General features: G+C 43.3%; 1 protein-coding gene, 1 long non-coding RNA gene and 1 pseudogene across 2 annotated transcripts; all 3 read right to left on the bottom strand.

Annotated features, from left to right (window-relative positions):
- Positions 1–3,595: 3,595 nt before the first annotated feature.
- LOC117527630 lies at positions 3,596–4,830 on the bottom strand. Its single transcript, XR_004565578.1, has 3 exons — positions 4,339–4,830; positions 3,755–3,940; positions 3,596–3,659 (listed from the first exon to the last, which is right to left on the bottom strand). It is a non-coding gene; the product is annotated as an uncharacterized LOC117527630 (long non-coding RNA).
- A 13,285-nt stretch (positions 4,831–18,115) lies between these two features.
- Positions 18,116–33,185, bottom strand: LOC117528758 (annotated as a pseudogene).
- Positions 33,186–38,588: 5,403 nt separating this feature from the next.
- Positions 38,589–84,379, bottom strand: LOC117527347 (serine/threonine-protein kinase TAO2-like). Its single transcript, XM_034189654.1, is given in 24 exon segments — positions 38,589–39,692; positions 40,235–40,417; positions 41,648–41,692; positions 41,694–41,714; positions 41,716–41,807; positions 41,810–41,861; positions 42,310–42,527; positions 42,530–42,548; positions 46,181–46,384; positions 47,366–47,494; positions 48,277–48,513; positions 48,793–48,921; positions 49,512–49,721; positions 51,917–52,087; positions 53,273–53,354; positions 54,395–54,488; positions 54,573–54,664; positions 54,751–54,864; positions 63,914–64,010; positions 64,101–64,146; positions 64,235–64,336; positions 64,560–64,631; positions 76,869–77,009; positions 83,938–84,379. Coding segments are annotated over 23 exon segments (3,405 nt in total). The 5' UTR covers positions 77,001–77,009; positions 83,938–84,379; the 3' UTR covers positions 38,589–38,828.
- Between the last annotated feature and the right edge of the window lie 27,960 nt (positions 84,380–112,339).

Below are 112,339 nucleotides of genomic sequence, written 5' to 3'. Positions count from 1 at the left end.
CACAATTATCACCATTTCCCTCAAATATTGTTCACAAACCAGTCTAAATCTGTGATAGTGAGCACTTCTCCTTTGCTGAGATAATCCATCCCATCTCACAGGTGTGCCATATCAAGATGCTGATTAGACACCATGATTAGTGCACAGGTGTGCCTTAGACTGTCCACAATAAAAGGTCATTCTGAAAGGTGCAGTTTTATCACACAGCACAATGCCACAGATGTCGCAAGATTTGAGGGAGCGTGCAATTGGCATGCTGACAGCAGGAATGTCAACCAGAGCTGTTGCTCGTGTATTGAATGTTCATTTCTCTACCATAAGCCGTCTCCAAAGGCGTTTCAGAGAATTTGGCAGTACATCCAACCAGCCTCACAACCGCAGACCACGTGTAACCACACCAGCCCAGTACCTCCACATCCAGCATGTTCACCTCCAAGATCGTCTGTGACCAGCCACTCGGACAGCTGCTGAAACAATCAGTTTGCATAACCAAAGAATTTCTGCACAAACTGTCAGAAACCGTCTCAGGGAAGCTCATCTGCATGCTCGTCGTCCTCACTGGGGTCTCGACCTGACTCCAGTTCATCGTCGTAACCGACTTGAGTGGGCAAATGCTCACATTCGCTGGCGTTTGGCATGTTGGAGAGGTGTTCTCTTCACGGATGAATCCCGGTTCACACTGTCCAGGGCAGATGGCAGACAGCGTGTGTGGCGTCGTGTGGGTGAGTGGTTTTCTGATGTCAATGTTGTGGATCGAGTGGCCCATGGTGGCGGTGGGGTTATGGTATGGGCAGGTGTCTGTTATGGATGAAGAACACAGGTGCATTTTATTGATGGCATTCTGAATGCACAGAGATACCGTGATGAGATCCTGAGGCCCATTGTTGTGCCATACATCCAAGAACATCACCTCATGTTGCAGCAGGATAATGCACGGCCCCATGTTGCAAGGATCTGTACACAATTCTTGGAAGCTGAAAATGTCCCAGTTCTTGCATGGCCGGCATACTCACCGGACATGTCACCCATTGAGCATGTTTGGGATGCTCTGGACCGGTGTATACGACAGCGTGTACCAGTTCCTGCCAATATCCAGCAACTTCGCACAGCCATTGAAGAGGAGTGGACAAACATGCCACAGGCCACAATTGACAACCTGATCAACTCTATGCGAAGGAGATGTGTTGCACTGCATGAGGCAAATGGTGGTCACACCAGATACTGACTGGTATCCCCCCCAATAAAACAAAACTGCACCTTTCAGAGTGGCCTTTTATTGTGGACAGTCTAAGGCACACCTGTGCACTAATCATGGTTTCTAATCAGCATCTTGGTATGGCACACCTGTGAGGTGGGATGGATTATCTCAGCAAAGGAGAAGTGCTCACTATCACAGATTTCGACTGGTTTGTGAACAATATTTGAGGGAAATGGTGATATTGTGTATGTGGAAAAAGTTTTAGATATTTGAGTTCATCTCATACAAAATGGGAGCAAAACCAAAAGTGTTGCGTTTATATTTTTGTTGAGTGTACATATATATATATATATATACACACACATACATACACATATACATACGTGTGTGTGTGTGTGTACGAGGGCTGTCAAAGTATAGGTCCTTTTTATTTTTTTCAAAAACTATATGGATTTCATTCATATGTTTTTACGTCAGACATGCTTGAACCCTCGTGCGCATGCGTGAGTTTTTCCACGCCTGTCGGTGACGTCATCCGCCTGTGAGCACTCCTTGTGGGAGGAGTCGTCCAGCCCCTCGTCGGAATTCCTTTGTCTGAGAAGTTGCTGAGAGACTGGTGCTTTGTTTGATCAAAATTTTTTCTAAACCTGTGAGGCACATCGAAGTGGACACGGTTTGAAAATTAAGCTGGTTTTCGGTGAAAATTTTAACGGCTGATGAGAGATTTTGAGGTGATACTGTCGCTTTAAGGACTTCCCACGGAGTGGGACGTCGCACAGCGCTCCCAGGCGCCGTCGTCAGCCTGTTTCAAGCTGAAAACCTCTACATTTCAGGCTCTATTGATCCAGGACGTCGTGAGAGAACAGAAGATTCAGAAGAAGTCGGTTTCAGCATTTTATCCGGATATTCCACTGTTAAAGGAGATTTTTTTAATGAAAGACGTGCGGACAGGTCCGTGCGTTGGGATGCAGCCAGCGCGGTGCGGCGGCACAGGAAAAACACCTCCGTGTTGATAACCATTTGTAAAATCCAGGCGGCTTTTGATGGCTTTCAGTGGAGTGAGTATATGAGAAATTGTTTAACAGTTGGGCATGTTCCAACTTGTCCTTGAGGCTTCCAACAGAGGTGTTTTTCCTGTGGCGGAGCGTCGCGGCGGCTGCGAGCCGACGCTGCAATCCGTCCGCACGTCTTTCATTAAAAAAAAATCTCCTTTAACAGTGGAATATCCGGATAAAATGCTGAAACCGACTTCTTCTGAAACTTCTCTGTTCTCTCACGACGTCCTGGATCAATAGAGCCTGAAATGTGGAGGTTTTCAGCTTGAAACAGGCTGACGACGGCACCTGGGAGCGCTGCGCGACGTCCCGCTCCGTGGTAAGTCCTTAAAGCGACAGTATCACCTCAAAATCTCTCATCAGCCGCTAAAATTTTCATCGAAAACCAGCTTAATTTTCGAACCGTGTCCACTTCGATGTGCCTCACAGGTTTAGAAAAAATTTTGATCAAACAAAGCGCCAGTCTCTCAGCAACTTCTCAGACAAAGGAATTCCGACGAGGGGCTGGATGACTCCTCCCACAAGGAGTGCTCACAGGCGAATGACGTCACCGACAGGCATGGAAAAACTCACGCATGCGCACGAGGGTTCAAGCATGTCTGACGTAAAAACATATGAATGAAATCCATTTAGTTTTTGAAAAAAATAAAAAAGGACCTATACTTTATTGACAGACCTCGTATATATACTGTCTATAAACAATTGTACATTCATTAATATGCACTGTCCCTGTCAAATAAACCAATAATGAATGAATGAATTCCAATTGTCAACACAGCCGAGTGACAGTTACACTATGGAGGGAAGGTGAGCCCACACAGATAGGTTTTAAGATGTTTGCGGAAAGAGAATACAGAATGTGAGGAACGGATTGAGAGAGAGAGATTGCTCCAAAGAGCTGGGGTGCATGTGAGCCGGTCACGGTCTTTACTCTTGAAACAGTCAACACTGGACCGGGATTTGATTGAAGGGAATGACTAGGTGTGGCCATGGTACAAGTCACCTGTGAGTTGCTGATGCCATAAAAGTTTAACTACTTACCCTCTTTGCTGCATGGCGCAGTGTTTCAGTTAACGCATCATCGATAGCATCTGGTAAAATTTCCATCTTGTTGCTGAAGGCTTCTGTCACAAAAACAAAATAAAAAATGGTCTTGTATTTTCCTCTTTTTTAACTGGAGAAACGATAAAATTATTTTTAATTGCTAACTAAAATTAAATGATGCAGTGAGACACCTTGATAACTTACTCTTCAAAACTCTAGAGAGTGAGAGGCTGCAGGGCTTTCTTCCCTTTCCATCCTTTGAGGCTGACGCCAGCCCACAACCGCCACATCCCAATTTCACCGAGCATCGTCCTGGCAAAGGAGTTCAGCATTGATCCAGATAGCTGTTTCAGCAGATTCACCTATGACAGAGTAAAAAGAAGTATGTGTGCAATGGCAATATGCAACTTTCATGAAAATAACCACTTCTGCAAAAGTGTTAGGAACAATAATTTACCACTGTCCTCCTAAACTCCTGGTCCTCCAGCGTTTTGCTGAATTGGTCCAGCTCCTCCGTTGTTTTAAGTCTGGCCTGCATTATCTCCAATGCAGTCAGCTTCTTCAGCAGCCTGATTCCTCACCAGTAGTTGTAGTATGCGGTCCACCTTTGACTCCAGTCTGTCGAGTCGTTGCTGTGTACCATCTGTTACAAAGTTGCTTCAAGTTTAGTATACATGAAATAGCTCCAATGCACCTGAAAGCAGGAACACGTATGTAAACACAACAGAACTACTCGATCAGTTAATAGGCCTCTCATGCAATGAAATTTGATGACATGGTTGTTTGTATAAATACATTAAGATGGCATCGAGCTGGCAGCTCGGTTATAGAAATGAGTTTGTAGAGGGGCAGCTGGCTCTTATTAACAAATTCCATAAAAACCTGAAACATATCTGTGCCTCTCGTGTGGCCTTTCAAAGGTAAAATGCTCAGCAGTTCTTTTACATTCATGTCAAAAAACATTCTAATAAAAACACATAGCTGAGCCACGTCCACAGTATCAGTGGATTCATCGAATTGCAGAGAAAAACACTCGCATACCTCAATATCATTCCTCAGTTGCCGATCAATATCCTCCGCCATTAACTCACATCGTCGTGCAACAGACTTTCTTGAGAGCTGCACATCCTGCAGACACGATCTCCTTCTGATTTTTAAAATCGGCAAAGAGCACATCTGCAGCTTCCATGAAAGCTTCTTTCACAATTTTACCATCCTTGAATGATTTCTTTCTTTTTGCCAGAACACGGCTGGCACTATAAGAAGCTGTGGTTGCAGCCTTACTGGTGGTATTTGTCCGGGGGAAAACGGCCTGTTGTGCTGCAAGCCGGCTTTTAGCCGTGAAGCTAGCATCGTAGCTCTTGTGGATCGTCTTAAAATGCCGCTCCAAATTCCCTTTCTTTGGTAATGCCACGTTTGCATTGCAGATAAGGCAGATGGATTTGCCATTTGAATAAACTAAAAAATAATCTTCCTCCCACTCTGGATGAAAATGATACGTTTGGGATCTTTTTTCCTCCGCCATTATACGCTCGCGTCACTCTCCACTGTAGCTCCTCACGACCTCTTGACCCTGCGCATGCGCAGATAGAATGAACCGCGGGAGTTTCCCCCAATGCGATCGACCGGTCAATCCGGACTAGACTATCATCGGGACGGTAGGCCTACTAAAGTATCCCTGAGAATGAAAACTTTCGGAAAATTAAGCAAGTTATAAAATGTAAGTGTTAAGAAAGAAAATACAGGAATCACTTTATTTAAATTTACAACAATACCAATTCACCAGCCTTATCAATCAATATATAGATTGATAAGGCTGGTGAATTATGTAGTTAATAGAACGTCCCCTCAACGTAAGTACAACGTTCCAAAGAAACGTCCAAAAACTGTAACAAGTAAACGTTCCTGATGGAAGTTACCAGGAGGTGGACAGAACGTTCCCAATTGTGCAACGAAAATGTAACCTCCCAGCAACGTTGCAAGGACGTTCCGTGTTAGCTGGGAAGAAACACTATAAGAAATCAAGAAAAAAAGATTGTGGCAGTCAGATCTGCTCGTTGACATTGACCCTATGTGTCTTTTTGCAAGGAATGTTTTTGCAGTTTTTGCTCTATGGTAAGATGCATTATCATCTTGAAAAATGATTTCATCATCCCCAAACATCCTTTCAATTGTCCAAAATATCAACATAAACTTGTGCATTTATTGATGATGTAATGACAGCCATCTCCCCAGTGCCTTTACCTGACATGCAGCCCCATATCATCAATGACTGTGGAAATTTACATGTTCTCTTCAGGCAGTCATCTTTATAAATCTCATTGGAAAGACACCAAACAAAAGTTCCAGCATCATCACCTTGCCCAATGCAGATTCGAGATTCATCACTGAATATGACTTTCCTCCAGTCATCCACAGTCCACAATTGCTTTTCCTTAGCCCATTGTAACCTTGTTTTTTTCTGTTTAGGTGTTAATGATGCCTTTCGTTTAGCTTTTCTGTATGTAAATCCCATTTCCTTTAGGCGGTTTCTTACAGTTCGGTCACAGACGTTGACTCCAGTTTCCTCCCATTCGTTCCTCATTTGTTTTGTTGTACATTTTTCGATTTTTGAGACATATTGCTTTAAGTTTTCTGTCTTGACGCTTTGATGTCTTCCTTGGTCTACCAGTATGTTTGCCTTTAACAACCTTCCCATGTTGTTTGTATTTGGTCCAGAGTTTAGACACAGCTGACTGTGAACAACCAACATCTTTTGCAACATTGCGTGATGATTTACTCTCTTTTAAGAGTTTGATAATCCTCTCCTTTGTTTCAATTGACATCTCTCGTGTTGGAGCCATGATTCATGTCAGCCCACTTGGTGCAACAGCTCTCCAAGGTGTGTTCACTCCTTTTTAGATGCAGACTAACGAGCAGATCTGATATGATGCAGGTGTTAGTTTTGGGGATGAAAATTTACAGGGTGATTCCATAATTTTTTCCTCAGAATTGAGTGATTCCATATTTTTTTCCTCTGCTTGGTCTAAAAAAGTAACCGTTACTGACTGCCACAATCTTTTTTTCTTGATTTCTTATAGTGTTTCTTAAAGCCAGAAAGTTGCCATTTGAAATGACTTTAGTTTTGTGTCATGTCTGTGATCTGCTTTTTTTCTACAAAATTAAACAACTGAATGAACATCCTCCGAGGCCGGTGATTCCATAATTTTTGCCAGGGGTTGTAGTACTGGACTTATGTTGAGCACAGACAGACAAAGATAGACAGACGCAAAGCCCTCATAATACCCCATGGCCTTATTTTGATGGCCTCAGGTGGACTTAGTTCATGTCAGTTTAATCATTTGTTTCTTCCTGTAGATTGAAGTGACCGATGCTAAAATGTTTTCAAAATGTTTTAAGAATCAACTTATGAGTAAAAAAGAATTTAACCCCTTAACGCCTGAATTTATATAGCTGTATATAAAAAAAATGTTTTGTGTGTGTTTTTGCCTTTACGTAGATGGTAAATAGTGTTGAGATTATTAATTTCACTTTTGCACAAAAACTAAATAGTAATTTTGGTAATAATTTATGTTATAATGTTATAATAATACTGGTATGTTGCAAATATGCGACAACAGGCTTACTGGTCAATTTGGTATGTTGCATATTTGAGTCAAATATTGTAGCATATATGCGACAATAGGCGTTAAGGGGTTAATACTCCAGAGTGATCAAAGATAACCGACGGAAACCAACTCAAACATGTATTTCCTCTTTATTAGGTTTTGAACACTTCAGGTAACACTATTTAAAATAAACAACTTTTCAGACCTACCAATATTTGATTTCTGTCACTCAGAACAGGTTCAAGTTGAATGATCTGGTTGTGTTGCAATGACGTTTGTAAGGATGTAAACGTCTCAGCAGAACCACTGCTGACAAAATAAGTATTGGGGGGGAACTGGACTCAGAAAAATACCGGTCGTTTATTATTTTCAGAAATCTGTCGAGAAGTTACTTCATCAAAATTTTCTGATGTCACATTATGAGAAATAATAGAATTAGTCAACATTCAAGAGAATAGAGTTGTAATTTTGTAACATGTAGATGACATTGTATTTCATGAACAGTTTGTATTTTTGTGGAAACATGTAATCCTTAAACTAAGAGTCACCATAAAAAAAAAATCTAAGTTAAAGCAGTCACATTAAAACATTTTAATGTACGAGGTCTATTAGAAAAGTATTCGACCTTATTATTTTTTTCAAAAACCATATGGATTTGAATCACGTGTGATTACATCAGACATGCTTGAACCCTCGTGGGGATGCGAGAGTTTTTTCACGCCTGTCGGTTACGTCATTCGCCTGTGGGCAGTCTTTGAGTGAGGAGTGATCCACCCTCTCATCGATTTTTTCATTGTTTAGCAATGGCTCAGAGACTGCTGCTTTGTTTGATAACAATTTTTTCAAAAACTGTAAGGCACAACTGAGTGGACACCATTCGATAAATTCAGCTGGTTTTCGGTAAAAATTTTAACGGCTGATGAGAGATTTTGGTCTGGTAGTGTCGCCGTAAGGACAGCCCACGGTGCCTGACGGCGATCTGCGCTTCGAGGCGGCAGCGTCTCGCCGTTTCAAGTTGAAAACTTCCACATTTCAGGCTCTGTTGACCCAGTAAGTCGTCAGAGAACAGAGAACTTTCAGAAGAAGTCGGCAGGAGTTTATTCGGACATTCCATTGTTAACAGAACGTGCAGGCAGAGTCGCATGTCGGGCCGGACCCGACCGCGGGGGATTACGACAGGAAAAACACCTCCATTGGAAACCTTAACGGGCAATGTTTCTGTGTAGGCTCTCAGTTGTCCAGGTGGTTTCCATAGTAGAGAAGCTTGAATCTTCGACTGGACTGGGTTGCTTGACGCGAGGACGTTTCGCTTCAAATCGCAGAAGCTTCCTCAGCTAAAATTCTTGCTCTGGAAGTCTGACTTCTGTCTGACTCTTGTAGAGACAAATAAACAGAAAGCCACAAAAGCTGGAGTTTTAAACTTAACCAGACCCCTCCTACTGAGAGGCAGACTGCTATAGGCTAGTGACTAAACAATAGCTCTAATTAGCAACTATTGTGCTGTAGTTAGCACACCTAATGGCAGGACAGCTGTCCCTCTAATGATGGGATGGATGCCTTTCTGATGGCTCCCTTGACGTGAATGACTCATTACCATGAACAAAAGACTGAAACTCCTTTGACCTGAGTACCCCATTGTAAACAGGGGATAAAGTGTGTCTCAGACCCCCTCCCCGGTTAAGGCTGGGTTTCAAACATTTCACAAAGAATGCCTCCTTGACCCTCTCTCAAGCCATTTCTTCTCTCTGGCTAATATTTTAACTTCCTTGTCCTCAAACGTGTGGTTAGTGTCTTTGAGATGGAGGTGAACTGCAGACTGTGGTCCACTGGCGCCCTCTCTGCGGTGCTGGTATATCCTTTTGTGTAAAGGTTGCTTTGTTTCACCTATGTAGTGTTCGTTACAGTTTTCCTGACATCTGATAGAATACACTACATTGCTCTGTTTGTAACTAGGGATTATGTCCTTAGGGTGAACTAATTTCTGTCTCAAGGTGTTAACCGGTTTAAAGTAAACTGGGATTTTGTGCTGTCTGAAGATCCTCTGTAGTTTTTCCCCTACTCCTGCTATATAAGGGAGAGACACTCTTCTTCTTGTCTCCGTCTCCTGTCTATCTGGTCTCTTTGTTCTCTGGGACTTCTGCACTTTGTCCAGGGACCATCGTGGGTACCCACATACTGTGAGGGCTTTCCGGACACGTTGTTCTTTAGCTCTTCCCTCTGCAGTTGTGGGCACCTGTAGGGCTCTGTGTTGAAGCGTCCTGATCACCCCGAGCTTGTGTTCAAGGGGGTGGTTTGAGCCGAAGAGCAGATATTGGTCAGTGTGAGTTGGTTTTCTGTAAACCCGTCTGGAGCTGCCTGTTCTCTCCAATCGTAACATCACAGTCCAGGAAGGCTAAATGGTTGTTTCTGGCATCCTCACGTGTGAACTTGATATTGGCGTCCACCAAGTTGATGTGTTCTGTAAAGTCCTCAACTTGCTGTTGCTTGATTTTGACCCATGTGTCATCAACATATCTGAACCAGTGACTGGGAGAGATGCCCTTGGAAGACGTCAAGGCAGGTCACTAGAAGCAGGTCACACAGCAGAAAAGATCCAGCACAGTTACCTTAGGAGGATTTTGGGTCTTAGAATTAGAAGGCTTCATTTTAAATATTAGACCTCCAAAATAATCTGGATAGTCTGCACAAAATGTTAGAAACCTTAGTGGGGGAAGAGGCCCATAATAAGATCACAAAGTTCATAGTTAAAACTCAAATGGCTGAGCATTTAAAAAGTAAGGAGCGGCAAATCAGGAAGTTTCACAACCTTTTAGTGCAGAAAAGGCATACTTTCAGTGGGAGTATTTTTAAAGATACACCCAGACAAATTAGTGACAACAGGGAAAATTGGATAAAGAATCTCTCCAACAGGGTTCTTACAGACAGAAAAGGATGTGCTCGCCAAAGGACTAAATTTCTCAGTGACCCCTAAACATATTCCGACAGTAGATTACATCACTGCAGTAGAGTCAGCCATTAAACATAACAGTTTGTCAGAGTCAGAAGCTGGGGACGTCCGACTAAGAGTCACAGCAGTGCTGAACAGTGCTAAGCCTCCTCCGTCCAACATCACAGGAGAAGAATGGAAAGCTTTGTCAGCACTGCAAAAGGACCAAAGCATCCTTATCCTGCCAGCGGATAAAGGCAGATGCACGGTGTCCTGAACACATCGGACTACGAGGCCAAGATCAACTACTTGCTCAGTGACTCCAACACATACGAACGTCTGAAGAGAGACCCCACGAGCGGCTATAAGAAGAAAATCATTAGCTACCTCCAAACCTGGAGAAAGAGGGACTCATCGACAGGCAGACATACTACAGACTGTACCCTGGTGATGCCACTCCGTGCATCTATGGACTGCCCAAAATCCACAAACAGGACGTGCCACTCAGGCCTATTGTATGTAGCACAGATTCCATCACGTACAATATGGCCAAGTACCTCAAGTGGATTTTGGCTCCTCTAGTGGGTAACTCAGACCACCATGTGGAGAACACACAAGATTTTGTGAACAAGATCAAGGACCTACAGCTGGAGGCAGATGAAACTATGGTGTCATTTGATGTGACATTGTTGTTCACCTGCATCCCCACTGCTGAGGCCGTCTCAGCTGTGAGGCAGAGACTGCTGGATGATGTGTCTCTACTTGAAAGGACCAAACTCACACCAGACCACATTTGCCAACTCTTGGAGATCTGTCTCAACACCACATATTTCCTGTTTAGGGGGAATTACTACAGGCAGATTCATGGTTGTGCGATGGGGTCTCCGGTATCCCCCATTGTGGCCAATCTGTACATGGAGCGAGTGGAGAAGACAGCCTTGACGTCTTTCACAGGCATCTCTCCCAGTCACTGGTTCAGATATGTTGATGACACATGGGTCAAAATCAAGCAACAGCAAGTTGAGGACTTTACAGAACACATCAACTCGGTGGATGCCAATATCAAGTTCACACGTGAGGATGCCAGAAACAACCATTTAGCCTTCCTGGACTGTGATGTTACGATGGGAGAGAACAGGCAGCTCCAGACAGGGGTTTACAGAAAACCAACTGACACTGACCAATATCTGCTCTTCGGCTCAAACCACCCCCTTGAACACAAGCTCGGGGTGATCAGGATGCTTCAACACAGAGCCCTACAGGTGCCCACAACTGCAGAGGGAAGGGCAAAAGAACAACATGTCCGGAAAGCCCTCACAGTATGTGGGTACCCACGATGGTCCCTGGACAAAATGCAGAAGTCCCAGAACAAAGAGACCAGATAGACAGGAGACGGAGACAAGAAGAAGAGTGTCTCTCCCTTATTTAGCAGGAATAGGGGAAAAACTACAGAGGATCTTCAGACAGCACAAAATCCCAGCTTACTTTAAACCGGTTAACACCTTGAGACAGAAATTAGTTCACCCTAAGGACATGATCCCTAGTTACAAACAGAGCAATGTATTCTATCAGATGTCAGGAAAACTGTAACGAACACTACATAGGTGAAACGAAGCAACCTTTACACAAAAGGCTATACCAGCACCGCAGAGAGGGCGCCAGTGGACCGCAGTCTGCAGTTCACCTCCACCTCAAAGACACTAACCACACGTTTGAGGACAAGGAAGTTAAAATATTAGCCAGAGAGAAGAATGGTTTGAGAGAGGGGTCAAGGAGGCATTCTTTGTGAAACGTTTGAAACCCAGCCTTAACCGGGGAGGGGGTCTGAGACTTTATCCGTTTACAATGGGGTACTCAGGTCAAAGGAGTTTGTCTTCTGTTTATGGTAATGAATCATTCACGTCATCAAGGGAGCCATCAGAAAGGCATCCATCCCATCATTAGAGGGACAGCTGTCCTGCCATTAGGTGTGCTAACTACAGCACAATAGTTGCTAATTAGAGCTATTGTTTAGTCACTAGCCTATAGCAGTCTGCCTCTCAGTAGGAGGGGTCTGGTTAGGTTTAAAACTCCAGCCTTTGTTGGCTTCTGTTTTATTCTTCTCTACAAGAGTCAGACAGAAGTCAGACTTCCAGAGCAAGAATTTTAGCTGAGGAAGCTTCTGCGATTTGAAGCGAAACGTCCTCGCGTCAAGCAACCCCAGTCCCAGTCGAAGATTCAAGCTTCTCTACTTAAGGCCAAGTTGGAACATGCCCAAGCTGTTAAACAATTTCTCAGTTACTCACTTGTTGAAGCCATCAAAAGCCGCCCTGATTTTACAAATGGTTTTCAACACGGAGGTGTTTTTCCTGTCGCGGCGCACAGATTCGCCGAGTCATCCCGGAAACGACTCAGTGAATTTGCCTTGCGCCACGTCTTTCATTACAAAATGTCCTTAAACAGTGGAATGTCCGCATAAAGTCCTCTGCCGGACTTTCTGAATCTTCTCTCACGACGTTCCTGCGTGAATTAAGCCTTAAATTAGGATGTTTTCAGCTCGAAACAGGCCGACGACGGCACCTGGAAGCGCTGCGCGACGTCCCGCTCCATGGGAAGTCCTTACACCGACAGAAAACACCCCATAATCTCTCATCAGCCATTAAACTTTTCACCGAAAACCAGCTTAATTTCTCGAATAGTGTCCACTCAGATATTCCTCACAGGTCCACAAAAATTTTGATAAAGCAACGTGCGCCGTCTCGAGCAGCGTGTGAAACAAAGGAATTCAGCGAGGGGTGGGACCACATCTCACTCAAGGCCTGCCCACAGGGAAATGACATCACCGACACGCATGAAAAAACTCACGCATGCGCACGAGGGTTCCAGCGTGATTGGTGTAATCGCACGTCATTCAAATCATATAGTTTTAAAAAAAAAAGTGTCGGTTTCTTATCTAATAGACCTCGTATAGTGATTTTGAGTATTTTTTTTTTTCAAAGATTCTATAAAGCTGTAATAAAGACAAAAACATGCTGTGAGAAAATACAATTAAACGACTTTTATTAGTCACATTTACAAGTAAACTTTCTGAACATTGACCTCTTAAAACTTTTAGAATATTCCTTTAAAAATTAGATATTTTTGTTTTACCTGCCTTTTCCCCCCTTCGAAACAGACCCCATAAAAAAACAAAACAAAACCACACCACACACACACACAAATGAGCTGATTGGCAGAGGAGATTTTCAAATTTTGGAAGTTGTCTGGTTTCACCAGTCACATGACATTTGGACTCGCTACTCTGTGATGTCACAGCAGCGATGAGTTCACTTCTCATTCTGCACAACTGGAATAAATCCACTCTCAGCTGAACTGAAGGATTTGAACTCTCTCAACCAGTGCAGTTTTAATTGGCAAACAAAAACAAAACAGGAATGTCATTTAAAACAAAACATGCATCTTAAAAAGAAACAAGTTGGCAAAATGAAATCTCACCATTGAAACATTTGACTCCCGCTGCCCCGCCAACAGACAATCCTGCTGTAACAGACGTTTCCAGCAGTAAAAACTGGTACAAAAACAAAACAAACAAAAACTGGTTTTGGTTGTCCCAGTTTAAATCCTGCTGAGTACTTTTAGTAAAAAAACAAAAAACAAAACCTGCTGACACTCTCCAGCGCCCCCTGGTGGTCATTTCTCAACATTTGCACAAAATACACAAGGGAAACAAAATTAGAGAAAACAGTTTTCACCCCACACATTCTTTGACGATCAGTGCAAATGAGGTAGACATGACAACTAAAGACAGCATTGGATCACACTTGCGTCACGTTTCCATGGAGATGGCAGTTCCATCCATCACTCAAGATGTGTGATACAAATAATCATTATTATTGATTTATGACTGATCCAACTTCAAATTGATCCTTTCATCCAAACCAAAAAACTAGAAGAGATTTAGTTTCATGACATGATGTGGCATTTGTGCTTTATGATTTAATTCCATTCATTTTTAATTTTGGAACATTAAAGAATTCAGCTGGATGGAACACATTAATTACTGACCATGTTTAAGCAGGCATAAATTAAACCCACTCAGACCAAAAAAACTGGATTTAACTTACAAGTTCAATTGTCTCCCCCTGACAGGCAGTCACACAGTGAAGTTATTTACTTTGTCAGACCTCAAACTGTCTGACTTGATTCAGGTCAAAGGTCAAACATCTTTTCATGCAGGTGGACTGAGCTACCAAATTATGTTTTCCATCTTTTGACTGAGAAACAAATTATTACAAATCTACTCAATGGACTGGCAAAAAACTGATCAAAGTCTGACATTTGCATTCCAGATTAAAATTTAGAAGAGATCAAGTCACATTTTGAAACTGGATGAAGTTTGTGATTGGATGATTGTTTTCAGCTGCCGTCTCTGCTTCCTTCCCATTCATGATGGCACATCCAGGGAAATCCTTCGCCGTTTCCCCACAATGCCACACTGTACCCATTCGGACTGTGCAAACAAAATGATGAGGTTTTATTGACAGAAGAGGACAGTCGAGAGTTACAGTGTTTGAAGAATTAGAGTCTGTCACGCAAAGTGCGGGGGAAACAAAACAAACAAGCACGACACCGAACGCGTGTGAAAAGGTGCGAACAAGTTCACGCCCATTTTAATACTGACTCAAAAAAAAATAATAAATGCAGCCCTGTAGACTCCTCCCCCTGAGACCTCTACAAGGAATGCTGGGAAAAGTAGTCCTTTATCTTTCTTAAAACATTTATTTTTTATAGCTCTACACAGTAATGTATCCCCACCTAGTGGTTAGGATGGCAATACATACAAAAAGTTTGCACTAAATTAACGGCTGCAGTAGTAGTAGTAATAATATCTATCTATTCTAAATGGAGTGACGTGACAAAATAATCATTATTCTTCCTGTAACAGCGTCAGTTAGTGCTTCTATGTACATGCTAAGTGTCTGGACAGTTTACACATGTATCTTACAGTTATATAAATAGGTAGTGTGCATCTTCATACAAATGTACACAAGTTCCATGCACTCAAACTTACTCATTTGAAAATTTCTAACATACAATTTATCTATAGACGCAGACTGAAGCCTCCATCAGTGCTCGGAGAAATTTAAACAAACAAACAAAACTTCTGGCAGAATGGCTTTAAAGGACAACTCCGACCTTTTGGGAAGTTTTTCTGACGTCTTAACCAACAATCAGATCAAGTATTATGTTCTGTGTGGAACCAAAGTAGTGATGCTCCAACATGAGTTTAAACCCTATGCACCATGGGAGAAAACTAACCGTGACAGATAAAAGTGTGCAGGAAACCATTCATGGTCTCTTAGGCATAAACACGTCAAAATACACTTTTTTTTCTCCCCCCCCCCCCCCCCTTCACTTTAAGTATATAAAAACAAACACAAGAACGTCACTCCATAAACAGCTGGTATAATATTTTTCTGACCACAACTAAACTCCATTGTGCTCAGAAATCTGTTTTTTGACAAAAACCAACTGAACCAGAACTACGTCAGCTTCAACCAGACTCGATTTTTAAGAGAAAGATTTAAAATAACTGCAGTCAGCAGATTTCTGCTTATAAACCAGCACAGCACTGCGAGTGCAAAAGACCGATATATTTTACTCTAAGGTGAACTTAAGTTTTTCTCCACTTAGTAATTAAATTTCCTTTAAGGCACAAACATGCTGTCTTTTTAACCCCCCCCCAGTCTTCATGCACATACTCAATTTTACTGCAACAAGCTACAATACTCATCAACCATGGCGGCAGTGTGATTGTGTTCTGGATTATAACTACTGAGTACTAATACAACAAAAATACTCCGGTGGAACAAAACAAAAATGGTGAAAATAAATGTTAGTGCACGGCCTAACCATGAGATCAGAACAGCTGAGGCTGATTTACAGTGTAAAGGCCTTACTGTGGCCCCCGGTGGCCAGACTTATTAACGCACTCTCTCAAAAGGAATAATGCAGATACTCTGTTACATCCAGAGCTCTCAAGTCTCACTCATTTGGAGTGAGATTCACGCTTTAAAATGGTCCTGTCAGGTCTCACGCACTTGGCGGTGAGACTCAATATGTTGTCACACTCTCATGCTAATGCATGACATTTCCCGAAAATGACCCGCAAGACAAGATTTGGTGGAAATAAGTCCTTGAACGTATCTCAAATGAGAGCTCTGTACATCATGCAGTGAAACTGAAGTGTGTTTGTGCCTTTAAATATCCATCAGCCTAACACGGACAGGATCATTCCACTCCAGATCGCTTTTATGATGGTTTGGATTCTTACAGTGACTCAGATGACGAGTGTCACTTGTGTTGTGAGGGAACATCAGTTACGACATTTTGGTCATGTGGTGTGTTGTGTTTCTCTGAGCACGATCCAGCGCACAGGTGCCTCGGTGCTGAGGACCTCCAATAGATGGAGGAGGTCAAGGACACACCCACATTTCACCTGGGTACGTACTCTGGAGAGGTGGGGACGGATCAGTTGTCTGCTACGCAGGGCCCAAAATGGTTCTGTAGTGTGACGGACCGCAGCGACGCACTGCACCAGCGCATGCTCTCAGAGCCACCTATGATTGATTTCAAAACCTAATCCCCCTGGGAACCACAGTTACATTGGACGGATGTACTGCAGACTACAGAAGCCTACTGCATTCACTGGATAAAAAAAAAAATTCAACCGCTGATCTCGTAATTATGAAAAAAGATCAGGTGTCTAAATTGTTTTATGTATATACTTCCGTACTTCCAGTCCCTCAGTAAAGAAGCGGGCTATGGTTAGCCAATGATAACACACTGTAATCAAACACAAAGTGTGGATTTTCCCCTAAGGTGCTCCTGGATGAATGTCCAGGGAGGAGCACGGGGCGCCTCACCAAAATGAGACGTGTCTCGCTCCCCTCCAGACTTCCACAGGAGCATGTGCATTTTGTAGCCAAAATGCACCTGCTCTCTCTCGACTTCCAGCTTTCACTCTCACAGCCCCACCGACCACTGAGGGACAAAGAGAGGCTCCCTCCCAGCTGGGTGCATGCCAGTCTGCGTGCCCCGTGCCCCGCCTCGCTGGAGGAGTTCATTCATCCAGGAACATGTTAGGGGTTGTTCCACATTTGTGTGTGCGTGGTGTGCAATCAGTGAGTGCAGTGTTGGCGGTTACAACTGACTGATTTTCAATTCTGACTCAGGAATTATCGCGCTTGTCTTTACTGAGGGACTGGAAGTACGGAAGCCCATTCTACGGAAGAGATTACAACAACAACAACAAAAAACACCACTTTTTCTCGTAATTACGAGATTTTTTTCTCTAATTACGAGATCTTTTCGCTTACGACGAGATCTTTTCATGTAATGACGAGCTCAGCGGTCTGATTTTTTTTTTTTTAAATCAGTGAATGCAATATGCTTTTGTAGACATCGCCCTGGAGGAAGGAGGGAAAGATGGTTTCTAAAGACTGGAAGATGGTTCTTGGGTTTTCTCACCATATTTTCAGCTAACAGGAGAACCTCAGACTGCTGGACTGGGATCAGTACGACTAACACGTCATTTGACAGGTTTACCATTGACATGGCGAAAGAAAGAACATTTCCCAAAATGCCAGAGTATTTCTTTAAGACGACTTGTTCAGACATGTCGTCTTACCTCAGCCTGCCCAAGAGTGGCAGTGTTTTGTTTTTGTAAATGTGATATCACACACACAAAAAAAACCTGCCTTTAGCCCCAACACCCCACTGAATGGCTTCCAAAACGTTTAAAAACTAAAATGAGGATACAGCATATTTAATAGTTACAGTGGTTTCCTAATGCAGTGCTGACTAAGTGGAAGCTTCCAGCAGTCACTCAACCTGCACAAAACCAAACTTCAGATAACCACAAACTCTCCAACGTGGACCTCAAGTGGTCCGACAGGCGAACCCGTGTCTCCGACTACAACCACCTCTGTGCAACAGATACTGACGTGTTACAAAATGAACAAATATACGTTTGATAGATTGTGTCGACTTGTTCATGTTGTAGCACGTGGCTCGTTTTCACACATGTGACACGCTAACAGTGTCCTCTGTGCTGATTTTAGCAACTTAGTTTTTTTTTTGTTTTAACACTCTTCCGAGTGATTCCTTCAATTCCCAAACTACTGCATCAAGAACAGTTAAAGTCCTGCAGACTTAAAGTTTTTTTTTTTAATAATTGATAAACTGCAGCTCCCGATTTACTAAATCTCTTGAGAAATGCTAAAGGTGACCACGCCCCCTCCCCAAACAGGTCGACTTTTACTTCTGTTGTGAGTTTCCGGTTCGTTTTCAGAGAAAGCTGCAGCCGCTTCATGAGTAGGAGAGGTGCGAGCCGTTAGAAATGTGGGAAGTTACTGATGTGCTCCGACTGAGCCCTCCTTCACTCCCGCACAACTGGCCCCCCGGAGGCCGTCCTCCGCAGGGGCTGGGGGCTGTTCCGAAGGGCCATCAGACTGGGACCCCTGACGCCCAGGCTGTGTCCTCCGTAGCCACCTTGCGATGAGGAGGTAGAAGAGGCTGAAGAGGGAGGGGACGAGGAGGACAGGGAGATAGGTGGCGGAGAGGCGGCGGTGGGCAGAAGTGCCAGAGACTGTGAGGACGCGTGGGACGAGAGGTGGTGGCGACCCTGGGAATGATGGGAGTAGTGGTTCCCTCACCAACCCACTCCCGAGCGCGGTCCCTGGCATTGCGGTCGTGGGCTGTCGCTGGGTACAGCTGCGGCGTGCTCTGGTGGTGTTGGTAGTGCTGAGGGAGGTAGTGTGGTGGTGATGGGAGGATGAGGTGGAGGAGTGACCTCTGGTGCTTTTGTTCAGCGTTGTCCCTCCCGAGGCCGTGAGATGAGGTGATGGATTCGGCCCCGGCTGAAGCTGCCTGCCCCGCTGTGGTTCTGACTGCGCCAAGATGGTGTGGTAACGGAGTTCTGTACGCTGTGGCTCCAATGGCTACCTGAGCGGGGAACGGGGCGTGACGGCCAGCCGCTGGACCCAGAGGAAGGACTGGGGGTCGGGTAGCCCTGGTTAAAAGCCTCAGCTGGGATGCCGGTTAGCGCCATGTTACTGAAGCCAAGCCGCATGCTCTCTGAGTCAAAGGCTTCGATCTCTGAGCCTGGCGCTCGAGCAAAGTCCGGATTCGCTCCGAGCGTTCGTTCTGCAGAGAGAGCATCTCCTCCTCAATCTGAAAGCAGAGGACACGGACATTTATTATGTTGGTGTTCAGAAGGAGCAGGTGCGACTTCACTGCAGTGTTCGTCATGTTTGGAAGGTGCATCTGGGTTTGAGTGTCTGAACACAGTCACGTACATAAGTATTTGAACAGTAACAATTTCTGGAATTTTGCTTTTTTCATTTCCGTTGGGACACATGAACCTTTCTTGGATTTCATTTTCATCAATCAAGAACACAAACAGTCTGGTGCTTGTACGGTCAATATGTCTGGAGGAGGCAAGTCTCAAAACACTGACAGTGCAAGATGGAGGCCAGTGAGGGAAAGCCACCAAAACACCCAAAAAACTGAAGTAGTGATGGCTCCTGTGGCTGTGATAGACATTTCTCAGTGATACTTTGAAATGAAATAGACTTTAAACATGTACTTGACTGGGCTGTTGTGTTGTAATGTAATTCGATGATAAGGTCTTTAAATCGTTGACTATGATGTTTGTAATGCGGCTGTCTGGCATCGCAAAAGCTTAATCTGTTCAGCAGATAGACGTGGACTTACCCTTTGTTCCAGCAGTGCTCTACGATGGACACCCTCTGCTCCAGGTCCTTCACCTCACGTTCATGTTGTGTGTCCGTGTGTATCTTGATCTTACTCTGGTAAGCATTCAGAAGCTCAGCTCCTGCTGAAGCTGCATCCGTAGCACTTGGTACTCGGCCTCCTGAGTTTCATCCAGTCGCAGCTGTGACAACAAACAGGAAGTGAAGAGCGGTATCAGGTCAAAGTACCAGTAGGAGGAGCAATGCTTCGTTGCATACGGTGCATCCAGAAAGTATTCACAGCGCTTCACTTTATCCATATTTTGTTTTGTTACAGCCTTATTCCAAAATGGATGAAATTCATTTTTTCCCCCCATCAAATTCTCCACACAATGCCCCATAATGACAACATGAAAAAAAACGTGTTTTGTTTGTTGTTTTTGGCAAATTTATAAAAAAAAACAAAACAAAAAAAAACTGAAGAAATCACATGTACATGAGTATTCACAGCCTTTGCCATGAAGCTCGTCCCCACAATGCCAGGGACCGCGCTCAGGAGTGGGTGGGGGGAGGTGCATCCGCTTTCCACTGAACATCCTTGAAATGTTTCTACAGCTTAACTGGAGTCCACCTGTGGTAAATTCAATTGATTGGACACAAATTGGGAAAGGCACACACCTGTCTACATAGAAGGTCCCACAGTTCACAGTACACATCAGAGCACAAACCAAGCATGAAGTCAAAGGAATTGTCTCTAGTTTATTCTCCTCTTCCTTTTTTAGATATACCTTAGTATACACTAGTAGAGTTCTACCTTAGAAATGGAATATATTGTAGAAGACATACCTTACTGAATTTTCATGTGTGTCAGACCTAGTGGGTACTGGAGATGCTTCTGCTCTTGAAAAGTATTATCACAGGAAATGCTTGCAGTGTGCTCAGCGCGCATGCACCACATCAGATCTTTGTTTCCCCAAGGTGAATAATACTGATGTGAGATCTGAAAATGGCTCCCCATCCAACCCGAGGTGCCGCAAAGAGGAATGGGCAAAACTGCTGAAAGATAGGTGCGCCAAGCTTGTGGCATCATATTCAAGAAGACTTGTGCTGTAATTGCTGCCAAAAGTGCATCAACAAAGTATAGAGCAAAAGGTAAGAATACTTATGTACATGTGATTTCTTTTTTTTTTTTTTTTTTTTAATAAGTTTGCAAAAAAAGAAAAGAAGCTTTTTTTCATGTTATCATTATGGGGTATTGTGAGCAGAATTATGGAATAAGGCTCTAACAAAACAAAATGTGGAAAAAGTGAAGCACTGTGAATACCTTCTGGATGCACTGCAGGTGTTGGCACAGGTGGATGCTTGTGAAGTGCAGACAGAGATTTGAGAGTGCAATGAGTGCTGTGTAAAAGGTGGGCGGAGGATTCCTTGCCTTACTCACAGCCTGTGTGGACAGCATGTCGTTGACGGAGTGGTCGTACTGCTCGGCCAGGATGGCCAGCTTACGTGTTTGCTCCTCTTTGAGGCGTTTGAGGACCACCTTGTGGTCAGATTTCGGCGTGCTCTCCAGCAAGTGGTTCCGAAGTGCTTTGTACTGCCGGGTTTGGATCTTACAGGTCTCCTGGAATTGACGCTTGATCTGCAGCTCTTTGGACTAGAATAATCAAAATAAATAATGAGACGTTTGTTTTCATGCGGACCACCTGAGTCCTGACTCTGCAACCTGTTCAGATTAATTCTGGTAACAAAGGTTCTCCAGCAGCAGCGGGAACTTGCTGACAGCCCATGGAGGCACAGAAGAAGAAAAACGGCGTCAAACTGTACAACACTGCTGCATTTAACAAAAAACAAATAATAATTACATAATATTAAACTGTTCTACAACACCAAACACATATTTCTGTCACTTCTAAAAGCCCTTAAGTGATTTTTGTTCCAGATTAGAAATCCAGCTCACTCTTACTTTACATGACTGAGAAACTGATAATGAATCCCAGGTGTTCCAAACCCAAATTATGTTTGACTGATGATAGTGGGGAAACCTGGTTATTTTCATTTCAGATTTTGTCACAAACCCATCCAGACCTGGTTTTACTACTAAGTACCTTGAGACTCTTGGGCTGCTGTCGGACCTCCATGGCGTGTTTCTGCCGCAGTTCTTGTTCACGTCGCTTATTGTACTCCATCTGGTTGGTCAGCTCGGTCTGATGCTGCGTCCGGATTAAGTCAACACGGGTTCTCTGCACAGAACTCAGCTGCCTGAATTCCAGCTCCTGGGTGGACTCATGGTGCCGCAGGAGCATGGCACACTCCAGATCCTTCTGAGTTTGCTTCTTATTCAGATCCTGGTCAGACAGAAGTCAGGAAAAAACCAGAAGGACAGCAACAGTGAGCCAAGTAATAATAAAGGAAATTCTCCCCTTACTGCCCCTCTCTCAATAACTGCATCATGTCTAATGCCGTGTTCACACTGGACGACATGCGACCGATGGCGGCAACAGGTTGCCATGTAATCCCTATGGAAGGACGCGTTGTGGCGCCACAAAAGTTCAAGCTACGCAATGCGACGCGGTGGACGTGAATGAAGCGACGCGATTGAAGTGATTTTGAGCAATTGGCACGTTTGTGTCGCGGTATTGCGCCCTCCTCCCCAAGTTGAAAAATCTGAACTTTTTTGTCTTGCCGCATCGAGATAACCAATCATGGACTGGATATGTAGTGACGTGGAGATGTCTGGAGTTTATACTTGATGTGGACATGTCCTGTCTCTGGCAGCCAGCCTGTGAGCAGGACTTATGTCCCTTTTGTCCTTTATTTCACAATTATGACAGGGTTTGAGGGAGAGCGAGCAGCAGCCAGTTTTTTTTTTCACGTGCGCACGTGAACGACTTGTCCATGAAGATAATTTTATTAACTACACAGATGTAAAATAAAACAGATGGTGACTGGCTTATAACACAATTATGACAGAGTTGGAGAGGAGAGCGAGGAACTGCAGTGGCAGCCAGTTATTTTATTTTTTTAATTGTTCACATGTGCACGCGCGAACGGGACAGGAGGTCCTCAAACTGGGTCCTGGAGAGGCAGAAGTACCGCTGAAAGCGTCCGTCATCCAGACGCAGCTCCTGCAGCAAATAATGAAACTTCCCAAATTGGGAACGTCTCATGAGGATGTTGTGAACCCAGGGATAGCGCCGCTGGCGACGTTTGTCAGCTTTCCACAACAAATAGAGCACAGCAACTCGCTCCGTGTGATCAAGGTCTGCCATGTTAACTTGACTGACAACCGGACCCAGCGAGTGGAATGGAAGTTCCTCCTATATGATGACGCATTGGGGTGAATTTTTGCAGCGAAAGCAGAGCGACACACCGGGTGATGGTGGCGTGTCCATCACCAGGCGAGAGACACGCATTTGTGGCATTGCGTATCATGCGGTGTTAACGCCGCATAAATGTTTTTTCTTCTGAACAATCACAGATAAATACTTTACAAAGGCGATACTGAAAATGGAGACTGAAACTTGGGACAGACCAAAAAACGTTTCTGAATCATTCCTGGAGTTGATTTAAATCAGTAATAGACAGTCGGAACAGGCTATAAATAAAAAAAAACACAATCATAAACAGAGCAGAAAGTTGTGGGAAAATTCCTGAGGAAGTTATAAGCTTCTGTGGATACGATTTAAGAAACTGAACAAGTGGCAACATTTGTGTGTAGATCTGCCAGTTACAGCTTTGTGGTTGATCAGCAAAAAGGACATTTTGTTTTTTGTTTTATTTTGTCATGTGCCACTATAGTTACTTTTGCACTTCGAAATGGAGAATTACTCTGGGTATCATTTGTTCTTTCAAAATAAAATAACCTCTCCAGGAACCATCACCTTATCGTGGTGGAGAGGTCCGTGTGCTGCTATGAACCTGAGAGCTGTGTTGTCTGGAGCCTTTGTGCTCCTGGTAGAGTCTTCCATGGCAATTGGTCTCAGGCGAGAGGCCAGACTAAGAATGGTTCACAAGACACCATGACAGAACAAGGCAGAGGAAATGTGACCCGGCCCGGAAGAAGCCTGGGGCCCCCGTCTGGAGCCAGGCCTGGATGTAGTGACCTCCAACACTCACTGGATCGATTCGTAGCCGAGTGTGAAGTGGCTAGGATGAGGATCAGCACCTCTAAATCTGAAGCTATGGTTCTCAGCAGGAAACTGATGGATTGTCTACTCCACGTAGGGAATGCGGTCTTGCCACAAGTGAAGGAGTTCAAGTACCTCAGGGTCTTGTTCACGAGTGAGGGAACAATGGAGCCTGAGATTGCCGGAGAATCAGTGCAGCAGGGGCAGTACTGCATTCGTTCTGCCGTACTGTTGTGACGAAAAGGGAGCCGAACCTCTCGATCTACTGATCAATCTTCATTCCTACTCTCACCTATGGTCATGAGGGTTGGGTCATGACCGAAAGAGCTAGATCATGGATACAAATGGCCGAAATGGGCTTCCTTAGGAGGGTGGCTGGTGTCTCCCTTAGAGATAAGGTGAGAAGTTTGGTCATCCGTGGGGAGCTCGGAGTAGAGCAACTGCATCTGGTAAGGATGCCCCCTGGGTGCCTCCCTAGGGAGGTGTTCCAGGCACGTCCATCTGGGAGAAGACCCCAGGTAAGACCCAGGACTAGGTGAAGAGATTACATCTCCACACTGGCCTGGGAACACCTCGGGATCCACGAGTTGGAGGTGGTCAATGTGGCTCAGGAAAGGGAAGTCTGGGGTCTCCTGCTAGAGCTCTTGCCTCAGCGACCCAATCCCTGATAAACGGTTAAAGATGAGTGAGTGCGTGAGAGTAAATAAAATAACATAAAAAATGATGGGGGAGACGCTACTGGGGAACAATAAAGGTCCATTTATAAGACTGGCCTAACAAATTTTCCTACCATCTGTGTTCTTCAAGACTGAAATATCACCTCAATGCGAAGGAGTTATCAGCAAGCTAAGTGCTAAGTGATAGCAGAACATCTGAGGCCACCAAAAAAAAAAAAAAAGGAAAAAAGTAAATCTACCTGTGATACAGGGGTGACTGAGAAGTTTTGATTCTGATCCAGAAAAAGTAGGGCGTGTTTCTCCATCTACTGCAGTATGAGAAACCAACACTTCTTAACATTACATCCAGTAAGAGCAAAAACTTCACATATTCAAGAAATGTTGGTTTCTCAGACTGCAAACGATGAAGAACCACACCTACTTTTTCTGCATCAGGTTCAAAACTCTCAATCACCCCTCCTAGATTGTTTTCCACAGCTAGTACTTATGTATGCAATTTATTCAGATTAATTAATCACAAAGCACATATGCAGTTAAATCCTTCTGATCAGCAGACAGCCCTGTTAAAAACAAGATGTGAAATTTCCACTGCAGTTTGCCAGACTGCACAGGGGAAACACGAGTCTCGGATTCATCTGTGAAGTATGTCTTTCAAAAGTATTCTTTTTTGATTGTTCATAAGAGGAAACATTGGATATAATGTCAAACATCACACCAGAGTATAAATCATCAGATGGACACAGATTGAGAACTGAACAGTGCTTTTTTTTTGAAGGGAGCTCTTACCAATTGGTGTGTGTCAAAAGAACTTCAGCAACAAAGACAAAAAAGAATTTAATCAGCTCTTTAAGTTGGGATTTTCCTGCATTGTTTGGTGTAGTTTTATTACTGGAGTTTCTTTTGTTGAGCAAATTGATTCCTGATTCCATGTCAAAAGTCCAATACAAATAGTTCAATTAATAAAAAAAAAAGCTGAATTTTTCTGTATACAAGTTGCGCTGAATATAAGTCGCAGGACCTCTCAAACTAGAAAAAAAGTGACTTAATATAATATACTAAGGACAAGGTGGAGAGATGATAGCACACAGGATTGTTTGCTGTACTGATGGAAGCGATGGAGGTGCGCTCTGTTTGTGCTATGACACTGGTGGTAGCGTCTGATTTATTCTGACCTCTCTGAGCAGATCCTGCTCCAGATTGTGGCGAGCCAGCAGCATCTTCCTCTTGTACTGGCGGCACTGCAGCTCGTAGTACTGCCGCTGCCGCCGCAGGAGGCTGGACTCCTCCTCTGCCTGCAACTGCTGCAGACACTCCTTCTGATGGATTAACCACTCTTGCTTCTCACGCTTCGGCGTCGACTGGTTCTCGCTCAGCTCCTGTTGAACGAGGAACAACAGCCCAAACATCACACACACACATACACACTTTTGAAATGCCACCGTGCAATCAGACAATTCTGCAACAATTAATCACAGAACATCAACATCGGACACGAAGAAACAGTCTTAGAAATTCAAATTACATGAAGCAAGCTGAGGACACTTTAAAAATATGAAGGAAAAAAAAATGATTATGGTTAAAAATAAAAATCTAACCTCCTTTACCCACAGAAAGCTTCTTGGACAAATTTCACTGTGAGCAATTTGTCTTTTTATTTTTTGAACAGACAAAAACTATTCCTGGTTACCCACTCCATTATCCAGACCTGCTCCAAAGTGCAGTGGGCTCTTCCTTTGCCCACTCAATTAACAGTCACAAAAATCATCATTCTAAATGGAAAACAAGGCTGTACATTTACACTAAGAATATCTTATTTGACCTCTTATTGTCATCAACGTACACAAATTTAATAATTAGATCTTTACAGCTTCTAGCTGGCCTACCAATGTAAACCTGTGTTTGAATTTCGCTCTGCCCTTGGACAATAAAATTAGCTGCAATTAATAAATTTTTACCACAGAAATAAATTTACTGTACTTTAGAGTAACAAGATTTAAAAACAAAGTTAGCCAATTTTGAGGAAAATTAAAAGGTGATGACACCTTGAAGAATCACCAATGATAAATAGGTCAAACTTCAATTTTATTTTTGCATTTCCTCATTGCATTTAAAAAATCCTATTAACACGGTCTATATGAGGACTCTGGAAAGGAATTAATTCTGGGGAGTCATGTTTAAACAGGTTTACATTCTTCAGTTTGTCAGCGTTTCCAACAAGTGGACGAGTACCAAGCAAAGTAAACTCTTTACCTAATCTAAGTTTACTGTGCCGACCTCTGTACAAATCATTTAGAATGTAAATGCTGCCCAGCTAGCATATCAAAAGATCGAAGGAGTAAACGATCTCTAATCACCTCTTTGAGCTGTTCTTTGCGCTGGCGATACTGTCGCTTCTGTGATTCCAGTAAACTGGTCAGTTCTTTCTTCTGCAGGCCCAAAATATGCTGCTGGAACTTCTTCTCCTCTGCGAGAGCAGCTTTCAACTGCGCGCACGCACACACACACACACACGTGACATCAAGGACTTTAATGTTGAATTACAGATGACAAACATACACACTGTGGAAATACAAGATTCCCAACAGATTTCCATGTAAAGTACCATTCTCTCAAATGCTGCATTGACATGCCAGCGGGTGCAGCAGAGAGTAAAACTGGATGTTCCACCGTTTTCAATGAGAGGATGCTGAAAATTCTGCCATCGCTGACTGTGAGAGCAGCGCCCACACAATGTGATGACACCTGCCACTGAAAGGTAAAACTTTTCCTGCCACACTGACAAGGACAAACTACATGTTAATTTTCTTTAATAATGGTAAAAGACTGACAGTGAGGGATTAATTATTAATGACATCACATAAGCAGCTCTGGCTGCTTGTGTTTGGGGCACTTTTGCATGAGTCAAATACAGTACTAATCAAAAGGTTTGGACACGTGTACCGAAACATACCAGATACACAACATTTATGGCAGGTCGTTTTTTACGCCTGACTCTCAGGGTAATGTGATGTCCCTGAATAAACATAACTTTTTAAAGTGTATAAGATGAGAAAACTAAAAACTGCTCATCATGGTTGCAGTGTTGGGATCTTTGTGACGACATCTGGCCTCAAATTTTGGTATGAAGAAAGATTCATCTGAATACACAACAATTAAACCAAATCAGGATGTCCCAGGGTTTGGCTTATGAGCAGACAGTCACACGCGTGCACACACATATGCACACCACTTGCACACACACACACAGCTCAGACTAGCAGTCTCACCTCTTTATCCAGGATGGTCTGGTGCTTCTGGCTAACTTGTCTGCCTCAGTGGAGAAGTTGTTCCTCTGGTTCTCCAGCTCCTTATCAAGCTTCAGCTGGTGTTCATCCATTTCCGCCTTCAGCTTGTTCTCCAGACCCATCAGCTGCTTCTGGTGCTGCCGCCTCATGCGTTTGTATCCGGACATCTGCTCTCGCAGTGCTGAACCCTGCTCGTGTTCCTGATCTGACGCGTCACCTTGCAGATGTGAAGAGGAACTGGTAATGCTAGCCAGTAAAAGCTAATGTGGGAATCTCTCAATTTATTATCATGGTATTTACAGAAGGTTTCAAAAGCTGTGTTTTCTTTGTTTACAACTCAAGAAATCTCTATAAAGTGCTGTCAGATTACATCTGACACTGATGAAAGTTCAGAAATCAAAAAACAATAAAAGATGTTTGAGCAGACATGTTGTAGAACAGCCTGGCTGTCTGGAGGGCACATCCAGCTCAGTTAAACCAAGAACAACTCACCAAGGAAGCGGTTCTTATGGTGGCAAAGTGGTCACGGTTGCGATAGTAGGCTCGTCGACGGCCAGCAGAAGGAGCTTGAGACTGGTCCATCTCTGGCTGGTAGGGGTCATCGTAGATGTTGTCCTGACCCTGAGAAGAAGGGACAGTACAAACAAGGTCAGATTCTTGAACAGTCCCTTGTCCTTTATAAGAAATAGCTGGGGTTTTTAACCGCAGCCAGATTTAAGACTCACACCACTGCTCTGTGACAAACATACAGGCAGGCATGCGATGATGCGCCGCTACTTAGACCACATGGAGCCATCAACCACATTGACATTATGACTCACAACAAGTTGAGGTTATATTTGCAGATTGTGAAAAGACTTTAAAAATCGTGCTTCCTTCGTCAAAGGATAACTACAGTCACTCCATAACGGATTTTTCATGGATCTTCTCGTTTGTAAAAACTAACAAATCTAAACCACAGACTCCACTGATGACCACAAGATGTTGCTGAACCTACAGTGTATTTAACAACACAAAGGCTCTCTGATGCTGCTGAACCATGCTGAAGGCTCCAGGTCGACATGCCAGCATGCCCAGGTTTGCTTCTATTGTTATGTGCAGTGGCCAAAAATCAAGCGTTTCTGTATGTCTGTTGAAGACATGTCCGTTATGATTTGTGGTACAGAAAGGGATGTAGAAAGACTACAGCGAGGTTTTACCGTGGCCGGTGGATGAGGAGCTGTTGGAGGTGACTGTGTGCCCCCTCCTGCATCATGGCCATCTCTGTGCTGCTGTCGTCAGGGCGTCGGCTAGCTGTTGACTGAACTGCTCTGAGAACTGGCTGAGATGGACATACTGGGCACACCACTGGGAACTCTCCATGCTGTTGACCGTTCCGGTCTGCAGCAATATGGCTCCACTTCCTTCACAAGAGGAAAATGATTATCAGTTTTTAAAATGAAGAGTTAGGATATGTGATCTTTTACCTCTAGTTATACAGTAGCTTGGCCAAGTATTCATACCCCTCGGTATTTCACACATTTTAATTTGTTTCTGGCATTTCAAATACAAAAAGTAATTCAGGCTTCTCGATATAAAATTTCTAAATTATCTTCTTTAGACTCAAACTGAAAGTAAATTTCTACAACTTGATATAAATTAATTAAAAATAGAAAAGCCAAGATGATGAGTTCTATAAGTAATCAGCGCCTTTGGTTAATACTGTAAAGGATTAATTTAATTGCCAGTTTTCTTCAGACAAGATGGATACATGAACATTTCCAAGTCACTGAATATGTCTTGAACTTTATTTACATCAGTTATGAAGAAATACAAACAATATGGCACTCTATGGTAAATCTGTGTGGAGGAGACAGTTCTTAAAAACTGAGTGACTGTGCAAGGAGAAAAGTGAGGAAAGCCACCAAGACACCAAGACAACCCAGAAGAAGTTACAGGCTTCTGTGGCTGTGATTGGAGAAATTGTGCATGTTTTGCATTTTGTATACCCAGTTATACAGCTTCATGATGAAGTCGTACAGAGGAGGGTTTTCTTAAAAAGAACCTGAAAGTTGAGCTACAATTTGCCAGAAGGTACATCTGAAACGTAAGCCTCGATTTAATGTTTTGGTGAAGGAAAATCCTCCACTTTAAGCTTTAGACCCGTGACGTTTCATTTAAATTTACTAAAGAGAGGAGTTATGCTAAAATGATTCATGGAAAGAGACTGTGATTCTCATATAACCCTCCAAATTTTGATTAAGGTTTAGAATTACAAAAAAAAGCAAAAGGAATCACCCTCAAAGTAATAAACAATTCATAAGATCAGCAGTGTATAAGTAAATTAATTTATTGGAAAATGTGAAATGAAAAGTACAAGTAATCACAGAAAGACAAATCTCTTGACTAGGATAATACAAAAAAGCAAGACATTATTTAAAATTTTGTAAGTGATTTAAAACATTTTAAACTTGAATTGCAGTCAGTGCATCAACTGTCTAAAACCGACAAAGCTTAATCCAGCAATATGAAATAAATTACAATATATTAAAGACTCCTGGCAAACAAAGTAGAGGGGTACTCAAAGTGAATGTTACCGTAAAAATCAATAACTTAAAACCTATAAGCAACTAATAGTTTAGATCTTTTTCCTGCACCTATTAAAACTTGATTCCATTACTGATACTTTGAAAACAACTGCAAACTGACTGTGTTGATACTGCCAAATCTATAAAACAAGACCAATCAGAGATTACTAACGTCTGCCAATCCGGATCCAGATCATCTCCAAAATTTAATGAAGTTTTCCATGCACTAATGTCCATCTGTGGTGCAAATTTGGTGAGAATCTGTGGAGTAGTTTTGAAGAAATCCTTCAAAGCCTATAAAGGGAAATCTTGATCCAGACTCTGGATTCAGATCCAGATCACCTCCAAAATTTAATGGAGTCTTCCATGCCCTAATATGTATCCGTGATGAAAATTTGGTGAGAATCTGTGAAGTAGTCTTGACATAATCCTTCAAAGATTATATAAAGTGAAACCTGATCCAGAATTTGGATCCGGATCCAAATCACCTCCAAAATTTAATGGAGTCTTCCATGGCCTAATATGTATCTGTGTTAAAAATTTAGTCAAAAGCCGTGCAGTAGTTTTGACGTAATCTTGCTAGCAGTAATACTTCAAAGCATATAAAGGGAAACTTGATCCAGAATCGAGATCTGGATCAACTCCAAAATTTAATTGTTCTTCCTTGGCCTAATATCTATGTGTCGTGAAAATTCCGTCAAAATCCGTGCAGTTGTTTTGACATAATCCTACTAACAGTCAGATAGACAAATAAACCCTGGTGATTTTATTACGTCCTTGGCAGACGTAACAAAATTTAAAAAAAAAAGTGAACAGAAAATGCTGCCGTGGCAATAAAGGATCAAATCTTTACACACATACCAGTAAGTATTTTTTTTTATGTTCACAGCTGAGTTCTTTGTTCTGTTTTTCCAATAAATCCTCAAACCTGCCACTTAAATCTTTTTCCTTCGCCTAGAACTTATCATACAATCAGACTCTAAAACTTCTTTTCTGTTTCCTCCACTGATCACTCACCTCCTCATCCTCTCCTCCCTCAGACACAGGGCCGTTCTGGGGTCTCCTGGAAGAGGATCTTCTTCATCTTGCGATACTGTAGGTTGTCCAGCTCTCGTACTGCGTCCTTGGTGCGAGCAATCAGGTCCATGATCACAGTCAGTGGACGCTCACGGCACAAAAAACGATGCTACAGAAGAGGAAAATAAGTGAAACGACCACAGCCACAGTGTCCTCCGCCACGGCCAATACCCACTGACAGCTGTATGGAGACAATGTAGATGAAGCACTGAATGTCCAGGATTACAGACTGGGAGCATGAAGAGATCTGAACCCACAGATCCACAGAGTAGGTCCATTTCTTTTCCACTCTGATACAGTGCTTATGAAAAGTATTTTTGTTTCTTTCATGATGCAGAGATTACTTTTCACTCTGAGTTTAAAGGATATAATTTTAGAAAGTTGAATATACAAAGCCTGATTTTTTTTTTTTTTTGATGTCCTAAAAAATTTCTAACATGTAAAGCTCAATGGGGCAAACAAATTTTTACACCACTGTAGATTATGTTTTACTTTGTAAAGCAAGAAGAGAAAATAATAGCAAGAAATAAAACATTTTTCCTCTGTTTGGGGAAAAAAAGTCATATTTTACTATCTCGCCAGAAAAAAGTCTGACACTAACAAACAAGTTAACAGTTAGCACAGTTGCATTTTGAAGCTTTTAGTCTCAGAAGGGAGATGTAGCTTTTCTTAGCCAAACAAACAACAGGCTAGGTTGGTCGAGTGTTAAATAATACATTTTTGCACACTGGGTGACAGTTTCATGACAGAGGCTTTGTGTGGATATTAAAAAATTATGTGAGGCTTATTGCCTCCATGGGGTAACAATGAGCTAATATCAACAAGCTACACGATACAGGCTAACAGTGCTAACATAAGTCAAACAACAAAAAAACATTTCATTCAGTGGAAGCTACAACACAGACTTCTTAGATGGTCCTTTCATGCAACTAACTGCACAACAAGCCGTATTATCCCAGATATTTGTCATAAAATGCACGGAAAGGACAGAAAGCCACTCCACGGCGGCTTGCTGCCACTGCTACCAGACTCTGTTGCAGAGTGCGGAGCTCCACACACGGCTTGCCACTTTCTTGCCACAATACGGCACTGTGATTGATGAAACTCTTTGCTTTTTGGCAGTCACAGTCCATGGCACAAAGTTGAACTTGAGGTTTTGAATGACAATCATACCAGCGCACTCTGATGTTAAAATGCATACAAGTTGGCAGGGCTGAATACACAACAATGTCACAAACTGGAAACATCTGACTCAAGGTTCCCATGGACTCACATTAAGCAGCACGTCCGAGGTAGGCCGGTCTTGGGGAATCTTCTGTAGGCATGAGTCAACAAAGTTACGGAAAGAATCGGACCTGATGAGAAAATGGAAATGTTATCATTATAATAGATTCGGAGCAGATGTCCCATTGCTAACGGGTCAGTCCTCAATTATTTTTAATCTCTTCTCTTTGTGTAGAGAGATGATGTTACAAAGACAGTGTGTTAAAGCCTCTTAGCTCCCGGAATGATCAGCGTTAACATTAAGGCACCGTCACACTTAGCAAGAATCAAGACCAACCTGGGCAGAATGTCAAAAAAGCCACAATTCGGCCACATCTGGAAGGGAATAAAAATTGCAGCAGACAGCTGTCCCACTACTCAGGCTGCGCCGTGACCTGCCCCGAGTGAGTCGTGCACATGCCGTGCTCATTAAACCCCCAACGCGGTACAAATGTAGGTGGAAGACATTAGGATTACCAGACAGCTTTCAGAATGCAGTGAGAATGTGACGAATGCACTTACACTGCCGTATGAGTAAGGTCTGATCGTGGGTGGAGGAAATATAATTCTGCAGCACTCGTGGTGCGTTCAGGCACAGTCGGGACATTCGGCCAGGATCTGACATGGCGGATCATTTGAACTGCCCCTCAAATGCCATCAGAATGCCTCAAATGCTGTACGAATCTCAAGGCCTGCCCACAGGGAAATGACATCACCGACACGCATGAAAAAACTCACGCATGCGCACGAGGGTTCCAGCGTGATTGGTGTAATCGCACGTCATTCAAATCATATAGTTTTAAAAAAAAAAGTGTCGGTTTCTTATCTAATAGACCTCGTATAGTGATTTTGAGTATTTTTTTTTTCAAAGATTCTATAAAGCTGTAATAAAGACAAAAACATGCTGTGAGAAAATACAATTAAACGACTTTTATTAGTCACATTTACAAGTAAACTTTCTGAACATTGACCTCTTAAAACTTTTAGAATATTCCTTTAAAAATTAGATATTTTTGTTTTACCTGCCTTTTCCCCCTTCGAAACAGACCCCATAAAAAAACAAAACAAAACCACACACACACACACACAAATGAGCTGATTGGCAGAGGAGATTTTCAAATTTTGGAAGTTGTCTGGTTTCACCAGTCACATGACATTTGGACTCGCTACTCTGTGATGTCACAGCAGCGATGAGTTCACTTCTCATTCTGCACAACTGGAATAAATCCACTCTCAGCTGAACTGAAGGATTTGAACTCTCTCAACCAGTGCAGTTTTAATTGGCAAACAAAAACAAAACAGGAATGTCATTTAAAACAAAACATGCATCTTAAAAAGAAACAAGTTGGCAAAATGAAATCTCACCATTGAAACATTTGACTCCCGCTGCCCCGCCAACAGACAATCCTGCTGTAACAGACGTTTCCAGCAGTAAAAACTGGTACAAAAACAAAACAAACAAAAACTGGTTTTGGTTGTCCCAGTTTAAATCCTGCTGAGTACTTTTAGTAAAAAAACAAAAAACAAAACCTGCTGACACTCTCCAGCGCCCCCTGGTGGTCATTTCTCAACATTTGCACAAATACACAAGGGAAAACAAAATTAGAGAAAAACAGTTTTCACCCCACACATTCTTTGACGATCAGTGCAAATGAGGTAGACATGACAACTAAAGACAGCATTGGATCACACTTGCGTCACGTTTCCATGGAGATGGCAGTTCCATCCATCACTCAAGATGTGTGATACAAATAATCATTATTATTGATTTATGACTGATCCAACTTCAAATTGATCCTTTCATCCAAACCAAAAAACTAGAAGAGATTTAGTTTCATGACATGATGTGGCATTTGTGCTTTATGATTTAATAATTCATTTTAATTTGGAACATTAAAGAATTCAGCTGGATGGAACACATTAATTACTGACCATGTTTAAGCAGGCATAAATTAAACCCACTCAGACCAAAAAACTGGATTTAACTTACAAGTTCAATTGTCTCCCACCTGACAGGCAGTCACACAGTGAAGTTATTTTACTTTGTCAGACCTCAAACTGTCTGACTTGATTCAGGTCAAAGGTCAAACATCTTTTCATGCAGGTGGACTGAGCTACCAAATTATGTTTTCCATCTTTTGACTGAGAAACAAATTATTACAAATCTACTCAATGGACTGGCAAAAACTGATCAAAGTCTGACATTTGCATTCCAGATTAAAATTTAGAAGAGATCAAAGTCACATTTTGAAACTGGATGAAGTTGTGATTGGATGATTGTTTTCAGCTGCCGTCTCTCGCTTCCTTCCCATTCATGATGGCACATCCAGGGAAATCCTTTCGCGTTTTCCCCACAATTGCCACACTGTACCCATTCGGACTGTGCAAACAAAATGATGAGTTTTATTGACAGAAGAGGACAGTCGAGAGGTACAGTGTTTGAAGAATTAGAGTCTGTCACGCAAAGTGAGGGGGAAAACAAAACAAAACAAGCACGACATCCGAACGCGTGTGCAAAGGTGCGAACAAGTTCACGCCACATTTTAATACTGACCTCAAAAAAAAATAATAAATGCAGCCTGTAGACTCCTCCCCCTGAGACTCTACAAGAATGCTGGGCAAAGTAGTCCTTTATCTTTCTTAAAAACATTTATATTTTTATAGCTCTATCACAGTAATGTTATCCCCACCTAGTGGTAGGATTGGCATATACATACAAAAAGTTTGCACTAAATTAACGGCTGCAGTAGTAGTAGTAATAATATTCTATCTATTCTAAATGGAGTGACGTGACAAAATAATCATTATTCTTCCTGTAACAGCGTCAGTGTAGTGCTTCTATGTACATGCTAAGTGTCTGGACAGTTTACACCATGTATCTTACAGTTATATAAATGTAGGTAGGTGCATCTTCATACAAATGTACACAAGTTCCATGCACTCAACTTACCTCATTTGAAAATTTCTAACATACAATTTATCTATAGACGCAGACTGAAGCCATCCCAATCATGCTCGGAGAAATTTAAACAAACAACAAAACTTCTGGCAGAATGGCTTTAAAGGACAACTCCGACCTTTTGGGAAGTTTTTTCTGACGTCTTAACCAACAATCAGATCAAGTATTATGTTCTGTTGGAACCAAAGTAGTGATGCTCCAACCTGATTTAAACCCTATGACCATGGGAGAAAACTAACCGTGACAGATAAAAGTGGTGCAGGAAACCATTCATGGTCTCTTAGGCATAAAACACGTCAAAATACACTTTTTTTTCTCCCCCCCCCCCTTCACTTTAAGTATATAAAAAACAAACACAAGAACGTCACTCCATTAAACAGCTGGTATAAATATTTTTCTGACCACAACTAAACTCCATTGTGCTCAGAAATCTGTTTTTGACAAAAACCAACTGAACCAGAACTACGTCAGCTTCAACCAGACTCGATTTTTAAGAGAAAGATTTAAAATAACTGCAGTCAGCAGATTTCTGCTTATTAAACCAGCACAGCACTGCGAGTGCAAAGACCGATATATTTTACTCTAAGGTGAACTTAAGTTTTTCTCCACTTAGTAATTAAATTTCCTTTAAGGCACAAACATGCTGTCTTTTTAACCCCCCCCAGTCTTCATGCACATACTCAATTTTACTGCAACAAGCTACAATACTCATCAACCATGGCGGCAGTGTGATTGTGTTCTGGATTATAACTACTGAGTACTAATACAACAAAAATACTCCGGTGGAACAAAACAAAAATGGTGAAAATAAATGTTAGTGCACGGCCTAACCATGAGATCAGAACAGCTGAGGCTGATTTACAGTGTAAAGGCCTTACTGTGGCCCCCGGTGGCCAGACTTATTAACGCACTCTCTCAAAAGGAATAATGCAGATACTCTGTTACATCCAGAGCTCTCAAGTCTCACTCATTTGGAGTGAGATTCACGCTTTAAAATGGTCCTGTCAGGTCTCACGCACTTGGCGTGAGACTCAATATGTTGTCACACTCTCATGCTAATGCATGACATTTCACGAAAATGACCCGCAAGACAAGATTTGGTGGAAAATAAGTCCTTGAACGTATCTCAAATTGAGAGCTCTGTACATCATGCAGTGAAACTGAAGTGTGTTTGTGCCTTTAAATATCCATCAGCCTACACGGACAGGATCATTCCACTCCAGATCGCTTTTATGATGGTTTGGATTCTTACAGTGACTCAGATGACGAGTGTCACTTGTGTTGTGAGGGAACATCAGTTACGACATTTTGGTCATGTGGTGTGTTGTGTTTCTCTGAGCACGATCCAGCGCACAGGTGCCTCGGTGCTGAGGACCTCCAATAGATGGAGGAGGTCAAGGACACACCCACATTTCACCTGGGTACGTACTCTGGAGAGGTGGGGACGGATCAGTTGTCTGCTACGCAGGGCCCAAAATGGTTCTGTAGTGTGACGGACGCAGCGACGCACTGCACCAGCGCATGCTCTCAGAGCCAACCTATGATTGATTTCAAAACACTAATCCCCCTGGGAACCACAGTTACATTGGACGGATGTACTGCAGACTACAGAAGCCTACTGCATTCACTGGATAAAAAAAAAAATTCAACCGCTGATCTCGTAATTATGAAAAAAGATCAGGTGTCTAAATTGTTTTATGTATATACTTCCGTACTTCCAGTCCCTCAGTAAAGAAGCGGGCTATGGTTAGCCAATGATAACACACTGTAATCAAACACAAAGTGTGGATTTTCCCCTAAGGTGCTCCTGGATGAATGTCCAGGGAGGAGCACGGGCGCCTCACCAAAATGAGACGTGTCTCGCTCCCCTCCAGACTTTCCACAGGAGCATGTGCATTTTGTAGCCAAAATGCACCTGCTCTCTCTCGACTTCCAGCTTTCACTCTCACAGCCCCACCGGACCACTGAGGGACAAAGAGAGGCTCCCTCCCAGCTGGGTGCATGCCAGTCTGCGTGCCCCGTGCCCCGCCTCGCTGGAGGAGTTTCATTCATCCAGGAACATGTTAGGGGTTGTTCCACATTTTGTGTGTGCGTGGTGTGCAATCAGTGAGTGCAGTGTTGGCGGTTACAAACTGACTGATTTTCAATTCTGACTCAGGAATTATCGCGCTTGTCTTTACTGAGGGACTGGAAGTACGGAAGCCCATTCTACGGAAGAGATTACAACAACAACAACAAAAAAACACCACTTTTCTCGTAATTACGAGATTTTTTTCTCATAATTACGAGATCTTTTCGCGTAATGACGAGATCTTTTCATGTAATGACGAGCTCAGCGGTCTGATTTTTTTTTTTTAAATCCAGTGAATGCAATATGCTTTTGTAGACATCGCCCTGGAGGAAGGAGGAAAAGACTGGTTCTAAAGACTGGAAGATGGTTCTTGGGTTTTCCTCACCATATTTTCAGCTAACAGGAGAACCTCAGACTGCTGGACTGGGATCAGTACGACTAACACTGTCATTTGACAGGTTTACCATTGACATGGCGAAAGAAAGAACATTTCCCAAAATGCCAGAGTATTTCTTTAAGACGACTTGTCAGACATGTCGTCTTACATCAGCCTGCCCAAGAGATGGCAGTGTTTTGTTTTTTGTAAATTGTGATATCACACACACAAAAAAACCTGCCTTTAGCCCCACCCACCCCACTGAATGGCTTCCAAAACGTTTAAAAACTAAAATGAGGATTACAGCATATTTACATAGTTACAGTGGTTCCTAATGCAGTGCTGACTAAGTGGAAGCTTCCCAGCAGTCACTCAACCTGCACAAAACCAAAACTTCAGATAACCACAAATCTCCAACGTGGACCTCAAGTGGTCCGACAGGCGAACCCGTGTCTCCGACTACAAACCACCTCTGTGCAACAGATCTGACGTGTTACAAAATGAACAAATATACCGTTTTGATAGATTTGTGTCGACTTGTTCATGTTGTAGCACGTGGCTCGTTTTCACACATGGACACGCTAACAGTGTCCTCTGTGCTGATTTTAGCAACTTAGTTTTTTTTTTTGTTTTAACACTCTTCCCGAGTGATTCCTTCAATTCCCAAACTACTGCATCAAGAACAGTTAAAGTCCCTGCAGACTTAAAGTTTTTTTTTTTTAATAATTGATAAACTGCAGCTCCAGATTTACTAAATCTCTTGGAGAAATGCTAAAGGTGACCACGCCCCCTCCCCCAAACAGGTCGACTTTTACTTCTGTTGTGAGTTTCCGGTTCGTTTTCAGAGAAAGCTGCAGCCGCTTCATGAGTAGGAGAGGTGCGAGCCGTTAGAAATGTGGGAAGTTACTGATGTGCTCCGACTGAGCCCTCCTTCACTCCCGCCACCTGGCCCCCCGGAGGCCGTCCTCCGCAGGGGCTGGGGGCTGTTCCGAAGGGCCATCAGACTGGGACCCCTGACGCCCAGGCTGGTGCCTCCGTAGCCACCTTGCGATGAGGAGGTAGAAGAGGCTGAAGAGGGAGGGGACGAGGAGGACAGGGAGATAGGTGGCGGAGGAGGCGGCGGTGGCAGAAGTGCCAGAGACTGTGAGGACGCGTGGGACGAGAGGTGGTGGCGACCCTGGGAATGATGGGAGTAGTGGTTCCCTCCACCCACCCACTCCCGAGCGCGGTCCCTGGCATTGCGGTCGTGGCTGTCGCGGTACAGCTGCGGCGTGCTCTGGTGGTGTTGGTAGTGCTGAGGGAGGTAGTGTTGGTGGTGATGGGAGGATGAGGTGGAGGAGTGACCTCTGGTGCTTTTGTTCAGCTCGTTGTCCCTCCCGAGGCCGTGAGATGAGGTGATGGATTCGGCCCGGCTGAAGCTGCCTGCCCCGCTGTGGTTCTGACTGCGCCAAGATGGTGTGGTAACGGAGTTCTGTACGCTGTGGCTCCAATGGCTACCTGAGCGGGGAACGGGGCGTGACGGCCAGCCGCTGGACCCAGAGGAAGGACTGGGGGTCGGGTAGCCCTGGTTAAAAGCCTCAGCTGGGATGCCGGTTAGCGCCATGTTACTGAAGCCAAGCCGCATGCTCTCTGAGTCAAAGGCTTCGATCTCATGAGCCTGGCGCTCGAGCAAAGTCCGGATTCGCTCCGAGCGTTCGTTCTGCAGAGAGAGCATCTCCTCCTCAATCTGAAAGCAGAGGACAGACATTTATTATGTTGGTGTTCAGAAGGAGCAGGTGCGACTTCACTGCAGTGTTCGTCATGTTTGGAAGGTGCATCTGGGTTTGAGTGTCTGAACACAGTCACGTACATAAGTATTTGAACAGTAACAATTTCTGGAATTTTGCTTTTTTCATTTCCGTTGGACACATGAACCTTTTCTTGGATTTCATTTTCATCAATCAAGAAACACAAACAGTCTGGTGCTGTACGGTCAATATGTCTGGAGGAGGCAAGTCTCAAAACACTGACAGTGCAAGATGGAGGCCAGTGAGGGAAGCCACCAAAACACCCAAAAAACTGAAGTAGTGATGGCTCCTGTGGCTGTGATTAGACATTTCTCAGTGATACTTTGAAATGAAATAGACTTTAAACAGTTACTTGACTGGGCTGTTGTGTTGTAATGTAATTCGATGATAAGGTCTTTAAATCGTTGACTATGATGTTTGTAATGCGGCTGTCTGGCATCGCAAAAGCTTAAATCTGTTCAGCAGATAGACGTGGACTTACCCTTTGTTCCAGCAGTGCTCTACGAATGGACACCCTCTGCTCCAGGTCCTTCACCTCACGTTCATGTTGTGTGTCCGTGTGTATCTTGATCTTACTCTGGTAAGCATTCAGAAGCTCCAGCTCCTGCTGAAGCTGCATCCGTAGCACTTGGTACTCGGCCTCCTGAGTTTCATCCAGTCGCAGCTGTGACAACAAACAGGAAGTGAAGAGCGGTATCAGGTCAAAGTACCAGTAGGAGGAGCAATGCTTCGTTGCATACGGTGCATCCAGAAAGTATTCACAGCGCTTCACTTTATCCATATTTTGTTTTGTTACAGCCTTATTCCAAATGGATGAAATTCATTTTTCCCCCATCAAATTCTCCACACAATGCCCCATAATGACAACATGAAAAAAAAACGTGTGTTTGTTTGTTGTTTTTGGCAAATTTATAAAAAAAACAAAACAAAAAAAACTGAAGAAATCACATGTACATGAGTATTCACAGCCTTTGCCATGAAGCTCGTCCCCACAATGCCAGGGACCGCGCTCAGGAGTGGGTGGGGGGAGGTGCATCCGCTTTCCACTGAACATCCTTGAAATGTTTCTACAGCTTAACTGGAGTCCACCTGTGGTAAATTCAATTGATTAGACACAAATTGGGAAAGGCACACACCTGTCTACATAGAAGGTCCCACAGTTCACAGTACACATCAGAGCACAAACCAAGCATGAAGTCAAGGAATTGTCTCTAGTTTATTCTCCTCTTCCTTTTTAGATATACCTTAGTATACACTAGTAGAGTTCTACCTTAGAAATGGAATATATTGTAGAAGACATACCTTACTGAATTTTCATGTGTGTCAGACCTAGTGGGTACTGGAGATGCTTCTGCTCTTGAAAAGTATATCACAGGAAATGCTTGCAGTGTGCTCAGCGCGCATGCACCACATCAGATCTTTGTTTCCCAAGTGAATAATACTGATGTGAGATCTGAAAATGGCTCCCCATCCAACCCGAGGTGCCGCAAAGAGGAATGGGCAAAACTGCTGAAAGATAGGTGCGCCAAGCTTGTGGCATCATATTCAAGAAGACTTGTGCTGTAATTGCTGCCAAAGTGCATCAACAAAGTATAGAGCAAAAGGTAAGAATACTGTATGTACATGTGATTTCTTTTTTTTTTTTTTTTTTTTTAATAAAGTTTGCAAAAACAAGAAAGAAGCTTTTTTTCATGTTATCATTATGGGGTATGTGAGCAGAATTATGGAATAGGCTCTAACAAAACAAAATGTGGAAAAAGTGAAGCACTGTGAATACCTTCTGGATGCACTGCAGGCTGTTGGCACAGGTGGATGCTTGTGAAGTGCAGACAGAGATTTGAGATGCAATGAGTGCTGTGTAAAAGGTGGGCGGAGGATTCCTTGCCTTACTCACAGCCTGTGTGGACAGCATGTCGTTGACGGAGTGGTCGTACTGCTCGGGCCAGGATGGCCAGCTTACGTGGTTTGCTCCTCTTTGAGGCGTTTGAGGACCACCTTGTGGTCAGATTTCGGCGTGCTCTCCAGCAAGTGGTTCCGAAGTGCTTTGTACTGCGGGTTTGGATCTTACAGGTCTCCTGGAATTGACGCTTGATCTGCAGCTCTTTGGACTAGAATAATCAAAATAATAATGAGACGTTTGTTTCATGCGGACCACCTGAGTCGGACTCTGCAACCTGTTCAGATTAATTCTGTGTAACAAAGGTTCTCCAGCAGCAGCGGGAACTTGCTGACAGCCCATGGAGGCACAGAAGAGAAAAACGGCGTCAAACTGTACAACACTGCTGCATTTAACAAAAAACAAATAATAATTACATAATATTAAACTGTTCTACAACACCAAACACATATTCTGTCACTTCTAAAAGCCCTTAAGTGATTTTTGTTCCAGATTAGAAATCCAGCTCACTCTTACTTTACATGACTGAGAAACTGATAATGAATCCCAGGTGTTCCAAACCCAAATTATGTTTGACTGATGATAGTGGGGAAACCTGGTTATTTTCATTATCAGTTTTTGTCACAAACCCATCCAGACCTGGTTTTACTACTAAGTACCTTGAGACTCTTGGGCTGCTGTCGGACCTCCATGGCGTGTTTCTGCCGCAGTTCTTGTTCACGTCGCTTATTGTACTCCATCTGGTTGGTCAGCTCGGTCTGATGCTGCGTCCGGATTAAGTCAACACGGGTTCTCTGCACAGAACTCAGCTGCCTGAATTCCAGCTCCTGGGTGGACTCATGGTGCCGCAGGAGCATGGCACACTCCAGATCCTTCTGAGTTGCTTCTTATTCAGATCCTGGTCAGACAGAAGTCAGGAAAAAACCAGAAGGACAGCAACAGTGAGCCAAGGTAATAATAAAGGAAATTCTCCCCTTACTTGCCCCTCTCTCAATAACTGCATCATGTCTAATGCCGTGTTCACACTGGACGACATGCGACCGATGGCGGCAACAGGTTGCCATGTAATCCCTAGGAAGGACGCGTTGTGGCGCCACAAAAGTTCAAGCTACGCAATGCGACGCGGTGGCCGTGAATGAAGCGACGCGATTGAAGTGATTTTGAGCAATTGGCACGTTTGTGTCGCGGTATTGCGCCCTCCTCCCCAAGTTGAAAATCTGAACTTTTTTGTCTTGCCGCATCGAGATAAACCATCATGGACTGGATATGTAGTGACGTGGAGATGTCTGGAGTTTATACTTGATGTGGACATGTCCTGTCTCTGGCAAGCCAGGCTGTGAGCAGGACTTATGTCCCTTTTGTCCTTTATTTCACAATTATGACAGGGTTTGAGGGGAGCGAGCAGCAGCCAGTTTTTTTTTTTTCACGTGCGCACGTGAACGACTTGTCCATGAAGATAATTTTATTAACTACACAGAGTAAATAAAACAGATGGTGACTGGCTTATAACACAATTATGACAGAGTTGGAGAGGAGAGCGAGGAACTGCAGTGGCAGCCAGTTATTTTATTTTTTTAATTGTTCACATGTGCACGCGCGAACGGGACAGGAGGTCCTCAAACTGGGTCCTGGAGAGGCAGAAGTACCGCTGAAAGCGTCCGTCATCCAGACGCAGCTCCTGCAGCAAATAATGAAACTTCCCAAATTGGGAACGTCTCATGAGGATGTTGTGAACCCAGGGATAGCGCCGCTGGCGACGTTTGTCAGCTTTCCACAACAAATAGAGCACAGCAACTCGCTCCGTGTGATCAAGGTCTGCCATGTTAACTTGACTGACAACCGGACCCCAGCGAGTGGAATGGAAGTTCCTCCTATATGATGACGCATTGGGTGGAATTTTTGCAGCGAAAGCAGAGCGACACACCGGGTGATGGTGGCGTGTCCATCACCAGGCGAGAGACACGCATTTGTGGCATTGCGTATCATGCGGTGTTAACGCCGCATAAATGTTTTTTCTTCTGAACAATCACAGATAAATACTTTACAAAGGCGATACTGGAAAATGGAGACTGAAACTTGGGACAGACCAAAAAACGTTTCTGAATCATTCCTGGAGTTGATTTAAATCAGTAATAGACAGTCGGAACAGGCTATAAATAAAAAAAACACAATCATAAACAGAGCAGAAAGTTGTGGGAAAATTCCTGAGGAAGTTATAAGCTTCTGTGGATACGATTTAAGAAACTGAACAAGTGGCAACATTTGTGTTAGATCTGCCAGTTACAGCTTTGTGGTTGATCAGCAAAAAGGACATTTTGTTTTTGTTTTATTTGTCATGTGCCACTATAGTTACTTTTGCACTTCGAAATGGAGAATTACTCTGGGTATCATTTGTTCTTTCAAAATAAAATAACCTCTCCAGGAACCATCACCTTATCGTGGTGGAGAGGTCCGTGTGCTGCTATGAACCTGAGAGCTGTGTTGTCTGGAGCCTTTGTGCTCCTGGTAGAGTCTTCCATGGCAATTGGTCTCAGGCGAGAGGCCAGACTAAGAATGGTTCACAAGACACCATGACAGAACAAGGCAGAGGAAATGTGACCCGGCCCGGAAGAAGCCTGGGGCCCCCGTCCTGGAGCCAGGCCTGGATGTAGTGACCTCCAACACTCACTGGATCGATTCGTAGCCGAGTGTGAAGTGGCTAGGATGAGGATCAGCACCTCTAAATCTGAAGCTATGGTTCTCAGCAGGAACTGATGGATTGGTCTACTCCACGTAGGGAATGCGGTCTTGCCACAAGTGAAGGAGTTCAAGTACCTCAGGGTCTTGTTCACGAGTGAGGGAACAATGGAGCCTGAGATTGCCGGAGAATCAGTGCAGCAGGGGCAGTACTGCATTCGTTCTGCCGTACTGTTGTGACGAAAAGGGAGCCGAACCTCTCGATCTACTGATCAATCTTCATTCCTACTCTCACCTATGGTCATGAGGGTTGGGTCATGACCGAAAGAGCTAGATCATGGATACAAATGGCCGAAATGGGCTTCCTTAGGAGGGTGGCTGGTGTCTCCCTTAGAGATAAGGTGAGAAGTTTGGTCATCCGTGGGGAGCTCGGAGTAGAGCAACTGCATCTGGTAAGGATGCCCCTGGGTGCCTCCCTAGGGAGGTGTTCCAGGCACGTCCATCTGGGAGAAGACCCCAGGTAAGACCCAGGACTAGGTGAAGAGATTACATCTCCACACTGGCCTGGGAACACCTCGGGATCCACGAGTTGGAGGTGGTCAATGTGGCTCAGGAAAGGGAAGTCTGGGTCTCCTGCTAGAGCTCTTGCCTCAGCGACCCAATCCCTGATAACGGTTAAAGATGAGTGAGTGCGTGAGAGTAAATAAAATAACATAAAAAATGATGGGGGAGACGCTACTGGGGAACAATAAAGGTCCATTTATAAGACTGGCCTAAACAAATTTTCCTACCATCTGTGTTCTTCAAGACTGAAATATCACCTCAATGCAAAGGAGTTATCAGCAAGCTAAGTGCTAAGTGATAGCAGAACATCTGAGGCCACCAAAAAAAAAAAAAAAGGAAAAAAGTAAATCTACCTGTGATACAGGGGTGACTGAGAAGTTTTGATTCTGATCCAGAAAAAGTAGGGCGTGTTTCTCCATCTACTGCAGTATGAGAAACCAACACTTCTTAACATTACATCCAGTAAGAGCAAAAACTTCACATATTCAAGAAATGTTGGTTTCTCAGACTGCAAACGATGAAGAACCACACCTACTTTTTCTGCATCAGGTTCAAAACTCTCAATCACCCCTCCTAGATTGTTTTCCACAGCTAGTACTTATGTATGCAATTTATTCAGATTAATTAATCACAAAGCACATATGCAGTTAAATCCTTCTGATCAGCAGACAGCCCTGTTAAAAACAAGATGTGAAATTTCCACTGCAGTTTGCCAGACTGCACAGGGGAAACACGAGTCTCGGATTCATCTGTGAAGTATTGTCTTTCAAAAGTATTCTTTTTTGATTGTTCATAAGAGGAAACATTGGATATAATGTCAAACATCACACCAGAGTATAAATCATCAGATGGACACAGATTGAGAACTGAACAGTGCTTTTTTTTTTGAAGGGAGCTCTTACCAATTGGTGTGTGTCAAAAGAACTTCAGCAACAAAGACAAAAAAAGAATTTAATCAGCTCTTTAAGTTGGGATTTTCCTGCATTGTTTTGGTGTAGTTTTATTACTGGAGTTTCTTTTGTTGAGCAAATTGATTCCTGATTCCATGTCAAAAGTCCAATACAAATAGTTCAATTAATAAAAAAAAAGCTGAATTTTTCTGTATACAAGTTGCGCTGAATATAAGTCGCAGGACCTCTCAAACTAGAAAAAAAGTGACTTTAATATAATATACTAAGGACAAGGTGGAGAGATGATAGCACACAGGATTGTTTGCTGTACTGATGGAAGCGATGGAGGTGCGCTCTGTTTGTGCTATGACACTGGTGGTAGCGTCTGATTTATTCTGACCTCTCTGAGCAGATCCTGCTCCAGATTGTGGCGAGCCAGCAGCATCTTCCTCTTGTACTGGCGGCACTGCAGCTCGTAGTACTGCCGCTGCCGCCGCAGGAGGCTGGACTCCTCCTCTGCCTGCAACTGCTGCAGACACTCCTTCTGATGGATTAACCACTCTTGCTTCTCACGCTTCGGCGTCGACTGGTTCTCGCTCAGCTCCTGTTGAACGAGGAACAACAGCCCAAACATCACACACACACATACACACTTTTGAAATGCCACCGTGCAATCAGACAATTCTGCAACAAATTAATCACAGAACATCAACATCGGACACGAAGAAACAGTCTTAGAAATTCAAATTACATGAAGCAAGCTGAGGACACTTTAAAAATATGAAGGAAAAAAAATGATTATGGTTAAAAATAAAAATCTAACCTCCTTTACCCACAGAAAGCTTCTTGGACAAATTTCACTGTGAGCAATTTGTCTTTTTTATTTTTTGAACAGACAAAAACTATTCCTGGTTACCCACTCCATTATCCAGACCTGCTCCAAAGTGCAGTGGGCTCTTCCTTTGCCCACTCAATTAACAGTCACAAAAATCATCATTCTAAATGGAAAACAAGGCTGTACATTTACACTAAGAATATCTTATTTGACCTCTTATTGTCATCAACGTACACAAATTTAATAATTAGATCTTTTACAGCTTCTAGCTGGCCTACCAATGTAAACCTGTGTTTGAATTTCGCTCTGCCCTTGGACAATAAAATTAGCTGCAATTAATAAATTTTTACCACAGAAATAAATTTACTGTACTTTAGAGTAACAAGATTTAAAAACAAAGTTTAGCCAATTTTGAGGAAAATTAAAAGGTGATGACACCTTGAAGAATCACCAATGATAAATAGGTCAAACTTCAATTTTATTTTTGCATTTCCTCATTGCATTTAAAAAATCCTATTAACACGGTCTATATGAGGACTCTGGAAAGGAATTAATTCTGGGGAGTCATGTTTAAACAGGTTTACATTCTTCAGTTTGTCAGCGTTTCCAACAAGTGGACGAGTACCAAGCAAAGTAAACTCTTTACCTAATCTAAGTTTACTGTGCCGACCTCTGTACAAATCATTTAGAATGTAAATGCTGCCCAGCTAGCATATCAAAAGATCGAAGGAGTAAACGATCTCTAATCACCTCTTTGAGCTGTTCTTTGCGCTGGCGATACTGTCGCTTCTGTGATTCCAGTAAACTGGTCAGTTCTTTCTTCTGCAGGCCCAAAATATGCTGCTGGAACTTCTTCTCCTCTGCGAGAGCAGCTTTCAACTGCGCGCACGCACACACACACACACACGTGACATCAAGGACTTTAATGTTGAATTACAGATGACAAACATACACACTGTGGAAATACAAGATTCCCAACAGATTTCCATGTAAAGTACCATTCTCTCAAATGCTGCATTGACATGCCAGCGGTGTGCAGCAGAGAGTAAAACTGGATGTTCCACCGTTTTCAATGAGAGGATGCTGAAAATTCTGCCATCGCTGACTGTGAGAGCAGCGCCCACACAATGTGATGACACCTGCCACTGAAAGGTAAAACTTTTCCTGCCACACTGACAAGGACAAACTACATGTTAATTTTCTTTAATAATGGTAAAAGACTGACAGTGAGGGATTAATTATTAATGACATCACATAAGCAGCTCTGGCTGCTTGTGTTTGGGGCACTTTTGCATGAGTCAAATACAGTACTAATCAAAAGTTTGGACACGTGTACCGAAACATACCAGATACACAACATTTATGGCAGGTCGTTTTTTTACGCCTGACTCTCAGGGTAATGTGATGTCCCTGAATAAACATAACTTTTTAAAGTGTATAAGATGAGAAAACTAAAACTGCTCATCATGGTTGCAGTGGTGGGATCTTTGTGACGACATCTGCCTCAAAATTTGGTATGAAGAAAGATTCATCTGAATCCACAACAATTAAACCAAATCAGGATGTCCCAGGGTTTGGCTTATGAGCAGACAGTCCACACGCGTGCACACACATATGCACACACGTGCACACACACACACAGCTCAGACTAGCAGTCTCACCTCTTTATCCAGGATGGTCTGGTGCTTCTTGGCTAACTTGTCTGCCTCAGTGGAGAAGTTGTTCCTCTGGTTCTCCAGCTCCTTATCAAGCTTCAGCTGGTGTTCATCCATTTCCGCCTTCAGCTTGTTCTCCAGACCCATCAGCTGCTTCTGGTGCTGCCGCCTCATGCGTTTGTATCCGGACATCTGCTCTCGCAGTGCTGAACCCTGCTCGTGTTCCTGGATCTGACGCGTCACCTTGCAGATGTGAAGAGGAACTGGTAATGCTAGCCAGTAAAAGCTAATGTGGGAATCTCTCAAGATTTATTATCATGGTATTTACAGAAGGTTTCAAAAGCTGTGTTTTCTTTGTTTACAACTCAAGAAATCTCTATAAAGTGCTGTCAGATTACATCTGACACTGATGAAAGTTCAGAAATCAAAAAACAATAAAAGATGTTTTGAGCAGACATGTTCGTAGAACAGCCTGGCTGTCTGGAGGGCACATCCAGCTCAGTTAAACCAAGAACAACTCACCAAGGAAGCGGTTCTTATGGTGGCAAAGTGGTCACGGTTGCGATAGTAGGCTCGTCGACGGCCAGCAGAAGGAGCTTGAGACTGGTCCATCTCTGGCTGGTAGGGGTCATCGTAGATGTTGTCCTGACCCTGAGAAGAAGGGACAGTACAAACAAGGTCAGATTCTTGAACAGTCCCTTGTCCTTTATAAGAAATAGCTGGGGTTTTTAACCGCAGCCAGATTTAAGACTCACACCACTGCTCTGTGAACATAAAGCATACAGGCAGGCATGCGATGATGCAGCCGCTACTTAGACCACATGGAGCCATCAACCACATTGACATCTTATGACTCACAACAAGTTGAGGTTATATTTGCAGATTGTGAAAAGACTTTAAAAATCGTGCTTCCTTCAGTCAAAGGATAACTACAGTCACTCCATAACGGATTTTTCATGGATCTTCTCGTTTGTAAAAACTAACAAATCTAAACCACAGACTCCACTGATGACCACAAGATGTTGCTGAACCTACAGTGTATTTAACAACACAAAGGCTCTCTGATGCTGCTGAACCATGCTGAAGGCTCCAGGTCGACATGCCAGCATGCCCAGGTTTGCTTCTATTGTTATGTGCAGTGGCCAAAAATCAAGCGTTTCTGTATGTCTGTTGAAGACATGTCCCGTTATGATTTGTGGTACAGAAACGGGATGTATGAAAGACTACAGCAGAGGTTTTACCGTGGGCCGGTGGATGATGGAGCTGTTGGAGGTGACTGTGTGCTCCCCCTCCTGCATCATGGCCATCTCTGTGCTGCTGTCGTCAGAGGCGTCGGCTAGGCTGTTGACTGAACTGCTCTGAGAACTGGCTGAGATGGACATACTGGGCACCGACTGGGAACTCTCCATGCTGTTGACCGTTCCGGTCTGCAGCAGATATGGCTCCACTTCCTTCACAAGACAGGAAATGATTATCAGTTTTTAAAATGAAGAGTTAGGATATGTGATCTTTTACCTCTAGTTTATACAGTAGCTTGGCCAAGTATTCATACCCCTCGGTATTTCACACATTTTAATTTGTTTCTGGCATTTCAAATACAAAAAGTAATTCAGGCTTCTCGATATAAAATTTCTAAATTATCTTCTTTAGACTCAAACTGAAAGTAAATTTCTACAACTTGATATAAATTAATTAAAAATAGAAAAGCCAAGATGATGAGTTCTATAAGTAATCAGCGCCTTTGGTATAATACCTGTAAAGGATTAATTTAATTGCCAGTTTTCTTCAGACAAGATGGATACATGAACATTTCCAAGTCACTGAATATGTCTTGAACTTTATTTACATCAGTTATGAAGAAATACAAACAATATGGCACTCTATGGTAAATCTGTGTGGAGGAGACAGTTCTTAAAAACTGAGTGACTGTGCAAGGAGAAAAGTGAGGAAAGCCACCAAGACACCAAGACAACCCAGAAGAAGTTACAGGCTTCTGTGGCTGTGATTGGAGAAATTGTGCATGTTTTGCATTTTGTATACCCAGTTATACAGCTTCATGATGAAGTCGTACAGAGGAGGGTTTTCTTAAAAAGAACCTGAAAGTTGAGCTACAATTTGCCAGAAGGTACATCTGAAACGTAAGCCTCGATTTAATGTTTTGGTGAAGGAAAATCCTCCACTTTAAGCTTTAGACCCGTGACGTTTCATTTAAATTTACTAAAGAGAGGAGTTATGCTAAAATGATTCATGGAAAGAGACTGTGATTCTCATATAACCCTCCAAATTTTGATTAAGGTTTAGAATTACATAAAAAAAGCAAAAGGAATCACCCTCAAAGTAATAAACAATTCATAAGATCAGCAGTGTATAAGTAAATTAATTTATTGGAAAATGTGAAATGAAAAGTACAAGTATAATCACAGAAAGACAAATCTCTTGACTAGGATAATACAAAAAAGCAAGACATTATTTAAAATTTTGTAAGTGATTTAAAACATTTTAAACTTGAATTGCAGTCAGTGCATCAACTGTCTAAAACCGACAAAGCTTAATCCAGCAATATGAAATAAATTACAATATATTAAAGACTCCTGGCAAACAAAGTAGAGGGGTACTCAAAGTGAATGTTACCGTAAAAATCAATAACTTAAAACCCTATAAGCAACTAATAGTTTAGATCTTTTTCCTGCACCTATTAAAACTTGATTCCATTACTGATACTTTGAAAACAACTGCAAACTGACTGTGTTGATACTGCCAAATCTATAAAACAAGACCAATCAGAGATTACTAACGTCTGCCAATCCGGATCCAGATCATCTCCAAAATTTAATGAAGTTTTCCATGCACTAATGTCCATCTGTGGTGCAAATTTGGTGAGAATCTGTGGAGTAGTTTTGAAGAAATCCTTCAAAGCCTATATAAAGGGAAATCTTGATCCAGACTCTGGATTCAGATCCAGATCACCTCCAAAATTTAATGGAGTCTTCCATGCCCTAATATGTATCCGTGATGAAAATTTGGTGAGAATCTGTGAAGTAGTCTTGACATAATCCTTCAAAGATTATATAAAGTGAAACCTGATCCAGAATTTGGATCCGGATCCAAATCACCTCCAAAATTTAATGGAGTCTTCCATGGCCTAATATGTATCTGTGTTAAAAATTTAGTCAAAAGCCGTGCAGTAGTTTTGACGTAATCTTGCTAGCAGTAATACTTCAAAGCATATATAAAGGGAAACTTGATCCAGAATCGAGATCTGGATCAACTCCAAAATTTAATTGTTCTTCCTTGGCCTAATATCTATGTGTCGTGAAAATTCCGTCAAAATCCGTGCAGTTGTTTTGACATAATCCTACTAACAGTCAGATAGACAAATAAACCCTGGTGATTTTATTACGTCCTTGGCAGACGTAACAAAATTTAAAAAAAAAAGTGAACAGAAAATGCTGCCGTGGCAATAAAGGATCAAATCTTTACACACATACCAGTAAGTATTTTTTTTTTATGTTCACAGCTGAGTTCTTTGTTCTGTTTTTCCAATAAATCCTCAAACCTGCCACTTAAATCTTTTTCCTTCCGCCTAGAACTTATCATACAATCAGACTCTAAAACTTCTTTTCTGTTTCCTCCACTGATCACTCACCTCCTCATCCTCTCCTCCCTCAGACACAGGGCCGTTCTGCTGGGTCTCCTGGAAGAGGATCTTCTTCATCTTGCGATACTGTAGGTTGTCCAGCTCTCGTACTGCGTCCTTGGTGCGAGCAATCAGGTCCATGATCACAGTCAGTGGACGCTCACGGCACAAAAAACGATGCTACAGAAGAGGAAAATAAGTGAAACGACCACAGCCACAGTGTCCTCCGCCACGGCCAATACCCACTGACAGCTGTATGGAGACAATGTAGATGAAGCACTGAATGTCCAGGATTACAGACTGGGAGCATGAAGAAGATCTGAACCCACAGATCCACAGAGTAGGTCCATTTCTTTTCCACTCTGATACAGTGCTTATGAAAAGTATTTTTGTTTCTTTCATGATGCAGAGATTACTTTTCACTCTGAGTTTAAAGGATATAATTTTTAGAAAGTTGAATATACAAAGCCTGATTTTTTTTTTTTTTTTGATGTCCTAAAAAATTTCTAACATGTAAAAGCTCAATGGGGCAAACAAATTTTTACACCACTGTAGATTATGTTTTACTTTGTAAAGCAAGAAGAGAAAATAATAGCAAGAAATAAAACATTTTTCCTCTGTTTGGGGAAAAAAAGCTTCACTATTTTTACTATCTCTACCCCACTTCCAGAAGTCTGACCACTAACAAACAGCTTAACAGTTAGCAGCAGTTGCATTTTGAAGCTTTTAGTCTCAGAAGTGAGATGTAGCTTTTCTTAGCCAAACAAACTAACAGGCTAGGCTTGGTTCGAGTGTTTAAATAATACATTTTTGCACACTGGGTGACAGTTTTCATGACAGAGGCTTTGTGTGGATATTAAAAAATTATGTGAGGCTTATTGCCTCCATGGGGTAACAATGAGCTAATATCAACAAGCTACACGATACAGGCTAACAGTGCTAACATAAGTCAAACAACAAAAAAACATTTCATTCAGTGGAAGCTACAACACAGACTTCTTAGATGGTCCTTTCATGCAACTAACTGCACAACAAGCCGTATTATCCCAGATATTTGTCATAAAATGCACGGAAAGGACAGAAAGCCACTCCACGGCGGCTTGCTGCCACTGCTACCAGACTCTGTTGCAGAGTGCGGAGCTCCACACACGGCTTGCCACTTTCTTGCCACAATACGGCACTGTGATTGATGAAACTCTTTGCTTTTTGGCAGTCACAGTCCATGGCACAAAGTTGAACTTGAGGTTTTGAATGACAAATCATACCAGCGCACTCTGATGTTAAAATGCATACAAGTTGGCAGGGCTGAATACACAACAATGTCACAAACTGGAAACATCTGACTCAAGGTTCCCATGGACTCACATTAAGCAGCACGTCCGAGGTAGGCCGGTCTTGGGGAATCTTCTGTAGGCATGAGTCAACAAAGTTACGGAAAGAATCGGACCTGATGAGAAAAATGGAAATGTTATCATTATAATAGATTCGGAGCAGATGTCCCATTGCTAACGGGTCAGTCCTCAATTATTTTTTAATCTCTTCTCTTTGTGTAGAGAGATGATGTTACAAAGACAGTGTGTTAAAGCCTCTTAGCTCCCGGAATGATCAGCGTTAACATTAAGGCACCGTCACACTTAGCAAGAATCAAGACCAACCTGGGCAGAATGTCAAAAAAGCCACAATTCGGCCACATCTGGAAGGGAATAAAAATTGCAGCAGACAGCTGTCCCACTACTCAGGCTGCGCCGTGACCTGCCCCGAGTGAGTCGTGCACATGCCGTGCTCATTAAACCCCCAACGCGGTACAAATGTAGGTGGAAGACATTAGGATTACCAGACAGCTTTCAGAATGCAGTGAGAATGTGACGAATGCACTTACACTGCCGTATGAGTAAGGTCTGATCGTGGGTGGAGGAAATATAATTCTGCAGCACTCGTGGTGCGTTCAGGCACAGTCGGGACATTCGGCCAGGATCTGACATGGCGGATCATTTGAACTGCCCCTCAAATGCCATCAGAATGCCTCAAATGCTGTACGAATATTTAGATTGCAGTCAGATTGCACTCCGACTGCCGTTTGATATTTTTCCACCTCGAATGTTTTGCACATGTGCAAAACAGTCGGGCGACCACAAGACTCTGCCCCACTATTTAGACTGTTCTCTGAATGCAGTCCAACGTCCTTGAATGCACCTCGACACTTCCAGAATGTGGGCCAAACTTTCGGCCTCTAGTGTGACGGGAGTATAAGACTGAGCACTCTCACTTCAGGGACAAATTTTTAAGGTGTAAATAACATCTAGTAGATGGGCAGCAGTAATATGAATCTTTCTGTTTAACATTTTCTCTCACAGTTGAATTGTTTTTATAGTGCCAAAACCTGAGAGGTGTGAGGAGGTGTATCAGAGATATAACAGGGGTGTATCAGAGGTGTTTTACACTTCCAGCATTAGTGTGCACAACAGAAAGAGACAAAGCTGTTCTCACCAGTGATTGGACTGAAGGATGGGACTTTCATTCTGAGCGATGTGATATAAGGCACTCATTGCGTTCATGTTGAACAGCGGCGGCTTCCTCTCCGCTGCAGAAACAGTGTAGTGTCCCTTAGACTCATGAAGTTCTTTATGGATTTACCCATATACACACATACAAGGACATTTCATACCCAGCTCTATGCAGGTGATACCCAGGGACCAGACATCCACCTTGCCGTCATATTGACCCTCATCCATGGCCAAGATCACCTCAGGAGCCATCCTAGCAAAGGGCAAAGACAGAGAAGATAACTGTTCGTTACCCAGTACTATCATGGGTGCTGATGCAACAGAACAGACAGCACTCACCAATAGGGAGTCCCCACAAAGGAATTGGCAGGTGCCACTATGGAGGCAGAACCAAAGTCCCCGAGCTTGACCTGACCGGGCTCTGTTAGCAGGATGTTTCCTGCTTTTACATCCCTGTGATTAAAAAAAAAAAAAAAAAAAAAAGGGGGGGGTCAATTCATAACTGGAGTTGCTATTCATTTCATTACAAATCGACAGATTAATCCATTTATGATCATCAAGAATGCGATACTCAAAAACACAGATTAAAATCAACTAAGGAAGATATCTTCAAATGTCTTATTTATTTTAACCAATACACTTGCATATAAAACAAACATTGGCAGGGGTGGTGACCAAGTGCACTTGTTTTCAGTAAGGAAGGTCCCCGGTTCAAGAACCCACCCCTGCCCATTCTCCATGTAACATGGAGTTGTGTCAGCAAGGACATCAGGCTAGGGCTGCAGCTATCGATTATTTTAGTAATCAAGTATTCTGGCAATTAATCGGGCAAAAAATACTTTTGCTTTTTTAAACAACATCAACAGTCCAGGGCTCTACCTAATGGCCCAGTCACACGGCACTTAACAAAGGGAAACAAAGCCAAAACAAAACAAGAAATCTGGACTTTCGTTGACTTTTGTTGGCATTGTTTAACCTTCACTCAGCTTTGTTCCTGCAGCTGGTGCCCTGTCAGGATTTTTAAACTGTTGAAAAATTTGAACAAAGGGCAACGAAAATCTCAATTCGTCCGTGTTTTGTTTTGCTGTCGTTCTTGACGCTTTTTAATCGTTTGCTTAGTTTTTTAACGTTAGTGTTTAGTTTGACTTTGTTCGACCAGCTGAATGTTTTCACACAGTACAGAAGCCGTTTCTGAGCGCTGCTGCTGCCGCTGCGTTCATGGACTGTCGGAAATTACAGGGCAAACTCAGCCTGCTTGCTTGGATTTTTTTTTTTAATCTAGGTGGGGGGGGGGGGGGTTAGGATTAGGGTCAGCTTCAATGGACTCAGGCACCTTATATAGGGAAGAATTAATCTTTTTTGTGGATACAATTAATTATTTTGCCACAAGCAACTACTGAATTTGAAACAACAAAAAAGTTGTCTAATTTCCGACGGTACATGAATGCAGCGGCAGCTGCAGTTGCTGCATGCGCTTATTATTTTTTATTAAATATAACAATATGAGTGTAGGAACGACAATCCGGCCCTTATGTACATGTGGCAATAGGTGGATGATTCAGATGATTATATAAAGAGCTGTTCTTGAAGGCAGAATTCACACTGTGGATCAGCTGCAGCTCGTGGAATAACCGCACATGGGGAGTCAATGACTACATTTACATGCAGCCAATAACCCTTTCATAACCGGAATAGCAGCAATAACCCGGTTGCTCACGGCCATGTAAACGCCCGCAAAAACCCGAATATGCTCATATTCTGGTTTTTAAAAACCCGAATATGCTCATATTCTGGTTTTTAAAAACCCGAATATGCTCATATTCTGGTTTTTAAAAACCCGAATAAGACCCCTGGGTTACTCCTTTTCTAACTCGAATATCAGGTCATATAAACGCGCATCGGGATATCCCCATAGAAAGGAACATTATTTTGTGTTCTGCGCATGTCCTACACGCAAGGAATATTGGTCTTTTGAGTATGGCAACTACTTGTATGCGGCACACGCAGCCCACCGGACACCACAGAAGCAGAGGTAAACAGTGCATTGTGTTCTGCGTCCTTATCAGGTGGGCCGGTCGCGGCACTGGTCGGCATCACCGTGATTGCTCTGCCTCCGATGCGCTTACTGAGTCTGCTGGCTCGGTAAACACCGCAGCGGGCCACTCAAACCCCCCGCTGTGCGGAGCTGCACCAAATCTGGCAACAGGTCCAGAGACTACGCTCGCTGTTTTGATGCGGAGGCAGCCCGCAGGAGAGAAAAGTGAGAAAATGTTAATGCCTGTTTGAGAAAAGTGTGTAGTGAGGGGTTTTACACGAAGCAGGATTACAGGAAGCAGGATTTGCATGAACGCCAGACCAAATCAAGCACCGGTGGAAGATGTGCGCCACTGTTTAGATGGGGATATTCCAAATGATACCAATGACTATGTATACAGGAGTAACTCTGTCTGCTTAAGCATGTAAACGGGTTATTCCTAATGATTCAGAAATCGGAATATTGACCTTAACCTGAATATTAACGGCATGTAAACGTAGTCAATGCGTGTTCACATGGACTGATCAATTTACTGCTCTGATATATTCAATCATCTTTACACATATTTATTCCCCGTTTTACAGTTTTCTGTTTTATATATATATATATATATATATATATATATATATATATATATATATATATAATTGGAGCACGACGGAGCGTGCAGCATATCGACAGTCAGTGAGGATTCTGATCATGAAGGAGATGATCCCTCTTTTGTTCTGGACGAGGAACCAAAGCACGTGGGTCCACCGAAGTGCACGCAGATCTACACAGCTTCTGTTTGCAGTTTCTCCAGGACTCAGGCACTATGAGCTCTGTCCCAGCGCCGAGTCCTGGAACTCAGAGATGCAGACACACACTGCTCCAGCTGTGGCTCCAGGCGTGTTTAGTTTAAAGCGTTGAGATTGTTAGCTTCGGTTTTGTTTAGTTCCTCTTTCGTCCATTTTGCGCTCTTGCTTCGCAGGCTATTCAGTGATAAACCTCTTTCGTCTACCTTTTCTCAACGAATTGTGACTTTTTTTTTTTTTTTTCACTTTTTTCCCTTCATTCAGGAATCATCGTGTGCCGTGTGACTGGTCCATAAGCAATGGCACAATGTCGCTGCGCCATCACACAGATTGTCAAATTTAGTGTATCCCTTTCTGTTTTCCTGGGTAATCATTTATTTTTTCATATCTTTACAAGTTTTAGATCTTTCCTGGTATCAGGAGCTCAGGCAAAGTCTTGACATTTTGCTGAAATGGCGAAGGGATGTGGCTTTCTGTTTTTTGTTTTCCCCAACTTGTAAAATGTAACCATTTTTAAGTTTTCTTGTTGTTGTTTTTAAAAGTTGGTGGACTGGGTCCCTGCATTAAATTATTTATTTTTAAATCCCTCTTTCTCTGTGATTCAGCAGATGCATTTCAGCTGGAGACTGAACATGCAAGCCTCGCAGTCACTTTATTATTATTATTATGTTATGCAAGTTACCGTGTTTGTGAAGTGTTGTGTGTTGCCCAAAAAAGCAAAAATTAAAAAGCGAAACACTCAGTGCGAGTCTGAACAAAACCAGAAGTGTCAAATTCAGCTTCAGAAAGTCAATCAATCAATCAATCAATCAATTTTTTTTTATATAGCGCCAAATCACAACAAACAGTTGCCCCAAGGCGCTTTATATTGTAAGGCAAGGCCATACAATAATTATGTAAAACCCCAACGGTCAAAACGACCCCCTGTGAGCAAGCACTTGGCTACAGTGGGAAGGAAAAACTCCCTTTTAACAGGAAGAAACCTCCAGCAGAACCAGGCTCAGGGAGGGGCAGTCTTCTGCTGGGACTGGTTGGGGCTGAGGGAGAGAACCAGGAAAAAGACATGCTGTGGAGGAGAGCAGAGATCGATCACTAATGATTAAATGCAGAGTGGTGCATACAGAGCAAAAAGAGAAAGAAACAATGCATCATGGGAACCCCCCAGCAGTCTACGTCTATAGCAGCATAACTAAGGGATGGTTCAGGGTCACCTGATCCAGCCCTAACTATAAGCTTTAGCAAAAAGGAAAGTTTTAAGCCTAATCTTAAAAGTAGAGAGGGTGTCTGTCTCCCTGATCTGAATTGGGAGCTGGTTCCACAGGAGAGGAGCCTGAAAGCTGAAGGCTCTGCCTCCCATTCTACTCTTACAAACCCTAGGAACTACAAGTAAGCCTGCAGTCTGAGAGCGAAGCGCTCTATTGGGGTGATATGGTACTACGAGGTCCCTAAGATAAGATGGGACCTGATTATTCAAAACCTTATAAGTAAGAAGAAGAATTTTAAATTCTATTCTAGAATTAACAGGAAGCCAATGAAGAGAGGCCAATATGGGTGAGATATGCTCTCTCCTTCTAGTCCCCGTCAGTACTCTAGCTGCAGCATTTTGAATTAACTGAAGGCTTTTTAGGGAACTTTTAGGACAACCTGATAATAATGAATTACAATAGTCCAGCCTAGAGGAAATAAATGCATGAATTAGTTTTTCAGCATCACTCTGAGACAAGACCATTCTGATTTTAGAGATATTGCGTAAATGCAAAAAAGCAGTCCTACATATTTGTTTAATATGCGCTTTGAATGACATATCCTGATCAAAAATGACTCCAGGATTTCTCACAGTATTACTAGAGCTCAGGGTAATGCCATCCACAGTAAGGATCTGGTTAGACACCACAACTACCCTTTCAAGAATTTTTGAGAGAAAAGGAAGGTTGGAGATTGGCCTATAATTAGCTAAGATAGCTGGGTCAAGTGATGGCTTTTTAAGTAATGGTTTAATTACTGCCACCTTAAAAGCCTGTGGTACATAGCCAACTAACAAAGATAGATTGATCATATTTAAGATCGAAGCATTAAATAATGGTAGGGCTTCCTTGAGCAGCCTGGTAGGAATGGGGTCTAATAAACATGTTGATGGTTTGGATGAAGTAACTAATGAAAATAACTCAGACAGAACAATCGGAGAGAAAGAGTCTAACCAAATACCGGCATCACTGAAAGCAGCCAAAGATAACGATATGTCTTTGGGATGGTTATGAGTAATTTTTTCTCTAATAGTTAAAATTTTGTTAGCAAAGAAAGTCATGAAGTCATTACTAGTTAAAGTTAATGGAATACTCAGCTCAATAGAGCTCTGACTCTTTGTCAGCCTGGCTACAGTGCTGAAAAGAAACCTGGGGTTGTTCTTATTTTCTTCAATTAGTGATGAGTAGAAAGATGTCCTAGCTTTACGGAGGGCTTTTTTATAGAGCAACAGACTCTTTTTCCAGGCTAAGTGAAGATCTTCTAAATTAGTGAGACGCCATTTCCTCTCCAACTTACGGGTTATCTGCTTTAAGCTACGAGTTTGTGAGTTATACCACGGAGTCAAAATACTCTGTGTGCCGTATTGGAAAGTCCAGCCACATATTTGTTCCATTTTCCCAATAAACCAGCTGAGTGTAATTAGTTCAGCTTTTCAGGCAGGTGGATGAACTAATTATTGAGATCACCTGTTTTAGGTACACAGGTAGAAGCAACACATGGGAGGGTTTTTACTTTCTGAAGCTGGATTTGACACCTCTGAACAAAACACAGAAGAAAGAGTGGACTTCTTCGAGAACTGCCCGGTGTGAGGGGAGTGCTGAGCCCCTCACACCGGGCAGAGAGAGGCATCAGATGGCCGCTGTGCGAATAGCCACTCCTCACGGAGAGCAGAGAGCAGACACCAGACGAAACAGTGTTTGTTTTAAAAACAGACAAACACACTGCTTCGCTTTAAATGTGCAGTAAGCTATTTCAGATGATCAGCGTGGACTGTCTTTCTCCTAAAAGTCTTTATTTTACTCTGTGTGCCGTATTGGAAAGCTGTAGCTTTTGTGCTAAATTGATTAGCGCTTACACGGCTTATGTGAATGCTCGAGTCTTCTGTTTTTTTGTTTTTTTCTGAGGACGTTACAGCACCACACATGGGCCTAGCTTATATACTACAATGTTAATCACAGCTTCAAGGCACAGAATTTGCCTCAAACATTTTTTGTAATCGAATTATTCGAGTTACTTGACTAATCGTTTCAGCCCCATATCAGGCGTAAAACTTGTGTCAAATCAACATGCAGGTCCACCTCTGCTCTACTGTGGTGACCCTGAGTGAAAACAAGGGAGAAGCCGAACGGATTTACATGTATAATTTATACTTTTACTTTTAACAGTTACGTGATATTTTCATTCATTTACAAAATAAGAATAACCTCAGGTTTCTTTTCAGCACTGTAGCTAGGCTGACAAAGAGTCAGAGCTCTATTGAGCTGAGTATTCCATTAACTTTAACTAGTAATGACTTCATGACTTTCTTTGCTAACAAAATTTTGACTATTAGAGAAAAAAAATACTCATAACCATCCCAAAGATGTATCGTTATCTTTGGCTGCTTTCAGTGATGCCGGTATTTGGTTAGACTCTTTCTCTCCGGTTGTTCTGTCTGAGTTATTTTCATTGGTTGCTTCGTCCAAACCATCGGCATGTTTATTGGACCCCATTCCTGCCAGGCTGCTCAAGGAAGTCCTACCATTATTTAATGCTTCAATCTTAAATATGATCAATCTATCTTTGTTAGTTGGTTATGTACCACAGGCCTTTAAGGTGGCAGTAATTAAACCATTACTTAAAAAGCCATCACTTGACCCAGCTATCTTAGCTAATTATAGGCCAATTTCCAACCTTCCTTTTCTCTCAAAGATTCTTGAGAGGGTAGTTGTAAAACAGTTAACTGATCACCTGCAGAGGAATGGTCTATTTGAAGAGTTTCAGTCAGGTTTTAGAATTCATCATAGTACAGAAACAGCATTAGTGAAGGTTACAAATGATCTTCTTATGGCTTCGGACAGTGGACTTATCTCTGTGCTTGTTCTGTTGGACCTCAGTGCTGCTTTTGATACTGTTGACCATAAAATTTTATTACAGAGATTAGAGCATGTCATAGGTATTAAAGGCACTGCGCTGCGGTGGTTTGAATCATATTTGTCTAATAGATTACAGTTTGTTCATGTAAATGGGGAATCTTCTTCACAGACTAAAGTTAATTATGGAGTTCCACAAGGTTCTGTGCTAGGACCAATTTTATTCACTTTATACATGCTTCCCTTAGGCAGTATTATTAGACGGTATTGCTTAAATTTTCATTGTTACGCAGATGATACCCAGCTTTATCTATCCATGAAGCCAGAGGATACACACCAATTAGCTAAACTGCAGGATTGTCTTACAGACATAAAGACATGGATGACCTCTAATTTCCTGCTTTTAAACTCAGATAAAACTGAAGTTATTGTACTTGGCCCCACAAATCTTAGAAGCATGGTGTCTAACCAGATCGTTACTCTGGATGGCATTTCCCTGATCTCTAGTAATACTGTGAGAAATCTTGGAGTCATTTTTGATCAGGATATGTCATTCAAAGCGCATATTAAACAATTATGTAGGACTGCCTTTTTGCATTTACGCAATATCTCTAAAATCAGAAAGGTCTTGTCTCCGAGTGATGATGAAAAACTAATTCATGCATTTATTTCCTCTAGGCTGGACTATTGTAATTCATTATTATCAGGTTGTCCTAAAAGTTCCCTAAAAAGCCTTCAGTTGGTTCAGAATGCTGCAGCTAGAGTACTGACGGGGACTAGCAGGAGAGAGCATATCTCACCCGTGTTGGCCTCTCTTCATTGGCTTCCTGTTAATTCTAGAATAGAATTTAAAATTCTTCTTCTTACTTATAAGGTTTTGAATAATCAGGTCCCATCTTATCTTAGGGACCTCGTAGTACCATATTACCCCATTAGAGCGCTTCGCTCTCAGACTGCGGGCTTACTTGTAGTTCCTAGGGTTTGTAAGAGTAGAATGGGAGGCAGAGCCTTCAGCTTTCAGGCTCCTCTCCTGTGGAACCAGCTCCCAATTCAGATCAGGGAGACAGATACCCTCTCTACTTTTAAGATTAGGCTTAAAACTTTCCTTTTCGCTAAGGCTTATAGTTAGGGCTGGATCGGGTGACCCTGGACCATCCCTTGGTTATGCTGCTTTAGACGTAGATTGTGGGGGGGGTTCCCATGATGCACTGTTTCTTTCTCTTTTTGCTCCGTATGCATCACTCTGCATTTAATCATTAGTGATCGATCTCTGCCCCCCTTCACGGCATGTCTTTTTCCTGGTTTTTTCCCTCAGCCCCAACCAGTCTCAGCAGAAGACTGTCCCTCCCTGAGCCTGGTTCTGCTGGAGGTTTCTTCCTGTTAAAAGGGAGTTTTTCCTTCCCACTGTTGCCAAGTGCTTGCTCATAGGGGGTCGTTTTGACCGTTGGGGTTTTTCATAATTATTGTATGGCCTTGCCTTACAATATGGAGCGCCTTGGGGCAACTGTTTGTTGTGATTTGGCGCTATATAAGAAAAAAGTTGATTGATTGATTGATTGATTTTTATGAATCAGAAACGCTTTAGACAATATTTTCTTCACTGGCTAAAAGAGGAATCCCTGCCCCCATTCCATTCGCCCTATTGACATTTCAAATCCCGTAAAACCTCGGAGAGGTCGCCGCGCTGCGACATCTCAGTAACATTGAGAACTGCACTGAGACGCTCTGATCGGGCTGCACTTTAGCCGCTGCACACGGACAACACCATTAACATCGCAACATAAAACTATTTTTATATTGTGCCTAAAACTCTCATGAATATATTCTCTGGGTTTATACACATTGTTATTGCGTTTGTTTTATGTAAACATGTGAGAATCACAGGCCGTCTCTCCGTTATTTTCAATGGGAGCTGCTGTGAGCTTCGCTCGCTTCCTGATCATGTCGTTCTGGGGGAAAGTGAAGTTTGCGCTTTAACGTCTTGATTATTGTTCTTTACAACACTGTTTGTCCTCTTTGTTCCAGACTAATATATATAATATGTCTGAAATTTGGTTTGCGTTTATTCAATTCCACGCAGATTATACGCAACAGACACAGATTATTTGTTATAATTGTTTTAGCAAGTTTTCAGGGTATCATGCATGTAGTCTCTTATTAACGTGATGAAAAGCATAAAAAAAAATTACATTTTTGTAGTATAATATTCATTTATAATTGTCATGTGTGTGATGACAATGTTTGACTATGTTGTATGACTGCAGCGACTCTCTGGCACGCAAGGGATTATGGGATACGTCAATAGGGCGAATTAGATGTCAGAGACTTTTATAGGTTTGGTGACTAATGACAACATTATCATTGCAGTTTATTGTTTTTTTTTTTAAACCAAGTGAAGGAAGAATGATCCCAAAGCACCCCCCACACTCATCTTGCTTTATGCATGTCAGCCAAACACCTGCTTATCAATTTTTCTCAATTACACAAAAGAAGTCTTCATACTTGATGAAAAGCTACAGACAGGGTCAAAATATGACTGTTGCTAGTTCTTGAAATAACAGTATGGACAACCTTACCTGTGAATCATATTGTGAGAGTGAAGATATGCCAATCCCTGCAGAGCACCATGGGTAATAGCAGCTATTTCCACTTCCTGGAGTGGTTTCTTGTGAACTAAAGGGAACACAGCAGAATGAAGGATGAAAGTACGAAACAGATGAATATAAAGTATTGGGGTAAAGGACTGTCTGGTGTGTGTGGAACCTTCAAGCAGGTCTGAGGCTGAGCCGAGGCAGTACTCCATCACCAGCTGAGGGACACAGTTCAACAGGATCAGACTAAATATCTGCATGTACAGATTTCAAAGCAGTGCACCCACAGATTGATTTAACACGTACCCACGCTGTGTGTTCTTTCAGGTAGCATCCTTGGTACTCGATGGTGTTAGGGTGATGCAGCTTTTGCAAGAATTTCACTTCTTTAATGATGTCCTGCCATTTCTGCATATTAACACAAATAAGCAAAAAATACTTTTAATACATTCTATTGACAGATGACACATTTGTTCACATGTGACTTAACATAAAACATTTTCTGGGGGATCTGTGTATAAGAAAAGCATAAGATGAGGCCACAGAAACTTAACTGTCCATTTCACTGACACAACTGATCTTACAGCATTCAAAGACCTTTGAAGAGGTCAACACATACATGCTTTCTTACCTCATTTGTCTGCTTGCCACTATAGGACATTTTCTTGATGGCCACCACCTCATTGTTACGCACATCACGTGCCTGTTGGATAAAAACATGCACTGTATAAATAAATAGACTGAAGTCTTTCACCTTTGGCTCTGCTACGTGTTCATATTCCAGTTTCATGCTGCATTTATGGTCTTTCTGTCAATCAGCCTGCTCTTCACAGACAGATACAAGACATCAGCAAAAACTAAAAATTAACCACGATGAGAAATGGTCCACCAAGGTTCTCATGTAAAACGAGGCTTTCTTGACAACAGACCATTTTACTAACTGTCAAACAGCATAGACGCCATTTCCAACCTGTTGTGTGGGCCGCTGAAGAGGAGGTACTGCTGGCCCACCACCACCAGAGGGCGCCCTGCTTGGAGTGCGGGCTCCAAGCACGAGAGGGCGCCAGACCCAGAAGAAGTGACAGCTGTCACTCATCCTCTGCACCAGCTGTCACTCGTTATCATCACTACCATAAAAGCCGGACTGCAACTCCACCTCCCCGCCGAGAAATCGACTACCAGTACCAAGGTAATTTCTCTGCTGACTAACACTGTGTGTGTGTGTAATAACTTGAACCTCTATTGCAGCCGTTTTCCTGGAGTGTTGCCTTATCTGGAGGATTGGCGTTTGGTGTGACAGCGACGGCTTTGCCTCACACCCCATCACAGATAAGTGGTTGACCAGGAGCTGCACGAGTGTGTGTGATTTGGAGGTGGAGGTGCTCCCTCCCAACTGTGTTTGGACTGTAAATTACTGAGTGTGCGGACTCACACTCATACATCATCTTTCTGTTTTCTGCCAGCAGTACCAGGGTCGACAGCCGAAGACAGAGGCCACCTGGGGACTCGGGACTTGGCGGCTCCGGTGTTCTTCAGACCGTTGGTGGTGGAGGCCGTGTGGGACGCAGCTTCTCTCTCGTCGGGCATCTTCTATCTTCGAGCCTGCCCACACGTCACCTGGTGTTTATTGACTGTGAAAATTACGACACATTTCGTTGTGTATTATCACAACATTAAATTGTTACCTTTTGGCTTACTCATTGTCCGTTCATTTGCGCCCCCTGTTGTGGGTCCGTGCTACGACACCTTCCCAACAGGATTTCTCGGCCATCGTCATGGACTCCGAGGGGCGTCAACTTCAGCTTGAACGGCCAATGGAAGAGCCAGGAGCGCAGGCGTCAGCGGGAGGTGGGTTGAGTGAGCTGCAGCAGATCTTAACCGCCTTCAAGGCCCGGTTAGAATTAGTGACCGAGCAGAGTGTCCTCCTTAATCGGAGGGTGGAGGCTCTCACCGCCAGGGTGGAAGCGCGCGATCAGGGCGCTGCTGCAGCCACTCCTCTGGCTGGTCCTGGGCCTGTATCAGACGTTCCACTGGTCGTTCAACGAACCCCCCCACCGTCCCCTGAAGCATACATAAGCCCTCCGGAACCGTACGGGGGCTGTGTTGAGACGTGCGCGGACTTCCTCATGCAGTGTTCGCTCGTCTTTTCACAGCGCCCCGTCATGTACGCATCAGACGCTAGCCGGGTAGCTTATGTTATTAATCTGCTTCGAGGAGAGGCACGCGCATGGGCTACGGCGCTTTGGGAGCAGAATTCACGGCTCCTAACGTCTTATACTGGGTTTGTACGGGAATTCAAACAAGTGTTTGATCATCCCAACAGAGGCGAGACCGCTTCGAACGTGCTGCTGTCGATGAGACAGGGGCGTCGTAGCGCAGCCGAGTATGCAGTCGGCTTCCGCATCGCGGCAGCGAGGTCCGGCTGGAATAACGTTGCGCTCCGCGCCGCCTTTGTAAATGGACTGTCCCCGGTCCTTAAGGAGCACCTACTGGCCAAGGAGGAACCGCGGGAATTGGACGGGCTGATCGATTTGGTTATACGTTTAGACAACCGTTTAAATGAGCATCGTCGGGAGCAGGCCGGGAGGCATGACCGGGCACGAGTCGTCCCTCCCCCTTCCGGCTCCGATAAGATGACGTCGTCCCCACGCTTCACTGCCAGAGAGCTCCGTGTGGCTACAGCTCCCCCTGCTGAGGAGGCTAGGGACACGAGCAGGGCCAAATTAAAATCAAACATCAGACAAAGGAGGCTGGCCCGCGGGGAGTGTTTCGTCTGCGGCTCTTGCGAGCACATGCAGAGGGACTGCCCTAAAACGGTCAAACTACAACGCCCGTCCTTAGAAACTGGGCTAAGGGTGGGTCATAACACGCACACGGGAAAACCCCGCAAATCTGCACGAATCCCAGTAACAATCCTTTGTGGGGATTTAACCCTTCATGCCCCAGCACTGATAGACACAGGGTCTGAAGGGAATCTGCTGGACAGCAGATGGGTAAAGGAAGTAGGGCTCCCTCTGGTGGCTCTGCCGGCACCATTGCAGGTGCGAGCACTAGATGGCACCCTGCTTCCATTAATCACACATCAGACACAACCAGTGACTTTGGTTGTGTCTGGGAATCACAGGGAGGAGATAGTGTTCCATGTAACACCTTCTACCTCCCGAGTGATTTTGGGCTTTCCATGGATGGTGAAGCACAATCCCCGGATTGATTGGCCGTCTGGGGTTGTGACGCAGTGGAGCGAAACCTGCCACTGGGAGTGCTTAGGATCCTCGGTTCCTCCCGGCACTACGGCTAATGAGGAGGTCAAAGTTCCCCCCAATCTATCGGCGGTGCCAAAGGAGTACCACGATCTTGCTGACGTTTTCAGCAAAGATCTGGCACTCACTCTTCCCCCGCACCGACCGTATGATTGTGCCATCGATTTGGTCCCGGGCGCTGAGTACCCGTCCAGCAGGCTGTACAACCTCTCACGTCCGGAACGCGAATCAATGGAGACCTACATCCGGGACTCCTTAGCTGCCGGGCTGATCCGGAACTCCACCTCCCCGATGGGTGCTGGTTTCTTTTTTGTGGGCAAGAAAGACGGCGGACTCCGTCCATGCATTGATTACAGAGGGCTGAACGAGATCACGGTTCGCAACCGATACCCGTTACCTCTGTTGGATTCAGTGTTCACGCCCCTGCATGGAGCCCAAATTTTCACAAAATTGGATCTTAGAAACGCGTACCACCTGGTTCGGATCCGGAAGGGAGACGAATGGAAGACGGCATTCAACACCCCGTTAGGTCATTTTGAGTACCTGGTCATGCCGTTCGGCCTCACTAACGCCCCCGCGACGTTCCAAGCTTTGGTAAATGACGTCTTGCGGGACTTCCTGCATCGGTTCGTCTTCGTATATCTGGACGATATACTCATCTTTTCCCCGGACCCTGAGACCCATGTCCAGCATGTACGTCAGGTCCTACAGCGGTTGTTGGAGAACCGGCTGTTTGTGAAGGGCGAGAAGTGCGAGTTCCACCGCACTTCTTTGTCCTTCCTGGGGTTCATCATCTCCTCCAACTCCGTCGCCCCTGATCCGGCTAAGGTTGCGGCGGTGAGAGATTGGCCCCAACCAACAAGCCGCAGGAAACTACAGCAGTTCCTAGGCTTTGCAAATTTCTACAGGAGGTTCATTAAAGGTTACAGTCAGGTAGTTAGCCCCCTGACTGCCCTGACCTCCCCTAAGGTCCCCTTCGCCTGGTCGGATCGGTGCGAAGCCGCGTTCCAGGAGCTGAAACGCCGGTTCTCGAATGCACCAGTTCTGGTGCAGCCTGATCCTGATCGCCAGTACATAGTAGAGGTGGATGCCTCTGACTCAGGGATAGGAGCCGTGCTGTCCCAGAGCGTGGAGGCTGATAAAGTCCTCCATCCTTGTGCCTTTTATTCCCGCAGGTTGACCCCAGCTGAACAGAACTATGACGTCGGCAATCGGGAACTTCTTGCGGTGAAGGAGGCTCTTGAAGAGTGGAGACACCTGCTGGAGGGGGCATCGTTGCCCTTCACGGTTTTCACTGACCATCGGAACCTGGAGTACATCCGGACTGCCAAGCGGCTGAACCCCAGGCAAGCCCGCTGGTCTCTGTTCTTCGGGCGCTTTGACTTCCAGATCACGTATCGCCCCGGGACCAAGAACCAAAAACCAGATGCATTGTCCCGGGTACACGAAGAAGAAGCCAAAGCGGGGCTGTCGAACCCCACCGAGACCATCATCCCCGAGTCCACTGTCGTGGCCACCCTCACCTGGGACGTGGAGAAGACCGTCCGGGAGGCCCTGACAAGGAGCCCGGACCTGGGGACTGGCCCCAAGAACAGACTGTACGTCCCACCAGAGGCAAGAGCTGCCGTATTGGACTTCTGTCACGGATCCAAGCTCTCCTGTCATCCCGGAGTGCGTAGGACCGTGGCAGTAGTCCAGCAGCGCTTCTGGTGGGCGTCCCTGGAAACCGACGTCCGGGACTACGTCCAGGCCTGTACCATCTGCGCCAGGGGCAAGGCAGACCATCGGAGGACGACGGGACTCCTCCAGCCCCTGCCGGTGCCTCATCGCCCCTGGTCTCACATCGGCCTGGACTTCATCACGGGCCTCCCGCCGTCCCAGGGCAACACCGTTATTCTCACGATAGTGGACCGGTTCTCCAAGGCGGCCCACTTCGTGGCCCTCCCGAAGCTCCCGACAGCCCAGGAGACGGCAGACCTTCTGGTCCACCACGTCATGCGGCTGCATGGGATACCATCGGACATTGTATCAGATCGTGGTCCCCAGTTCTCTTCGCAGGTGTGGAAGAGTTTCTGTAAGGAGCTGGGGGCCACCGTGAGTCTCTTGTCCGGGTACCACCCCCAGACCAACGGCCAGGCAGAGCGGGCTAACCAGGAGTTGGAACAGGCCCTTCGCTGCGTCACCTCCGCGCACCCGGCGGCCTGGAGTCACCATCTGGCCTGGATCGAGTATGCCCATAACAGCCAAGTCTCGTCTGCTACCGGCCTCTCCCCTTTTGAGGCATGTTTGGGGTTCCAGCCCCCATTGTTCCCGCTGGCGGAGGGAGAGGTCGGTGTGCCCTCGGTCCAGGCCCACCTCAGGAGGTGCCGCCGGGTGTGGCGGACCGCCCGCTCTGCCCTGTTAAAAGCCCGGACGAGGGCCAAGACCCATGCGGACCGCCGACGTTCCCCGGCCCCAACATACCAGCCCGGGCAGGAGGTGTGGCTCTCGACCAAGGACATCCCTTTGTGTGTCGACTCCCCAAAACTAAAGGACAGATTCATCGGACCCTTTCGTATCCTCAAGATCATCAACCCGGCCGCAGTGAAGCTTCAACTCCCGGCTTCACTGCGGATTCACCCTGTCTTTCATGTTTCCCGTCTCAAACCACACCACACCTCGCCCCTCTGTACTCCGGGACCTACGCCGCCTCCTGCCCGGCTCATTGACGGGGAGCCTGCCTGGACAGTCCGCAGGCTCCTGGACGTCCGTCGTAAGGGCCGGGGTTTCCAATATCTGGTGGACTGGGAGGGGTATGGACCTGAAGAACGCTCCTGGGTGAAGAGGAGCTTCATCCTGGACCCGGCCCTCCTGGCCGAATTCTACACAAGACATCCGGACAAGCCTGGTCGGATGCCAGGAGGCGCCCGTTGAGGGGGGGGGTCCTGTTGTGTGGGCCGCTGAAGAGGAGGTACTGCTGGCCCACCACCACCAGAGGGCGCCCTGCTTGGAGTGCGGGCTCCAAGCACGAGAGGGCGCCAGACCCAGAAGAAGTGACAGCTGTCACTCATCCTCTGCACCAGCTGTCACTCGTTATCATCACTACCATAAAAGCCGGACTGCAACTCCACCTCCCCGCCGAGAAATCGACTACCAGTACCAAGGTAATTTCTCTGCTGACTAACACTGTGTGTGTGTAATAACTTGAACCTCTATTGCAGCCGTTTTCCTGGAGTGTTGCCTTATCTGGAGGATTGGCGTTTGGTGTGACAGCGACGGCTTCGCCTCACACCCCATCACAGATAAGTGGTTGACCAGGAGCTGCACGAGTGTGTGTGATTTGGAGGTGGAGGTGCTCCCTCCCAACTGTGTTTGGACTGTAAATTACTGAGTGTGCGGACTCACACTCATACATCATCTTTCTGTTTTCTGCCAGCAGTACCAGGGTCGACAGCCGAAGACAGAGGCCACCTGGGGACTCGGGACTTGGCGGCTCCGGTGTTCTTCAGACCGTTGGTGATGGAGGCCGTGTGGGACGCGGCTTCTCTCTCGTCGGGCGTCTTCTATCTTCGAGCCTGCCCACACGTCACCTGGTGTTTATTGACTGTGAAAATTACGACACATTTCGTTGTGTATTATCACAACATTAAATTGTTACCTTTTGGCTTACTCATTGTCCGTTCATTTGCGCCCCCTGTTGTGGGTCCGTGGTACGACACCTTCCCAACACAACCCGTCCAATGGATGATTTAAGCATGTGCAGGCTGTCATTGTTTCCAATACAGCAGTCTAGCCACACAGCTATCTTGTGTGTGTGTATATATATATATATAAAATCAAATCAATTTTATTTATATAGCGCCAAATCACAACAAACAGTCACCCCAAGGTGCTTTATATTGTAAGGCAAAAGCCATACAATAATTACAGAAAAACCCCAACGGTCAAAACGACCCCCTATGAGCAAGCACTTGGCGACAGTGGGAAAGAAAACTCCCTTTTAACAGGAAGAAACCTCCAGCAGAACCAGGCTCAGGGAGGGGCAGTCTTCTGCTGGGACTGGTTGGGGCTGAGGGAGAGAATCAGGAAAAAGACATGCTGTGGAAGAGAGCAGAGATCAATTACCAATGGTTAAAAGCAGAGTGGTGCATACAGAGCAAAAAGAGGTGAATAAAAAGAAACACTGGGTGCATCATGGGAAACCCCCCAGCAGTGTAAGTCTATAGCAGCATAACTAAGGGATGGTTCAGGGTCACCTGATCCAGCCCTAACTATAAGCTTTTTCAAAAAGGAAAGTTTTAAGATTAATCTTAAAAGTAGAGAGGGTGTCTGTCTCCCTGATCTGAATTGGGAGCTGGTTCCACAGGAGAGGAGCCTGAAAGCTGAAGGCTCTGCCTCCCATTCTACTCTTAAAAACCCTAGGAACTACAAGTAAGCCTGCAGTCTGAGAGCGAAGCACTCTATTGGGGTGATATGGTACTATGAGGTCCCTAAGATAAGATGGGACCTGATTATTCAAAATAAGTATAATAAGTATATTCTTCTTCTTATAAGTAAGAAGAAGAATTTTAAATTCTATTCTGGAATTAACAGGGAGCCAATGAAGAGAAGCCAATATGGGTGAAATATGCTCTCTACTTCTAGTCCCTGTCAGTACTCTAGCTGCAGCATTTTGAATTAAGTGAAGGCATGTGTGTGTGTGTGTGTGTGTGTGTGTGTGTGTGTGTGTGTGTGTGTGTGTGTGTCTCAAGTCGTCTGCAAGTGATTTAGCACCAGGTTCTAACATGAGGGGAGAGGAAGGAGAGGGGCGGCCACATACCCAGCCGTGCCCCAGTCCAGTTACGAGCGGCTCTGCTCACCGGGCCCCGGGGGACCAGGTTCCAGCTATGAGGGGCCAACCAAAAATCCATGGCGCTTAGTCTAGGCAGGATTCTGATTTAGAGGCATTCAGTTATAATCCTACAGACGGTAGCTTCGTACCACTGGCTCCTCAGCCAAGCACATACACCAAATGTCGGAATCTGCAGTTTCTCTCGTACTGAGCAGGATTAGTACTGAAACAACACATCATCAGTAGGGGAAAGCTAACCTGTCTCATGATGTACAAGGTCTGTTAGAAAAGTATCCGACCTTTTTTTTTTTTTTTTTTGCAAAAACCTGATGGATTTGAATCACGTGTGCTTGCATGAGCCAACCTTGAACCTTCGTGCGCATGCATGAAAATTTTCACACCTGTCGACTGCGTCATTTATTGGCAAGCAGCATTTATGTGAGGTCGTGTGTAGTGCTCTTGACGGATTTTCATTGCAAGGAAAATGGCGGAACAACTGGAGCAGCGCTAATGAATCAAATTTTGCCAGAAACTGGATGACAGCCAGGTGGAAACCATTCGGAAGATTCAGATGATCCTATGGGCATCACACAGATTAAGGAGCGGTACAACCGGTATAAAGACAGCCGCACAATGGTAGACAGCAAGCCACGCTCCGGTCGGCCATCAACATGCTGAAATGACCAGATCATTTCCAAAGTGAACACTGTGGTGATGCGGGATCGTCGTGTGACTATTCGAGAAATTGCGGAAGAGGTGGACATCAGCACTTTTTCGGCACATTCCACTGTGACAGAAGATCTGGCCATGAAAAGAGTGGCGGCGAAATTTGTGCCGAAGCTGCTGACGGCGGAGCAAAAGCACCTTCGTGTTGAAGGCTCACAGGACATGCTGGACTCCGAAAAATGATGCCCACCTCTTCCACAATTTCTCGGATAGTCACACGACTGAAAAGCCACCGAAAGCCATCTGAATCTTCCAAATGGTTTCCACCTGGCTGTCGCCCAGTTTCTGGCAAAATTTGATTCAGTAGCGCTGCTCCAGTTGTCCCGCCATTTTCCTTGCAATGAAAATCCGCAGAGAGCACTACACACGCCCTCACACATGCTTCACGTGATTCAAATCCATCAGGTTTTTGTGTATATATATATATATATATATATATATATATATATATATATATATATATATATACACACACACTCGTATATACAAAAACACAAATCCAACCTGGATTAGATGTACTTCTAAAGACTGCACCGCTATCTCTGCCTGCTTGCTCAACTGGCACAGACCACATGAAGCAAAGCGAAAGGAAACACACACTGATTTGGTGGAGAAAAAAAAATGCCTTGATGAAGCCAGATTTTCTTTTATGGTGAGAGTGGACCTTTGTCGGACTTCAGTGGCCTCTGGATAATTTGGGGGTTTTGATGTCCAGGGATGCATTTTAGTGTTTTGATGTCCATTTTCTCACCCTGATCCTACTCAATTTACTTGCACTGCCCAAGGTGGATTGTATTTGTATTTTCTTTTGCACATTTTCTTTGGCTTTAAGCAAAATTGATATCACGATTATGATCACGATATCACTAGTCACGATTACATCGACTATCAAAACAGTCGGCAACTAATTTAATAAGCAACGTCATCATTTATTTTTTCAAGCTTTGTTTTTCTCTCAAAACTGCTGTTGTATCTTCCGCTGCCTTTCTGTCCTTGACGCACATGCGCAGCAGTGGTCATCCGGGTCAGCTGAAGTTATGACCAAACAATATCATGGCTTGCCAGTAACAAAGCTCAAATGTTTGGGAGCATTTTAACCAAACTGAAGAGAAAAATGTAAAATGCAAAATCTGCAAGGTAGAATTTTCCTTCCACTTATCTTAATTGTATTTATTTTCCATTAGCACATACCTTAAACACTTCAAGCTTGAAGCTATTGATGGCTATATAAGAGCAGCTGCATGCAATTTATGTATGATGCGATTAGTCGACTACTTACAAAAACGATCGGTGACTAGTCGATTATCAAAATAATAGTTTGTAGCAGCCCTATTTGAAAACAGTATATTTTATATCTTGTGTCCAGCCTTGATTTTGTGTCAGGACGGTGTCAGCACGAACGCTGCCTTTTGGCAGCCCAATTGACAGAAATCCACTGTAGAGACAGAGAACTTTAACACCTGCTGCTGCTACTACTACTACTAATCTATCTATAAAGCAAGAAACGCCTGTGTGAGTATGTGGCTAGCATATGTCTCTGACTGTCAGATCGGCCTCTGCTTTCGGATATGGCTTGCGCATGGCATGACGATGTGCATCCTTTATTATGAGAATTTTTGGGGAATAATTTTCAAAACCCTTATTTTGAAGCCTTTATTTCCATTACAGGGTTGGCCCGCTCTGGAAATGCATTGCTTCTCCAAATGTGCCCATGAATAAAATCAAGTGCACCCTTTCTATGGTGTTTAGTGCACCAGGTTAATCGTTTAATATTATCTTAGCCTTAGCTGAACAATCAGAGGGTCCCAGGATTTACCCAGAGTGACTGTGAATATGAGTAAATGAAGTAGTTTTATTTATTTTTAATTATTTTGGGGGTTTTTTGTGGCATTTTGTAAGTGCCGAAATGCGCTCCGTTGTCAAAACAAACCCCTGTGAACAAAACAAGCACACCTCTCTTCTTCTACGGCAGATAACGGCAGCTGGCATCCTTATATTTCTGAATCAGTCTGTTATCGCAGTACTAAATCCTATCGATGAGCCCAGTATCTTTCAAGTATTTAAAAAAACAACACTTCCCCCTCCCACTTGACCTTATGTCTAAAGCTGTCTGCAGATCACCCAAACAAATTCATACTTATGACTATATTCAACGATACATACCCTTTACTTCACCTCAAAAAAGAAACTAAACCAGATTGGGCCTTCAAAACACTTAAAAATCATGCTGTTGCATTACTGTTTTTGCTTTTCCCTAATGGACAAGTTTTAACAACTAAAATGCTTAATGATTATTACTCTGTAGTACCTATGTTTTACTCAAATTCTGCTCTAAGTAGAACTGTTGAGCCACATAAAAATATTTTCTTAATTTAGCTTTTCTACATAATTAAAGTGGGACATGAACCAATACTTTTTTCTTTTTCTTTTAAAGCAATGTCTAAGGGAGGCCATATTTGGGATACTAGCTTTAAAAAAGGTCAGTTAGGGAAACCATAAATATGAAAATGTGCAAAGGAAAATATCAATACAACATACATTAAGCAGTATAACTATGCGTAAAGTATTAAAAAGTTGGGTAACGCACCAACATACGCTATATTTCATAAATGCATTTAAAAAATTCATATACAGTAAAACTCGCCTAAACCGTCATCATACAAACCGGATACTCACATTCATCAGACAAAAGCCCCTACGCTTTTGATGGTTTTCCATGTAATAAACACTGTATATACCGGATTTCGTATAATGGATTTTCGCTCACATCAGACAAAACGTCCCCTCCCATCGCAATGCATTTCCATTACCCCTCGCATGTATCGGACAGAGCAGTCTGGACACTCCCAGCCACAACAGAGGTACGAAATGAAGTTCATCATGAGATTTAAGTCACATTTAGAAATCCTAATTAACAGACACACTGCAGTCATTTTTACATAATCTCTTCTTGTGTTTATAATAAATATTTATACTTATTTATGGCCATTTTTTTCCTGGTTGAAATGCAGATGTTAATGAATGAAACCACCAGACGTAAAAAAAATGTTACTTTTCATGCTATTTTATTTGTCTAAAAATAAATGCCCAAGGTTCCTTATAATGTAAATCAAGAAATTATCTCATCTCAAACAACAACAACAGATAAGCTATGGTTTTAATTTACAAATGAACATCAAAGATTTCTAAAAAAACCTTTTTTTTTTACTTAAATCTATTTTAATTACAAGTTTTCTAATGTAAGAAATATTTTTAATTTCAAAATGTACAGTAATCAGAATTTAATGTTGAAGGAGAAGCAAAAACACATTTGTAAGGATTTTTTTTTTTTTTTTTTTTTTTACAAAATAGCTGTGTATAAATGAGCAGTTCTGATGTTCCTCTGACACATTTTTACACTCTTCCCCGTTTTGGCCTGATGCTTTGTTTCTTTTGGCTTTAAAGTAAGGCTGAAACAAAGATAACACATCTTGGGCTTTACTTCACAAAATTTGGCCCTCAAAATGCAGGAAATAGTATTTTGGAGGATTATAAATTTAAAATTTTTCCAGGGAGTGGGGTGAGATACCACCAGACCCTCCTAAAGTACTTGTGCATGCAGCACTCGCCACACCAAGTTCTTCCCTATGCTATGAAAAAAATCCTGGTGAGAACCCTGAGATGGATTACAAACCCCAGTCTGAACAGAGCCCAAGCGATACACCACAAACCCATATTGTAATCAGGTCAGAATAGCAGTTGCACCCTTAAACATTCATTCATTCAATCGTTTTCTGAGGCTTATCTTGGTCTGGGTCGTGGTGGCAGTAAACCGAGTAGCTCATCACACACTTTCCTTCACCCTGACTCCGAGTGTAAACCCAAATACCCCATGGAAGAATCTCATTTCAGCAGCTTGTATCCGTGACCTAAACATCTGCCTGCTTTTAAATATAGGATTAATAGCATGGACGTTACACATGAACTATGTATGGAAAACACTCTGAGCACCTCATAACACAGAAATACAGTCCTTCTTCCATAGTTGTGTAGCTGATGTGGTAACATGTGACACCAGTCCAGGAAAGCAACAGACACTTGCACCATGACAATAAAACCATATTTAATGTTTTGGATAAAGCTGAGGAGCATGACATCTACTCACAAAGTAAACCGCTCCAAAGCTCCCATGACCGATTTCACGGAGGTCAGCAAACAGCTTCTCTGGATCGTCTTTGCAGAAAAGATCTGCCACCTCTGGGTCTTTCAGATTGCCTGCCCGTGCACTTGAGGGCATGGCCAGGGCCTAAAAAACAAAAGAAAACACTGAGGTTAAAAAGGTCAAGACCAGCCTATACCATTAACACTTCTGTAGTGATATGATGAACATTTTATGTTGGCCTAGTATTCAACTCTGAAATAAATCATGCAAGTACCTGCGAGAGGCTCTTATGATCACCTGTGATACAAATAAGAGTTGATCAAGCAGCAGTGTACCAAGCCATTAACGTTATTTGAAGTTCAACTGTTTGTTTGAATACTGCTGTAAAGTTCTCGCACTTACAGGCTAGTGAGGGTTGTGGTGTTTGCAGACTGGGCTGAACGTGGACCAGGAGCATCTGACTGTCTCAGAAACAGCCTGATCATGTCAACTTTGTATTGTTTTATTTTGTTCAGGAATACCTAGGATAATTATTTCTCAAGATGTTCCTGTCAGGGTTAAATTTTCTTTCCTTACAGTTCACTGCAGTCAATTAAACCTCAGGTGTGTTAACCTACTGACAACTACTTTGGGCCAAGATTAAAAACATCAATTGCACCCAGAACACAGAAGCCTTTATTGAGAAGATGGTCAATGTCTGGTTCCAAACAAACTATGGTACACTTATCCCATTCCTGACAGAGTGCACCAGCCGCAGCCTTCCCGCACTTCAAAAAAAAAATTCAGAGTATAACCAAAATTTCAAGGTGAGGACTGTCATGCAGTCATGGGTATTTGTGGGGAAGCTTAAAAAATAAAACACTAACTCTGAGAACAAGCTCAAAAAAGAAAAAAATAGGTCACGTTATAAAATGACATGCATTTTCCACTGTGTTTAACACAGCAGATGGCTTTCTGCCTAAGTGGAGCTGAAAACAGACTGTTCACATCCTCCTCTGTATCATCGCTTCATGTTTCTATTTTTATTAGATACAGTGAACCCAAATAAGTAACCCCCCCCCAAAAAAGATGTTCTAATTTGACAAACCCATATATCTATCTAGATCAGACAAAACTGAAATGTTCATAAAAACAATAACTTCTAAACATTTAGTTCAGTAATGATTAATCAAGTAAAGGTAACTGACAAATTTATAAGCACAAAAAAAAAAAAAAAAAAAAAAAAAAAAAAAAAACTACAGACAAATTTCAGAAAATTTACACCTCCAGTACAGAAACTGGAACAGATACAGAAAACACACACACACACACACACACACACACACACACACACACACACACACACACACACACACACACACACACACACACACACACACACACACACACACACACACACACACACACACACACACACACACACACACACACACACACACACAAAACAAGACCTTGTGAAGTTTTACCTAAATATAATTACACACCCACAGATGACAGCTGGAAAAAAGCAGACAGCAATGTTCTTCATCACATCAAAGACTGGTACAAAGAAATCTGTGAAAATCTAAAGAGGAGCTGCCACACAAAGCATTTAATTCAGCCAACTGAACGTAATCTGACAAACACAAAAACACTTTTAAATAGCTTTAATGTTCAAGGTGGAGAGTCAGCTGCAGCCACAGAACCGGGTCTGATTCACCGAGCACATCCACACACTGCCTCGGGCCTCTGCACGGTCCCTTCTGAAGATCCGCCGTGTGAAAGACAATTTCCCTCCACCCCCACCCAGCAGCATTTCTTCAAAAATGCAGTGAACCAATTTCCAATTATATTTCACGTGGCACTCAGTGGCCTCATAACGTTCAATCTCAGACAAGAAAGCAGACATCAGTAGCGAATGTCTGCAGTCAAAAGAAAAACAACATAAAAAAAAATGCAGGCATTTTAAACAGCCACTGCTTCCCATTTTGCACAAGAGGTTAGGATTTTACCTGTGATGTCACCAAACACTTTATAGAACTTGAAGAGAAAACAAAAGCAAATATAATTTGGTCATGATGTGGCTCTTGACTGGAATATCGCTTATGTCTATACAAGAGGGCAAATGACGTGGTCTGAATCCAGATGCAAATCCAGACCGCTGGAGTCACATCAAGTACCTTTATATGTTGTAATTTTATATGTAGTATATAACAAGCCGAGTTACCCGTTCTACGCACGGGTAATAGAGAAGAATTTTAGCCATGTCATTGTATATTTCGTGTCACTTTAGTTAAGGTGTAGTAAGTTGCAATGCATTGTGTGTATGCTGTCATTATTCATTTTTCATAACGCAATTTGTGATATTCATGAGACTCAAGCGAATGATTATTAAAAAAAGGTGACATGTCCTATCACTGCAATGCTCTGGCATGCCGTACACAGCAGGTACATTTTAATTGGAGAAAAAAAAAAAACTGGGGCCCTTAGGTAGAACTCATATGTGCACACAAGGTCAGCCTTATACATTAGATATATATAAATAGATACAAGCTACAAGAACAAACTGAAGACAGACACAAAAAGCATGGTGGGGGAGCGGGTTTGTTTAAAACCAAGGAAATTACAGGAGTCTGCAGCAAACTGTGCACTTTGACCATCACTGATTTCACTCAATGTAGCACAACCCCTATTAACCTTATGCTCCACCTTGTGCCGAATAGTCTAAATATGCAGGCTTATTATGTGCTTCTTGGGTTAAGAAGAAACCACAGAATTGCACAGCTTGTACTCATCACACTCCTACTTTGTGAGATAACCTGGCAGATATTAGATACTGCTGTTTTTTTTTTTGTTGTTGTTGTTTTTTAAACAGAGGAACAGTGAGATTTTTCAATCTGGGCTCAATGTTTTTTTGACTGAAATTTTTCACTTTGGACAAAAACAATGACAATCAGTCCAGTAATGAATTAGAATGCCAACACAGTCACAGGCTGAACATGTAATGTTTGGCAATCTAAGAAGCAGCCTTGTTAACTTTATCCAGAAGCAGTGTTGTCAACTTCTCTGGGGTCTGAGTTGGACCAACACACAGTGGAAATGTGTAACGTGATCAGATGAATCAATATTCCAGGTATTTTTTGGGAGGAAATGGACACCGTATGTTCCAGAGCAAAGATGGAAATGACCATCCAGACTGTTATCAGCAACAAGTCCAAAAACCAGGGCCCGTCATGGTACAGGGTTGTGCCAGTACCCATGTCAAAGGTATTCCACTTCTCTGGTAGCAGCATTAATGCAAAAAAGCACACTGGGATTTTTGAGCAACAACACTCTGGCTTGAAAACAAAATCTTAACCAGGGACAGTCATCCATTATCCATTTTTCAACAAGACAAGAAATCCACATTCTGCACACATTACCAAGGCATGGCTATGAAAGGAGACAGGTACTGAACTATCCTGCCTGCAGTCCTGACCTTTCTCCAGTAGAGAATGTGTGGAGAATTTTGAAATGAAAAATGCAATGACCCCATACTGCTGCACAAATTACGATGTGTTCACACGAAGAATGGGACAAAGGAACACCAGAAACGTTTACTCGCTTGGTATCCTTAATGCCAAAAAGTCTTAAGTGTTGTGAGAAGTGATGGCAACATTACAAAGTAGTAAGTGTGTTAATCCCAACTTTCTTTTATGGAAAGTGTTGGATGACTGAAATACAAGAATGGATGTATATTAATAAATGAAATGAAGTTGACCAGAAAAAAAAAAAATAATAAATATATTGAGGTTAAAGTCTGCAAAAAATATATCTAAGTAAATGTAAGAATCACTTGCAGAATTTGTTTTTATTTATTTTATGCATTTTCCATATTGTCCTAATGTTTTTGGATTTGAGTACATAACTTGACCCACAGGCTTCCACTATGTTCCTTCTTAGATCATGATGGTGTTCATGTTCTAATTCAATAGTGAACTAATTATAACAGATAACTCCTCCTTTATATGACAGTGTATTATATTGTAAATTATCAATGTGTTTTAATGCTTGTTAAATGCTCTGTGTTTTATATTTTATGTCTGGGGATTACAGATGGAAATTAGCATTATGCTAAATCTGGAATATTTACATTAAATTGTGTGCCATATATGGAAAAAAAAATAAATATATATATAAATATAATTGTACATTCATTAATATGCACTGTCCCTGTCAAATAAACCAATAATGAAATTAAATAAATAATGTTGTCCCAAGTGCAAATCTGAACCCTAAAACATTACAGTTGTGGTTGGATGTTTACATACATTCAACATGGGCATGAATATCATGGTCATTTTGGGTTTTTGATGATGTTCTTGAACTACTGTTTTGTATCACTTTGGTGTGTGCCCGTAAGAAGCAGATCAACAACATTCTGAACCAGCACAAGGCAAGTGAAGGATTACCACCTAACTTCTGTGTACAGTGAGAAACAATAACCACGCCAAGAGGAAACAATAAGCATGATTCACTTCTTCATAGTTATTAAAAGAACTCCAGACTTTACTTTGGATAAAAAACTCTCTCTCTCACTCACACACTCACACACACACACACACACACACACACACACACACACACACACACACACACACACACACACACACACACACACACACACACACACACACACACACACACACAAAGAAGAAGCTGTGACTGTCCTTGGACCCAAATATCACAATGTCAGTTTTGCTTCCATTAAGATCAAGACAACTCAATGACAGACAAGTTTTGATGAGCAAAGTTCTCATGTTTTGGCTTCAGTGACAAATTTGCAGATGATAATGAAATGGCATCTATCCAAATACTTCAGAACATATTTTGTGGGGAATCTGCTTCAGGTCACTTCACACCACCAGCTAATGTGACCTGAAGCAGATTCCCCACAAAATATGTTCTGACAGAAATTCAGGTTAAATCTGGTTGCTGTATTTTAACCAAATTTTCTTCTTTATCTGCATGACAAATCTAACCATTTCCAAGCAGTGCTTAAGAAACCAAACTGGATTTCTCATATTGATTTGTGCCACTTTCACATGGCCCTGAATCAGCTTCAGATCTGTCTTTGAACTGATCTCTGGTAGTGAGAACAGCAAAGATTACACACCAACCTGAACCACCAGCAGAAGAATTAAAACTGATTCAGGTCACTTCATCAGTGATACGAGTGTGGCCATAAAATTTATATTTAAATAGACCAAAGATCCACACAGCCTGAAAGGTCCCATGCAAAAATCTTTACTGACACCAAGTGTGACATTTTGGGCTCAGCCCTTCTTCAAATATATTGTTGGTGCTAAGACACACTTGTATATGTACTGAGACTGATTACAGTCACGTGACATACATACCACTAAAAGAGAATAAAAAAAAAAATCAAGGCCATCTTATCTCAAACAAACACAAAATACAAACCGCTATAAACCGTCATACAGTATTGTAATGTTATATAAATGTTAACCATGGTCTAGTGGTTAAGGCGTTGGGCTTAATACCAGAAGATCCTCGATTCAAATCCTAGCCTGACTGGAAAATCACTAAGAGCCCTTGGGCAAGATCTTTAATTCCCTATTGCTCCCAGTGTGTAGTGAGCGCCTTGTATGGCAGCACCCTCGCATCGGGGTTAATGTGAGGCATCATCTGTAAAGCGCTTTGAGCGTCTGATGCAGATGGAAAAGCGCTATATAAATGCAGCCCATTTACATTTTATTTACCATAAGAAAGGTCTCAAATCAAAATCTTCATTTAAACCTTTAGGGGAATGTATTAAGTGTATAGATCCAAAAGACTTCTCTTTTGAGAAGCAACTGATTGACGTCACCACCTCGATAGTTAAGTTGAACATGAATAATAAAATTTATATTTAACTGCTGTAAAAGTTACATTAAAGGGCTACAACTAAAAATTATTCCCAAGAGATTGATAGGGTTGCTTTCACACATCCACAAATTTTGTTCCCGCTTCGGCCAGGTACAAACAACAAGCGCAAAGAGCAATGTTGCGATGTTCATCTTATACCAACATTATAATGAACCCCCACAATAAGCCGGGATCAGATATGGCCAGAAACTTGATATTTGTAATATCAACAAGAGCTTATCGGAGATTTCTGAGGTCTACCACTCAGAAATGTACCCAGAATGTACCAGCCATCAACCTGCACAATATGGCCATTATTGCTATTCTATTACATGTCTGTGTCGCCACTTCTGACACACACACACACACACACACACACACACACACACACACACACACACACACACACACACACACACACACACACACACACAGTTTATACCTTGAAATGGCAACACCCTGTGTTACCAAGCAAGGCATGAGTGACTGCAGTGGAGACAGGTCTATTATATCTATAAAATTTCAAGACTTAAAAAAAAAAAAAAAAATCACCATAGCCCCAAACAACAAAATCTATTATTTATAACAGAACATTGAAGAAAATGTAAGAGCAGAGCTTTAAGTTACACATTAAGATTTCCCAGTTAGCCTCTGCTAATAACTACATTGTTTTCTCATGACAAGACAACCAGAATGACAGCTGCAGGATGCTTCTGAAACAAAGACATTCTTTGTGGCCATCTCTCTGCTCCTCAAGGTCAGCCTGAGAGATATAACTGTTGACTTTTAGTTGTTGGTTTTTCTCTCTCTTACACCGAGAAGTCTTTATGTTCAGTGTTCTCTGTAATGACCCAGATTCATCTGAAATAAAACTACGATCACGTCTCCAACTTTCTTAATTTTCACCAAGAGGGGTGACCCCCTTTTTTTTGCCTCCACATAAAACACCGGATCCTCACATTTGAAACGCTGGAACCAAAGTTTGGCTTTTAATGAAACTAGCGGATGGCTACGCTTCTGTCGATGAAGTCATGGTTTAGGTAATTGTTTATTTTGTATAGTGTAGACTACAAATTCACGACCACTGACTGCGGCCAAGCCAAACTTTTGAAACGTACAGAATGGTCAAGTAGGTTAGCCAACTAACAGGCTAGTTAGCTTGGCTAAATGCTAGCTGGCTTCTTACCGTGGTTAACGAAAAACAGCCGTTAGCAGCAGATGAGCTAGCGAGCCTCGGGTTTCCTCAGCGCGATGTCCGGTCCATTTCACCGATATCCCTACCGACGTCAGAGCGGCACAAAAAAAAGAACGGTTTCTAGACAAAACTTGGAACTTCAGCGGCCTCGAACAGAAATGACCAGCCGGCCAAGGTGCCTCTTCCCGGGTGACTAGCCGGAGCTAACTTGCTAGTTTAGCTTTGTGTACTATCAAGCTAACGTCACCGTTAGCTCTTTTGCGGGGTGTGGCTGACGTTTCTCCACTCTGTACCGCTCCCGACCATATTGTCCATTCACACGGTACCTTTTTTTTATAAAACTGAAACAGAGAAACTTTCATTTAAAATAAAAACCTCATGATGGAACTCAGCTGGACTCTCAGACCGTTTTTTTGTTCTAGCTAAATACAAGATGGCACAGGCTAGCGGGGCGGGGCACGGCGCGACCGGAACATAGTCCGTTATACCGGATGTTCCGAAAAAATAAAATAAACGTAGCTTACTAAAACCATATGATGAAAACAATATGTTGACATTCTATATTATAACAACCAAGTGGCCTCTGTGTGTGTGTGTGTGTGTGGTTTTGCTCATGCAAAAAATGGTGTCGCTGACCGAACGGTGCCCCCTAAAATTTGGTCCGCCCTGCCTTCACTGCTCATGCGTCATTAGCCGCGGTTCACAGGTTATCACCACATTTTTGCTTATAATTGCACTCCAGTCATCATCTATCTTAGCGACAGACATCTGAAGCTTTTGTACAACAATCAATTCCACATAAATTCAGTATTATTTCATCATAAAAGGCAGAGGAAGCGATCAGAGCGCCGCGGTTACACGAGCTGCTAGCTGATGCGTTCTCTGTGCGTCAGTCATTTCAAGGCGTCACCCAGTAACGCCTCATTTCTGCTTAAAACGGCCTAGTTTTTGCTTAAAACTGACTTTAGAATGACTTAAGAGGTTTTACTTTGTCATCTGATGGTTAATAATCACATTAATCCATTTGATTGCTTTGGATGAAGAGAGTCAATCTCACAGGAGCTGTTGTGGTCGCAAATGACGCATGCGCAGTGGAGGCAGGGGGACCAATTTTTAGTGGCGGCCCGTTTGGTCTGTGACGCTGGGGAGCGCTGACATTTGCCGTTTGGTATGCTGATGTATTTGGTATGCTTATGCTTATGTAATGACCAAGGTATCAAGAAAAATTGCAGAACTTGAAGAAAGAATTGAGAACAGACTGGGACAGATGATGACAGAACCTCCAGCCAGTGCATCCTCCTCAGTAGGGAAAACACGGGCTGAGACTGCTGCCAAAGGGATATCGCACATACCAATGCAGTCAGCAGATCATACAAAAGCTCTCTCGGAAGCAGTGAAAAAAAATCATTGAACAACAGCGCGCAGAGAAGCAACACAAGACTCTGGAATGTAACCCGATACTATACAGGGTCCAAGAAAGTGAGGCTGAAGAAGTGGAAAAGCGAATCAATGATGATTAAACATTCTTCCAGGCTTTCTGTACTGAGGCCTTTGACATTGGAAATATTGCAGTGAAGAATCTGACACGACTAGGCAGGAAAAAGGAGGGTGAAAAACCTGAAGGACAAGCCCAAGATCTTCAAGAGGCATTAATAGACTGAGGGATGCTGAACCAAAATACCAAATTACTGGATCATCAGACTTACCTCCAGAAGACAGAAAATCATATAGGAGAAAGTGAATGAAGTCAAAGAATTGGAAAAAAATTCTGAACCGGGGGGGAACTGGATATTCCGAGTGCGTGGCCTTCCCTGGGATCTAAGAATACTGAAGCTCATCCCAATGCATAAGCTCCAACATAACCCTCTCCAACCCATTTGAAGTACTGGCAGTAGATTATGATGACTGACAAGAATTAGTTGCATATGGCTGCGTAACACAGAAAATAACAAGTGACAAAAAGGAAGTAAGCTACAATAAAAGCAAACACAAAGGGAAATAATAAGACAATTGAAATGGATGAGTGAAAAGGGAGTGAATTTAAATCACAGTAACAACGATCAAATAAGATCAAATGTGAATCTAAAGAGATTTCACTGGACAAATCTAAGATCAGTCTGGAAAATGAAAAGGAGTTATTTGTTGGGGCAGTGTACAGCAGTCCGAGTTCACCTATCACCAATACTGAAAATCTGAATAAGCTGATAAGAGAAGTCAGGGACCTGAAAATGACACATAAGCTAATCATGGGAGGCTTCAATTATAGAGACATAGATTGGAAAACCTGGTACACCCAGGAGGTGAATTATCAACCACATACAAGTTTATTGAGGGCCTACAAGATTTGTTCATGTTCAAGCATGCGATAACCCCGACCATAGCAAGAGCTGATCAGCCACCAACACTAGATTTGATCATTTCCAATGAAAAGAACATGGTTGATGATATTCAGACAGAAAGCCTGATAGGCAAAAGTGACCATGCATGTGTGAAATGTACATTTATATGCCAGAACGATAAATCAGTTCGACCGAGAAAGAAGTTCCTTTATGACAAGGCAGACTTTACGAAAATAGCAAATTCCCTGGCAGAAATAAACTGGGAGGAAGAGTTCCAGCAGTTACAATATAATCCAGACAAAATGTATAGTTATCTTCTTGACTTACTCAGCAAACTTCAGGAAAAACATGTGCCATCGGTGACAGTCACAAGGTCAAGGAATCAGGGCTCAGTTCCACTACCCGGGAAGACATGGAAGATTATAAGGAGAAAGCACAGAGCATGGCAGCGGTTTCTGGAAACGAGAGGGTGAAAAATACACAGAATAAGTCAGGCTCAGAAACAAAGGAAGAGCTGAATTAAGGGAAGTATAAGAATAACTCGAAAAAGAAATTGCCAGAAATGCAAAGAGAAATCCAAAACAATTTTGGCACTATGTAACATCAAAATAAAAAAAATAAAAAAATAAATAATAATAATAATATAAGAGTTGTACAAAAGTGACCTGAAGGAGACTGCCCAGACTGATGAAGAAAAGGCTGAAGTGCAGCAAATTTCTTCACTAGCATATTCACATAGGGTTCATCCAGGAGCTGCCTCTTAGGTCTGCTTGAGCATATTGACATAACTCCGGATATGGTAAAAAGAAATTAAAAGCACTCAATATGAACAAATCCTGTGGACCCGACAGTCTCCATCCAAGACAAATGAAACAGTTGGCAAACACCCTGTGTGTCTCATTATCTCTCGTATTCAGTTGGTCAAGTCAAGTCACCTATTCTTCCATTGGTGTGGAAAGAAGTAATGGTGGCTGCTATCTTCAAAAAAGGTGACAAGAAAGACCCTGGAAACTACCGTCCAGTAAGCTTAACTTGTATCACATGCAAATTGCTTGAGTCCATCATAAAGGATGAAATCATGGAGCATGTGAAAAAGCAACACCTTTTCAGCAACCACCAGTTTAGATTCATAGGTGGAAGATCCATAACACTACAGCTTCTACATGTTCTACATGTCTTGGACAAATGGACTGAATAAATTGATAATGGTGAAAGCTTGAATGTAGTATACATGGACTTCATGAAGGCATTCAACAAAGTGCTTCATTGCAGATTGCTATCCAAAGTAAGGTTTCATGGCATACAAGAGCGTATTCTCCAGTGGATTGAGTCCTTGAATGGTCAACAATAGAGAACAATGGTAAATGGAGCAAAATCAGCATGGAGAGATATCACAAGTGGCATACCCCAAGGGTCTGTCCTTGGACCACTGCTATTTGTCCTATATATTAACAGATGTATATTTATTTGCAGATGACACAAAACTGTTCCATAAGGCAAATAACCCAGAGGACACAGCCTCATTCCAGCAAGATTTGGACAGACTAGTTGAATGGTCTGAGAGATGGTTATTGAAGTTTCATCCTGACAAATGCAAGGTAATGAAGGTTGGAAGAGGAAATAGTGAGAAATTCTACTTCAACTCCAGTGAAAGCAAACAAGAACTGAAAACCACAGACAAGGAAAAAGATATAAGAGTTATAGTAGATGAGAACCTGCAGTTCAGGGATGACATCTGTGCCAGAGTCAACAAGAGTAACCAGATCATGGGAGCTGTACGAAGATCATACAAATATTTAGATGAGGAGAATTTCAAATTGCTTTTCAAATGCCTTATCTGCCCCCACCTCAAGTATACTGCACTAGTGTGGATGCCAGTATATAAAAAGATGTAGCAACAGTCAAGAATATCCAGATAAGAGGAACACATCAGATCCCATCCCTGAAAGGACTCTCCTATGAAGAGTGACTGAGAAAATTGGAGCTACCTACCTTACGCTTCCGCAGACTGAGGGGGGATATGATTAAAGTGTACAAACTTTTTAATGAGTATGACGACCAGGTAGATCCCTTACTCAAGGTAGCTGCTGGGACATCTACTAGATGGCAGTGTTTCAAGTTGGAGAAGGAACATACCCGGCTCAAGCTACACCAGCATTCATTCAAGTATTGTGTAGTCAACAGGTGGAACAGTCTCCCAGAAGAAGTGGTAATAGCCCCTAGCTTGAACACTTTCAAAAATAGACTAGATAAACTCTGGAAGGACCACCCACAGAGATGTGATTGGGAGGCAGAAGTATGAGGGGCAACCCCAACTAAGAAGATCTGGGCATTGAGGCTTGACCTGTGCCCAGAATTGTCATAAGGTATCATAAGGTAAGGTAAGGTATGTATTTTGGGTCAAGGATGAATACTGCAAAAACAGAAAGTTGATAGGACAAATATTTTTTGAGAAATTAGCAATTTTAGCTAACCAGTAAACAATGGACATTTTGCCGCAATGCACCATGGGAGTTCAGAGTTTTGAGGTTTTAAATGTTGTTATTGTGGTTCATGTTGTTTAACAGTGTTGTTAGTGTTATTGCGTTTTTATAGTTCAATTGGTTTAGTCACTTTAGATAAGTGTTATGTTCCTCTTACCATGAGTGACTTAAGTGTCATGTTGGTACCATAAGTGAAATATGTAGTGTTTTAATGGCTTTTGCCATTGTCTCCATTTGTCAAATTAAAAGCAACTGCTTTCAGTAGATTGCAGAAAGACAAAAAGCTGTGCATGTGTGCTATTTTGATCACGCACAAACTGTGAGGAGCTGACATTTACCGTTTGGTATACTTATGTATTTTGGGTCAAGGATGAATGCTGCAAAAATGTGTTGGGGTTTTTCTGCCTGCCTGAACCCCACCCGGTAGTTTTATGTGGTGAACGAACTCAATAACTGACAGGAGATGGACTTACAAAAACACATGTTGTATTGATAGATCTTAAAACAGTGATTCATGATGGATTTAATCATTCACATATCTTGAAAACTCACTAGCATCAGATAATACAATGCTAACAGACTTTGTTTTGCTTCCTGTAATTATATAGGCCTCACTGTCAAAACTTGTTAATTTATTTTATATTAATCAGCTCCCCTATTGTTTATAGTAGGGATGGACCAATCCGATCACGTGATCGGAAATCGGGCCCGATCACGTGGTTTCAGACTTGATCGAGATCGGACGTTGCATCCCGATCAGGAATCCGATATAGATTTTATCCTCATTATTTTGATCAGCGCTATTTCAAGCTCATTATTGCAGATTAATGGGCCTTTCATACTTCGGAAGCGTCAGAGGCATCAAGAATCGGTCTAAAAAGCATTATTTTCAATGAGACGCGTTGCTTTTTAGAGGTGTCAGAAGCCGAGCTAAAGCGGTGCTTCTGACGGGAGCCCGCATTTCCGCTTGTCGGCAGGCTGACGCGGTCAAAGTTCAACCCAATCTTTTTTTTTATTGAACAAAAGAAAAAAACATAAGTTCAACCCAATCCAACTTTCGACGCTCTGAGTTGTGACGTAGCTTCGCGCTGTCCAATAGGAACGAAGCGTCGGGCCAAAACACGGAAGACTAGTGGCAGAAACCACTGATCTGTACAAAACAGAAACGTGTCACAGGACTGCTCATTTATAGAGCACTTTTCTGAAGAAAAATCCTTGGAAATGTTTTTTGTTGTTGTTGTTGTTTGCTACCTCAAAATTTCTGATTACTGTTTAAAAATAGTTTAGAACACTTGTAATTAAAATAGCTAAATCAATAAATGGTTCTTTAGAAACCTTTCATCTGTAAATTAAAACCACCTGTTATTTCAGATTAGATAATTTCTTGTTTAACATAAGGAACGTTGGACATTTATTTTTAGACAAATGAGAAATATCATGGAAATTTGTACATTTTTTTTAGTCTGGTAGATTTACTTGATTGTTCAAGCTACCTCAAGGAGAAGTGCACTGTTTAAGTGATAAATAATAAAATAAGGTGATTAAAATGAAAATACTGTATATTTTGCATTTGTTCATTGTTCATTCAGTTTTTTAAAGTATCAGATCGGGACTCAGTATCGGCAGATACTCAAAATTAGATGACTCGGAATCGGATCGGGGCCAAAAAAAACCTGATCGGGACATCCCTAGTTTATAAAGCAAGTTTCTAATTAATATATACAATATAAGGCTGTGAAGAGACAAAGTCAAACAAGCTATCCGTCTTCTAGATCTGAGATCTTCCATTTACAATTTTATTCACAAATGCACTTGCACTGGCCCGTATCTAGCAGCTGGTCTGCTCTGTGTTAGCCCGATCCCGTCAGATCTCAGAAGCTAAGCAGAGCAGGATCTGGTTAGTACTTGGATGGGAGACCTCCTTGGAACACCAGTGGCTCTGAGTGTTTCTCCAGGTGAACCTGCAGTTTCGTCAGGAAGGGCAGCCGGCGTAAAACTTGTGCCAATTACCAATGTGGATCTGGCTGTATCCGCTGTAGCGACCCCAAACAAAACCAGGAGCAGCCGAATGAACAACAAAACACTGGCCCGTATCTACATTTAAGTATAAAATCCCCCACATTCACAACAGATCTCTCGTGTGCATTCATGAGTGTTGTTAAATATTGTAGTGATGGCTGGGCCAGTCCCTAAGACTGTGAATTGTTATGCTGCAATGCATTATGGTTCAGGGTTTTTTGAGTGTTGTTATTGTGTATCATGTTGGTTTACCAGTGTTGTTAGTGTTATAGATTTGTTGTGTGTTTGCAGTTTAGTCAGTTTAATTAAGAGCCACGTTGTTACCATGAGTGAAAAGTGCCTTGCGTTTGATGTCTCCTGCCACCGTCTGTGCTGGTGTGTGAATAAATAGCACCTCCGTGTGGCAGAGTGCATAAAGACAAAAGTTCTGGCTCATTCTTTGTTCTTCCACGCAACTCACCACACTGGTGTCAGAAGTGGGATACAGCTTTCAGAAGAATGGATACAGAAAATAACAAGCTTGAGCAAACCATTGTAGAAGTCCTGGATTACCAGTGTAGAGCCTTGAAGCCAGGCTCCTGGTGATGCGACAGTCTGCCACTGAGCAAAACGTCTACACACCCTCCACTGTGTCTTCATGCATAGCGGAGGGAGAAAAGAGTCGATGCACAGTGGAAGTCTGTGAGCTAGAACTTGGAAAATCTTTATTTTCTAGATGTACAGCATTTATATAAATTGCTAAACAATGGAGCAGGAAATGCTTTCTTTTCGTGAACAAAGGATGGACAGGGAGACTCAGGCGACAGAGTTTGATCTGTATGGAATACACGATCATTTGTATATCAAATCAAATCAAATCAATTTTATTTATATAGCGCCAAATCACAACAAACAGTTGCCCCAAGGCGTTTTATATTGTAAGGCAAAGCCATACAATAATTACAGAAAAACCCCAACGGTTAAAACAACCCCCTATGAGCAAGCACTTGGCGACAGTGGGAAGGAAAAACTCCCTTTTAACAGGAAGAAACCTCCAGCAGAACCAGGCTCAGGGAGGGGCAGTCTTCTGCTGGGACTGGTTGGGGCTGAGGGAGAGAACCAGGAAAAAGACATGCTGTGGAGGGGAGCAGAGATCAGTCACTAATGATTAAATGCAGAGTGGTGCATACAGAGCAAAAAGAGAAAGAAACACTCAGTGCATCATGGGAACCCCCCAGCAGTCTACGTCTATAGCAGCATAACTAAGGGATGATTCAGGGTCACCTGATCCAGCCCTAACTATAAGCTTTAGCAAAAAGGAAAGTTTTAAGCCTATCTTAAAAGTAGAGAGGGTGTCTGTCTCCCTGATCTGAATTGGGAGCTGGTTCCAGAGGAGAGGAGCCTGAAAGCTGAAGGCTCTGCCTCCCATTCTACTCTTACAAACCCTAGGAACTACAAGTAAGCCTGCAGTCTGAGAGCGAAGCGCTCTATTGGGGTGATATGGTACTATGAGGTCCCTAAGATAAGATGGGACCTGATTATTCAAAACCTTATAAGTAAGAAGAAGAATTTTAAATTCTATTCTAGAATTAACTGGAAGCCAATGAAGAGAGGCCAATATAGGTGAGATATGCGCTCTCCCTCTAGTCCCTGTCAGTACTCTAGCTGCAGCATTTTGAATTAACTGAAGGCTTTTCAGGGAACTTTTAGGACAACCTGATAATAATGAATTACAATAGTCCAGCCTAGAGGAAATAAATGCATGAATTAGTTTTTCAGCATCACTCTGAGACAAGACCTTTCTAATTTTAGAGATATTGCGCAAATGCAAAAAAGCAGTCCTACATATTTGTTTAATATGCGCACTGAATGACATATCCTGATCAAAAATGACTCCAAGATTTCTCACAGTATTACTAGAGGTCAGGGTAATGCCATCCAGAGTAGGGATCTGGTTAGACACCATGTTTCTAAGATTTGTGGGGCCAAGTACAATAACTTCAGTTTTATCTGAGTTTAAAAGCAGGAAATTAGAGGTCATCCATGTCTTTATGTCTTATGTCTTTATGTCTGTAAGACAATCCTGCAGTTTAACTAATTGGTGTGTGTCCTCTGGCTTCATGGATAGATAAAGCTGGGTATCATCTGCGTAACAATGAAAATTTAAGCAATGCTGTCTAATAATACTGCCTAAGGGAAGCATGTATAAAGTGAATAAAATTGGTCCTAGCACAGAACTCCAAAATTAACCTTAGTCTGTGAAGAAGAGTCCCCATTTACATGAACAAATTGTAATCTATTAGATAAATATGATTCACACCACCGCAGGGCAGTGCCTTTAATACCTATGGCATGCTCTAATCTCTGTAATAAAATTTTATGGTCAACAGTATCAAAAGCAGCACTGAGGTCTAACAGAAAAAGCACAGAGATGAGTCCACTGTCTGAGGCCATAAGAAGATCATTTGTAACCTTCACTAATGCTGTTTCTGTACCATGATGAATTCTAAACCCTGACTGAAACTCTTCAAATAGACCATTCCTCTGCAGATGATCAGTTAGCTGTTTTACAACTACCCTTTCAAGAATTTTTGAGAGAAAGGAAGGTTGGAGATTGGCCTATAATTAGTAATCGGAGAGAAAGAGTCTAACCAAATACCGGCATCACTGAAAGCAGCCAAAGAGAACGATATGTCTTTGGGATGGTTATGAGTAATTTTTTCTCTAATAGTTAAAATTTTATTAGCAAAGAAAGTCATGAAGTCATTACTAGTTAAAGGAATACTCGGCTCAATAGAACTCTGACTCTTTGTCAGCCTGGCTACAGTGCTGAAAAGAAACCTGGGGTTGTTCTTATTTTCTTCAATTAGTGATGAGTAGTAAGATGTCCTAGCTTTACGGAGGGCTTTTTTATAGAGCAACAGACTCTTTTTCCAGGCTAAGTGAAGATCTTCTAAATTAGTGAGACGCCATTCCTCTCCAACTTACGGGTTATCTGCTTTAAGCTGCGAGTTTGTGAGTTATACCACAGAGTCAGGCACTTCTGATTTAAAGCTCTCTTTTCAGAGGAGCTACAGCAAAAGTAAATGTAAACGTTATTAAGAAATGATCAGACAGAAGGGAGTTTTCAGGGAATACTGTTAAGTCTTCAATTTCCATACCATAAGTCAGAACAAGATCTAAGATATGATTAAAGTGGTGGGTGGACTCATTTACATTTTGAGCAAAGCCAATTGAGTCTAATAATAGATTAAATGCAGTGTTGAGGTTGTCATTCTCAGCATCTGTGTGGATGTTAAAATCGCCCACTATAATTATCTTATCTGAGCTAAGCACTAAGTCAGACAAAAGTTCTGAAAATTCACAGAGAAACTCACAGTAACGACCAGGAGGACGATAGATAACAACAAATAAAACTGGTTTTTGGGACTTCCAAGATCTTCTAAATTAGTGAGACACCATTTCCTCTCCAACTTACGGGTTATCTGCTTTAAGCTGCAAGTTTGTGAGTTATACCACGGAGTCAGGCACTTCTGATTTAAGGCTCTCTTTTTCAGAGGAGCTACAGCATCCAAAGTTGTCCTCAATGAGGATATAAAACTACTGACGAGATAATCTATCTCACTCACAGAGTTTCGGTAGCTACTCTGCCCTGTGTTGGTATATGGCATTGGAGAACATAAAGAAGGAATCATATCCTTAAACCTAGTTACAGCACTTTCTGAAAGACTTCTACTGTAATGAAACTTATTCCCCACTGCTGGGTAGTCTATCAGAGTAAATGTAAATGTTATTAAGAAATGATCAGACAGAAGGGAGATTTCAGGGAATACTGTTAAATCTTCAATTTCCATACCATAAGTCAGAACAAGATCTAAGGTATGTTTAAAGTGGTGGGTGGACTCATTTACATTTTGAGCAAAGCCAATCGAGTCTAACAATAGATTAAATGCAGTGTTGAGGCTGTCATTCTCAGCATCTGTGTGGAACAACAAATAAAACTGGTTTTTGGGACTTCCAATTTGGATGGACAAGACTAAGAGTCAAGCTTTCAAATGAATTAAAGCTATTTCTGGGTTTTTGATGAATTAATAAGCTGGAGTGGAAGATTGCTGCTAATCCTCCGCCTCGGCCCGTGCTACGAGCATTCTGGCAGTTAGTGTGACTCGGGGGTGTTGACTCATTTAAACTAACATATTCATCCTGCTGTAACCAGGTTTCTGTAAGGCAGAATAAATCAATATGTTGATCAATTATTATATCATTTACTAACAGGGACTTAGAAGAGAGAGATCTAATGTTTAATAGACCACATTTAACTGTTTTAGTCTGTGGTGCAGTTGAAGGTGCTATATTATTTTTTCTTTTTGAATTTTTATGCTTAAATAGATTTTTGCTGGTTATTGGTGGTCTGGGAGCAGGCACCATCTCTACGGGGATGGGGTAATGAGGGGATGGCAGGGGGAGAGAAGCTGCAGAGAGGTGTGTAAGACTACAACTCTGCTTCCTGGTCCCAACCCTGGATAGTCACGGTTTGGAGGATTTAAGAAAATTGGCCAGATTTCTAGAAATGAGAGCTGCTCCATCCAAAGTGGGATGGATGCCGTCTCTCCTAACAAGACCAGGTTTTCCCCAGAAGCTTTGCCAATTATCTATGAAGCCCACCTCATTTTTTTTTTGACTGAGAACAGGTGGTTGCTTGCCACCCGAGGTTCATGGAGACATGAAAGAGTCCTGAGACCTTTGTCTGGATCAAATACGTGTTGCACCTCAGTGTGTTAACACCCGCTGCTGGACATGGGACATGAAAAGGCATTAACATGTATAAAGCAGGGGCAGACAATAGGTCGCCACCCGGGCTGGAGTTCTGACAGCAGACATGAATTTGCATAAGGTACAGCTTTGTGTGGCAGGCAGGAAAAAACAGTGAAATCCCATAGGACTTTGTGCTTCGTGACTGAAAGCTGCTTATGGTGAATTTGTGCGCCAAAAGGTACAGCTTGGCTGCTCCACCATAAAGCAGACATGTCCTTTCTACAGGACATGGAGTGGCAGAACAAAAAGCTTACCAGAGATAAGCATAACACGCCAAGGCTACGTTGCCTTCTGGAAGCTGGGAAGACCAGTGTAGCCAGAGCCATGTTGCCTGTTGATGATTCTCCCGATGGCTCTAGTGCACCGCGCTCTATTTGCCCCCTGTCAAAGGGGAGGGGTCCTGCTGCCGATGCGAGCAGTGCAGCCAGAGCAACACTGCCTGCTGATAATCTCCCCAATGGCTTCAGTGCACCGCATTCTCATTGCTCTCTGTCAAAGGTGAGGGTTACTGCTGCCAATGCCATGACAGCTGCTGATCACAGTTCAACAGAGGTTGCCACTGATGCTGCAGATCAGTATTTCCCATCGACGACCGCACAACCGGTGGCAGTGCCGAAGTTACAAGTCAAGCTGCCCAAATACAATGGGGCAATGCTGCTGGCGCCATTTCTCTCCCAAGTCCAGCTAGCAGCACTGCACAGTGGCTGGGGCAATGAAGAAGCTGTCACTCATTTGATCGTAGCATTGGAAGGCGGTCCAAGTGCTCCTTGACCTCACCCTGGCAGAACAGCGAGACCTCCACAACCTGACCGTAGCTCTGCAAAGGTTTGGTCAGTGACATTCCACCAGCCACAGCAGAAAGCAGCTGGCCAGTTGCCACTGGTAGGAAGGGGAAAGTCTGGGCACCTTTGCCACTGATGTACAGGTGTATGCCCAACAAGGTTACCCCCACTTCGATGTAGCTGCCAAAGAGGAGCTGGCTCTCCATGCCATCCTACAGGGGCTCGCACCTTAAAGGTTGCAGCAGCATGTCCGCCTGGCTATGCTTCACTACCTCAATGAGGCGCTGCATGAAGCTGAATGGGATGAGGTGGTGCTCTCCACGCAACCTGCATGACCAAGGGCGCCTGCTCCATGACCACTCATCAGAATCGCTGATTACAATGAGAGGGAGGGGACTGAAGGGGTCATGCCACCACCACTGCAGTTCCAGGGGGGCCTCCATGCTCCCAGCGATTGGCCCATTCAGCTGATTGCTACTACTGGTGAGATGAGCCTGGTCACATCGCACAGAACTGCCCAGTCCCTACCCCAAAAGCCAAGGCGGTGGGAAACTACTGCGCAGTGGACCAGTGAAGGGATTGTTACTCCAGCTTCCATCCCCACACCAAGGCAGATGCACACTGGTGGGCCACTGTGGTCACTCCAAGGGACTGTACCTGAACTCCAACTGGAGGGTCAAACCTGCCAGGCCTTGATAGACACGTGTCCACCATCTCCTTGGTGAGACTGGGCACCCTTCCTGACACTGCCAACCTGCCATCCATGGTTTTGGCGCCCACCAACAGCCAGCTGATGACGGTAACTGGAGAAAAAGTTGGCATGGGCATAAGGAGGCTGCTGATAGTCCAGGCTGGGGACCAGGAGGTGGTGCATGAGTTCTGGCTTGCCAACATCCATGACCGGTGTATCATTGGCCTGGACCTGCTGAGCCTATGGGGAGCCCATGCCAATGTGCTGGAGAGGACATTCACTCTTGGTGAGGAGGCTGTGGACTTCCAGTCTGGGCGGGGGTGGGGGGGTGGGGGTGGATTGACCAAAGAGGTGCCGTCAGTCAGCTGCAGTCCAGCAAGTGCCAAGACCCCATGCTCCAACATTCAACACCAACAGCATGGCACAGATATGGCCTGCCCCAGAACCACCCCACAGAGCCAACAGTCACTGCATCTGCTGAGACAACAGAGGCTATACACCAGTTATAGCAATGTAGCAGTCATGGTGTTGACCCTGAGCAGTGCCACCAGCTGAAATGTCTCCTCAATGACTATGGGGACACTTTTGCTGCCTGAGATGAGGACTGCAGGCAGACAGGACTGGTCCAGCACAACACTGACACTGGTAATGCTCAACCTATCCATCTACACCCCCATCTGCTGGCCCTTTCAAAATGGCAGGTGGCAGAGGAAAAGATGGCGGCACACAAGGTGCTCACAACACACGAAGAGCAGCTAGGGGATTAAGGACCTTGCCCAAGGGCCCTTAGTGATTTTCTGGTCATCCTGGGATTTGAACCAAGGATCCTCTGGTCTTAAGCCCAATGCTTAACCACTAGACCATCACCTCCACTAGACCTCACCATCCACAACATGCTCGCTTCTGAGGTGATTGAGCCTTCAGACATCCGAAGGGCAACCCCAGTTGTACTGGTGAGGAAAAAGAATGGCACCTGGTGGTTTTGTGTGGATTACCATCACGTCAGTGCAATCAACAAGAAGGACTCCTACCTGCTTCCTCGCATTGATGACACCCTTGATTACATTGCTGGGTCCAGCTGGTTCAGCTCCCTTAATCTCCGCAGCAGGTAGAGCAGGTAGGGCAGTTCTGTGTCATGCCGTTTGGGCTCTGCAATGCACAGCTACATTTCACCGGCTGATGGAGAGGGATGGAGACATGACAACCTGCCGGTACATGCCACTGACTTTGAGAGCTCTGTCAAACCTGGGTGAGGTCTTCAACACCATCAGCCAGGCCTGGCTGTGGCTGAACTCGGCAAAGTGTCGCCTCCTGACTAGAGAGAGATGGAATTCCTGGGCCATGTTGTCAGTGCTCAAGGGGTTTTGCTATGAAACTCAGTGAAGGTGGTTGCAGTCCGAGATTGGATGACACCTGCAAATGTCAGCAAGCTATGGAGCATGCTTGGACTGGCTTTGTACTACCAGCAGTTCATTCAAGCCACCATTGCCAGTCCATTACGCCACCTCATTGACAAGGGCCAGCCTCTCCACTGGAACGATAACTGCGCAGCAGCCTACACCTGACTCAAGACAGCTCTCACCGTGGCCCTTCATTGTGGACACCAATGCCAGCAATGTCGGCGTTGGAGCCATCCTCTCCTAGCAGAAGAAGGGCGGGGAAGATGTGGTGGTCTACTTCAGTCGAGCACTGAGCAGGGCCAAGAAAAATTACTGTGTCACTCGCCATGAGCTACTGGCGGTGGTCCTAGCCCTGTGGAAGCTTTGGCCGTACTTGCATGGGAGCCCCTTTCTCCTCCACACCGACCATGCCTCACTCACTTGGCTCTTGATCTTCAAGAACCCCGAAGGCCAGGAGGCTCACTGATTGGAAGCTCTCCAGGGGTACGACTTTGAGATCCATCATCGGGTGTTGCGGCTTCATGGCAGCGCTGATAGCCTCTCACGCCATCCATGTGCAGCAGTGGAGTGTCAGTTACTGCTGCCGGCAAGAAGAATGGAGCCAGGTGGCGCAGAAGGGTGGCGGCTGTTTGTCCCATCAATGACGGAGAGAAATGGCTTACACTGACCACCAAGCATCTGAAAAAAACAGTAGAAGGCTGATGTGATGCTATAATTGGTGAGGGACTGGCTGGAGGCTGGGCAGTGCCCCAAGTGGGCAGCGGTGTCATGCCCAGGGATCTGAGGTGACGTCTTATCACTCCCAGTGGGGCACCTTTGAAGTCCATAGTGGAGTGATATACCAGGCGCCTGGGTGAGGGAACAACCTCCTGCAGCTGCTGGTACCCCGGGCCCTGCGTCCCCAAGTTCTACAAGTTGTCCATAGCTTGGTGGGTGCGGGGCATAAATGCCAAGACCCCCCACCACCCCTGGGGTTGGTCCTATTGGCCGGGTTGTCGACAAGACATGGAGCTACAGGTGTCACAGCTGTGACACCTGCACTGCCAGAAGAGAATGACCTAGCACTCCCATGCCCTATTGCAGAAGTACTTGGTGGGGGCCCCGATGGAAGAGTAGGAGTGGACATTCTTGGTCACTTCCCAGTCACCAGTCACTATGTTCTGGGGCCATAGACTACTTCACAAAGTGGCCAGAGACATATGTGGTTCCAGATCAGAGCATCACTACCACAGCAGAGAGGTTGTTGGAGGAGATGCCCATTTTGGGGTTCCTGATGAGCTCCACAGCAACCAAGGGCTGAACTATGAGTCCCAGGTTTTCTGTGAGTTTTGCCGGTGGTGGGGTGAACAAAACAAGGACAACTCTGCTCCACCCGCACAGTGACGGGCTGGTGGAGTGGTTCAACCACACTCTAGCCACTTAGCTTGCCATTCTCACCAGTCAACATCAGAACGACTGTACTGTCACCCTGCCCGTGGTCTTGTAGTGGTTACCAGTCTGCTGTTCAAGAGTCCAGCCATTGTACACCTGCTGCTCTCATGTTTGGGAGAGAGCTCCGAACACCGGTGGACTTGGTGTTTGGTGCCCCACCGGAACCCGAGTTTGTCGGGAGAAAGGAGATGGACTACCTTTGGAGACTGATGGAGCATCTGCACATGGTGCATGACTCCACCCGCCAGGTCCAAGTAAACTCTGGTGTCTGGCAGAAGAGGGCCTATGACACCCCTTACAGAGGGTGGACTTTTGCCAAAGGGGATAAGGTGTGGGTGTACTGTCCTGTTCGTAAAAAGGAGATTTTCCCCCAAGCTTCGCAGCAACCATACCACCCCCTTGCACCACTTGCCTCTGAAAAGGAGAGCAATAGGGGCACCCCATGCTCCAACCAACATGACTCCCCACCTGGCATGGCTACGGACAGATGTAGCTGGCCTGTTCACTGGCGCCAGCAGCCTGGACTCTTGCGGGATTTGTGTTGGGTGATGGGGTCACCAAGGATGATTGATCCCTCAGGTGGAGGCTATGTAGTGATTGCCAGGCTGGTTGCTAAGGACTGTGAATTGTGCTGCAATGCATTATGGGAGTTCAGGGTTTGGGGTATTTTTAGTGTTTATTGTGGTTTATGTTGGTATAGCAGTGTTGTTAGTGTTATAGATTTATTGTTCTTTTGTAGTTCAAGTACTTCAGTCAGTTTAGTTAGGATTCATGTTGAGTGAACAGTAGCACCTCCTTGCAGCGGAGTGCATAAAGACGAAAGCTCTGGCTCATTCTTCATTCTTCCACGCAGTTCACCACAATATGTTGGAATGATTTTACAACCCCAATTCCAATGAAGTTGGGATATTGTGTAAAATGTAAATCCTCTTCAACCTATACTGAATTGAATACACTACAAAGATATGTAATGTTCAAAATGATAAACCTTATTGTTTTTGTGCAATATTTGCTCATTTTGAATAGATGCCTGCAACACGTTTCAAAAAAGCTGGGACAGTGGTATATTTACCACTGAGCTCCATGCATTGGAGGAGCTCCATGCGTTGTCAATTGCTGACAACTGCGTGCGCTGGAATTCTGATGGGTCAGGGGTTACTCTATGGCTGAACCCCTCTTTTTTACCAAAGATGGTTTTTACCATTCCATGCTAACAGCCAGTACCTTGGCTGTCTTTACCCTCAATCTACTGCAGAAACTAATTCTAGCCTGTTGTGCCCTGTCGCGCACTTAGATGTTATATTGAATTGACAGCTGCATTTTTCAAAAGTGATACTCCGTTGTCTGCTATGGGGGCCCCAGGAGGGGCTGTGTCTTGTCCAAGCAAAGACTGGCGCGGTGCGTTGTTAACGCTATATTGCAAGCTTACAGGAATGGCAACTGTCAACCTCCTCTAGCGAAACGTCATTCAACTTGAGGCATATCCACCTCCTGGACTGCCCTGAGAAGTGAGCCACTGACTGACATCTGTACTGCAGCAACATGGGCTTCCTCCTGTACTTTTGCCTGCTTCTGAAAGTGAATGTAGCTGCTCCTCACCCTGTGGTGATGGCCGTATTATCGGCCTCCTCAAACTGCAGCTGAGGTTGGTAAGTGCACATTTGAGGTTTGGTAAGTGCACATTTGAGGTTTGGTAAGTGCACACTCCTTGTGACCTTGTTGGTATAAGGTCATCCAGGTGCTAAAGCATCGCCCTCTGGCGGTCAGGAGGAATGAAATAGAACGAGCGTTACGTTTGTAACTACGGTTCTATGAATTCCGGATGACCACCAGAGTTGGTTGTCATTCGGAGTCTCAGTGATAGATTCCAAAAGAACTGAATGCTGGGTAACATGCGCTTATATACAGTTGCTGACGTCACCCAGGTCACACCTACTGGCTTGACTTTGTTGGTATAAGACTCGACCTCTGCGCATGCGCGCATGGAATAAGCCAGGTACTAAAGCACTGCTCTCTGGTGGTCATCCGGAATTCATAGAACTGTAGTTACATACATAACTCTCGTTTTGAAGCCTCATAGAGATTTGGAGGATTTTGTTGCACAGCATTTTGAGGGTCTGCTGGGAGGCTTGGAGGAGTCTTATTGTTTTCATCATCCCCAAAGTTCTGGCATTCTGAACTGGACTTTGCCTGGGAACTGTCTTTTATAAGTTTGATTATTCAGAAGTTATGACATTTTTCAGCCAATAAGATAAAATTTGCTAATGATATAATTTGCTTATTTGCCACCTTTGCGCCATTTGGCTGCCTGATGGGGACTTAGGTTGCAAATAAGGCCTCGTACCCAATGAGGTCATGCCCCTCTGCAACTTTCCAGCTGTGTAAAAACCCCACTAGTATTCAGAAAGAGTTTTATACAACATACAAAGATAAATGTATCAATCATTACATTTCTTGTGATTAGGCTTGTTTTCCTTTCGTCAACACATTTTAAACAGACATTCAAACTTTAACTGTCAACTATTAGTCATATCTTTCACTTCCCCTTCCCACAGGAAACGTCCGCCATTTGGGACATGACAGGATCACTTCTTTCTTTCCAAGAAAGGGTCACCATCTGTGTCCTGCTGTGATCAGCAACTGACCTAATGTTCAAAAATCATCTCAAGTTAACACACATAGGAAACAGTTTATTTTTGTAACTATAAATCATTCATTCAACACTACATAAATCATCCTATAATCAACTTCTTAACTTTGTCATGCTGTGAGCTCCTCAGGTTCTATTTCAGGTCTTGGATATTTGTCAGCATAAATCATGTTGTGGTAATGTGGTTTCTGGGAAAGGTGTGCCAACGTTACACCAATCTAAGCTCAAGACATCTGCAGGGTCACATTCGAGTGTGTCCCCTTTCTCACGTTCCAGTTTGCTGGAATCTTGGAAACAACTTCCTGCTGTTCAGCTGGTTGCTGGGGTGTTTCTGTCTCCCTCTGGTGATGATTCTTTGCACTGACCCTTGATATCTGTGGTGATGGGCAGAATGGGACCTTCTGCTGTAGTAATCAGTGCTATTACACCATCCTCTGACCTTTGGTTGCACAGACGTTCCCCTTCTGTTGTTCTACAAGCAGTTTCTGGAGCCATATGCCCCTCTTTGAGTTGGTGTCCTTATGTAACTTGACCTAGAACTGTCATCTCTCACCATGACTTGGGTTCTCAGTATGCTAGAAGGTCATGTTTGTGAGTATTTGGGAAATTATATAGGTCTTCCCAAGCTGACCTACCAACCCTCTTTCCAGGCGTGGCCCTTCAGGCGGGACAGGTTGTGTGCAAGCGACCCCCACATCATGATTTCTGACATAGTTCAGGCCTTTGCGGTCTCAGGGCCATTCGACACGTTAGCGTGAAAACCCATCATATTATGAGATGCTAATGGGCTAAATTTACCATGAGCCGAGTGCCTCAATTGTAAAAAATGGGATTTATAATTTGATTAGAAACATACTTAAGAGTAACAATTTTGCTTTGGAAATCTTACTGCACATCTTCAGGTAATTTTACATATTGTCTAGTGACTGTATGTTTTGCCAGACACAGATTTGGGCCTTAGAGAATGAAAGTATATTATAGATAAGGATCCAAAAACAAGTTACTTTTAAGTATTTATTTTTATTGTGATATACGAGACGTGATCAAACAGTTCATATACAGATAAGGAAAACCAACATGACTGGACCACATCATGATGGAGGTTCTCATTATTTTATCTCTGGGTTAAGAAAAGTTCAGACATCACAAAGCTGCTATCAGTTGACTTCTTTTAACCAATGTAGCTTTGAAAGAAAACCAGTCAGCACCAACACTACAACATACCAAAGTAAATTAAAGATAGCAAGATGCTCCTCTACATTTTCATGAGTGGCCCACCTTAAGTTCGCAAAAACATGGTAGAAATGCCCAGGCAGTGAAAGCATCAGAGCCACACCCGCATCCTGCACACAAACAAAGCCAGCCAAACCAGAGATAACACCAAGTCATGGTCCCAAGAGCAGTCGAACACTCGAAGGACAGCAAGAGTGTTTTTCCCCCCATGTCTTCTCCAACTTCTATCCTTGTATTTGAATATGAATGCCATTGAACTATTTCCCCTTTCTCCCTGCCTGCTCACACAATTCTTGCCATATTTTATTGATGACATTTTTAATAATCCCTTTAACCTTTGACCTGCTAAGGGGTGTTGTGGAATTTTTGTCATGTAGTCAGCAGGAAATGAGACCGGTGAGCAAGGAATACCAGGAATCGATATACAACCCCAATTCCATTGAAGTTGGAACGTTGTGTAAATGTAAATAAAAACAGAACATGATTTGCAACCTATATTCAATTGAATACACCACAAATACAAGATATTTAATGTTCAAACTGATACAGTTTATTGTTTTTATGCAAATATTTACTAATTTTGAAATGGATGCCTGCGCATGTTTCAAAAAAGCTGGGACAGTGGTATGTTTACCACTGTGTTACATCACCTTTCCTTCTAACAACACTCAGGACACTAATTGTTGAAGCTTTGTAAGTGGCAGGCCCGGATCCAGACCGGTTTGGACCGATGCAGTTGCATCGATCAGATTTTTTTAATGCTCGTTTGTCATCGGTAAAAAAAAAAAAAAAAATCTCGAATAATCCCCGCAGTGAACACAGCTTTTGATTTGATCCCACAATGCACCACGCAGGTGGATTAAAACAAACATAGCGTTAGTCCAGTCGAGTTGATCATGGCATCCAGGAAAAAAGTTGTGCAAGGAAAATGGGGCGCTTATTTCAGCAAGAAATGGTGTGTGGTTTATAAATAGTTTTCAGACAATAGTGTGTTTTAAATGCATTCTGTGATGACTGAAATTACATTTTCGGTGGCTTTCCGACCATACATGTCAACCTAGTATACAGATTTTTCCGAGTTTCAGAGTCATACAGATGTACAAATAAAGCTGGATATTCAGGGTTTGGTCTGCAGCGGGTCTGTAATCAACCGTTTCTGCAGCGCAACTCCACTTTGAAGCGTGAGCCATTGAAGCAATGCTTCGATCCACTAGCTCGTTGGTTCTTTGATTCGCTGCTCTTCAGAAATGGCAAGTCTGCTTCTTAACCCCCCTCAAAGCCATTAAAATATCGTGAGTCACTTTTGTGTGGATTAAAGTCACTAACTGTGACTCTTGTCTTGTTGCAGTCAAGAAACGAGAATCGTCCTCCGTTCCGTTGACACAGCTCCAAACGCTGCGCGGCTCTCTGCTGAGACAGAGTCTGGATGGAATTAATAACTTCAAAATGAATTGCCGCTTTAAATAAAATGACACCTCTTACAAATGTTGTAATACAGATGTGCAGCACAGCAGCTGTAAGAGCTCAGCTCAGATATATGAAAAGACATGCCAATAATGTCTGAAAGGGAATGCTTTTGACAAAAACTACAGATTTTGTTTGTTCCTATTTATGTCCAGAGATCAAGGATCCACCATGTCAATTTTTGTTATAGTGTTGTTTTTTTTAGGACATTATATTTATACAAATAAGAAGTGTTCACTATGGTCCATGAAGTATATAAATATATTAAAGAAGTGTGACAGTGTATGTTGCACACGAATAAAAGAATGAAGATTATTGTATAACACGATGCGTACGATTTCTATTTTATCATTGGGCAAAAATGCATCTGTCAGATTTTCACTCTGGATCCAGCCCTGGGTGGAATTCTTTCACATTCTTGCTTGATGTACGACTTCATTTGTTCAACAGTCCAGGGTCTCCGTTGCCGTATTTTGCGCTTCATAATGCGCCACACACTTTTAATGGGCGACAGGTCTGGACTGCAGGCCAGTCTAGTACCCGCAATCTTTTACTACGAAGCCATGCTGTTGTAACACGTGCAGAATGTGGCTTGGCATTGTCTTGCTGAAATAAGCAGGGACGTCCCTGAAAAAGACGTTGCTTTGATGGCAGCATGTGTTGCTCCAAAACCTGGATGTACCTTTCAGCATTGATGGTGCCATCACAGATGTGTGAGTTACCCATGTCATGAGCACTAACACACCCCCATACCATCACAGATGCTGGCTGTTGAACTTCGCGCTGGTAACAATCTGGATGGTCTTTTCCCACTTTTGTCCAGAGGACACGACGTCCATGATTTCCAAAAAACAATTTGAAATGTGGACTCAGACCACAGTGTTGTGTGGGCCGCCAGAAGAGGATGTACTGCTGGCCCACCACCAAAGGGCGCCCTGCCTGAAGTGCGGGCTTCAGGCACTAGAGGGCGCTGCCACCACGGACACAGCCGGGAGTGACAGCTGTCACTCATTAATTCCTGACAGCTGTCACACATTCTTCATCATCGCACTCCATAAAGACCAGACGTCATCTCCACCTCATCGCCGAGATATCATACTTCATTGGAGGTAATATCCTCAGCCGTTTGTGTCTTTTGCAATATATCTGTATATTGTGAGTGTTTGCAGGAGTACCGGTTCCTTTTTCTGTGGAGGCTGAGTGAGTGCAGGACGGCACTCTTTTCCCCTGAGGAATCACTGCGGTACTCTGCAACATATTGAGTGCGAGGTGGAGGTGGCATTCCCACCGCTGTTGTTACTGGGTGTACACACACCCACACTTGACTGTCTTTGTTCTTCGCCAGCAGTACCAGATCCGACAGTCGGGGACGGTGATCACCTGGGAATTCGGGACTTGGCGGCTCCAGTATTCACCAGGTTCTGTGGGGGCGGAAATCGTGTGGTTCCGGCTCTTCTCAGGACAGACGTCTTCTATCCTCGAGCTTGCCCACACGTCACCTTTGTAATTTGACTGTAATTATATTCTGAGATTGTCTGTATGTTCGTTGTGCACGTTTCACAACATTAAATTGTTACCTTTTGGCTCATCTATTGACCGTTCATTTGCGCCCCCTGTTGTGGGTCCGTGTCACTACACTTTCACAACACACAGCACACTTTTCCACTTTGTGTCTGTCCATTTCAAATGAACTCGGGCCCAGAGAAGGCGGCGGCATTTCTGGATGTTGTTGATGTATGGCTTTAGATTTGCATGGTAGAGTTTTAACTTGCACTTGTAGATGTAGCGAGGAACTGTGTTAACTGACAATGGTTTTTTGAAGTGTTCCTGAGCCCACGCAGTAAGATCCTTTACACAATGTTGTCATTTTTTTTTTCACATTTTATTGTTTTTTCGATTGTATACAAATAAAACAGAACACGAACACAGTGGGGTTTAGTACAAATCAGACAAAGTCAGGCCTAATTACTATTACAAAGGATAACCATTTTTTCCAAAATTCTTCAAAAACATCCATCTGGAGTTTCACCTTAAATGTCAGCCGTTCCATAGTGAAAATCTGATGTATAATGTTAATCCACTCATTAATAGTTGGTATTTCTTTCTGAAGCCAGTGCCTGGTTATACAATTTTTCCCTGCTACCAGTAACACTTTCATCAAATAGAGTTCTGCTTTCGTAAGTTTTAATTCTAACAAATCTCCAAGATATAGTATTTCAAATTTTCTATGAATTTTCTTTTTAAAAACTGTTTACAATGTTGTTGGTTTTTAATGCAGTGCCGCCTGAGGGACTGAAGGTCACAGGCAATTAATGATGGTTTTCGGCCTTGCCGATTATGTGTAAAGTTCTCCAGATTCTCTGAATATATTATGGACTGTAGATGATGGAATCCCTAAATTCCTTGCAACTGAACATTGAGAAACGTTGTTCTTAAACTGTTGGACTATTTTTTCCACACAGTTGTTCACAAAGTGGTGATCCTCACCCCATCTTTGCTTGTGAACAGCTGAGCCTTTTGGGGTTGCTCCTTTTATACCCAATCATGACACTCACCTGTTTCCAATTAACCTCTTCACCTGTGGAATGTTCCAAACAGGTGTTGAGTATTTCCTCAACTTTCCCAGTCTTTTGTTGCCACTGCCCCAGCTTTTTTGAAATGTGTTGCAGGCATCCATTTCAAAATGAGCAAATATTTGCACAAAAACAAAAAAAAGTCTATGTTTGAACGTTAAATATCTTGTCTTTGTGGTGTATTAAATTAAATATAGGTTGAAGAGGATTTGCAAATCATTGTATTCTGTTTTTATTTACATTTCACACAATGTCCCAACTTCATTGGAATTGGGGTTGTACAATGCAGAGAGATTTAATTACACGTGCATCAGACAACAGATGCATCTGGAGATACTCGGATGCATTGCACCTCATGCAACGTGCCCGTCCAAGTCTTTGGACTTTACAAACAAAAACAGCTGTCTTAAGGACCCCCGCCTTCGTAAAAAACAAATCCATAGTACAAACATGTACATGTATAACAATCAGATGGACTCGGAGAAACACAATCCGTTCTATCAACACAGGCCAGCAGGTGATTGATGACCCTGACCCAGTATATAGACATGGGGGAACAGCAGTTTTTCACCAACAAGAGTACTGTGAATGATACTTCTTTGCAAGTGCAATTTATGCCCACTATAAATTAGAAATTAGTGATTATAACAGCGATTTGGACTTTATCATTTGGCTAAATTTTCATGTGTGCAGGAATCTATATAAATCCTTCACTGATATTGTGGTGACAAAGAGGGAAAATTAAAAGATTCACTTCATTTAAAAGCTCTTGTGTACATATTTATTTTCCACTCAAAGATTACATGGTGTCTGAATAAATAATTTAGTCCAAGACCCAGAATACAATTTTGACCAAAAACAACACTTCTATTCCAGCCTCAGTGTACCATGGCTTACACAAAACTGTATAACAGCCATCCCAGGGTGGTTATCTTTAGTCGGGTAGAGCTCAATGAAGGATTACTGGGAATCTGCATTTAAAAATCACAATATTTGTTATCAAGATCAAATATTTCACAAAGTAATAGTTTGGACAAACAGCATAAACATCCATTTCAGTTAGTGCAGGGCTCAAAAAGTTGCTCCAATTTGGAAAAAAGCGATCCAAATTTCTGTTTGAGCTAGGAGAATTAAATTGAATAGTTTTGACCACACTGTTTGGTCATCAAAGTTATGGTCAAACAAGGCCAGCATCCATCTATGGCATATAGTACACCAGATAATATTTACAGATGATTCCTTCAGATGGTGATGCAAGCACCAAATTTGGCACAAATATTCCTTAAAAAACTGACTGGCCACTTGAATTTTCAGTAGGCAGCCAGGTAGGGGTCAATTGAGGAATTATGCACGGCTCAAAAATTAAAACTGCTCCAATCATATTGAAAACTATACCACATTATTTGTCAGGTTAGACAAATAGACTAATCTGCCACAATCCTTACAGAAGTTGAGTTGAAGGCAGAGTTGCGATCGGACATTATGCGCGCACGATCAGAACCAGACAGCAATTCTGTGGCCGAGTGAATCTTGAAAATGATCTCTGGCTGTGGATCCGTGAGTTGTTGTGCCAAAGTAGTTATCCCCATAACAGCATGTTGGTTGTCGAGCCAAAGTAGTTATCCCCGTCATAATTTGGCACGACACCGTTCCATGGCTGGTGATCACAATTGCGATCGCGCGCGTGATGGCTTGTTTTTGTTGTGGACTAATTTGGAAATCTTTACACTGAGGCGAGTGGAATCTGTGGATGTGTGCACATGCACGCGCACACACAGCAGCTGTTTTAACCCCAATTTAGATGGCCTGCTGGCTGAATTTGAACAATATATTATCAGTATCAAGCTTGTAGACTCTCTCAAATGTCATAAAACTGTCAATCTCTGTAAGGAACTTTTAAAAAGAAATTAATGTTGAATAATCCCTTAATTTAAAAAAAAGACAGCTGACATGCAGGTTAAAACGGCTGTTATGCTGTTTTATCCCACATGTCAGCAGTTTATTGCCGTTAGTGAACGTGGAATGTCTCCATGATGACAGTTATACGAGGTCTGTGAGAAAAGTATCCGACCTTTTTATTTAATGCAAAAAATATATGGATTTGATTCATATGTTTTTACGTCAGCCAAGCTTGAACTTTTGTGCGCATGCGTGAGTTTTTTCACGCCTGTCGGTTGCGTCATTCACCTGTGGGCAGGCTTTGAGTGAGCACTGGTCCACCCCTCTCATCGTTTTTTCATTGCGAGGAAGTGGTGGAATGATTTGGGCTTTGTTTCATCAGAATTTTTTCAGAAACTGTTGGAGACAGGCAGCTGGAAACCATTCAGAAAATTCACATGGCTTTTGGTGAAAATTTTATGGGCTTCACAGAGATTAAGGAGTGTTACTACCGCTTTAAGGACGCCCACAATGGCGCACGGTGTGCCGCGCTCCGTGCCGCAATCGACAGGCAGAAACCACCATTTAATTTCTAAACGGATGGCTGTGTGGATCCGGGACCGTCATGTGCAATTTCTCTGGTTATCACAAGAGCTGGACATCAGCCATTTTCTGGAAGATTTCACTTTTAACAAGAGATTTTGTCATGGAAAGCCGCGCGGAGGCTTCGCGCGTCACGACGGAGCTGCTGATGGAGCGAGACAAAGAACACCTCCGTTTTGGAGTGTCAGAGGACAAGTTGGGACATGCCTATCTCGGCTTTCAGTGGCTTACCAGTCGAGTAAGTATAAGAGAAATTGTGGAGAGCTGGGAATGTCCCAACTGTCCTCTGACACTCCAAAACGGAGTGTCGCTCCATCAGCGGCTCTGTCATGACGCGCGAAGCCTCCGAGCGGCTTTCCATGACAAAATCTCTTGTTAAAAGTGAAATCTGCCGGAAAATGGCTGATGTTCAACTCTTGTGATAACCAGAGAAATTGCACACAACGGTCCCGGATCCACACAGCCATCCGTTTAGAAATGATCTGGTGGTTTCTGCCTGTTGATCGGAGCGCGGTGCGGGGTGCGCCATTGTGGGCTGTCCTTAAAGCGGTAGTAACACTCCTTAATCTCTGAAGCCCATAAAATTTTCACCGAAAGCCATGTGAATTTTTCGAATGGTTTCCAGCTGCCTGTCTCTAACAGTTTCTGAAAACATTCTGATGGAACAAAGCCCAAATCATTCCACCATTTCCTCGCAATGAAAAAACGACGAGAGGGGTGGACCAGTGCTCACTCAAAGCCTGCCCACAGGCGAATGACGCAACCGACAGGCGTGAAAAAACTCACGCATGCGCACGAGGGTTCAAGCTTGGCTGACGTAAAAACGTATGAATCAAATCCATATATTTTTTCATAAAATAAAAAGGTCGGATACTGTTCTCACAGACCTCGTATATTTATTAGATTTTTCTTAGTTATATGTAACACTTATTAGCGTTTTTAACAGGCTGTGTTTATGACTAATTGCCACAGGTGCACAAAACCTTCACACACAGCTGCTGCTTTTATTGTGACTGCATCAAAATGAACAGTTATCACTTAAAAACGAGTCATCATAACACAACATCACATTTGTGCCTCAAGTCATTGAAGTGCACGCTGGGACGCTCCAAGTAACGATGTCACCTGTCTGAAACACTCGAGTACTTTGTTTTTGGAAGTCTCCGTAGCTGTTTGCTGTGAATGCTGTATACTTTGAAACGGAAGTGCACAAAGTAATCCTGGTGGATCATCGGATGGTCAGTAACAGCCTAAATCTAAATTGTTATGATTTCAGTGCGACATGTCCTTTAACTATCAGTGTCCGTAATTCTTAAACCCCAGACATCTAATCATGCAAGAAACTGAGATTGAGCAGATGTGGACAAAAACACAAGATGATATTTAATGCACAATAAAAAAGTGAATAGCTAATGTACAAGTTATACAAAATGAAACACAGGAAATGAAGTAACAGGTTGTGGAAGTCTATGGCACCATCTGGTGTGTGCCTCTTCTTACAGCTGTTCTGCTTGGATTATCCTGACTCAAGTGTGACAGAAAGACAAAAGATGAGATGGTGAATAACAGAGATAATAAGGTCATTGGATAATGGAGTGATTTGGACTTTGTCTAGTTGTGAGTCAAACTAATGAAGAAGCAGTCTGTGTAGTATCTTCCTTACCCAGCCATCCTTGACTTTAGCGGTGAAGATGACACCCAGAGTGTTAAGGATTATATATATATATATATATATGTTATCACTGTTAAACATTTGTACCTTCGTCTTCTTTCTTATGAAAACGGTGTTGTGCTGTTTGCACTTCACCCTGAGAATGTATGTGTTATTCAACCTTGTTTTAGCTTTGTCTTCTTTCTCATGAGAACGGTGTTGTGCTGTTTTGCACCTGTCTTAACCAAGCCTGAGAATTCAATTTTGTTTTAGCACTCTGGGGTCAATCTGAGCTGGGAATGAAGGGCTGGATGTACTTATTATTATAATATAACTTTGTTTTCGCAGCCTCTTAACGACTGGGAGTAAGAGAACGTTTTGACTGTTGTGATGTGGTGCTTA

The sequence above is a fragment of the Thalassophryne amazonica genome, chromosome 16, assembly GCF_902500255.1.
Source record: "Thalassophryne amazonica chromosome 16, fThaAma1.1, whole genome shotgun sequence".
Classification (NCBI taxonomy): Eukaryota; Metazoa; Chordata; class Actinopteri; order Batrachoidiformes; family Batrachoididae; genus Thalassophryne; species Thalassophryne amazonica.
The sequence above is the reverse complement of the archived record's forward strand: the minus strand, read 5'-3'. Positions and strand labels throughout refer to the sequence as shown.